The sequence below is a fragment of the Drosophila yakuba genome, chromosome 3R (genome assembly GCF_016746365.2).
Source record: "Drosophila yakuba strain Tai18E2 chromosome 3R, Prin_Dyak_Tai18E2_2.1, whole genome shotgun sequence".
Lineage (NCBI taxonomy): Eukaryota > Metazoa > Arthropoda > Insecta > Diptera > Drosophilidae > Drosophila > Drosophila yakuba.
Genome location: NC_052530.2, coordinates 12,451,250 through 12,587,785, shown reverse-complemented (window position 1 = coordinate 12,587,785; position 136,536 = coordinate 12,451,250). Strand labels below are relative to the sequence as shown.

The 136,536-nt window shown below is 44.3% G+C and overlaps 19 protein-coding genes and 4 long non-coding RNA genes across 37 annotated transcripts in view; 11 read left to right on the top strand and 12 right to left on the bottom strand.

Moving 5' to 3' along the window:
* LOC6536578 (endonuclease G, mitochondrial) overlaps positions 1-1,201 on the bottom strand; it is a 1,461-nt gene extending 260 nt beyond the window's left edge. The window contains exons 1-3 of the mRNA XM_002097118.3: positions 887-1,201; positions 657-833; positions 1-602 (exon numbers count right to left, since the gene is read on the bottom strand). The exon at positions 1-602 is cut by the window's left edge and continues 260 nt beyond it. Of these exons, the coding sequence (XP_002097154.1) occupies positions 1-602; positions 657-833; positions 887-1,045 (938 nt within the window). The 5' untranslated portion in view covers positions 1,046-1,201. The remainder of the gene's footprint in view (positions 603-656; positions 834-886) is intronic.
* Positions 1,202-11,371: 10,170 nt separating this feature from the next.
* LOC26535819 lies at positions 11,372-14,649 on the bottom strand. Of its 2 annotated transcripts, XR_001453969.3 has the most exons (3): positions 14,376-14,649; positions 13,666-14,069; positions 11,372-12,045 (listed from the first exon to the last, which is right to left on the bottom strand). It is a non-coding gene; the product is annotated as an uncharacterized LOC26535819 (long non-coding RNA). The 2 variants fall into 2 exon arrangements; XR_005561621.2 differs by lacking the exon at positions 11,372-12,045 and having other exon boundaries at positions 13,600-14,069; positions 14,376-14,640.
* LOC120321893 lies at positions 12,213-13,288 on the bottom strand. Its single transcript, XR_005561622.1, has 2 exons — positions 12,577-13,288; positions 12,213-12,517 (listed from the first exon to the last, which is right to left on the bottom strand). It is a non-coding gene; the product is annotated as an uncharacterized LOC120321893 (long non-coding RNA).
* Positions 14,650-16,284: 1,635 nt separating the features above from the next.
* LOC120321911 lies at positions 16,285-17,662 on the top strand. The gene is made up of 2 exons (XR_005561643.2): positions 16,285-16,461; positions 16,569-17,662. It is a non-coding gene; the product is annotated as an uncharacterized LOC120321911 (long non-coding RNA).
* A 31,142-nt stretch (positions 17,663-48,804) lies between these two features.
* Positions 48,805-53,679, bottom strand: LOC120321814. Its single transcript, XR_005561535.2, has 2 exons — positions 53,295-53,679; positions 48,805-48,988 (listed from the first exon to the last, which is right to left on the bottom strand). It is a non-coding gene; the product is annotated as an uncharacterized LOC120321814 (long non-coding RNA).
* Positions 53,680-57,426: 3,747 nt separating this feature from the next.
* Positions 57,427-68,986, bottom strand: LOC6536575 (arrestin domain-containing protein 17). Its single transcript, XM_002097115.3, has 3 exons — positions 68,418-68,986; positions 58,936-60,327; positions 57,427-58,844 (listed from the first exon to the last, which is right to left on the bottom strand). The coding sequence occupies exons 1-3, from the start codon at positions 68,530-68,532 to the stop codon at positions 58,786-58,788; spliced, it is 1,566 nt and encodes a 521-aa protein (XP_002097151.1). The 5' UTR covers positions 68,533-68,986; the 3' UTR covers positions 57,427-58,785.
* Positions 60,513-64,426, top strand: LOC6536577 (tetratricopeptide repeat protein 14 homolog). 2 transcript variants are annotated; one of them, XM_002097117.4, is made up of 8 exons: positions 60,513-61,127; positions 61,186-61,397; positions 61,492-61,703; positions 61,769-61,987; positions 62,088-62,554; positions 62,648-62,936; positions 63,018-63,026; positions 63,180-64,426. In XM_002097117.4, exons 1-8 carry the CDS (start codon positions 60,860-60,862, stop codon positions 64,267-64,269), a joined length of 2,766 nt encoding a protein of 921 aa, XP_002097153.1. In that variant the 5' UTR covers positions 60,513-60,859; the 3' UTR covers positions 64,270-64,426. The 2 variants fall into 2 exon arrangements, with proteins under 2 accessions (XP_002097153.1, XP_015047842.1); XM_015192356.3 differs by lacking the exon at positions 63,018-63,026 and having other exon boundaries at positions 60,514-61,127.
* Positions 61,849-67,105, top strand: LOC6536576 (GTP:AMP phosphotransferase AK3, mitochondrial). Of its 3 annotated transcripts, none has more exons than XM_039375759.2 (2): positions 61,849-61,987; positions 66,076-67,105. In XM_039375759.2, exon 2 carries the CDS (start codon positions 66,109-66,111, stop codon positions 66,757-66,759), a length of 651 nt encoding a protein of 216 aa, XP_039231693.1. In that variant the 5' UTR covers positions 61,849-61,987; positions 66,076-66,108; the 3' UTR covers positions 66,760-67,105. The 3 variants fall into 3 exon arrangements, with proteins under 3 accessions (XP_039231693.1, XP_015047841.1, XP_002097152.1); XM_015192355.3 differs by lacking the exon at positions 61,849-61,987 and adding an exon at positions 64,769-65,311; XM_002097116.4 differs by lacking the exon at positions 61,849-61,987 and adding an exon at positions 64,773-65,318.
* Positions 68,987-69,678: 692 nt separating the features above from the next.
* On the top strand, positions 69,679-72,324 carry LOC6536574 (arrestin domain-containing protein 1). Its single transcript, XM_002097114.4, has 4 exons — positions 69,679-69,989; positions 70,843-71,210; positions 71,269-71,800; positions 71,863-72,324. Exons 1-4 carry the CDS (start codon positions 69,875-69,877, stop codon positions 72,219-72,221), a joined length of 1,374 nt encoding a protein of 457 aa, XP_002097150.1. The 5' UTR covers positions 69,679-69,874; the 3' UTR covers positions 72,222-72,324.
* A 255-nt stretch (positions 72,325-72,579) lies between these two features.
* LOC6536573 (mitochondrial thiamine pyrophosphate carrier) lies at positions 72,580-75,178 on the top strand. The gene is made up of 3 exons (XM_015192354.2): positions 72,580-72,862; positions 72,960-73,205; positions 73,624-75,178. Exon 3 carries the CDS (start codon positions 73,726-73,728, stop codon positions 74,728-74,730), a length of 1,005 nt encoding a protein of 334 aa, XP_015047840.1. The 5' UTR covers positions 72,580-72,862; positions 72,960-73,205; positions 73,624-73,725; the 3' UTR covers positions 74,731-75,178.
* A 203-nt stretch (positions 75,179-75,381) lies between these two features.
* Positions 75,382-81,363, top strand: LOC6536572. The gene is made up of 2 exons (XM_002097112.4): positions 75,382-80,456; positions 80,518-81,363. The coding sequence occupies exon 1, from the start codon at positions 75,490-75,492 to the stop codon at positions 76,336-76,338; it is 849 nt and encodes a 282-aa protein (XP_002097148.1). The 5' UTR covers positions 75,382-75,489; the 3' UTR covers positions 76,339-80,456; positions 80,518-81,363.
* Positions 76,621-78,454, bottom strand: LOC6536571 (sorbitol dehydrogenase). The gene is made up of 6 exons (XM_002097111.4): positions 78,319-78,454; positions 78,234-78,267; positions 77,355-77,824; positions 77,077-77,295; positions 76,892-77,013; positions 76,621-76,825 (listed from the first exon to the last, which is right to left on the bottom strand). The coding sequence occupies exons 1-6, from the start codon at positions 78,370-78,372 to the stop codon at positions 76,642-76,644; spliced, it is 1,083 nt and encodes a 360-aa protein (XP_002097147.1). The 5' UTR covers positions 78,373-78,454; the 3' UTR covers positions 76,621-76,641.
* LOC6536570 lies at positions 79,256-82,077 on the bottom strand. The gene is made up of 2 exons (XM_002097110.3): positions 81,441-82,077; positions 79,256-81,293 (listed from the first exon to the last, which is right to left on the bottom strand). The coding sequence occupies exons 1-2, from the start codon at positions 81,585-81,587 to the stop codon at positions 80,163-80,165; spliced, it is 1,278 nt and encodes a 425-aa protein (XP_002097146.1). The 5' UTR covers positions 81,588-82,077; the 3' UTR covers positions 79,256-80,162.
* Positions 82,078-82,328: 251 nt separating this feature from the next.
* LOC6536569 (alcohol dehydrogenase class-3) lies at positions 82,329-83,878 on the top strand. Its single transcript, XM_002097109.4, has 4 exons — positions 82,329-82,486; positions 82,551-82,640; positions 82,708-83,169; positions 83,223-83,878. Exons 1-4 carry the CDS (start codon positions 82,466-82,468, stop codon positions 83,787-83,789), a joined length of 1,140 nt encoding a protein of 379 aa, XP_002097145.1. The 5' UTR covers positions 82,329-82,465; the 3' UTR covers positions 83,790-83,878.
* Positions 83,879-84,158: 280 nt separating this feature from the next.
* On the bottom strand, positions 84,159-86,019 carry LOC6536568 (tetraspanin-33). Its single transcript, XM_002097108.3, has 2 exons — positions 85,157-86,019; positions 84,159-85,055 (listed from the first exon to the last, which is right to left on the bottom strand). The coding sequence occupies exons 1-2, from the start codon at positions 85,707-85,709 to the stop codon at positions 84,733-84,735; spliced, it is 876 nt and encodes a 291-aa protein (XP_002097144.3). The 5' UTR covers positions 85,710-86,019; the 3' UTR covers positions 84,159-84,732.
* Positions 86,020-86,170: 151 nt separating this feature from the next.
* LOC6536567 (methionine-R-sulfoxide reductase B1) lies at positions 86,171-91,719 on the top strand. Of its 6 annotated transcripts, none has more exons than XM_015192350.2 (4): positions 86,171-86,325; positions 87,966-88,130; positions 88,230-88,394; positions 91,173-91,719. In XM_015192350.2, exons 2-4 carry the CDS (start codon positions 88,019-88,021, stop codon positions 91,394-91,396), a joined length of 501 nt encoding a protein of 166 aa, XP_015047836.1. In that variant the 5' UTR covers positions 86,171-86,325; positions 87,966-88,018; the 3' UTR covers positions 91,397-91,719. The 6 variants fall into 6 exon arrangements, with proteins under 6 accessions (XP_015047836.1, XP_039231695.1, XP_039231694.1 ...); XM_039375761.2 differs by lacking the exon at positions 86,171-86,325 and adding an exon at positions 86,429-86,802 and having other exon boundaries at positions 89,365-91,387; XM_039375760.2 differs by lacking the exon at positions 86,171-86,325 and adding an exon at positions 86,431-86,802 and having other exon boundaries at positions 89,362-91,387.
* A 145-nt stretch (positions 91,720-91,864) lies between these two features.
* On the top strand, positions 91,865-94,610 carry LOC6536566 (thiamine transporter 1). Its single transcript, XM_002097106.3, has 5 exons — positions 91,865-92,598; positions 92,661-92,743; positions 93,106-93,407; positions 93,465-94,026; positions 94,087-94,610. Exons 1-5 carry the CDS (start codon positions 92,473-92,475, stop codon positions 94,346-94,348), a joined length of 1,335 nt encoding a protein of 444 aa, XP_002097142.1. The 5' UTR covers positions 91,865-92,472; the 3' UTR covers positions 94,349-94,610.
* A 54-nt stretch (positions 94,611-94,664) lies between these two features.
* LOC6536565 (thiamine transporter 1) lies at positions 94,665-97,026 on the top strand. Its single transcript, XM_002097105.4, has 5 exons — positions 94,665-95,565; positions 95,629-95,930; positions 95,995-96,320; positions 96,375-96,616; positions 96,680-97,026. Exons 1-5 carry the CDS (start codon positions 95,357-95,359, stop codon positions 96,939-96,941), a joined length of 1,341 nt encoding a protein of 446 aa, XP_002097141.1. The 5' UTR covers positions 94,665-95,356; the 3' UTR covers positions 96,942-97,026.
* A 74-nt stretch (positions 97,027-97,100) lies between these two features.
* Positions 97,101-98,638, bottom strand: LOC6536564. Its single transcript, XM_002097104.4, has 2 exons — positions 98,502-98,638; positions 97,101-98,446 (listed from the first exon to the last, which is right to left on the bottom strand). Exon 2 carries the CDS (start codon positions 98,141-98,143, stop codon positions 97,316-97,318), a length of 828 nt encoding a protein of 275 aa, XP_002097140.1. The 5' UTR covers positions 98,144-98,446; positions 98,502-98,638; the 3' UTR covers positions 97,101-97,315.
* Positions 98,639-98,774: 136 nt separating this feature from the next.
* LOC6536563 (thioredoxin domain-containing protein 9) lies at positions 98,775-100,862 on the bottom strand. Its single transcript, XM_002097103.3, has 3 exons — positions 100,738-100,862; positions 100,303-100,538; positions 98,775-99,892 (listed from the first exon to the last, which is right to left on the bottom strand). The coding sequence occupies exons 2-3, from the start codon at positions 100,477-100,479 to the stop codon at positions 99,419-99,421; spliced, it is 651 nt and encodes a 216-aa protein (XP_002097139.1). The 5' UTR covers positions 100,480-100,538; positions 100,738-100,862; the 3' UTR covers positions 98,775-99,418.
* Positions 100,863-100,874: 12 nt separating this feature from the next.
* LOC6536562 (lysophospholipase-like protein 1) lies at positions 100,875-101,949 on the top strand. Its single transcript, XM_002097102.4, has 2 exons — positions 100,875-101,683; positions 101,745-101,949. The coding sequence occupies exon 1, from the start codon at positions 100,973-100,975 to the stop codon at positions 101,678-101,680; it is 708 nt and encodes a 235-aa protein (XP_002097138.1). The 5' UTR covers positions 100,875-100,972; the 3' UTR covers positions 101,681-101,683; positions 101,745-101,949.
* A 1,666-nt stretch (positions 101,950-103,615) lies between these two features.
* LOC6536560 (protein midgut expression 1) lies at positions 103,616-105,705 on the bottom strand. The gene is made up of 4 exons (XM_002097100.4): positions 105,631-105,705; positions 105,485-105,571; positions 103,994-104,197; positions 103,616-103,932 (listed from the first exon to the last, which is right to left on the bottom strand). Exons 2-3 carry the CDS (start codon positions 105,517-105,519, stop codon positions 104,005-104,007), a joined length of 228 nt encoding a protein of 75 aa, XP_002097136.1. The 5' UTR covers positions 105,520-105,571; positions 105,631-105,705; the 3' UTR covers positions 103,616-103,932; positions 103,994-104,004.
* A 655-nt stretch (positions 105,706-106,360) lies between these two features.
* LOC6536558 (cadherin-86C) lies at positions 106,361-132,163 on the bottom strand. 6 transcript variants are annotated; one of them, XM_015192347.3, is made up of 12 exons: positions 131,160-132,163; positions 116,932-117,734; positions 116,340-116,423; positions 116,120-116,245; positions 115,903-116,052; positions 115,724-115,838; positions 113,645-113,837; positions 111,353-112,670; positions 111,159-111,307; positions 110,388-110,478; positions 109,750-109,946; positions 106,361-109,681 (listed from the first exon to the last, which is right to left on the bottom strand). In XM_015192347.3, the coding sequence occupies exons 2-12, from the start codon at positions 117,730-117,732 to the stop codon at positions 107,047-107,049; spliced, it is 5,859 nt and encodes a 1,952-aa protein (XP_015047833.1). In that variant the 5' UTR covers positions 117,733-117,734; positions 131,160-132,163; the 3' UTR covers positions 106,361-107,046. The 6 variants fall into 6 exon arrangements, 4 of the variants coding, with proteins under 4 accessions (XP_015047833.1, XP_015047834.1, XP_039231512.1 ...); XM_015192348.2 differs by lacking the exon at positions 131,160-132,163 and adding an exon at positions 128,003-128,994; XM_039375578.1 differs by lacking the exon at positions 131,160-132,163 and adding an exon at positions 128,003-128,994 and having other exon boundaries at positions 111,159-111,289.
* Positions 132,164-136,536: the final 4,373 nt, after the last annotated feature.

The window sequence follows — 136,536 nt, the reverse complement described above, 5'->3', positions numbered from 1 at the left end:
CTATCCTCCCTAATGATGATTTTGAAGAAGTGCGTTGGAACGGCAACCGTGTTCATGCCCATTACATGGTAACGAACCGACCAGTTCCTGAAAGTAATCCTCTGGGGCATAAACATCGGACCGGTATAAACATGAACTGAGCCGTATTCCAGCGCCATTTCCCGAACATAGTTTTCCAAACGGAACCAAATGTGGTTTTTGAGCCCACGATTAATAGGCACGATGTTGGAGAACTTGTAGGCCTCCAGGAACTTCACCGAATCGCATTTGTAGTTCTGAGGGGAGGCCATGTGACCACCAACCCAGTCGGTATTCTTAAAGTCTCGCATATTTGCACTGAATGTCGCCGGTATGGCAGTGTCCGCTATGTACGCATTTGGCTTATTCAAAGTCCTTTGATCCCTGGACATTAGACACTCGTCTCTGACGTGTTCGCATACCCAATGGGCAATTCGATTGCGACGATCGTAGGAGAGCACAAAGTTTTTGTAGACGTGTATGTCATCCATGCCGGGAAATCCGTACTTCATGATGCCAGCTACATGCTCAAGTTTCTCCTGTGGGTGTCCATTTTGCGCGACCGAAAGTGTCATGTACGAGATCTTAAAAAACCCTTAGTCACAATCGATTTTTGCTTCACTTAATATTCGACTCACTGCTTTTTGCGCCGTCGTCCGACCCCAAAGTACAAAGTGATCGAATGTGGATACACTACCAGGATCTTGTCCTTCTGAAAATCCTCTGCTATTCCCAGGCTCCAATTCACCACTTATTGAATGGCCAGTCTCTGCACTTGTAGTTAACTTTTCAGACGAACGCCCAAACATCGCCAACTACAATATTAAAGCTTTAAGTGCCTGATTATTATAAAATGTGGCGGACTTACTGAGCTGAAAATTTGTCGACGGCATTGATAGACATACGGATCAGTAACCATGACAGATTTAATTTTTCTAAATGAAAGATGTTGTTGTACGAGAGCTCCGATGATAAAACAGGATACTCCCGATATTGCACACAATGCTACGGCAACATAAGTTGACATTGTCTGAATGCTTAAGTTAAGGTGTATAAAACTGTACTTTCGGCACCAAAATTTTTGACTGTATATAAATTAAAATAGACATATTAAAGAAATTTACTGAATTGCGTTTCGTCAAACATTTAATTGTGACTTTTTTACTAAATGGGTATTAAGAAAATAAATATGTATATAATTGTTCACAATTTTGACAGTTTAAGCAAAAGTGTCCCTATTGCCTTAAATGTATTTTATGAATAACTTCTGGGTAGAAATATTTAATGAATGCCAAACATTAAACGAGAAATATCTTTATTAAAGTCTGCTGTAGCTTAAAAATGTTCCTACCTCGACTTTCTTTCGCTTAAACTGATAAAATGTTCACACCGTAGTATTACATACCCGTAAATATTATGAGTAATGTGAACTTAATGACTTGCCATATATGGCAGCACGTTTAATGTATTTAAAGTTACTTCTCACTTATATGGAAGACAGCTTCATTGAGCAGCTCAAGAAAGTTGTCTGCCTAAAGCAAATGGATTGTGCTAATTCATGTCAGAATCTGAAACTCCATTTTCGCCCTTCTAAAACCCATCCCTTAGCACCCACAAGGAAAGCTAGAGTTTTGCGCTCCCTTTCGCGACGTTTTTCTACTTTATAATGATAACATTTTCATGTTTTACAATGTTGTAATGCCTGGATATGAGTCCCCAAAGCGACATCCTGCGCCAGACGATGTTTTTATGACGTCATTTAGGGGTTAATGTGTGTGCGAGTGCGCGCGTCATGGTTGATTCATTAATTTTGAAAACTTTTCAAAACTATTAACAGCAACAATCTTTCCACAGCGGCACTGCGATCTGCGAGAGCCGAGGTCCCCGACTTTTCGTTGTCAATTAACATTTTCGCCAAAGAACAGCAGCGCACGGTTGCATTATTAAGGAGCTCAATCAGCGTTGGAAGCGGAAACGGAAACGGAAGTGAATTTCAAGTTTTTATTCTTACACTTCCCATGGGGGAAACTTAGTGGGGCGTCGGAAGGGGAAAGGGGGAAAGTGCACGTTTACATCCGCGTTTAGTTTGCCTTTGTTTGAGGCCCAGAAAAGTTAGCGCATTTCATTTATTCATGCCTCCTTGACCAGTCCCAGTCTTTCCCCCTTCCCCTCGACCCATCTCCATTTGTTGCGCCTGTCGCCTTTCCCCTTTCCCTTTTCCCCTTTCCCAAGAAGGAAACAGGAAGAGGCAGCATGTCGCGTCCTGTGCTAAATGTAATTTTCCGTTGTTAAATCCTGTTTTTCAAAACTTCTTTCCAAAGTGCAATGGAAGTCAGCTCGAGCAGACAACAAGCAAAACGTAACAAAAATGGAAGAAAGCGGCAAAAACAAAAGTGGAAAAGGAAAAACCTGCAGTGCTACCAAGAAATATCAGACAGTTGGTGAGAGAAATAAATTACTTGGCACTCATCATCTCCTCAACTGCAGTGCGAACAGAGGCAATATTTTCAAATTGCACCATAAAATCTGCGCAAAAGTTTAGAACGAATAGTTTGATTAATGCTGTTTAAGCGGAAAATCCATTTTGCACGCTTCACAGAGCACTTTGTCACAATTGGATAAAATACATAGACTCCATGTGGTCTTTATTAAAACAAAAATTAATTCCTAATAGCCTCATTAATTGTTTATTCATTTTGTTATTTCTTGCCATGCGAGTTATTTATTTATTCCATAATCAACTGCATAACTGGCTGCCTCTGCTGAGAGTTTGCCTCCGGTTTTCCAAAATTATGGTCCATGCTGATGGTAAATATTGTTGAAAGCCACGCCCAACTAATTACAACTTCTTATGTTCCGCAACACATTTACTTTAATTAAGTTATTTGCCCCGCCCATCGAGGGTTCATTTTGGTTGGCCAAAATGACAAATGTACCGGCGAGAACGCCTACCGAAAAAACTTTACAGCATCGCATGGCGTAAGCAGGTCATAGTTTTTATATGTGCGAGTACATATTCTGACTGACAGCCCCTCCTCCATCCTATATCCTCCATTACCCCCTCCTCCACCTCCTTGGGCGCACCGCATTTTCGTCCTTTGGCCAGGACTCACTCTGTCCCTGAGGTCTTTGTCCACTTGGCAGGAAAACAAATTTACGGCATTGCTTTTAGTTGTTCCTCGTTATTGTTGTTGCACATTTGAAATGTACATAATAATTCACACTCACTGGCCGGGGGAATGGTGGTGGTGTCGGTGGGTGGTGGGTGGTGGGCGGTAGGCGGTGGGGGACCACGCACAAATCTACGCCAAAAGTAAAGTCATAAGAAAATGCATAAAACATGCCCAACATTCGCCGTCAACGTCGCCAACACTTCAGCTGCCTGCCTGCCTGCCTGCCAGGCAAAAACTTTTCTCATCATCAACCACAAACAAAGGCCAAAACAATGGAAGTGCAAGCGGGACGGCACTACAGAACAGGGGGAGAGGGGCGGGAAGGGGCCCGAAAAAAGCTGAGACCCGAATCGGTGGACCAGGCCCAAAACATAAATTGCTGCAGGACAGAATGTAGTCCACACTGGGAGAAATTGTCTGCGAAATAAGTCTAATGGTATTACAAAATAAATGTTCGGAGAACTGCGGCATTCGAAAGCTTTGTAAAGAGCTGACTCAAGTATATGAATTTAATTTAATAATGATTTAATTTGGATTAAATCATATCATATTCGACAGAGTAAAATATTTTATTTTAATATAAAATTCTGAAGAGGAGTATCTGTCATCTTAAGTATATAATATTTTTCAAATTATTATTTTATTTATTTATTTTTTATTAAAGTGATCAAATGGAAATTAAATGCAGTAGTTGTTTTGGAAATCTTACTGTGCAGACAATGGCATTGCCAAACTCCCCCGAAGACCACCTCGAAGAACACGCCCACTGCTACTGCCACGCCCAACCGGCTAAGCCACAACAACTTTGCAGCAATTAAGCTTCGGGCCAGTTCTGACATTGGGCCCAAAAGCAAGGCAAAGTGTTGCAAGGGGGCGGGGGAGGAGAGCAAATAATTTTTAATTGTGCTGCACAATGCTGTAAAATTAATTCATCTTTTTCACACTCAAATAAATTGCTGTTGACGCGACAACAACAACAACAGCAGTTGGGTGTCGGGCATTGGGTAGTGAATGGTGGGTGGTGGGTGGAGGGTGTTGTGTGGCAGAATGAGGAAGTGGCAGCAAGTTGTTGTCGTCGCCGTCGCCTGCTCAAGAGCGTAAGTAATTACATTTTCTTTGTGCTGTTGCCAAAACGTTGCAATTCCTGCTCTGATGCCCCTTGAACTCGAATCCTCAGCCACCATCCACTTGTCCCTCATCTTCTGCCTTTGGCTGCAACCTGTCACTTGCCGGTGGCAAAAAGGACAAAAAAACGGGGCTAAAACAGCGGTGCCAAGTAAAACAAAACTGCAGTGCAGTTTGCGCGGCGGCATACGTCGTATACATGGCGTATACGTAATGTGCTGGAGGAGCAGCAATTTCTTTAATATATTTACGCCCAATGCTTGTAGCAAAACAAACAATGACGCATACAATTTATATTTAATTATGCGCAAATTAGTCTGCTCTACCCTCACACACACACACACTAGCACACACGCACTAGCACAAAAACCAAAGCAGTTGAAAGTGTTGGCACATGACAAACACTCGCAACTTTTTGCCCTCATATACATACCTTCATACATATATAGTGCCACATACATACGTATAAATAAATGCGGGTCCGGGAACTGCGAGTTGAGTTTTTGTTTACGGTTCAGTTTCGGTCGGATTTTACGCTAATTTCCCTCGCCCAGTTCATTGCGGCCTTGTTGCACTTTTTTCATTGTACGAGTATTGCATGCTTGCAAGTAATTTGCCCGAAAACCTAATGAATATTCAGCAGCCGGGAGCAAGCAATAGCTTATAGTTATAACCCCGGCTATGTCATCTCCCCTGCACTTAAGGCCTGCCGTATTCTATCCGTTTAAATTATTCAATTTCTTTGGCCCGGCTGCTGCCGTACGGATTTGGATTTGAACACCTCGCCAGTCGGACGGCCGAAGGCTGCCACGTGGCAGGATTAAAAGCTCTCCGGGCGACGGGCTAACTGTGCGTATACGCAATTAATAGAAGCATAAAAAGGATCGCAAGGGAATGCGAGGAGAGAGGCAAGGAATTTTGGAAATTCCAAAGATGAAAATACTTTAATGTTGAATTTTAGAAATGTTTGTTGTGCTGCTGTTCATTCAAATGTATAATTCAAGTATTATATATTTTCAATTAATGGGTTCCCGTATCGATGTTCCGAAAGAATATATGAATATTCCGCAAGCGCAAATTCTTTTGGCAAGAATCTCCATCGCTGCTTCTCCAAACTTCCGAGAAGTGCTTCAGTCGAGAGAAGAGTGCTTGCCATGAAGAGTTTAACAATTTAAGTTGGCCAAGAATCTGCACAACTTTGTCAATCGAATAGTTTCGCCAGCAGGAAACTTTAAAGACACGCCAGCTCCCGCTTCCAAGAGGTGTTGCCCCGCCCCCTCCTAATTTATCCCGCTTTCCTGGCCAACATTTGCACACTCATTAAACGCTGCACATCAAGTTGGGTCCCCCAAGCCCGCACAATTTATGGCGGCAACTGTGAGTTGCATGCCTCCGTAATTAACTTGTTGTGCCCGCCTCGCATGCAGCACAGTGGGGCGCATAGCGGATGCAGACGGTACAGGTGGCACTGCGGTGGGGTTGACTATTATTAGAAGCCCCGAAGCGATGGCAGGAACACTGAATTTATGAATGGCAAACGGTTTGCAGGACTTTCGAAAGGGGTGGGTCATGCAAATGCGAGTATGCGATATGGCTATACACCGAAAACAAACTCGCAAGTCATCAAAGGTTTCATTTCTCTAAGGTGCTTTGAACCATCTTACTATAATATATTAAACACATATTTCGGTCGTACACAGTTAAATGTATTTTGAAAAATGGGTAAGAAAGTTAGTTTTCCTAAATCCAAACATTTTATAAGTTTCATTATTCTTTTTAATGGTACTCCAACTATTAGGATAACTTTCTTTTATATAATTTTATGGTATATTTTGACATTCACAACAAAACTTCTATTTTACCTGTGCCTGCTACGTTTTAAATTTTTAATATATTTATTACAAATTTAGGGTAGCTTTGCATTACGCTGAACCCCTGTAGAATTACTTCCCACATGCCAATATGACAGAAATTCGCCAACTGTCGTTGACAAGCAAAGGAAACAATACATCGCGAAAAACCGCGTCAAACAACGATGTCTGAAGAGGGGAAATCTGAAAAAGGAAAATGGGAAAATGTGGAAATGGTAAAACGGGAAAAGGAGCAAAGGGGTACAGACAGGGGTTTCCGCTGAGTTCGCTGCATGCATGTGAATTGCTGAATTGGGTGCGCCGCCGCTTATAAACAACAATGGCAGCAACAACAAGCCCAGCGACTGCAAATTGTCGCGACGCAAAATGCTTGAAATGTCTGTGACCTTTAAGGGGCTCCGCGGGGGGGTTGGGGTCACTCGAAGGGGGCGCCTCAAAGGCGCAACACCTTCGCAGACGAGTCCTTTGGGTATTTTGGTTGCAAATTGTTTAGCTCGGCGGCAGACGCATTATACAAATGAGAAAATGAATTAAATAAGTTCTCATTGTTTATATTTCTCTTGTGCGTGCCTTTGTTTACATATGTGTCGCTTTAAAACGTACAAAATACTGCGTGTTACCTTAAAGTGCAGTAAAAATGGTTTAAATATTACTATAGTAACATTTTTTATAAACTAACATCCTTTCCTATTCATCTTTTTACACCATGTATTGGAATATTCCCCTAAATTCAACACCGTTTGACCCACAATTAATGTATGTACATAAACCAATCGCCAATAGCGATCCACATAATATTTTTTACCAGCCACCCTAAACACACAATGAAATATTAAATGCTTTCACACACAATTCCATACACTAAGCCTTGTATAGCGACAAACTGAAGTTCAACTAATACTGATTTATTTATATATTTACGTAATGGCATAAATGTTATCGCAGGCAAACAATACAAAAGCCTGACAATGACGAGGGGCCGCAGAGGGGGCGAAAGAGGTGGGAGGAGTGGGGGCGGGGGCAACAAGGGGGAATAAAAATGCGAACTAGCCGAAGGACCCTCGCAAATGGTCATTTATAACGATTGCCAAAGGTTACGGGCTTGGGAAAGCGGGGATAAAGCATTACATAATAATAAAATAAACAGCGACTCGCAAGGGCTACACTGAGCAAAAAGCCATCGCACTGGAAATGTTTATGCCATATTTTACTATTTTTTGCCTTAAAAGGGATTCATTAGATTTAAGACATTGGTTATATAACTACTAACTAATTCTGCATATTATCTATTTACAAGCAATATATTTTTCTTTCTGTGTAGCTGTCTTGCCAGCCCTCCCAGAATTTCCCTTTCACTTTCCATGTTGCATCATTTAATATGCGGCGCATTTGAACGCTTTATCTCAAGCGGTCCAGTGCGATCCTTCCGTCCGCCGACTGGAGTATTTATCATCAATCAACGCACGGCCTGCTGCACAAACACACACATACACACTCGCACACACGCACACCAGTCCAGTGGCACTCACACATATGTCCGCTTATGACTTTTGGCCAGCAACAAAAAAATTGCGAGAAAACTGCGCATCTTCAACCGAACTGAACTGGACTGTGGGCCGGGGCTGATTGATGAATCGCACATGTAAATTAATTTTCTGATGTTTTCTTCATTCTCATTTCAGTCTTGTCAGAGTTGTTTGCACCAACTGTCTGTGCTTTCCACATGTGTGTGTGTAAGTGTGTAGGAGTATCTGTATCTGTAGTTGGTCCTGGGATATTCAGATACCCACACTCGGCTACATTTGGCAATGGCTGGCATTTGTAAGCCGCTTAATTGCTTTATTTCGCCGTCTTTGAATGGCCCTCCTTTACTGCTCTGACTTCCCTTTTTCACTTCACATCCTCCCCCTCCCCAACCCCACTCTCAATTTCCCCCTGCCATTTCTCCAATTGGCTTTTCCGTGAATTTCAGCTAGATACTATTTTGCCAACAGATTCTTGGTAATATTAAGGCCTACTAACTGGGGTTGCATGCGCTCCAATTAGAGCATTAAGAGGGTATGCTAAAAATCAAAAATTATATGAGCAGCAAATGAGTTTGGACATTTTTCTGTAGTTAATTTAATTTTCTATTTTTAAGTTTAAAATAAATGTAATTGCAATGTAAAATGATAAAAGCCTAGCAAGAACACAAGCCTTTATAAATCAAGCAATTTTATAACTTCTAAGTGTATGTTGTTACAATTACAAAATAGTAATACAAATTCGATTCCTTACATGTGTAATTATTATATTTAGTCCTATTTCAAGGAAAGAGAATTCAGCAGTCGACTGCTTTATTAGCCGTTTTGCCTGAGCTTGTTATTTATATGCCCGTTCCCTTTGATATATTGAAAAGCATTTTCCGCCACAGAGTACAATTGCAAAAGAATGTGGCGAGCTCATAAGCCCGTGTGTGTGGCCCGACGAATAAGTGTCCTGGGCACGCACTCCCTGCCAGAGTGTTCGCCTTCCATTCTTTTTTTTTTTGAAGCAAACCAACACATTTCACATGGGCTCGTTGGTTTGTTTTATGGTACATTTAAGTTAATATGATTTACATTCGACGGCGGATGTCAAAGCGAACTGGGGATGTTCGATGGGGGAGGGTGGTGGCTGCCATTAAAGATCAATCAAAAACGTTTATCCTTGATTATTTGTCATTATCCTTTTTGCGGCAACAAAGCAAAACCGAGCGAACAAAGCCAGCTACATTGACGGCTTAAACTGTATGCGAGTGTGTAGGCTTGCGATGCTGCGAGTAGTCCCTTATTTATTTTGTACATTTCAAATGCCTGCTAATGCCAATGCTAACCATGGCCCAAAGTCCCATCCAAAATCCCCTTTTACCGCAACGCGAGCGCGTGATAAATGACATTAATCCGCCATGTTCAGCGTTTCAAGTGGCAAAGCCGCAAAAAACCATAGAAATTTCCCGCAAGCCGACAATTGCCAGCGGACCTCTCATGCAGAAACTATATTTGTTTTGTTAATAGTCCCCACTCAACTCATCGGAACTTGGAGTCGACCCTGCTGATAAGACAAGTGGCTTTCACTCTTGATATATAGACACAGGTGCGATTGGCCAGCCGTGGGCATTCATCCAGTGAGTCGGTCAGGCGACGATTAATATTCATTAGCTCGAGAGTCCGGGAACTTCGCAGGCAAACCGTGGAAGTATCAGGGAAAAGGAAGGAATCACATATATAAAAATTAACCCACACTTTGCTATAGGTAAAATCGAAATATTTTGGGTGGATCCTATTTTCTTGATAAGTATATTAATCTGAATTCAAATTAGCTTAAGCAATATTACCAGATGCATTTTTAAAACTTAACTAAATATTTTATCACTCGAGAGATTCGAGAGCACAATACAGCTAGCTTTAAAGAATGAGTTATGCATTTCGAAATGAATTTTCCTATTTATTAACATCCAGAAACCAAAGTGAAGAAAAACCCACTCCAAGCTGAACCCTCTCAAACTTCCGCATCATACATCAACGTTATTAAAAGAGGAACTTGGAGCAACTTATGCATACATTAGGATTGATTTCCCATAAAACCCAACCATTCGCAGACTCACCTTTTTCAACCCCATCGTCTGCACCTCATTTGCTATATATGTATGTATGTATATTCTTGCCTTTCGCTCCGCTTTAACCCACTTTTCCAGCTTGGCAATCATTAATTTATCAATGTGCCAGCGCCCTGGGAGAGCATGAAAATTTTTGTGATGGCTGCATGGCTCACGGCTTCTTTTATGGGCTTTTTTATTATGATTATTTCTTTCTTTTCGCCGAGACGCCAACAAAGAGGGGAATCACACACGGTCGCGGCTATAATGTGCGTTGCTGGGTGATTTCTGGGCCGGATTGGGACTTTGTTGGGAGGGGGGGACTGAGTTGGGAACTCTGAAATTGGGCTGGGCTTTTGGCCTCGGGTCGTGGGACTGCGTTTGCGACTGCGACTGGGACTGCTTGTTGCTTTTCGGGCTGCCAAAATAAAGTCAAAAATCAAATGTTTTTGATATCGACTTTGACAGCTTCATGACAGCGCTCAATAAATTTTGATAACATTTTGTTCCCCAACTCGCTCCGCTCCACACGCTTCAAGGAATTGAAAAGCCTGCGTTGAAGTCATGAAATCTCAGTCGACTGACATACGCACACACTCCCAGACATGGGGCATAAAAAAGCAAACAAACTTGGCATCCCAAACTTGCTGACAGGTGTAGTCTGGCTGCCTGAAAACCCGAAATATATGGGGTTTTGTGTTGTCTAAGCCTTTTGGTGTTTATGGGGTCAGAAGAGCGCGTAATTGCTTAGTGGCAAGTGACATTGAATAATAAACAACTTTGGGACACTCAGGAGTTTGTCCTCCTCATCCATTGGACCATTGCCAAGCTGTTTATGAGCAATTAATATGCCTGCTCTAGAGAATCCAAGTTGCCTAATCGAGAATAACACATACACTCCTCAATCGGATTTAGAGGCTAGAAACATGGGTTTTCATTTAAGTATACGAAATATCACTTAAGCAAATTATAGTCGGAACTTTCAAGTTGAGCATACGAAATTGGGCTTATATGAAAGCAACAGTTGTATTCGAATTGTATATAATAACATTTTATTCATATCTTCAATTAAAAAAGAATGTGAGATATTTTAGATGACAACAAAAGTTTCTGAATTTATATAAAAAAAATCGATGTGAATAGTATTTAAATTCCATAAAAACGTGTAATGTTATACAAAAGGTAATAAAAGAGAAAGGCAGCCCGTATTGATTTTTCAGGCTGCAGAAAGGACTCCCCAAATCATTTTCCACTTGAAATACGGCGTATCAATCTCTGTGATAATTACCCAATTACATTTCAATCCAAATCCAAGAATCAGGCACCAAATATGAGGGACGCAATGCTCAAACCCCGACAGCGCTTATCATCATGTGTTCATCGCATTGAATGCCATAAAAAGAAGGCCGGAGCAAAAGCAAAACCAATCAAACGCCAGACATCAACTTGAAATCCAAACATTAAGCCAAAGCGTGGGTAATTTTATTTATTTATTGATAATTTGCACCGCCGTCACAACGAAATAAAAATCACAAGTGGAGGAGGCACAACCACAATTTTTACGCACATTTACCCGATATTTTTCGGAGGCTTATTTATTTATCTGTGGAGTTTTATATTTCCACTCATCTGTCGTTTTTGGCAATGACACAAATCATAAACGGTGAGATTTAACTTTGATTGATGACAAATGGGATGGATTCAGGCTTTGATCTGGGTGCTAATGCATCCCTCAAGCCATCTGCGTCTAGCAGATCCAGATTCAATGCACTTGCTGGAAAACACGTTTCTGCCTTGCACACTTAGCATCCACATGGCGTATACTTAATGTGCGAAAATTTAATTTAATAGCAGGGTAACATATTTATGCAAAAATAGCTGCACGTAGCGAGTGTTGCCTGTGCTTCGCAGGCAAGAGCGCCAATTTGTTTCATAAGTGCACGTCAAATTTGATCGCTTACAAATGCAGGAAGCGGATCCAGTACCTCCATATCCAACTCCAACTCCATCTTCATCTCCATCTCATTTCCTTCAGCCATCTAGTGACTGTCTGTAATATGCGTACTATTTATGAATAATGCCCCAGTGCCAGGGTACTTGTGCGTACTTCTGTTTTTATTTTTATTTTTATTTTAGTTGGAAATGACAGCACGTCGTGGGAGTATTATTCACTTTGGGCGCAGCTTTTAACGTTCCAAAACGATGTCCTACTGTAGGGGAACAGATTCGGTCCTTCGATTGGCTTGAAAACGCAGGCAAAGTACAAAACTTAATTATCAGCTTGTGAATACGCAGATACAATATAATGGTGGAATCTTTAGTTAATGAATTGAAAATAATGAAATTCAAATTGATTGGTTCTACTATAGTATAAATTCCAATGGAAGAGAACAGGAAATAATTATTTTCGTGACTATTTCCAAAGACTAATAACCATTGTCTTCATTTTTATTTTGTCTCCCTTTTGTGTTTTTTATTTCCACCAAAAACCGCACAGAAATTTCCACCAAACCGGACGGCAACTTTTGCCGGCATACATTGTTCACACCTCCCACCGTGAGCGTTTTTTATGCGCTGGAAAAACAAAACACGGAAGCGAAAAGAAATTGAAAGGAAAGCGAAGCGAAGCTCATACAGCATATATTACGCAAAGGAAATTATTTTTTTCACTCGCAAGTTCGCAACCATTTACCATCGCCAGTTCGGTTCTCAAGCTGAAAATGTAATGCACGTTGAAAGAGTTGACAACTCGAATGCTTTTGGGAGCCCTCACCTGGGTCGCCACTTTCGAGGGGCTTTCTCAGTGGCCCCGCTTTCCATTTTCCATTTTCCGTTTCCGGCCAACTCATTTATATGCAAGTCAAGCGTTTGACAAACTTTATGTGAAAAATTGACGTTGGCGCAAAACACAAAGGTGCGAGAAACTCAAAACGCCTCGAAAACAGGGTGTATGCACGTGTATGCATTTAAAAATGTACCGTGTGCGTTTTAATTTTCCCAAATAGCTAAGCATAATTTATAATACGAGTAAGAAACCAGGAGCCATTGACGGGGTGGGGTGTATGGGGTAAAAAGATCCGGTTGAGTGCCGAGAAATATCGCACACATAAGAAAAATTGTACGGCAATTACACGTGCTGGATAAACGGATGCCCCATTAAAGTTGCCAAAACATTTATGACCCCCAAAGAAACACGTTGACAAAGGCCCAAGTGTCCGTGGAGTTGGATGCTGGGGGCGCTTGAGGGATCAGGGTGGAGACCAGGTGACAGGTACAAGAGTAAAATCCAGAGGCACTCCACAGCGTGTGCCGGCTATTAATCCCGCACACACTTAACCCCATAGCGCCAACTCAGACCCACTCCCACATCCACTCACTCGGCCAGGATCGCAAAAGACCGGCCCAGATAAAATACCATCCACCACCCACTGCCCACCTGCTCATCCGCTCATCAGGTAGCTTTTAGCAGGTCCGGCATACGGTAAATTGTGCACATTTTGACACATCATTTGACACCGGGTGTCAAACTGTGCGCTCGAGACAAAAATGAAAAGTTGTTCCTCACCCCAAAAGGCCGGGACTAAAGAGATGAAGAGAGATAAAATAAAGGCCAGCGAGAGAGGAAAAGCCAAGGCAAGCTACACACGAAGAAAATGTTTATCATAATTATATATAGTATAGATATAATATATCTAGTTCTTCTCCTATCAGATACCCGTAACTGCTTCCCCTACGAAAACTTCATTATAGCAAACATATTTTACCTTCCAACTCCCTATTCTTATATATTTTTATATATTTTTTAGGTTTATATATTTCCAAGTGTATAGGTGAAAAACTGAACGAGGTGCAAGAGGCAAACCTGTAATAAACACGAAGCTCCAACGGCTTCTAAGCTGCTCCTGCTGACCAGCGTTTTCGGGTCAGAGGGGAAAGTTTTCATCGTCGCCGGCAAAATTACATTCTTAAAATACCTATAGTTTCGGCCCGACTCTCTGCTTCATTTATTTTTGGCCAGAATTTTACAAGAGGGTTTGATTCCGACCAGTCGCCTCTAAATTTCTGATGAGCAGCGAGCACTTAATGAATATTTTTACCCAGCCTGGCAAGGGCTATAATTTTCATAATTTTCACGTGAATTTTCTAAAAATAATTAACCGACTACTCGGTGCTGCAAAATATTTGGGTCTGAGTAAATCAGCTGTCACCAGATTTTCCGCTTCCTTTTTGTGGCTTAGACTCGGGGAAGCTGGGCACTGAAAATAACTGAATTGGAAACTAATTAAAATATTTGCGCTAATTGACGGCGAATGATTGACAGGAGTGGAATGAATATTGGATAAAATTTAAAGCCAAGTTTTCATCTTCTAAGAGGGGATTGAATTAAATTGATTGGTAGAAATACTTTATCAAGAGTGGGTAAAGGTACACATATTGATGATCCCTAAATACGATCACATGCTTAGGCTAAAATTAAGTGTTTCCAAACGAGTCCTTTAAATCTTTTGAAATTTGAGTTACAGGTACATTCAATAAATAACAAAATTAAATGGATTGAGTAACAGCACTTACGTAGGGATATGAACCTCATTGCTTGACCTGATTTTGGTGGCATCCATTTTTCAACCAGCTTCATCCGTAAAGTAAGTCCTCATCGTCCCACAGTCATATATTACTCGAAGCCAATAGCTTCGTGTCCTGCGCTGGAAACTCCCCATCAACTGTTGCATACTTTACAGCGCGGTCATCCCCCAGTAGGTTGCTCATATTTCAAAACGTGCACACACGCGTCCCGAAAAAGTTACTCCTAAAGTGGGAGTTGCCGTGTCTGGCAGGGCCAGCGTTGATTTATTTAAAGTAAGCCAAAGTTATGCCAAAAAAGGCGCCATAAGAATGGTAAATAATGTATGTGTCTTGGGCAGGTGAAGCTGGCGAAATCACAGGGGAAATAAGCAAACTTTATGCCAGATCCGTACAGCAGAATCCGTTGCAAAAAAAAAAATTGATTAATGCACCTGCCAGATCATTTAATTAAGCCGCACACCGTTGACCACTCAGCGGCCCCACTTCATCATTAATGCACCGAAATCCACCAGCCGCCGCCCACTCGGTGACCCACTTAGCATTGCCTCAAGGCATACAGCCACAATGCACTGTGCGAAATAAGTGGTGGGATGTGTTGCAAAATTATTCCTTCATTAAATTACCATTGGCTCGAATTGCGATGAAAGGATTGCGATAAACCTCTGTTTCTTACCTTTTAAATGCACTTCTTCTAAAATATATCGAATTTTAGTGCCTTAACCATTTCTTTGTGTTATATATTTTCAATAACATGTTCGTTTCCAATGGTAACCTCTACCTCTTCTCAGTGAAGAGCCACAGACACATGGCGGCGCATTGTTATTAGCGCTAAGTTGCCATCAATTTAAGCAAACTAATCTGCTCCGGCTTGACGCTGGCAACAGCTCTCTGGGCACTGAGCACCGGACAGCGGACACTGGACACTGGGCACTGGAAACTGGGCAGTGGGCAGTGGGCAGTGGACAGTGGACAGGGTAAGGAGTAAGGAGGATGCCCTGATGTGCCAGGCATAACATAAACAGGTATTTGCCGAGCTGGCCGAAAGGCCACGCCCAACACAACATGACAACATCAATGTCAACAGGACAGCAGCACACCGCCCCCAAATGCCCTGTCCTCCACGAAATTCATGGCACAACGTGGCCTGCAACATAACATGACACACATCGTTGGCGTTTTCGGGGGAGGGGGATGTTCGTCGAGAGTCATGTGAATAGCTGCAGAGGAAAAAAGGATTGGAGCCAAACTAAATTTGACTGAAAAAAAAATAATAATGAAATGCAAGTCAGTTAAATAAACATTTGCAACAAATAAAAAGGTATAAAATAAATACAATTGAAATACGAGTAGGGACAATTAATTAAAATTTTTGCTGTGCATTAGGGTGTTATGCGATGCCAAAATTAACCCGCCAGGACGAACAGGAGCCGGCAGACTCCGTTGCGATGGAAGGACTAGCCGGACTAGCAGCGCATTTAAGTTGATCCAATGACATCAAATTGACATTTTATGCGCCAATTTTAAAATGTCGCCATGGCGCCTGACACGCGGCCTCTGTCCGAAACTCCGTAATTATGCGGCCAGCGAAGGGCAAACAATTTAGCCGGGCCAACAGGACACTGAGCGGCGGTCGAAGGACGCAGGACGCAGGACGCAGGATGCAGGATGGCAAGTACTGCAGCGGCATTTGTATCTGCACTCTGGTTTTGGCCAGCCGGCTCACTTTTTTCATTGCAGTTGGTTTTAATTATGGCCAGCCAAATGCTCTCACCGCCATAGTTGTCCACTGCGGCCAGCCAATGATGTTAATTGGATATGATGTTGGCAGCAGTCGTGCTGGGATGGCCAAAAAAGTGGGTGGAATTCGCAAAGATATTACTGCAGCGGTAGTCAGGTGGAAGGAATGGCGAAAAACAGTGGTTTTCAAAATTAAGTCATATAAAGTAGCAACATAACAAAGTTAGGATCCATTTATCAATCTAAAATAAAAACACTAAATCGCCAGTTTAAATTTGTCGAGAGGGGAAGTTGCACCAATTTGTTGTAGGAACTCTTCCAAAGTATTCGAAAGCAGGTAACCCAATTCAATCAATTTTAACTACTCTTCTATTGACTTTCTATCACATCGCCAATGCAAAATGATTGCTGAACGCCAGCTTTTTTTTCACTTTTTCTCTTCAGCTTTCCCACGTTTGGCCCCCATAAAACTGTTAGCTGATTTAATTGCCAGGGAATCGAAACTTTCTTTTGGCGCTCTGACCTCGATTCACTCCGATCATCGTCCATCATCGACCATTCCGCCCCCATGGGTCCGGTCAAAGGGCAACCCACGCATAATTAGCAGCTGGCATTGGGGCCACAGTTGGCCAGTTAGTCCAGTTGGCCAGTTTGTTCAGTTTGCCCAGTTGTTCAGTTGTCCAGTTGGCCAGTTTGCCAGTTCGGCATCATTAGCAGCCACAAACGGGGGTCAGCTATTATTATGGCATCAATTTGTGGGCCGAAGGCAGCGGAGTAGAAAAAATTAAATGCAACTTTCCCCAGCGACTTGCGGCAACAATCTAATAACAACATTTTGGCACATGTGGGCCGAGTCGCTCCGTTCGTCGTAATTACACGACACTTGACGCCAAGCAATTTGTTAGCAAAAACTGTCGCAACAATAAAAACTACCAGGAGCCAGCGAGTCAACAAGGACGCCGAATTAAATAAAACTTAATGACAGCGCACAAGGAAAAGAAAGGAAAAGGAAAGAAAAGAAAAGACAATAGAATGTCCCAAACTAAGGCAGCAACTCCCCAAGAGCCAGGAGCTCAACTGCGGACCCCCGGGCAACCAGTGGAGGCCATAACCGGGGGCCACTTTCCCCTCGCCAGGAGTCAAATAAGTTGACAACCCAGCCGAGTCCCGAGTACCGAGTCCCGAGACCCCAGGACTAAGATACTCTGAGACTTCAAGACCCGGCTGTCAACAGACAGACCCCCAGTCGCGTCAAAGGCAAACCCACCGGCTATCGTGGCCAAAGAGAAATGGGAATCACTATCAGCGCGATGGGAGCTTTGATTACATGATTAATTTCATTTACTAGGGACAACTCCGGCGGGCATTGCATTCATTTAACTCTTGCTCACCGGGCTCCTTTTGCAGCGGAACACTACTTAGGTCCCTATACCGAAACTTAATGAATATATCTTAAATTTATGTATTGAAACTGACTATTACAGATAAGATTATTATATAGAAAAGAAAGAAACGAGAGCGGAAGTGCTAACGAGAAATTGTAACCTTCTCTGAATTATTGGTAGAAATTACCGGAAAAATACTAAAATAAAACAATGAAGATAAATCTAGTATACCCTATAACTCTCCGAGTATCGGGTGTAGAATTGTCTATTGCGTTTCGAACTCTAAAGTGAGGTAGAAGTTGAGCACCTAAGCACGAGTCCTGAATCCTGACAAAATCCCCCAACAATAGCAAACCAATTGTCAACGAGCCCAAAAGTCAGAAGGAAAATATTTTAGCAGCTTATCCCCGTTTTGTTTTTCCGCTCTGCTCATTCCGCTGCTGTGGCGTTCACTGTGATTGACGCTTAATTCACACATGTGGAATGGAATGAAATGTAACCCAGCCAGACTATCAGTAATATTGTTTCACAGTTTTTGCCAAGTGCTCGTTTAGTTGTTTTTGAGTTTTAGCCATGCTTTTTGCACTCTTTTCCCCTCCTACTTTTTTTTTGTCCAAAAGCCAGCTAGCGTTTTTGCTGCTGCTGACGTTGATGAGTTGTTGCTGTCTAAGTGTCAGGAGACGCGCCAAACTTTAAACTACATGCCAACGCCCCAGCAGTGAATTGTTGTGCGAGTGTAGTGTGTAGTGTGTAGTGTGTTCATGGAGCCGAGAGAGCTGTTGGCACATTAATATGGCCACCCCCGCAAATAGTGGGCGACATGCATATGTGGGGCGAAGGGTGGGGGCAACTAATCTGGGGATCTAAGCCCGATTCGGAGGCACTTCCGCTCTGGCGAACCCACTTGAGGGTTGGAAAGGTGTTTGAGGGCCTTGTCTAAGCGGCGATCGTCTAGACTTTGGCAGTCACTCACTTTGCGCCCACTACTGCAAACTGCAATGAATGAAATATGGAATTAAAATAATTAGTAATAATTAATGATTCCATTAATATAGTCTTAGTAAAGACATTTGTTATTGCAATACCATTTTGCAATTAATTAGAGCTCAACAGTCACAATATCTTAAGCACTGCAAAAGTAACCACTGATAAATGAAATAAATAAATTCGAACCAGGAATATTCAAACATATACCTTAACTTCTTTAATCGGCATCATTCCACCAATACAATACTGAATATTGAGGTCTGATTTCTCACCGTGCACTCCTCCAATGACAATCCGTGTCAGAAGCCTCAACACGACACCTCGACTCTCGTTCCTTGTCAGCGGAGAAGTGATAGTGAAATGGAGTGCTGTTCCGGCTGGGGAGGAGTTTTAGATGGGTTTCGGAGGATGGCAGACAATAAACTTACACAAAACCCCAAACAAGCACGGCATTTATCATACGAGGGCAACGTCAGCCGCAGGACATTCCAAGCTGAGTTTCATTCGCTTTCAAGCCCACATTTTTTTCGGGGGTTAAAAGTGCATTTTGTAAATTGCCAAGTGATTGACACCAACAGCAACAGGAAGTGCGATGGATGGGGGACTTCGAAAGGGTAGCAGGGAACGAGATTTGGCCAGCAGGAAGGGCAGGGAGGCAGGAAGGCATTGGAGGATTGGATAAGAGCAGGCAGCACTTAAACCGAACTCAAGCGGCCACTTTGTTGCTCTCGGTCCACAGCCAAGTGTGAAACCGAACAGCCTACGACCAGCAGGGCCAACTTGGCCATCCTTTCCCATGTCCTGGACGGCGTCGTAGTCGTCCTTTCCCTGTTTGCAGCTGTGAGTGATTGCATTGAGATTAGGCAGAGCAACAGCAGCCGCAGCAGCAACATCCAACACGACAGCAACATCAACAGAAACACGGCATCTACTGCAACTGCAACTACAGGGGGTTGGCAACTTTCAAATTACTCATGCAGATAACGTTGCACTTTTGCAAATTCGTCCAGCTGCCTGTGCCTCTGATCAGAGAGTTCGAGTGCCTGGGCCGACGGCCGATGGTCGATGGCCGCCCCTTGTTTTCTTTTAAAATACATTGACAGGAGTCGGTACATGTTCCAAGATGTAGAGCCATCTATTAAATGGGTGGGGAGCAAAGTTTGGTTGTGCCATTAGGTTTTTGCTATTAGGCACTTATTGAATTAAGTTTTTCACAACAATACATTTTATCTTTTAGGGTATTCCCAAATACTAATAAGTAGCTTCATTAGATATATTTTATTGGTATGCATATGAATATAACCCGTAGAACACACTTGCAGAACTTTAAGAACAACCCGCCAGTTCTGAGCCAGCGCCAAGGTGCACTGAACTGCTCAAGTGGAGTTCAGGGCAGGGGTCATTCAATTTGCTCACTCCCTGCACCGAGCCAACTTCATCTCATCTCATCTCATCTCCGTCTCGTCCGGACGGACTATGAACCAACTGAACTGAACTGAACTGAACGGAACGGAACCGAGCTGAGCTGAGCTGCCCGGCAACTGGGTCAACTGTACTCCATTCCATCGAAGCGTCGACGGCATCCCGGCCAGCCTGGCCAAAGTGGGCTACCTGGCCAACCTGGCAACCCTGAGCAGGTGTGCCAATTTCTCGCTTACATGCTGCTCAACCCGATTTACCGCACCGCACCGTGCCGATTTAAGGTCCTTGCGAAAAAATATATAATCAAATATTTATTATAATGGCAGAAGCTCGCCTGAAAAGGGCGAGAGCCGAAATGACGACCAAGAAAATGCGAGAGATGGTAGAGAAAGCGGTGGTTGGGCAAGGAAGCTGGAGGAAGTAATGTAAGTATAATGAATACTTTCACTTGGTCGCCGAGGTTTCCGTTTCCGTTGCACATGGCGTATGAGCAATGTGACAAATGAAGCAGCGCTCATTGAATTATTACAAAAGCCACTCCCACTCCCACTCCCACTGCCCCTTTTCCCTTCGCTCCCCTTCCTTTTATTTCTTTATTTTTGTTGGCAACGCGCGCGAGTTGTCAAGGCAAGTAACTGGATACTGGATACTGGTTACTGGTAACTGGCTACTGGCAAACTGAAACTGAAATTGTAACTGTCGCACGTTGTCAAATGAAAAATGAACGCGACAATTATCGTAATTGGCCCGTCCAAAGCAGCCACAAGGTTTCGGCTGCCAAAAAACCCGAGAACCGGTTTGGCCCCCACTCGAAATGTATATATAAAGTTCTATCTGTATAACTTATAAATGATGCGCTTTAAAGCGCCGGCCAAAGGAAACTAATTAAGTAAATGGCCAACTCAGCTACGTACTTTATGACTAAACTGGCACAGATACGCATATATGTATGTGTAGGATGTGGATCAGGCCGAGGGGCAAACCGAATCAGCTGTCCAAAAATTAACATCAAAGCTGACCACAGGCAAAAGCAACTTAAGCAGTGCGGCAAAGCTCCGGCAAATAAAACAACCACCCACAAAACTAGAGGACTAAAAACTTGACATCCTCCGGGCAAAAGTAAGTCGCCCAAAGTACAATACTCCCGCTTTCTTGGCCAGCACTCAGTTGCCAATCCTTGCTTATGCCAACCCAACCCAACCCCAATCGTCTTGGCTTCCAGTTGGCACTCTGGCCATTGCATTATATTGTTATTTTATGCACAGACTTTTGGGGGCCGAGCGTCTAAGGCTATTTGCCAGCTGGAAGATACGTTGCAACTGCATTCGGGACTGCCATTAGATAGACCAAATTATTGGACAAAAGTAACCGCAAAAACAAAAGCCGGCTAAGATCTGCAAGTTGCGGCTAAAACCTGAGAGCTTTGTGACGAGATGTATGCCCTATAACGGTGTGAATGCGCTGTATACTTGCAGCTTGCTATTAGTTTTGAAATTGGAATAAAAAGGTGTCAGGAAAACTAATAGTCACTCAACAGTTGTCCCGAAGACTCCAAGCGGTAGGAATATATATAGAATAAATATAATATTTATCTCCCTTACTCTCAAGAAACCCCATCTACCCATCTTGGCAATTAGGTTGCAGGGTATGGAAAGCCGGTCGAAAAAACTGAAATCCTTTTTGGCTCACTACTGTCAAGGTAACTCTCGTACCCATTCTTCGTCCAATTCCCCACTCCCGCAGCCAAAACCACTCTCTATTCCCGAGGCGGTGGTGCAGTGGTGCAGCTGTTGCAAATTTTTATGGCGCGCGGACACGTTGTGGGCGGTGCAAATTGGGTGGTGGTGGGTGTTGCTGGGTAGCACCACTAAAGCTGCGACAACTTTTGCCTTGGCACATAAAAGTGCCGCCCACTTCCTTACAGAAGCAGCGGCAGCAGCAGCAACAACACAAGCATCTGAGGCGACATCGGCAGAAATTGTTAGTTTAAATCGCATATAACTTTAATGCTTTTACCTTTATGTCCGACACTTTTACTACCCACCGAACAACAGCAATAACAACAAAAACAACCACAACAACAACAGCAGTTGTAGTAGTAGTGTCGAAAACTATTGCAGACAATCTTTTTTCGTACTTATTTTTTGTTGCTGCCAAGAAATTCCATTTTGAGTTGGCCAAGTTCCCCATCGCCGCCCCCCGCATTAAGCAGCTTAATTGAAAAATTCTAGAGTTCCTCACTCCGGCATCATAATTGAAAATATTTTTGTGCTTGTGCTGCGGTCGTTGCAGTTGCCGAAGTTGAGCCCGGGAATCCAAGAATCCAAAGCTAAGGCCAAAGTCGGGAAAGCCGGGAAAGTCAGGCAAGTCAGGAAAGTCGGAAAAGTCAGGACATCGGACTAAAGCTAAATCTGCAGGTGATGCTGTCACCAAACATTTCTATTCCTATTGTATGGTCATTGGATTTTGTTATGGCTTCAATTCAGTTTGGCCTGAATGGCAAGGGTTCTTACTTCGTTTTTTTTTTATTTTCATGGGAAGGACTTTCAATGGCAAACAATATAAACGAGTTTAAAATTCATCGAGGAAGATGAAAACTTTATTAAACCATTTGGAAAAATTCTTCACTTAAAACATTTGCCTACCTCGGCGCATAGTTAAAAGCCAACTTATTTCAAAAACAATTGGAAAAGTGCGTCAGACATTAAACGCATACATGCAGCTGCAACAGGAATGCAACCACTCTGCAAAGTTTTCCTCTCCAAATCCAAAGGTGAGTGCTTTGTGGGCCACGCAGAAAATCCCCATATAATTGCTATCCATTTAAGCAAGAACAACACATTTTTTCTTTGCCTTTCTTGCTTTTCATATTTATGACTCCAGTCGGGAACAAAGTCGACCACAAACAAGTTTTAATGCACAACTTTTTAGATTTCCGTCATAATTTCTTGGCCCGCCAGATAAAGATTTGTGCATGTGAGTTAGTGTGAGTATGAGTTTGAGAGTGAGTGTGAGTGCGAATGTATTTGTGTGCAGCGGCAGTGCGAGCGAGAGGGAATGCCGGCATTACCACTATAAAGCATGGAGCATAAAGCATATACTTTAGCCGACAATAAACTCAACTTTATGCACTTTCAATCCCGCCAACTTGTATGCACAGATTTGACTGCCATTCTGCCAGGAGTGTGCTTGCCGTCTCGCTCACTCCCTGCCTTCTCCTAATCGGGCCATCTCGCTTCCTCCTTCTTGGCCAGGCTAGTTTCCCAAGCACAAGATTCTCTTTCTTGATACTCTTTCATAAAGGTGAGCTCGTTGACAGAGTCATGGATTTTGAAATAAAAGTATTTATGAAAAATGTAATTTTTGAAATAGATCACAAATCTGTAAAGTATTTTTCATAGCTATATAATATATATTACTCCGTTTTATTAAGAATTTTAATATATTAAGAAACTTGAATGAAAATATTTAAAAATGTTAATAAGTTGTTATCCAGTTCGGCATAAAATCTTTTGAGTCCAAAATAAAGCAAGTGTATTCACACTTCAAGTCAAAGCCCGATAACGAATCCTTCTTGTTTCAAAACCTAATGGAGTTTCCTGCAGCGCACACACTCACACACACACACAAACTGACACACACACACACACATAAAGAGCATTCTCGCAATCCCTAACACATGCAAAGTTTTCGTTTTGGTTTTCGTGACGATAAGCAGCACGAGTCGGCGGCTTCCTGGCCAGCAAAATTTATGCATGCCACATAATTTGGGCACTATTATTTCTTTTACCCCCGCCCCATCCGTCTCTTGTTATCCTTGACAGAGGGGGAGGGGAACTCGAACGGAATGGAAAACTTACACTAAAACTCGAGGGCAATTCAATTAGAAGTCGGGGCTTTAAAGAACTGAAACTCAAGCAAACAAATCACCAAAACAAAATCAAATAACTATAATTCACCTGAGGCTTTATCGCGATTGAGTTGCCAGCGGGAGGCTGGCCAGGAAGTGCTCCTCGCTGGCTCCTCGCTGGATACTCCGGGCTTCTTGCTCCTGGCGGAGCTAAGAGCACTCCGTCTGATTAATTTATAGAATGTCGCGCGAGAGCAAAAAATATGCGAGTGAATATAAAGAGAAGGTGGCGAAACAATAAGTGGAAAGTGCGATAGAAAGCGAGCTGGCCAACTGGATTGAGATGGAGTCTAAGATGTTGGTGGGACAAAAAAAAAAAGAAAAAAGAAGAAGAGTCACAGGAAACGGAAGCAACAGCACTGATGAAGGACAATGGGCGCTGGGACATCTGCTGCTGCTTCCGCTTCCCAGGAGATGCTTAAGTTGTGATAAACTAATAAAGCGACAAACATTTGCTGCACGAAACGGTGGCGCGGCAAAGAGGGTCAGGATATTTGCTTTTTACAAGGCGACGGCCATAAAAATTCAAATTGAAAATGAAAATACTGGAATCGAGAGCGGCTGGTCGGTCGCTGGCTGATCAAGCCTTCAAGATAACCGCCAGGAGCCCTGGAGCTCAGGAGCAGTTACCCTCATCAGGGGCGGAGCGACCAGTTGTCACAGGCAGCCCAACTCAGGTGTTTGGAAGCCCACCTTGGGGGCGTGCCATTTAAACGACGGACGGTGGGTAGTTTTTCCTAGCTGAGTAAATATTTAAGAGCCGGCTGAGATGAAAATGAAAAAAAAAATGAAACGGAAAACACGGAAGACGAAGCCGGCGACGAAAAAGGTGCAAAGTGTCGCCCTCAGCGCTTGGCAATCTGTTTTGCATTAATTTATAAGCCGCTTGCCACTGGCAGTACGGGGCTTTCCAGCTCTCCCGCTTTTCCTGCCGGCCAAGGAGCCTGTCAATATTTTTCCATGCGACCCTCCGATGGTTTTCCTTGCGTAACTCTCACTTGCAGTTGGCATAACTTTAATGCCCCCGAAAGCAGCAGCAACAGCAAAAGCAAAAGCGTGGGACACCGCGCCACCACCACCACCACCACCATGTTTGTACATCATTTGGCTTGCATTAAGCTCTCCAAGCACAGTGTCCTTGGTCCGAGCCGTGTCCTTGTCATCGCCACCCAACACTGCCACACTTCCACACTGCCCCCCACGATCATCTTGCGGCGGTTTCAGCCGCTTTAAGTGCAGTCAGCGTGGGCGTGGGGGATTGGCGTAAAAGTTTACTTAGGCTCAATGCTTTTTAAGTAAGTAGCTGCCCGCCAGTTGTTGCTGATTCTGCTGACGGGTGTTGGGCTTTTAGTTGGCCATATTATTTCTGCTTTGCCCACGCTAGCCACGTTCCTCCCCCTAACCCCCGCGCACCCCCTTCTTGTGTGCTGATGCTGGGTCGTATACTTAATGCCCGGGGCCAACTAGGCGTATGCGTAATATGTTAAGCAGTTGAACAAGCAACTGGGAACTTTGCATTAGCCATTGGACGAGGAAGTTGCTGCCCCAAAAACGTTGATTTTGGCCTTTTCGCCTTGTTATTTTATCATTAGTGCCACTATTATGGAAGTTCATTTTTTTTTTGCTTACATTGTTTGTCTACGAGTTTTGGTTTTGAAATTCTCTTTAAAAGATTTTGGTCGGCATTTAAGTGACCTTATTAAAACGCTTTTAAAGAAATATTAGGCTTAAGACATCTAAAAGGTAATGCACTCCCTTTTTAGACCTATTAATACAATCGATTGGTTAACAATGATTAAATCCATCTGCTGTATTGCCTAACTAACAAACCAATCGCCACGTGTCATCGCTCACAGCTCGATCATCACTTTTCCGTGGGCCGACCGAATGTACCAGGCCCGCCCACCGACCACGCCTTTAAGCTCAGCTAAGAGAAAATCGAAGCTAAGCCAAAATCCAAAATCCAATGTCAACGAGCAAAAAGCAGTCATCAAAATTGCTTACATGGCACATTTCTCTTACGGCTGTCTTTAACAGCAACTTATTGTCAATTTGGCTGATAACACACTCACACACTTACACAGACAGCCTGCTGGGGACACGCACACACTCGCACACTCACACACTCGCACAATCACACACTCATACACTCACAGACTCATATACTCACACTCGAGCAGAGGGGCAACAACTGGCTCATCACTTGAGCGGAAGTGTTGGCAAATGCAGTGATTTTCAATCTCAATGCGACATTTTGATTATTTCCATGTTAGCGTGTGTGCAAGCAGGGGAAAAAATGATGATGGCAAGCAGCAGCAGAAGAAGAAGGCCCAGAATGAGATGGCTCACATCGGCAGGCTCACACACACACACTCGCGCATACACTCGCGCATACACTCGCACACACACACACACATGCAGCAAGTGTCAGGACTCGAATCGGCGCACGTTTGCCGCACCGGAAGCACTGCTTGTGCAAGACGGAAATTACTTTATGCTACACACAATGTCATCGATGCCGCATAAGCAGACAGCAGCAGCAGCCGCAGACAACGCATGGGCTGAGTGGTGGTGGGAGGGGAAAGTGGGCTGCATTGGTACACTGAGCAGAGAAAGACAATACATAGACCTTTCCGCAGAGATATGAAGCCTTAAATACACATTATATTATATACAGTACATCAAATCGATCTTCTTGAGGATTTTGAGCTAGTCAAGCTTTCTTATGGATCAGCTAGAAAGAGGTTTCCGATTGCAAATTGGGCCTGAGGAAGCTCCACTGCACATGGGTCATTCGCCAGAGTGCAGCCCGTACAGTCAGAGCGAAAAGGATTCGGCCATCGCGAATGCAAGGCACGCGGCAGCTGCTCGCTGGCCCCGCAGAGTGCGTGAGGGTCTCAAATGAATTTAATTAGAAAATTGTGCACAACTTCGGCGGAGCATCCACTGCCGCCCTCCCGAGATCCCAACTTGGCCAAACAAGCGCGCAACTTGTGGCCAAAAAGGAAGCGAAAAATACAAAAAAAAACTTTGCTCAGCCCAAGCCGCAGGGGAAAAGCCAAAAACTAAGCGGAAAAAGAGACGGAGGTAGGGAGGGAGGGAGATAGGGAGGTGGGGAGGGAAAAAAATGATAACCGCATTGGGTATTTTTCTTAATTTGCGCAATAGTTTCCCGAAGTGTGTACGCCAAGTTCCAAGTTTGAGCCGAGGGTCAGAGCTCGCAGGACTTTTAATTAAATTTCACTCGAAACGGTATTAATTGATAATAATACATTGGGATCTGCTTAAGATTGATCTTATTCGGTGTCTTATTTCAGAGCCTAATTCATACTTGATTAACTTAATGCACTATAGATTGCGATTCATACATATAGATTAGAATAAAACGAGTCCTTGAAGTATTTAGTTTAATTCAAATTTGTAAAACAAGCGATATTTCACAGAATATAAACTTACAGAGTTATGCACATAACTTAGTTAAATATATCGTTTTTTCAATGATCTTATCCCCTCCATCTCAACCCTTCACCCACACCCCGCTCGGGCCACGCCTCATAAATGCCGCCGATTGTCTCGCACGTTTTGCCCGCGGCGGAAAGTTTGCTTTAAATTACGAATTAAATCAGCAGCAATGTGACTTTTTAATGTTGTATTGTTGTTTGCACACCCACACCCACACCCAAACATGAACGCACACACACTCACATGCGAAAACACACAGACAAAGAGTGAAGCACACGAACACTTATGCAAATGGGAAAAGGGAAAAACAGTTTTTTGTTGAATGGGGGGGGAGGGGCGAGAAAGTTGGCAATGCTTATTTTTTGAACAAATTGATGTTGTGTTTGACAGTTGAAACTTGCAACAAATTCGACGCCAAATAAACAAATTCAGTCCAGCGCAAAAAAAACGGTTAGCGAGAAGGCAACGTAAATGTTGGAAAATTTACTCGGTTAAATGTAAAAGTTGTATTTTTGTTGGCAAATGAATTCCAATTGCTGCATTTCGAAGGAGCTGGCTTCGGCCCACATACGAGAAGGTGGAAGGTGTTGGTTACCATTGGGTAGCCGGGTAACCAATATCTCTCTGGACCAAATAACAAAAGTTGGCAAATAAGCTAAAGTTGGCCACAGAACTTGGTTGGTTGGTCTGATAGGGATACACATTTGTGCATATGTATATCCACTTTCGGAGGTGAATTTGTCTGGTAAACTTTCACTCCACCCAAATCTAATAAAACATTCAGAATGTGTGCGGCACGCGGGTAAAATTTCATGAGTTATGAACAAGCAGTTTTTCAGAACTTTGCTCGAAACATTTAAGTATGCACATTTCCGAACTGTATTAGTTTTAATTAAAATATCTTCGACAGGGATATTCCATATTTCATTTCAAGAAAACCTAATAGAAATGTCCCTAGAAGTAATCTTACCCATTAACTTTGGCCTGCAATTTGCCAGCCTATTTGCGGCGCGTGTTTTTCCCAAATGAGGGCCACTTCTCTGTCAAAAAACCAGATAAAAATCCAACAAAATGAACTAATTTTTTAGCTTAACCCCAGGCAACTGACCAGACTAAAAGTAGCATCCTGCGAGGATTGGATCGGGAGCAGAGTTTCGTCTACTGCCCCTGGAGTCGACAAAGTTGGCAAAGCGTGAAATTGCAACATCAAAATCGCTTTGAAAAGGGAAGAGCCAGTTTACGGAAAAAAAATAACAATGTCAAGCTGGGAGCACTAAAACTATAATACAATTTACTAAAAATAACACAAAGGCTTGTTCGTGTGTGTGTGTATGTGTGTGTGCACAAAAGAGCACTAAATACACACATTTCAGACCCCAAAACCCGTACTTCCCCTCCCTTGGCCACGCACACAAATGCCAGTGAGTGTCATATGTAAATTCTCCCCTGACGCCATTGACAAAGACACTTCACTGCATCCCCTGCCCTGCAAACCAGAAGAAGGCAGAAAAAAAAACATAAAATTACAAAAAAAAGGGAAGAAAAAGAAGCAGCAACAGCAATCCCCCAAAGAGAAGCCACTATAAAGTCGATATAAACATTTGGGCTGTGAGCAAGGAGGCTCTATAAATTGTAGCATACTTTCGAGCAGGCCTGAAACTCTAAAACGCACACACACCCCAGCAAACAGCCAGCAAACAGGCGGCAAACAACAAAAAACTTATCTTGTGGACTATCGCCTGCGCCTGTGCCTGTGTTGGTTTTGCTCCTGCAATGACCCTAATAACTGTCTACGGGCATGTTAAGTGTCAGCGCCGACATGTCCTGTCATGTCTGCACTGGGCCTCTGACCCTCCGCATGTCCTGTGAGTGTGTCCTTTATGTGTGTTTGTGTATGTGTGTGTGCGGGAGCATAATATTGTCTATATTTCTTGTCAGCAAATAAAGCGACAAATAAATAAAGCTGCTAAAAACCGGGACCAATGAAAAATAAGCCAAAAGGCGAGAAGGCACTGTCGTTGGTCAAGGCCGAAATCGTAAGTATACTGTACTTCATTCTTACAACAACCAATCTTTAATAGATTTCCCTTATAATGTTTTAATATCGAAAAGTAATAACTATGAGTTTATAAGTTTGAATGTAACTGCATAACTTCATAATTCATTTCTAAAAAACAGCATTTAAAATGTATACAGCATTACATATGTATGAAAAGTACCTTTTCTTAGAGTATCGCAAAAGTCCTTCGCTGTGTAAAAAATGTCAAATTGCGCCTAAAAGCAGACCGCAATATTTTGTGGGCAGGAAAAGCGGTGGTGGAGGAAAAGAAAAACTATTGCCTGGCGATCTGCGACTCGCTTCGCTTCGACTCTTTCTCTCTAACTCTCTATAGCTTTCTCCCTCTCTTTCTCGTTTGGGCCGGTTGGGCTTGTTGTTTTTTGTGTTGCTTTTGTGTTTGGCTTGCTCGTTGAACTTTTTCCATTTACTTTGGCTCATGCATTTTTCAAAGCACAAACGGCAAATTGTTTCTACCCCCATACCCAAGCCGCCTGCCACGCCCCCTCGCCATATCCCTTGGCCCCGCCCATCGCTGCCTTAAGTGTTATTTATCTTTTGCTCCCACGACATTACTCTAGTTCGCTCCGAAGCCATGTGTCCCACCAAACTGGAAAGTCAGCCGTTGGGCTGGTGACCCCCCAAAACTAGGGGGTTTTCCAGGGGGTGGAAAACTCAACTGGACCATTGTCCAGTTGGCCAAATATTAACTTTGGCCTTTTTGCATTCGCTCTATAGTCGCCGTAAAATAATTGTCAAAGTTTCCCCTGCCTTTTGTCTTTTTACTATTCGATGTTTTTTTTTAGTTTAGTTTCGCGGGTGGCCCCTAATTGTGTTTGCCCTACTAGGCAATGAAAAGTTAATTGCGAGAAAGGTGGCTGCAATGCTGCATTGCTGCATAGCTGGGAGCCGAGAGCCGGGAGCCCGATGGATCCCATAAAAGTCAAATTCAATGCGTTGCCGGCATTCAGACAGCCGCTTGTGGCAACCGCAATTGTGCAGAGCGGGCTCTTTAGGGTCTGCACTGCACTGAGAGAAAATGCAGTGCACAAATTACGAAGGTTTAACTGCCTAATGGAAATATGAACAAATCGGGAAATTCCATAACAGTTATTTCCCGTGTATTAGGTCTATATAACCATCATATTAGGTACTAATACTAATTACTAATTCATTTCAGTCAACGCTCTTTGGCTCAGTGTAGAGATGGTGGATGGGACCCGCGTACAGGTCGTGATCCCCAATGCGCCTTGCATTTGCATCGCACAAAACGATTCAATTTCGCTTTTCCTTTTTCCCAGCTCGACGCACCCCCTCACACACCCCCTCCAATTTCCGACCCGAATCGCATCCCAATGCGTTTTGTTTGATTTTTAGCGAAAGCTTTATTTGGCTTAGCGCCCAGCTGGCTGTCTCTGTCGCTCGCGCGCCATGATGCGCCATCTCAGTCGCACTCAGTGCATGTGGGTGTGTTTTTGTTTGAGTGAGAAACGCGTTTATTTCGGTGCTAAATTGCTAAAAATGCATTTCTAGTTGAGATTGTAGCAGCGTTTTTTCTCGGCTACAGAAGGAAAAGTTTTGTCAGCTTAAAATTAATGGCAATCGGTTCAGAATCAAGCAAGATTTCGTTATTTAATTGCTTTTGATAAGTATAAAGTAGGTAATTGGTAATCATTTTGGGCAAAAGTAATATTTTCTTCAAAGAGGGAAACGCACGTTGAAACTGACTTGAAGGTAACAGAAATTAGTTATTTGCAGTATTATTAAATACGATTATATCTAAAATGGTAAGTATTAAAATAAGTTCGGTGTCCTTGTGTGTTTCAAGTAATGATCATTAAAGCGAATTCCCGATAAAACCCAGCTATTTGTTATTGAGACGAGAACACCCACGAGCACCAACGAGCTTAGGGGGTTTTCCATTTCATTTCTTATCCAGATTTCAGCACAACAAAATCATTTTCATTTGCTTGGCTTCACCGAAGGTAACTTTAGACTTGGTCAAAGAGTTTTCAGTTTTCAGTGTTCAGCTTAATCCTCCGATGGCTTGTCGATGGGGTGCGGATGTCTAGGTACCTTAAACCCTTTCCCCTTCGGAGCATTTACCATTAGGGTTTATGTCCAAAAATCTGGTCCCCTATATAAAAAGCGTATTACTAACTGCAAAACGAGAAGGAGAGAGTGAGTGGTGAGCGGTGGCGAAATGGGCGACAGAAGCCATAAGAAAAACCAAATAAATTTTATTACAACAATGTCATAAAATTTGCTCTAGCCGGGGATATGCAGTCGTATACATATGTGGATATGACAAATATATCGCGTGGTGCACGAATAAAATGGAATGCGAAATATTTTGTAATTTATGCGAAAATACGCATATTTAAGTCAAATGTAAATATTTAAGTTGCATATGAAATCTGAACGTTCTGCATGTCTCCGATAGAGCCAACACCAAATGCTGAAAGTGCGAGGGAGAGGGCGTTGGGATGCGAAAGGGACGCAACACGATGGGTTACTATAAAATTCTAAAACCACAAAAAAGTATCAAGAACCAGCGATAAAAACATATACAAAATCCGCATGCATGTGTAGGTATGATGTCAGGTTGTAAAACATAGCGATGCGTGATATTTGTATTTATTTTACATATTTCCCTCCTTCTTCTTTTCCCTGCATCTATCTCCCTCTCGCTCTAGACACCCACCCAGCGAAAGTAAAACTTAAAAAGGACGAAAAATAATGTCAAAGGTGTGTGTGTTTGTGTGCGTGTGTGTGAGTAAGCCAGGGCATGAGATATACACACGTCCACGTAAAGAGTTACTCGCCAACATACACTTAAACCAAAAAGTCACAAGGACAACACTTTTGCTAACCTTTGTTTGTCTTTCCGTCGCGTGTGTGTGTGTGTGTTTGTGTGTGACTGTGTATGTATTATTTGGCGCATAGGTGAGAGTGTTTGTTTACCAATACATATGCTGGTTTATTGACTAAAACCCTATCTGTTTTTATTTTGTACTTCAACACAGCGTTGTAACTCTTTTCGATATTCTCTTCGTTTTTATTTAGTATTTTTATAAGGTTTGTGTTGGCTTATGCTGATGAAATCAATTTAAAACTTAAAGACAATAATTATAAATATAATCATAGAACGCCTCGATCTCAGGAACTATAAAAGCTAGCATGTTGAGATTAAGCATGCAACTTTCTAAGACTTAAACGCAGCGCAAAGGCGGTAAATATGGCGGGAATGGCATACCTATCGATATGCCAAAAAGAATGTTGCATTTTAGCTGAGTAACGGGTATCAGATAGTCGAGGAACCCAACTTTAGCATTCTCTATTGGTTTTAATTTAATTAATCTTGTTAGAACTCTAGTCTAAATATGAAATTCACAATCCATCAATAAACTCTTGTGAGTTTACTACAAGTTTCAGTGGTGCAACACTGCGTATAAGTTATATATCCAGAATAGCTTAAAGTGACCAACAGCATGCTCGCCTGCAATTAAATCAGTAAAATGGAAAACAATGGAAAGTAGACGCTTCCTGGCCAGCATTTCACATAAACCGACTGTTGATGTCAGTTTAATGCACTTTAGCATATGCCCATGCATGATGGATGGCATTTTGTTTGGCTGACAGCGTCATTTGTGGAGCTCCACGAACTCGGCATTTGTTTTGGGATGCTATAGTGATGGCCAAAATGACATCCAACTTTGTCCGGTTCTGGTGCTGTCCATTTCGATTCGGTTCGGTGCGCTCACAAAGCTTAAGTAATTGCTGTTTAGCTGCGTTTATGGGGCGGGGCTAATAAGGCCGCCACATCCGAGACATCTGACAGGAGCTGAAAACAGAGGGCAGCGTGCAGAGCCGCCGAAAACGCAGATTGTTCGAAGGGGGGTGCCTACGGGGTTTTTCGGTTAGGGGTTGTGAGGGGAAGAGGGGGCGAGGGTGCCCAACTCGTGGGGCTTGCAATGAAAATAAAGCGTGACCACAGCATCAATTGAAGCTCAAGCGACGAGCCTGCCAAACGTTGTTCAAAAGGCCTCACCGGACCCGAGCACACACGCACACCCTTTCAATGTAGTGTGTCTGTGTGCGCATTTCAATAAATCGCTCGCTTCTACAATAACACGATAGCATGCGGCCAAAAGTAGGCAGCCTGCATAGGTCACGCACTGGAAAACCAGTTTGCAGGAAAGCAAATTGGCCAGCATTGAAACATATCTTCGTAGCAACTATGAACTGCGAAATAGCTTACTAATTGGGTTCAAAAGTGCAATAAGCAAATGTGCACATAAGTTTATCACTCAAGTAAACCATATAAGAATATAATGTGTTTTATATATGTACATTTGCATATTGTATACAAAAGAACTAAACTTAATCATATAAAGGTAGTCCTAAAAAGATGATTTTATAAAGACAATCATATAAATATAGTCATATAAAGCTTAGCATATAAAAACAATCATACACTTTAAATTGTACTTAGTTTACTTAAGTTAAATAATATAAATAATAATATTATAAATAAATAGCTAAACATATATATTTAAATATATATTTTTTATCAATATCAATTTTGATAGAAAATAAAGACTTGATTACTTTAAGTAATTAACTCCTTTACTGTGAAATCAAATATTTTCTGAAGTGAGTGCTGTGGCTGGGTTAGGTTTTAGCGCTTTTGGATAGATGGCCGGAACGTGCAGGTAACATGATTTTGAGCCGGCGTTTAAAGGTGCCCGTGTTGGCCAACCCCAAAGCCCCCATCCCCTCCCAGCGCCATCGCCCCCCGCAAGCCCTCATTGTCGCTTGGGTCCGCGTTCGTAGTCCGAAAATGCAGTTTGCATTTGGCAGCTTAAAGCGATTTTCATTGCAATAACCTGGCCCGAAATGCAACTCTGTCAGTGCGTGTGGGTGTCGTGGTATGCGTGTGTGTGGCTGTTTGGGTGAGTGTGGCAGTGTGTGAGTGTGTGGGCATGGTGCGTCCGTGTGAGTGCGTCAGCCTGTAGCAAACAAATATGCAGCACGCCCTTCTGCAGTTGGCAACTAACTAACAGGAATCGTTCCCGACAGACGACTGCAACTGAAACGCACAGATAGATAGATAGATGGATAGATGGGCCAACGGTGGAATCGGTGGAAACGGTTGGGCTGGGATATAGATGATGCCCAGAGATAGATGGGATGCATATTTAGTTGGGTATGGCTGGCATGCATATTGAGTTCACTCGTTCAATCAATATTTAGCCATTGAAATCGCGATTTACGCGCACATTGCGCCAATAACAAATGAAAAGTGCACGGTTCGCTTTTCCATCGCCCGCCCATCCACACTGCTGGCCTCCTCAATTTTCCCCCCTTTCCCCCCCCCCATTTTCCACATTTTCCGCCTGCTTCTGCTGCCGGTGCCGCGCGAAGATTTATCGATAGCGAACGCAGCTTGCGGATCTCGGAAGCGATGAGTTTTCCATTTATTCGTTTTCCTTGTTCATTTGCTCTTATTTGCATGCGGCTAAATGTTTGGCCAGCGCAACTAAGTTTCTTTTTCGAACGACCTGTGCTGTGCCATCAGCAATTGAAATTCATGAATGCATTGAGCCGAGCAATGACGGCTAAGAATATGAATAATAGGATGTATTTGATGATTTCGATTGGGGGTGAAAATTCCCAATTAGACATTTATTCTGAGATTTAGAAAACAATTACTTACTAATTTCTATGCAACAGTCAACAGAACATAAAGTAGTCAAATATTTGTATCTAATATTTAAATAAATAGGATTCTTAAAATGTGTTTAATTTGTTTAACAGCATAGTGACAATATTTTAGTATCTGTTTAACAACATTTCATTTATAAGTGCGAAATAATATAGATGCCATATGTAAAACGATTTCTGCAGCCCATTTCCCGTCATATTTTGTACTCTTTGGCATAATTTTACTTTTATTAAAAAGCAACTCTTGCCAATTTCCAAACACCAGCAATTGAAAAAAGGTGCATGGCTATTCGGAACTAATAACTCAATTAATAACTTATTTTGCGCCCCAAATGAAACTTTAGCAACTGCAGTGGCAACTGCAACAGCAGCAACAAAAACAAGTTCCACGCAGTCATTGCAATTTGTGCAACAGCAACAAAATCACTGTTCACACTCCGTTGCAAAAGTTTCAAAAAAGGAAAAAAAACATGGTAGGCGGCCATCATTTAGCCAAGCGAAGTTTTATAAAAAGCAAATTAAATGGCTTGACAAGCCCACGAAAAACTAACCGAAAGAGAGGAGGGAAAAAATTGTCTGCAATTTGATTACACACAAAAAAATGTGCAGGGACAACAAGTGGGGTGATGGGATAAGGACGAAAAGGATGAGAATGGGGCAACTGCAGCGACAACATTGTAATTCAATTTCAAGCACAGGAAGTGCTCAAAAGCAACAACAACAACAAGAACAACAAATAAAGCCAAAGGGAAAGGGAATGGCCATTCTGAAAAAGTGGTAGCTGCTAATGAAAGCAACGATGTCCGGGATACAGGATAAAAATGGGGATATAGACAGAGTGTAAGGACATGACAGTGTGTGTCACAAATGCAGTAAAACAGAAAAGCGCAATCGCCCCAGGGGCTTTTAGAGAAAATTTAAAATCATTACAGCCACGAGCCTCGAAAAGGGGAAAAACTAGAGAGAAGAAAGCATTGGGAAAAACTGAAGAAAGCCAGATCATATCAGTTGGAAATGCCAATGAGCTTCTAGCGAAACCAATAAAGGATAATCAACTGAAGAGCGGGCAATCACAGAAAGCCTTTGAAGTTGTTAAAGAAAGAAAAGCAACCCAATGAATGGTTGTTAGTTATAAGAATGATATTCGAAATACCAATAAGATATCAAGTTCTTTAAATCCATTTTTTATCATCTTTATTTTTGATAAGGCAGCCAGAAAATCCCACCAGCTTAAGCGGAGATAAGGAGCTACCTTATGATTCTGTTTTTAAACGAAAATGTAACAATTATAAATATTATTTTTTTACTCTTCCTTTTACCCAAATCTCATTCCTAAGAACCGAACCCATTGCAACCCTAATTATGCACACCTTGTGCGCTGTTATTGCTCAAGTGAACTGCAAACAGGCCGTAAAACTCCTTGGCTCAACTTCCTGTCAAACAGTTGGCTTTTCGACAAACCAACAAATGCCACATGTATTGGTTACCGTGCTTGTGTGGGTGTTGAGGTGGTTTATAAGGGGTGAAACAGCGCGACAGGAAGCGGAAATGCGCATTTACACGTAACATTAACTGCTGTCAGCGAATCGTTTGGAAAACTGAGCGCTGAAGGCAGAAGGTTGAGAGCTGAGAGTTGAGAGCTGGGAACCGCACCCACAGCAAAGCAAACAAGAACCAGAAACCCAAAAACGCAAAATCAACAAGCAAACGAAAACAAACAAAAGTCGGGCCGGCGGATGCCATATTCCATATGGTAATGGTAAAAGCATTAAGGTGTACGCAACACAACCGATCCCAAATACCAAATACCAAATACCAAATTCCAGATCCCGGCTTCCGTATCCCGGATCCCGGCCACTATTTCCCCATCCAGACGTGTGAAGATTTGCGGCGACGATGCCAATGAGATGGCTATAACGCTGAAGTTGACGTTGGCGCCCAGGATGACTCCTCCAATATTTGCATAAGTCCCTCTAAGCGCCGCGCTCTTCAGCGCCAAAATATCCGTTGCCCCAAATGCCATGTGCCTCATTTGGAGTCACGAGTGCCGTGCGGAAAGTGGTTCGCAGTTAGTGGGCGAAAATCTTTGGCTGGTACGGTTTGTTGAACTATGGAAATTAAATGGATTTCTATGAACAAGAGTTATTAAATTTTCGATTTTTTCTGTTATTCATATGTGCTTGTGCTATAAAACAAAAAGAAAACAAGAGAGAACGCTATAGTCGAGTTCCCCGACTATCTGATACCCGTTAATCAGCTAGTGTAAGTGCGAAGGACAGTTTTTGGCGGTTTGTGGGCGTTAGAGTGGGCGTGGCCAAAAGTTTTTTGGCAAATAGATAGAAATTTACAAGACTAATACAAAAATGAAAAAATATCAAAACATTTTTCAAAAGTGTGGGCGTGGCAGCTTTGGGCGGTTTGTGGGCGTTAGAGTGGGCGTGGCAAAAAGTTTTTTTTGCAAATCGATAGAAATTTACAAGACCAATGCAAAAATGAAAAAATATTAAAACATTTTTCAAAAATGTGGGCGTGGCAGTTTTGGGCGGTTTGTGGGCGTTAGAGTGGGCGTGGCAACCTGAATCGACAAACTTGCGCTGCGTCTATGTCCCTGGAGTCTGTATACTTAATCTCAACTTTCTAGCTTTTGTAGTTCCTGAGATCTCGACGTTCATACGGACGGACAGACGGACAGACGGACAGACGGACAGACGGACGGACAGACGGACAGACGGACGGACAGACGGACATGGCCAGATCGACTCGGCTACTGATCCTGATCAAGAATATATATACTTTATATGGTCGGAAACGCTTCCTTCTGCCTGTTACATACTTTTCAACGAATCTAGTATACCCTTTTACTCTACGAGTAACGGGTATAATAATAATAATCACCCTATTGTCCTTAAAGCCGTTTACTTTGACCTCATTTATTATATTGCAGCGCATACTAATTGAAGACCATTTTATTGAGAGTAATCGCTTCCTTCTGGATTTAAGTTGCCCTGCTCGGTTCATCGTTCTTTTCCCCATCGAATTTTGTATCCCACATACATTTCATCTTATACTCTTAGCAGCGCACTTTTTTTTACAAAGTTCCGCTAAAGGGGGGAAAAAGGCGAAGTGGAGTTGCCCAAACCCTTGGATTTTTCCAGCTTTTCCTTTGGCTGATTCGTTTGCAGCTCGCTTGCCTGGTTCGTTCGCCTTTTGCTCATTACAAAGCCAACGGGACGGGCTATTAATCATGAGCTTATTGAGGCATAAACGCGTTGAGCCACAGTGCCCACGTCTTTTACGGTTTCAACGCTTTGGGCTCCTCGGTGCTTTTGCTTTTGCTTTTGATTTCGCTCTTGCTGTTGCCTTTGCGCTGCTGCAGTGCTTTAATAAATATTCATTTGATTTAAAAGCTGCTGCAGCAACATTTAGTAATTGTGGCGCCCACCTGTTTGAAGCCAAATCAAAGCATCCAGGAGTTTGAGTCAGCAAGATACTGTGCTGCCAAAGGACGGGCACATTCACTTTGGCAAATTTACATAGTGCCCCTGGCAATTGCAGACGGTGTGACTGAGACTCGGTCGCTGAAACTGGCATTGTCATGTTGTGCGAGTATCGCATATCCCCAAGAAATTCGCTTTCTATTCCAGGCTACACGGAAGAAAGTGTAGGGCATTCATTATAGCTTTATGGAAACAGTGGAAGGTGGATTTTGTTAGTAATCATTTAATAAGAAAGTAATTTTGAATTCAGGGCTCTATTTTGGTACTTTGTTTCCACTTTTTTTGGCCACTTGTCTCTCAGTGTAGCAATGGAAGTGGAAAAACGAAGCTGTCAAAGTATCATACGACAGCAAGTGGAGAGCCCAACACTCACACACCCACTCACACACATACACATGCAGCAGCAGCAGCAATCACTCATGCCGACAGCCTCCGGCCAAGAGGGGGCAACTGACGAGGGGGCGTGGCAGGATAAGGGAGCGGGATCTGAAGTTAGAGCTGAGTCCTTAGCTGACAACGTTCGGTGCTTGATAAGTGCCCCCGTTGGGTGCTTTTAACATAAACGTCTTGCATTTATGTTTATTCAAGTGTCAGTTGGTGGTGCGATTGCGATGGTGTAGGTGTATGGGTAGGTGTAGGTGGTGCGTGTGTTGGTGTTTGCATTGGTGTGGGTAGTGCCAGTGCAAACACCACCTATTTACGCATACAAACAAACAAGCATTTGCCATTGTAATGATTTATCGACAATCGTTGGTCCTCGAATCTTGTCGCCGAAGGTAAGCGCAAGTCAGCGCTTACCATTAGCAAACCTCACACCCCAGAGGAAACGCCAGCAGAACCACTGAAATGTCAACATTCAAGGGGCCACCAAAACGATATGCCTTTTTAGCTGAATAAAAGTAAATCATTTTGATTTTTGAGTAAATATATCCAGTGGAAACTCGATCATAAACAAATGAAACGCTGCTCATAATGATAAACAGTTTTCGTATATGCATATAGTATTTATATCAATTTATAGAAACCACTTCACTTTGTGTCTTTATCCGCCGTCAATGGAGAACATCTACTTAACGCATTATATTATCCCATTTGCACTTCTTTTTATGAACGCATAATACCCTGCCGCATAAATCATTAAAACTTGCCACATTACGCATACGCCGCGTTGCAGCAGCCAGCATAAAGTGTCTATAAAAACGCTTAAAATGTGTGAACACAAAAGCTTCAAACTCATGGGGCGAAACTTTGGCATATAAAAATCCTTGTCTTCGCAAGGTGGCTGTGTGGGTGTGTGGTTGTGTAGCTGTGTGGGTGTGTGAGTGTGTGAGCCGCCCGCTAATAGACACCTTTGTGAAGGGAAGGCGGTGCAGAGCAGACTTTGGCTGGGTCTTAATTTTCAATATTTTGTTGCACAGCAGCAAACTTTTACCATTGCCCCAGCACCCCCCAGCACCGCTTTGCCACCACCCCTCGCTCACAGCCAACTTTGCGTGCATAATAACATAATTAATTAATATGGTGCAAGAGTGCATACACTGGGGGAAATAACGAGTGGGCCGTGGCGTGGTGGCAAAATCTGTAGCCTATTTTAAGACGAGCACTTTAAAATCTGCGGCCATGGGACTTTATATTTATATGGCCAGCACTCGCAATTAGTGTGGCCGGCAAAGAGCTTCTGGCCGTCAGGCTTCCGTTAATTTATTGCTTGTTATGTTTAAAATAGAAAAAAATATATATCCGTGCAGCGCAATTGAAGAGCTGGAAAAAATAGCGAATGGAGCAAAATCCCTAGCTGACCACAGCCATTAACGGCCATTGTGTTAAATATTTTGCGAGCAGACAAAAATATTTGCCAGCCCCAAGAAAGCCAAGAAGAAAGGTGCCGCGCGAACTCGAAGGTCCTGTAAATGGTGCGGAGGGCATGGCATGTGTGAGCTGGCTAGCTGGCTCGATGGCTAGATGGCTAGCTGGCCGAGCTGTATCTCTTGGCCATGGTTTAAAGCTGGCCCGAACATTATTGCGGCACATTAATCACCGGCAGCGGAAACTTCTGCCTGCCAAGCACTGAAAGCAAAAGTGTTTTACTGGACTCTCTCTGTCGAGTGGCAAGCGGCAAGTAGCAAGTGGCAAGTGAAAAGTGGCCGTGAGGAGTGGTGGCGTGGCTAGAATAGAGATAGATATGGGCTAAAAGCATGCCAACAGCATCTGGGCATCTGGGCCAAACGCCAGTGCACAAAAATTAATATGCAATTAAGTGAAAATTAGCAAAAATCTGTGGCGAATTGATAATAATATTTAATGGCAAGTCAATTTGTTGCGGCCACCGAAACACAAGCAAACACACACACAAATACGCATCCTTCTCACGATGCAATGGCCTAAACACCGATTTGCATATGTCTGTTTTTGCCAGGGAGTACGGGTCAAAATAACCGAACTGAACTCAACTGAACCCCATCGCATTGTTTGCTTGCAATAATTATGCATGAATTATGCATGGCCAAAGCAAATTGCAATCGGAATCTGGCAGAAGGAGTAGAAGATGTGGGGAAGTGAATTCCGTGCTATAAATCATGCGAAATATGTATGTATATATGTAGTATATGCATATATAAAGTAACGCCTGAGTGCAAAATTGATGCTTTTTTAATAAATAATTAATTAGCATGCATTAGCTTATATGTAATCCAACTTATTAGACACTTCTTATATACCTAATTTGTGAATCATTCCTAAGACTTCTTATTTACCTAAATTGTGAATCATTTCTAAGACTTCCTGTAGTTTTCTTTGAGTGAAACCATAGATCCTGGATTTAAACATACCCCTCCATTTGCGGTGCACTTGAATGCCAGCGAGCCGTGCTAACAACACTTTTCCGACTAATTTGGCAGTAAAGAACAGAAATGCTGACCCCTCAACCGAATTAAATCGCGAACCACAAACAGGTGCAGGATAATGCACACCAATGAGCGAATTTCAGTCTGCAAATTTTATTATGATTATAAATTGCTTGCCGAATAATGCTAATTTTCGGAATATATTCCTCGCACTCGGCCTTTTCCACCTGCGCAGCGGAAGCGATGAAAATTCGCTCCAAAATTAGTTTGCCGATCATTTGTGGTTCATAAAAATCCGGCCAAATGTAAACTGTAAATAATCCTGGCCAAATAAATATACATATGTATGTATATACTCATATATTCTCGTACGAGTATTGTTCATATTTGTATTCAAAATCAGGCGGACGCGGGCAGTCTGTTGTTATGCAATTGGAATATTCGGTTGGGCAGCTCATTGAATTTAATTATATAAATGAACATTTGGTGGAGCTCAAGTGGATGCTGCCATGATATGACCCGACACTGACCCAGGCCAAAGTTTTCGTAATTTTAATTCAATTTAATTGCAGTTTATATGGGCATGCATAATGCACATTTTATGGGCATTTGATTTGTCTGTTTGGCGAGCGCTTTGCATTGTGGCAGATAATTAATTTGATTTGCTTTGAATTACATGTGTAAGCATAATTTTATTCTGAGTGGACTTAATTCGGTTACAAGCTCTTGTAATTGAAGAGCCCAATAAACCCATTTTAGTTTGAAGCTTTCATCCGTTATTAAATTGTAGAAAATAAATCAAAAGGATCATTTTTATTAGAAATATATATTTAACTATATATTTTTTCTGTTAACAATATAGAAATCCCATCTTAAATAGTATTCACTTTCAGTTCAATTGCTAACGAACTTACACTAAAACCCCTTGGAACTCGCTAATCACTAAGCTAAATGTGCAATATCAATTAAAACTGCAGCTGGATTTTGCCCAAAAAGTTAAAAACCCATTTTATTTCAGTTTTTGAGCCCGATGTCGTGGGCCGTAATCCCGAGAAGAAGCCCTTCCAATCGAAATATTGCAAAAATGCAATATTTTTTACGCTACCAAAATGACATTGAAATCGAAAGATGTGAGCAAAAAGCAGACATTGCGATGCGAATGTGAATACTTTTTGCACACAGTGTTGTAAATCAAAAGTGTTTCGGCATCGCGGCGTAGCACACATTTATGCATAAATTGTATTTACATTTCTATATCCAGGCTGAAAAAAAGTGGCATATCGCCGCGCAATGTCCGCTGCTTGTTGCACTGGTAAGCTGCATATTTATGTATTTATTTGCCGGCTGCAAACAAAGAGCGATTTATTCGAAACTTTTTCCCCTGGCTTTGTGTGTGATTCCCATGCGAGGGCATTAAATATTTGAAGATCGGCAAAAAATGTTCGAGTGTCAAGGCTCATTATTGATTATGTATGCATTACTAGAAACAACAAAAGGCGATTTAACTCAATAGTAGCCCAGCATTACTGATGTTTGCTGTCTTTTTTGCCTTCGATTCAGTTTGTATGCACTTCCTGTGAGTTAATAAGCTAATATTAATTAAGGCAGCTTAATTTTTTTTTTCGTTATCACACTAATTGTGCGACTAATGGTTGTTAATGTTTTATTGAGCCGATTAACCAGTGTCAAAGATCTTACTCTACGATTTTCCACCAACTCATCCATGCACCAAATTCACTTTGCCCAGAAGTGGAAAATGTAGTTCACATTCAGAATGTCAGAGCTTTTGGAGTATTCTGCTCACACACAAAAGACAGCCAGCTGCTGGCAGATTAATGCATTTAGGCAAAACTAGACCAATTTACGATAACACCTGCTGGGCTTTCGCTTTTCCGCTTTCCATTCAGTTTTCCCAACCATGGAAATCCGCACAGTATGTAGCTTTAATTTAATCGGCATACGAGAAGCGCGTTAAATGGAAATGTTGTTATTCAATTGCTTGTTGAATGCAGTGACGCGTGAGTGGGTGGCGGTGGGTGGTGTGGCAATGGGTTTTGGCCACTTGAAATGAGTGGCATGTCGTCCTGGTTTCGCGTGGCGTGTCCTGGCTACCGGAGAATGCCTGGTGCCGTAACCCGTAGTCCGTTACCCGCTCTTCCGCTGCCCCGAATCCCGGTACTGCGAACTGGGAACTCGGAACTCAGAACTCGGAACTCGGAGCCCGTAATCGTTGCTCAGGCGACATGTTTACGGCGGTGCGTGCAGTTGGCTTGATGCATGTTTATTTCCAGCTGCAATTGAATGCTGCATTCAGCTTATACGTATACCGACATATGTGCTGTTACACTCAGGAAAAACTGAGATGGAAAATATGTTAGAATTAAGACCCCCTTCTTTTACATTTACACTGAAATATTCATATAGACTTTCACTTGGCAGTGCACTCAGGTATTGTTTACACCTAAATACATACCACCTTCTTTAAACAACGCCGTTTTTTTCAGTATAGGCATTGGTACATTCATGCGGGCCATATAATCCGCCATTTTTTACGGCATTTTATTCCATCCGTCGGAGAAACAAACAGACGTGTTTTTCATAATGCATTTTTAATATAGATACCCCGCCGATGACTCTGATTTCGATTTTCTTTTTCACCGCTTTTTAAAATTCATTTCAATTTCGACCGTCTGCCTTTTTTACGGCCTTTTGTTTATGGTATTTATTTATAAACAATCAGTTGGCCCCATTGAGTCGTAATATACACTCTTTTCGCTTCGCCCTGCAAGTGACAAAAAATCAGTCAAAAGTTTATGGCAACCGCGTATCACTGCAGTTGATTTATGTCCTGCGGAGCTGGCCACCTCTGTTTGATAAGGACAATGCTGCTACTCGGCATTCCCTGGAAAATATACAAAGTCTCACAAAGCCAGCTTAATCATTCACCCATGGAGTATTGGATTTCCCCCTCTGAATGCATTTGGCTTCACAAACGAGTTTAACCGAACTCTCTTGTTCATAAATCCATAGCTTTGGTTGACCTTTAGCAAAGGCCTCAATGCCACGCCCCCCGTCTACTGACCAACGCCAAACGCCAAACGCCCACCGCAACCCGCACCCCCATCGAGCACATTAATAATTTTCGCTATTTGCTAACAATATCAAGTGGCAAGTCATTATTCATGGCAAACAGAGCAGAGCCGAGAGAGCGAAGCGAGCAACTAATGACTATGAACAGCTTTGGTCATGGATATTTAGGTGGGTGGTTTCGGGCCAGTTCATGCAGAAAATTATATGCATTAAACCCGTGATTATGTTGTCCAGACGGGCTCGCCATTATTACAGCCGAAAAAAAGCAGAAGAAAGTAAGCCAACCGCACGACAGTGCAAGGACGTCTTGGCCAAAGAGCGGATGAAAAATGCTCTTTAAAATATACATTGTAAATGATGGATATATATTTGTATATAAGAAAGGTTAGAAAAGTGCAGTTTCTGTTGAACTAAGTTGTAGTTCTTCTTAAGAATAATCGAAAATCTTTAAAGATAGTAAAGTTTCTGCCAATCGTAGTTTGTGAATAGGGGCTACTTCATTCCATTATAAGTCTGTATCTGTGCTAAGAAGAACAGATGTTCCCGGTGCGAGATAACCCTCTTACAGGGTATTTCCAACCGCGACAATTGCTCGCTGCAATGTAAGTCACCAGTGGGCGTGGCCTGAACTTGCTCAGGTTGAAGCGAGCCAAATAAGGAGGCCATTTTAACGGCCACAGCAGGAAAGTTGGCTTTAAAAATAAGGCGAAAATAAAAGGGCCAGGCTCAGTTGCTGTATGGAAAGTAATTTTTGGTGAAGTTTTGCACGACTCCGGCCTGGCCCGAGTGGCACCTTTGGCACTTCCCCTGAGGCGGTGGCAATTATAACACGACTGCCATATGTTGCAAGTGGCACTAAGAGCTGCGGCAGCTGCGTGCTAGATGCATGCCCCTGCGCTGCGGGTTGCAACTTGCAGGGCCTGTTAATGTGTTGCACTTAAAATTTATACGCCCAAAATGGAGCTGGCAGACAACTTTAACATGTTGTTTTTCCTCCCAGCCTCCAATGGGTGGGGAGGGGGAGGGGTGGTGATTTTAAAGTGCCGTGGAAAAACCGCAGGACTTCACACGGGCGGCAATGTGCGCATCGTTTGCCGAGCTCACAGGACATAGCTGCGGTCGACCGCCACAGGTGCAATATATAATTCAACCGCAATTTTAATTATGTTGGTAGAAAGAAGCAGTCGGCAAAGTGGGCAGCATCTAAAGGTGCCACACTGCGTATGCGAAATCTGTACATTCAATATTTACCAAGTTAAGTTTCTCAGGGCGCCATTGTTTTAAAGCAAACAACTGAGTGTATTTAAATTCTACTTTACTGAAGCCACATTTCGTGGGAATATTGAGGAACAATTAAGCTGAAAAACTATTTATTCTGTCGAATTGTAATGCACCTGCGAATTTATAGAACTGCACTAACTGGCAGCCAAAGATTTATATGACTGCATTAAATTTCCATTAACGTTAAAACTAAGCAAATATTTTGGCCGCCTGCCTTTAACGAGACCCTTTGACTGGCAAGGGTAAACAGAAACAGACACAGACAGGGCTTAGATGCAGATACAAATGCAGTAACAGTTGCAGTTGCAAATACAGAAGCAGATACAGCAGATACAGATGCAGTGGCAAAACAAACTCAAACAAAAGCTCACAAGAGCTGAAGAGCTGAAGAGGTGAAGAGCAAAGCCAGCAAAGGCAGCAGTAAATGAACATGGAATTGTGTGCTGCATGGATTCGTTTTGGCAGTGTGTTTAAAATGTTAATTTGCTTGTTTAACTTCGGTTTTGGCTGCTGCTGCTACTGCTGCTGCATTGTGGCACTCAAAGTGGCTAAAACTTCGTCATATCCTGCGCCCCTTGCTCCTTTGAGCCGTTCCAGAGCCTCCGTTTTGGTCTAAGCTGAATGCATTATTTATTTCCATGCCCGATAAATTGGCAACTATTTATTTGGGACTTCTTTTGAGCAACTTAATTTAATGCGCTTCAATTTATTTGGCCTGCAACTTGTTTTCCAACTGCACTTTGCCATATAATAAATGTCACCGAAAGGTGAGCGAGTCTGCAGCAGCTTTCCGGATTCTTGTCCGTTTAAATCATATTAAAGTTGTCAAAACAAACTGCATAATTTATGTTACTTTTTCAGCCAGAAAACATCACTGGCGACGGCCTTTGTGTTTGTGCTCGCATATATTATAATTAAGAATAATGCGTAAAGAGAGATCCTACGGCAAATCAAAATTCATAAAAAATTGAACACACTCCTGCATGGAAGCGAGAATAATGCGCTGCGAATGCGAATTTCCAGATACCCTTCCACGCTTTCTGGCCAACGAGAAAATCAGGCTGAATGGAAAACCGTTGGGACAGCACGGACTGCACCTAACAAATCAGAAATCCCCCAATTAAATCAATCTTGTTGCAGTTGATGCAGCAAATTTTACGCATATCAATTTGATAAAACTAAAATGAGAGCGACAACGGAAACCGGAAAAATAAACACATATGTCGGGCTCGGACTGAAAATAAGCAAACACAAACAGCGTTGGCTTAAAAAACGTTGCGGCTGAATTGCAATGAAATAATAATGGTCAAAAATAGCTACATAATAAAATGGAAATTAATTAATTAAAAACAAGATCGCCCGGCAGTGCAGGACAACAAAGTAGAGCTCCATTGCTGGGCAGGCGCAGGATGGCAACGAATCAACAATGGCAATTATCATTATCATCAGCATAAATGTGAATTACACTTTTGTGTTTTGGCCAGAAGTAAAAATGGCAAGTAACCAAAAAACGAGGCAGGCACGAAGACGGAGCCCAAAAAAGTATGCTATAAAACCATGCACTTTACAATTGCACTCAGACGAAGCGAAAAAGTGGTCCCTGTGTTTGCTTGGTATTGGTGCCGTGCTGTATGTGTATGTGTATGCGGGTGGCAGACAATACATAACTGTGAATTTAGATTACTTATGATTATTACGAGTGCCGTGTTTCGTGCCAAAAACCGTAAGCCGTAAGCCGTAAAGTTCTCCTTGGCCCCTGCATGTGCAATGGACTACTCCCACAAAGAGCAGCTACCTTCATGGCGATGGCTCCTTAACGATCTGCTGTTTAGCATACTCTATACCTCTATTCTGATCGTAAAACTGGCCCAGCCACCGAGTCGAGTGCTCCTTTATTGCCAAACATAAAGCGCGAGCACTCGTTGCCCAAATAAGTTAACACTAATGCTTACCATAGTTGGACTCCAGTTTATTACACTTTCAGTACTCCGGCATTTACCTCTAATTGCAAGCGACTTTATTGTCGAGCATGTAAATTATGAATGGCTGTAAATTTGATTTGATTGCAGATCTAGCAAAATTTAAAAACTTCCCTAGAAGTGAAGCAATCTGCTGCCAAAACTCTGCCAATTGAAACGTACTGCCAAGCCGCACAGTAATTAACATGAAACAGCAGGATGTGGAGAAAAAACAACAGCATTTTGCCACCGATATTTATTATTGAAATGTAATTGAGCCGTCCGCTCTCTGGAGCGTCGTTAAGCCAGTAGTCTATACTTATAATTAGCTGCGTTAACTGCTGATGGCCAATGCCACGCCCCCGCCACTGCCACCGCCCCCGCCCGCGTGCACGCCAACTGACAAACCAGCTGCTGCGAATGGTATCATTTGGATACAGTTTGGACCACTGGCAGTGTTAAGTTTAATTTAATTGCCCAACAAAAGGCCCAAAGCAACAGCAGGAGATTCCGAGCACTTACCCATTTATCATTATTCATGTGGACCGCACACACATTGCCTTATTACCACCACCCCCACCATCACCAGCCATTCGCACATTTGTTGGCCTTGTTTGTTGCCACACTCGCTTCGGAGGGAATATGTGTAAGCCGTGTTGTATTGGCCCACCACTTCATGTTTGCTCATCCTTCCCGGGATCCAAATACTCCTATCTGTGTGTGTGTGTGCGCGTGGGTGTGTGTCATACACGTTAATAATTGTAGATACCCACACACAGAGAGGCGCGAGTGAGCTTTATTACTGCCCGGCGTTTTTGGCGTTTGTTGGCTTAAACGTAACCGCACATTTGGGGAAATTATTGTTAATAAGCAGCTGCGTTTGTGCCATTAAAGTCTGCCCCGATTTCGGTCGCAAAAGTCCCAACTGATTCGTATTGGTGAGCCCATTCAAACGGCTCCACTTTTCGTCGGTAATGTCCTGTGGCCAAAATCCAATAATTTTTTCATTATTCAGTCCGCCATTAAATGTGTACCGCCATACGCAGAGTATATATGAGGGAATTTACATTTACAAATTACTTGTTCAAACTAGACGCTGTTTCTTAACAACTCGGATGTAATTTGGATATATGTAGGAAATGGACTAAAAATATTAACTAAAATCTAGCAGCAAGCCGTTGAGTCCGGATTCAGTTTCCATAGTATTAAACACTGCTTTGGAGGCACAGCAGTCTCGGCAGGTGCACTGTAATTTCAATTGAAATATCAAAAAGATAATTAGCATAATAATATTGCACTCGAACATGGCAGGCACACACACACACACTCTCTCGCACACACACATTCACGGAAGGCATACAATAGAAGCAGAAATAAATGCAAAATGAGAATCCCAAATGCTGTGGAGGCAGTGAAAGAGAGATGGGGAGAAATTTATTACCGCCAACACACGTTGAAGTCCCATAAAGCGCTTTTCCACACACACACAGATGCACGCACACACAGCTGCACACACACGGAACACATTAGCGTTTTGAAATCAACTCATGGGAACGCTGGAAAATAGTGAATTCTCTTGCCTCGAAACTCTTTGGCACAAATTTGAATTTTATTTGCTACTTCCGTCGCTATATTGTTTGACTACTGGCAGGCGGGTGCCACGCCCCTTTTCACTCGGATACGCCCGCCTAAGCCTACACGGCAATGGAGTTCCATATGCATTATTGCCAACCCAGCGGCAATTCAGCTATTGCCAGGGCCAACTACACATAAGTTATAAATAAGTCAGGCTGCTAATGTTCCACAAATTGGCATGGGAAGTCATAGAACAACATTGAAGTCAAAGCATAAGAAAGAAAATAAAATAGCAACTTCTGCGGGTTTTTCGCTATTAATGGATAGTCGAAAAGAAAGTCAAAGCTATAACTCAATTGGATAATTTTATTCAGCACTTACCAGAAATACTTATCTGCTCACATAATCACGTTCATTTCGAATTTTATTTCATTTACTATTTCTAGCCTTTAAATTACAAAACTTATGAAAGTCAGTCTCGTAGTTTCTGATAGCTTAATTAGTCTATATAGTAATTTCTGCAGCAGTCTTTTTCAAAAGAAAAAAACATATGCTTCGAAAAGCTTATAAACAGAAATTGAATAAAGTCAGCAGTCATGCCAATTTATACAACATCCTGCAGGATGGCACAAAATTAAAAAATCGCAGCTTTGTGGGAGGTTTTTAATTAAATCCCTGCATATTTGACTTGTTCATGCATCTGCAGCTATAACTCAACAAAAAAAAATAAATACAAATTGCAAATATCAGGCACGGGGACATTGAGTTTATGGAAATGTTTATATGTGTGCCTATGTATTTTTATTTCGGTTTTTCTAGTTTATAATTGAATTACAACAGATTTGTATAGACGCATTCTAGTGAGGATTTTTGTATAAATTTATACGAGTATATACTAGACATACATATATGTATTTTTAGAGAATAATTTGCATGGCCTGAGTACCGAATTCAGCTGACAAATTACTAATTGAAAGAGCCCGGCAACTTTACATGAACGAGGCGTGGCAGTCGCTACACACACAGGCACACTAGAGCAGTATCGCAAGTACACTTGAAACAATTAAGATCAGCTTAAGATGGAAAATGTAAATGTTTATATGTGCTGGCCGACTTTTAGCTGTTTCTAGTTGAGTCACAGACAAATGGCCTACAAACAAAGCAGAATGATCTGCAATTTGTCATTGCATGGCCAGTTGGCCTATTTTTTTTTCAGTGCACTGCACAGTGTGCTCTGGATACGCAGTGACCTGTGCGAGTCGCGTTTGTTTGCCCAAATGCAGAATACGCGAGCTTGTGAGCTTCGAGCGTCTAACTAGCCGCGATTTTGCCCTGGACATCGGGATCTGAATCGGATTGGATTGGATTGGATGGCATGGTAGTATGGTATGGTATGAAATGGATTGGAGTGGGGTTGGGCGGGGGTACAAGCACCCAGCTATTCAGCAACTACCCCCCTCTTTGGTGGAACTGTTGCAGCGGGCGCCGCCCCTCGTTTTCACTGATTTATATGCAAAACGCGCGGAGCGGCGAAAACAGTTTTTCAATTAAATTCGTTTGAGTTGTCTGCGCGGGATTTCAATTTGAAGGCTGTCGTATAATTTATTAGCATTAACATTAACCCCGCTACGACTTGGTCCCACTCCTTGGGGCTCGACCCTCGGAAACCGCAGCCTCATCAAATGCGGCTCAATCCAATAACAGAATGTGAAAAGCGAAAAGCGGGAAAATGTGACAAATTTGCTTTTCACTTTGCAAAATTAAAAGCGCTCACATAAAGTATACTTTCACGTAAATACCGCAAAGCAAGAACAAAAAAGCCAAGAAATTGGACGAATTTTTTTCCCATTCATCATCGCAAAATTTGCTTGATGAAGTCAGCGGCAACAGTCGTTTTAGCTGCTCCATTTTGTAATTTGTCCAAGGGGTACATGCAATCTAATGGAGATCTTAACTCACTTGCTTCAGGGAATAACTAAGTAGATATTCAATTCAGCATTAAAATTAAGTCCTTCATCGAACCTAATATGCATACTACACGATTGAACTATACAATTCAAAGATACGTAGCTGTGGGTGCTTATATGCCTTTAATTAAACCTAGTTTATTAAGATAGATTGTGATATAAGTTAAACCTCTACTGAAACATATAAATTACTGGCTGTTATCGTTCCCGATTTTAAATATAGCTTGCGTAAGAGTATGAACTCCCTGAACAAAATCGTCGGTTCCTTTTCACTGTGACTGGGCAAACTTAAATCCCAGGCATTTGATATTGATTTACTTAAAAGGCAATATCAGTTTGCAGAGCAGCAACCCTTAGCCCGGCCATTCAGCCAGAACCCCCCTCGAAAGTTGCCCCCCAGAACTCCTTGGAAACATATCGAAAAATGCGAAAATTGTACAATGAAAATTGAAGTGAAATTAAGCTAAAGCCCTGGGGCGATAACGACTGGCTTGTCACTCTCCGCTGCAGAGAACGCCCCTTCCCCCTACAACCACCATAGTCTACCCCCATGGCAACCCAGCCCCCCTTGCCGACAGACTCGACTTGTTGGCATTCATTTAGCTCTGTGGCCGGCACAACTTTGGGACACTTAAGCGTCGTTCGCCACGCTGACAATGTCTGAATGTTCGAGGGCCAGGAATGTGATGGCCAGGCTCTTTCCCTGCTCCCAAATCCCTATTTCCCATCACTCCCTACTTCGTACTTCCACTCCCTACTCCCAACTCCCTACTGCCACTCCCCTCGCGCACTTTCTAATGAGACAAAAATTGCGATTTGAATGCAAATAACTGCAGGGCTGCTCCAGACGGACAACAATTACATGGGCTAAGAACTACACGATGAAAAAATATGATTTAATTGTAAAAGGCCGTTGGGATTATTTGAAAAGTCACCTTTCAAGCAAGCAGATATTAAACGTTTTAAGTATCATAACTTTACATTTACACATAAGCTTAAACTTCATTTATAAGAGGAATAAAATATTAGTTTTGCCTTTGAATCAATCAATGTTCAAAACATTTGAAACTTAATAATATTCTTAGATTTAACTCTCGCAATTTTCTGGGATTTCAAGAGCCTCTGTAACCCAATTTTTTTTAGTGCAGATCTAGGGGATTCAGTTCGTGTGGCGGTGAGTGGAGCAAGCTTTTGTCAAGGGGCATTTAAATTTGACAAAATGAAATGAACGAAATATTTGGTTTTGGTTTCCAGCTCCACTTCGTCGTGGGCTGGCATTTTAATGAAGTTCTTTAAACTGGCGGTCGCAGAATGGGCAAAAGCGAAGAGGGGCGGGGGCAGGTGGGCAGCTTCTATTTGCATTTAATTAAATGCCAATAATTGAATCAATTTGCACATGGAATGTGAAAAATCCTCGGCATTGTCATGGCAGACTAATCAACTGCTACCGTCGGTTAACTTTCGCCGGGCACTGTGAGTATTTGTACAGCCATAGCTATTATTAATTTGGATATTTGCCCGGCAAGGACACTTTGGAGTGGTAGAGTGGCAACAACCACAGGAATGTGGCCGACTGGGCCTTGGACCCACTGGTTTCGTTGGTCGAAAAGTATTTTTTCCCTCTGCCTGGCATACCGGAACATTCCGATCTAATTTGATTTGCTTGTCTTCTCCATCTCTTGAATTTCACCTTCGATTTTCGTCCTGCGGCTGGTGAGGAATTCCTAGTTATCCCACTTATTTGCAGCAGTTTCCGCCAACGCATCTAACGATATTAAACAAATTTTTAATATAACGTATTTGTTGCTAAATATTTGCTTTTTGCGTTGAGCAGACAAATTAAACGTACTGACATTTAACAACAATTTGAATATTCATATAATTCACTGATCTACACAGGAATTTGTAGGAGCTAAGTTTACATATTACCAAATAAAGCTAGAAATATTTGCTGAATGTCATTAAATAGTTTTGTAAATTGCTAAATTTTGGCTTACTGTAGCTTCTTACATATGGCATTTGCTTGGATTTTCGACTCGATTTCATTCTCAGTGCAAAATTGATTTTATTCCATGCCGTTTCCATTTCATCGTTTAATTTTACTGGTCAAATCAAACTTTTAGCTCGCTACTAATTATATGCATATGTTTTTATTTACTTTTATTTGCATTTTTCGCTTTTTTCCGCCATAAAAACCAATCAAATATTTATTGCGTTTTTTGCCGTTTTATCCAAAGATATGGGCATGAGATTGGGTTGGTTAGCTTGTTTTGATTTGATTAAATGTTAACATTTTGCACAAGTTAAGTGCAATAAATTCGAATTGGATTGCGGGTAAAACGAGACATTCATTACATAAATATTGCTATTTGCTTTTTCTTTTTTATACTGAAAATTGTTTTCAGCAAATATCTTTAATTCAATTGAGCGTATAAAATCAGCCCTGTCACAGATTAAAGTGTTAATGCATATAAATGTTTTACCTATTTGCATACATACTCGTACTAGCCGCTCGCAATGCGTGTTTTTATACGTGTTTCTGGTTTAGCGAACAATTTGAATTGAGCCACAGATACAGATACAAATACTTTCTGGCATTACAATGCTAAACTGATTATCCAACAGCGAAAACGGTTCGGCCATCATTATAAATTCAATTTAACCAATCAAACGCTCGTAATTTGATTATGTTGATTTTTGCACATTAATTGCATATTTATTGACTGAGCGCACACACAGCTGGCGAAAGTGCACAAAAAGTGGCGCATTTGTTTATTTGCCGCGTTACATCATCAAAGAAAATGTTATGCTAGTCGCCGCCGCCGAAAGTGTTTTAATTGTCAATTAAAAGTCAGTTGGGAAATTGATTGAAAATCGTTAGGGAAATCCCCACCCACACACAACCAAAAAAAAATAATGAACACATGTGGCTAAAATGCATAGCCACAGGCCATCGATTGCTTTTTAAGTATTTCACACTTAAATGGACTTAGCTCGCTCCATAACAGGCCATATTAATTGGCAAAGAGCCAGTTGATTCGGCTGCTTAAACTCTCCTCTCATAAATTGCTCAGCACTCGAGTTCTTTGTTGTGGCCTCTGGCTAGTGGCTAGTGGCTATTGGCTATTGGCTACTGGCTATTGGCCAGTTTGGAAATTGGCTGTGTTGGGGATTTCTTTCTTGGCCACTTTTTAGCTTGCCGGCATATCAAATTATATGCACACACCGCAAGCTTTTGCTGTGGCTTCTTTTGCCAATCGGCCAGTGGATAAACTTCGCTCCTCCGGCATCCATCAGTTGGTTTTTAGTTTGGGGCATGGGAAACCCCGCTTCCAAACCCGATCCCCATTCCCATTCCTTGCGAAATTCCTCTGCGTCCGCCGGACAGCTGCAGTTCATCTCCGGCACCGCAGAGGGAATTCGAGCGAAAAGCTGTGCCCGCCCGCAGTTCGTGCGAACGTGTCTCAATAACGAAATTAACAGAAATTGCAACATATTGTGTGGTGGTGCTGGTGGTGGTGGTGGCGGTGCCATGGTGGTGCTGAATTGCCACCATGGCTGGTGGGCAATCAAACTGCACAGAAAAGTGAACAGCACGTGGAGGCCAACAACTGTGTCAAATTGATATTAAAACCAAGTCGAGATGCTGCTACTTCGGTGGCAAATAAATGAAATTGTGCTTCGTTCCAATAAATATATGTAAGCACAATAAGTAGCGCCAAAGGATCGCTCTGCAACTATATTAATAATAAAAGAACAGCTATTACGCGTTTATGGTTACGTGACAAATTACTAAGCTAAACAAATATCAAGTTCACATAAATAAATATGCGGCCATGTCTCGAAACTGATATTATTTTTATATTAAAATAGCCGGAATATAAACGTTCTGTTTAGCACTTTGCACAAAAGGGTAGTTTACTAGTTGTGTGCTTTAAAAATTGAATTTATTACATTATAATGGGCTACTTGTACTGCACATTCCCCTGTGTTTCCTGTAATAACATGTTCCCGCTAATTATCGCATGACTAACCATCCTTCCAGGGAATCCCTGCACAAGGACCCCTAAACGAAAACAAACTTCAACTCCTCGAATCCGTCACAGCTGGCTGCCAGGCAACAAAAAAGCTTAATAAAGCGGCCAGCTAAAAAAATACTTACTTACTTGGATGGGGCAAGGAATGGGGCAAGGCATGGGGCACGGAACGGAGGTCACAGTCTTTGGCAACTGTTGCCCCAAAAACGAACGCAGAGTTCGTTGCGGGAGCATTCACACAAGTGGGGAAAATCAACGCGGATGAGGACGAGGATGAGGATGTGGGTTGGAATGGAATGGAACCCACTGTGACCACGACGGACGGAGAGCCACACATGTGACCAAAGCCAGAAATTGGAGCGGCCATTGAATATGATAGAAATAGAAATACGTACGTGCAAAAATTTCAACGCTTGATTAAATTTCAGTCACAGTCGAGAGACGGTTGCTGCGACAAAAAGGAGCAAAAGCGCCACAAGTGTGGGGCCAACTTGAAAGACAATCAGGCAGCAATTTAAAACCATTTTCACTGTGGCCAGCACACCCATCCCCCACTCCCCAGCACACCCAACCGAATAGAGGGGTTTTCCCTTGGAAAATCGGATGCCACCTGCTGTGCGGCAGTTGCAGTAACTTCTGCTTGATTAGTTTTGATTTGGTTATTTGGCATTAGGCCATGTGCTCGGCCTTCTTTAACATGCTCTTTTGGCTTCCTTCCTTCGATTTCCCCCACCTTTCTGTCTCGACGGACAGTGGAATAAACTAATTCCCAGTGATTCGGTGACGCAGATGGCTTTGGTTTTTGGACTCCAGGATACGGGATGCGGATCCTCTGGCGTGTGTGCTCGACTTTTAATAAAAACTCAATCATTGTCCGTTCTTACCATATGGGTAGAAAGTTTTCGGTAGTTACATTTTGATTACGGGGGCGAAACTTGCAATTTTCTGGAATGGGAAATGGGATTGGGGAATCCCTTACTTGAAATCTTAAGTTGTTCTATAAATTAATGTCTATTCATATACATACATTACTCAAATAGAAATCAAACAATATTGGGTAATTATATTTAAAACTTTTTAAGTTCGTCCATACATCTGCTCACATTTCTTAGCACTTTAAAACACGCACAAGTTTATCAATCTAAATCCGCTTTCAGGGCAGAGGCAGTGTCACACGTGGCGCATACTTAATATCAGTTAGTGGCGCGTTCAATGCCGAAAGCAAAGCCTCAAATTGCACTATGCCGCCCTCAAATCGGTCAACAAATCATTAACCTTCCACCCCCGCTGGAAAGTCAAATAGAAGTTAAGCCCAAGAGCGATTAAGACATTAAGTACCCCACCGAAAGTGGGGTGAGCTGAGTTTGCTTCTAGCACCTCTATAATTTGACGAAATGGAAACGCGAGGGAGTGAATTGTGGAAAATAATAAGGAGCGCGATCGTTTGTCGCGCGTGCTGAAGTTTTCAGAATGCGGCAGGCACTACACTTCCGCTAAATGTCGCTATTATTTAACAATTTTGTTTATGTATGCCTTTCATGCGGCACACCAGAAGCACCAAGGAGCACCATGGAGCACCAAGAGCACCCGAAGGCAGCCAGCCCCATCGCAATGTGGAGTATAATTTATGGTTACTCTGATTCCCCCAGCGCCGTTGGGCAAACTAAATTGTCGCCCTCGACAGCCGCAACTGGAAAAAATATGAAAGAAAACAATTACACCTGACTTAACACTTCCGTTACTTGTTACAAAAGCCGCACACGTTCCCCAGTTCACCTGGCCACCCACCTGACCACCCACCTGACCACCCACCTGTCCAGCCAAACAGGTCCAGCAGACACAGGTAGCTGCGTGGGCGACGGCAACGCACTTTCCCTCGAGCACTTGAAATTGTAATTTAGCACGTACAAGAAGTCCGCCCTTTTGAGGGGCTGTCCATCGCTGGAAGGCAGTTACATACATGACCTGCTTTAACAATCCCCATTTTAGGGAGTAGCCAAAATGTTTAGGACCGACTTATAACAACACTTAATAGGCATACACAAATAATAGTATAGCTGAAAAAGATATCCCTCTATGCAATTATTAGCTAAAAGCGAATCACGTTCATTTTTGTAATTATATTAACATTTTATTCAGTTTTTCGTGTGTGTAAATCATATTCAAATTTAGTCCACATGCACTAAATTCAAAGGAAAAACAAAAAGTTGGTATCCAAAAATAGTGATTTGTAAAGCACCTCAACGAAATCGTTTGTTCGTACATAATATACTTTCGTGCACTTAAAACTAAAAGTTGACATTGCATTCAAACGATGATTATCAGTAATGTTTGTATAAAAATTGTTCATTTGTGTATCATAACGATAACCATTCGATTTGTTCATCATACAGAGGCACTAAAGCTTATTGATTCATTGATTCTTCGCGTCCACGAGACATCAAAACATCCTTCAACATATTCGATTTGTGCTTAAGTACTTAAATGCTAAACACGTAATGCAGTGAGAGAAATAAATAGTAATGTTAGACCTGTTTTGGTATAGAATTTCATTGAGACACTAGTTCTATAAACCGTTTTCATCAGAATCTTTGGAGAGCTGGACGTATGTATGTATATAAATAAGAAATGGAAGATAAATGGGCGGGCAGGAAATTTGTTTCGAGTATTGTGCGTGGTAACATAAATACTCATGAGTCTTTGAGTAATTCGCAAGATTCAATTCTTAGAAATGCGCAAGGTTTGGCTGTCTAAACGTATTACATAATCGAGTTCAACCGAAGACAGACTTTCGAAAGTTAAATTCTCGTGATTGCAAAAGATAAATAAATTAGAAAAAATTCGTTTTTACCTAAACATTTCGGTAAACAATTTCATATTTTAAACTAATTTTGAATTTGTTCGTATAAAATATGTATACCTAGAAAAAAGTAATTGGTTGTTTTCGCTTGGGATTCGATCTACTTCGCAACTATATTATAGACCCTCAAATGTTTTCGCTATTTAGTTTTTTACAGTTTAAATTCAAATTATAAAGGACAAGGCAAAAAAACGAATCAAATTATTGTCAAGTTATCGCGGAAGAATTTAACCAGTTTATTCAACTGTTTAAAGAAACACTTTACGCAATATGTGTTATGATTTGTTAAATAATATGTAAGTGCAATTTCGTGCTGCAATATCAAGGTGTATAAAAAAATATCCAAATAATATCAGACTGGAAAACGATTTGCCTTATCCAAACTGAGTTTCAAAAACGGTGCAAACAGAGGAGTAAATGAAAGTGCTACATCATTACATAACTTGATTTGTGCACAATTTGCATATGGTTTGTGCTCGAAGCGTAGGTCTAGGATATATTCGATATTCTGATACTCAGTAACACTATAAAGTAAACCTGAAGCTCTATGTCTAGGCAAAGCTTGGACGTAACTGGGTGGCTGCTCAGGACTGTCTATCACTCCCTACTTTGGAGTTCCCGGAGGAGCGTTGGCCAGGCCGAAGAGCTCTTCATAGGAAGGTGCTGAAAATAAAAATACGAGAATATAAGCAGACATACTAAACTATTGTTTGATGTAAGGTTGCAGCCAACCGGTAAATGAGGAGCAACTTACGCAGCTCATGGGCTCCAGGCGCCTGGCGAGGCTGCAGGAACGATGCTGAGGCCGACGTGGATGGCAGTTGGCTGTATCCCGGTGCTCCGCCTGCTGCTCCACCAGCTGTTGCTGGCGGTGCAGCGACCACTCCCGCCGGCGGTGGTGTGAGGGCAAGGAGCGAGTACTGCGGAGACTCCGGCAGCGGGTAGGCGGGCAGGTGGGGTGGCGGATACGACTGCACCATAAGCGGACTGGACGAGTAGGGCATGTAGGGCACGTTGGAGCTGCGCAAGCTAGCCCTGGCCGAGGGACTGCCGTACTGCGACGACTGGGAGCCCGAGGTGTAGGACATGTCCATGCCACTGGCTCCACCGCCCACGGCGGGACTCAGTGTGGCAGCCGAGGAGTCCGAGGTTATCGAGTTGATGGAGCTGCACTCGCTGAACTGCGAGGAGTGCGAAGGCGAGCCAATGGACGAGTCCAGTGAGGGGTAGACCGGCAGGGCGGGCTCAAACGGATTGCCGGAGCCCGCATCCGGACCAGGTGGTCCATCGTTTGGCCGCGGCGGTGGCGGCGGACGCAGTGAACTCAGCCTATTCGACGTATCCTGTGAGTACACCTTGAAGGGTAGATTGAGGATCAAGTTCTTAAAGAAGCCACGCAGCACCGCCTCCACACGCAGCTCGTATACAATGGTGATGACGCCGCTCATCTGCTCATCCGTGGGCTGAGCTCCTTCGGGTAGCAGCAGCTCGTGGGCAAAGCTCCGCTCGGTCTTCTTCTGCACCGAGCCCGTCTCCTTGGTGGCCACCGCGATGCACTCCACCTTCTGCACCCGCAGTGGCACATGGCTGTAGTAGGTCACGTACTGCAGGACGGTGAAGCGCAGTTTCTCCACGGCGGTGGTGCTGTTGTTGATCACAGTAGCGCAAATCCTAAGCGGTTCGCCGCGCACCGCAAAATCCTCCGGCAGAAGGGCCAGCAGGGTGATCGGTCTGGTGCCGAACAAACTGATCGTCTTGGTCACCTGCTTCTCCAGCGAACTGGGTATACTGCGTTGTGATGGCTGCAGCGGCATGTTCTTTACCACGGTGAACGGAATCGTGTGGCGCTCGTCGAAGGTCCACGGTCGCTGGATGAGCACGCGCATCTTGTACTTGATGGCGCCATAGCTGCCCTTGAAACTCGATGGCAGCTGGCGACCCAGCGCCACTTCGAAGATGAACGTGTGCTCGCCGGGCGAGAGTTCCAGGCCACGCGGCTCGAAATCCGGCAGAGGCGTCTCGCTGTGCTCGTACACCTCCTTGCTCGTGTAGAACAGGCTGCGGGAGTACTCGTTGTTGTTCGAGTTCTTGCGCAGGATCTCCATCCACTTGCATTTTCCCTTGCCAGTGACCTGCACCTTGATTGCTGAAAAGAAAGTGAAGTTTATTTTACTAAAATTAAAACGTTTTAAATTTAAATTAGCGGAGATTCCATCCCTAGCAGCGCTGCCACCCGTTTCACTTAGCCAGTGCCAGCACCACATGAGGGTTGTCAAGTCTCAATATTATCGATAGTGTGGCTGCATTTTCTGTACATTTTTCAGACGCGTTTCGGTATTCTAAGCGGCAGGGAGGACGGGCCTATTGATATTTTCACGTACTTTTCACATTGCAGCAGGAATTCAATCAGAAAATCGTTTTGTAAATGCCTGATATACTCTTGAAAAGCGAATTGTTGTGTAGTGACTAAGGACAATCGAAAGTGTGAACTGCTCCAAAAGCATCGAGTGTCTGGGAACCCAGTGCACGCAGTTAAATTCAACGCAAACCGGTGCCGACATTTTCTCGCCCAATTAAATCGTGTGCGGATTTTGCCGCATCGCGTTTTGAAAAACCTGTGCCCTTTAAAACACCTTGATCTTTAAATGCTGTGAGGCGGAGAGGTCCTCGCCGCAAAGATGAACACCGAGTACATCGGCCATGCCCTGGGCTACCACGGCCAGCCGCTCCAGAAGATCTGGGACGATGAGCGCGGCGTGGACGACTTGCGTGTGATGGGGCTCACCCAGGTGAACTATGAGGTGTACCAGGAGCGCCAGAAGTACTTCACCTTCCAGGAGCGGGCCAAGCGATTGAAGATGCACCAGTTTCTGGCCAGGAAGGCCACCGATTTGTATGATCGCACCCTGGTGGCCAATGTCATGGAGGACTCTGTGCTGGCACAAGGTGGGTTTACGGCTGTCAACTGTAGTCGGTGATAACGGCTGTGCTTTATTCCTTGCAGGCAACACCTACATGGCCCAGATGCCGCCCTTCGAGTTCTTCCTCAACGTGAAGGACAAACGCAAGGGATGGGCGCACCGCCTGTCTGCCTTGAAACAGGGCGACATCATCTACACGCAGGTGACGAGGTTGGCCAACGGCAACCGTCTCATCGTGAGGCCACTTTGCACTGCCGAGCCCAAGCGCGCCTACTTGGCCGACATTCCCATTAAGGTAAAAGCAGCTTATGCCTGCCAAAACTCATTTTGGCAAGACAAATCCTCTAGCTGTCTAGTTAAATCTCTATTAACCCCGTTTGTTGCCATAGGCCGTGATCCTGCAGGACTACTGGGGTCCCCTGCCACTAGACAAGCAGGGCAGTCCGCGTAGCTTCGCCCAGAACGACATCTTGCGCTGTGAGATCAACAACATATCTGCGGATACCGAGCGTCTCACTCTGAACATGATTGGCATGTTCAACAAGGCGCCGGATTTAAAGTTTGGTCTCTGCGACCTCAACGAGTTGCCCAAGTATTATCGGTAAAGAGTCCACATCCCGTTAAAGCAACAACTGCCATCCTGCTAATCCACTGATTTCTCTGCAGTAAAATCCACAACGTGGAGCATCCATCTGCGTCTCACTACGAGGATGAGCTAAACAAAGCGTTGGAGTTTGAAAATCCAAACTACGATTTGTTGTTCCAATTGAACGGCTTGCAGCCAAATGAGAATCTGTCACTGATGGCACATCTAAGGGCGGGATTCCCGGAGGCGGAGAATGCAGCGGAGCTGCGACAGAAGCAGGCCTCCCAGTGGGCCTTCCGGTAAGTCCATCTATTGATCTTAAGCCTTGAGAGTGTTTGTCATTCCATCATTCGCACACCCTATCGCACCCAACACCTTCATTGATTGGCCGCTGATCAGCTCCGTGGCTGATGGCATCGAACACTTTAAGAACGGCCAACAGGTCGAAGCCTTTCAGTGCCTGAACAAGGCATTAAACATTGATCCGCGCAATGTTGAGGGGCTGGTGGCCCGCGGTGCCCTCTACGCGAATCGCGGCAGCTTTCTTAAAGGGCTGCAGGACTTTGAGAAGGCACTGCACCTGAACAAGTATCACGTGAACGCGCGCAAGTACATGGGCGAAACCCTGGTGGCTCTGGGTCGCAGCTACGAAGAGGAGAATCGCATACCCGAGGCAGTGAAGGCCTATAGCGACTGCCTGAATCTGCTGCCACAGCACGAGGAGGCGCGCCAGTCCTTGGACGCACTGCAGCGAAGTGGAGACGGTAAGCATAGAATAAGCACTGAGCCGATTAACTTGACCGGTGGCCCCTCCTCGGACGAGTCCACCTCATCGAGTGCCAGTGATAGTGAATGCGAGGATTCGGGTGAGTACATGTCGGGGTCAGTGCAACGGCACTGATTCACGGTTTATTATCCCCCCCGCACGCTTCAAACCGATAACTTATACGCAATTGTAGCTGGAAAAGCCAAGTCAAATATTAGTCAGCCATTTTATGCCCAAAAACACTCGGGAGATGAAAAGTTGGCCGTCATTGATGCCCAGAAGGCGAATGAGTTCCGTCTGGACGACGACGAGACCGTGTCGAGTGTGCGGAAGCTGCTGCGCGAGGCAAGCAAGCACAAAAAGGCCAAAAAGAAGGGAAAGAAAAAAAAGGACAAGAAGGAGCGACGGAGGTCCAGGACCAAGTCTGATACGGAGGATCCCATGGAATTGCTTAAGAAGATGGACTTCCAGGAGGCCTTCAGGTGAGTTTTGCAGCAAAAGATGCACTGCGCACAATAAGTATACATTTTCTTGAGATCTCCCTGCTTAACCCACTGCGATAGGCAAGACAAGTATGTACCAGGAATTCGGCTAGACTTCCGAACTTAATTTGCATTTGCATCTTAGTCGATGTTCTAATCTGCGATGCACAATTCGGTTTTGTTGTCAATGCTGTTTAATATTATGACATACGGAGTTAATACCACAGTTTGTGTTTCTTTTAGGCTGATGAACAGCACCAGCAGCGAGGCGGAACTCAAGGCCAAGATCAAGACCTATCTAAAAGAAGGAGGAGCAGGAGCAGGAGGAGGAGGAGGAGGAGAGTCACCGCCCCCACCGCCGCCAATGAAAAAAACAGTAGTCCCATCGAAAAAATCTAACTTTGACACCATGGGACCCAGCACATCGCGACATGCGGCCACCGTTATTGGCTTTGGCGGCGGCCAGCCACCTCCGGCGCCCAAGTTTATGGAGCAAAAGAAACCGCCGGAGACGTCGCCCAAGCTCTCCTTTCAGATCAAGAAGCGACCGCTGCAGATGGACAAGCTGGGAATGTTGCGTCTAGCAGCGCCAGCGGAACCACTGAAGGGTGGACGGAGCAGCAGCTCCCGGAGTAGGAGCCGTTCGCGAAGTCGCTCTCGTCATCGCTCGCGTCGGCGTGGAAGGAGCTCGCGTTCGCGGCACAGGAGCCGGCGATCTGACTCGAGGTCCAGATCGAGAAGCCGATCACGGTCGCGTCGCCGACGCAGCTACTCCCGTTCGCGCAGCCCCACTCCACGCTGTTACGGAAATCGCTTTGTCGTTGGACGCTATCGTAATCGCCGAACTCGTCGTTCGCGCTCCTTTCATCGTCGCAGGACGCCATCGCCCTTCGTGCCAAGGCGCTCGCCCTCGCCCCTTTCCAAACGTCGAACTCCCTCACCGTTTGTGCCTCGTCGCACACCCTCCCCGGCATCCCGCTATCGACGCAGTCGATCCCGAAGCCGTTCTCGCTCACGCAGTCGGAGTGCCCGTCGCTATCAGTCTCGCTACCCACCGAGGGGTATGGGCCATGATCGCGGCACCGGGAATCGCAACAAGTACTCCTGGTTCAATCACGATACACGCAGCGTATCCCGCGCCGTGGAGCCAAATGGCAGGGATGAGAAGGCACCTACTCCGCCGAAGAAGGTTAGTGCTGATGAAGGAGGAGATGCCGGCAAAGCAGCGGTCAATGCCGAGCCCACGGTGGAGCAGGTGGACAAGATGATCAAGGAGGCGCAGATGGAGCGGAAACAGGGCCACGTTGAGGCAACCAAGGAACTCAAGGAGTAGACCCCTCAACGCTTGCACGTAGTACGAGTCTTAAGTTTCCTTTTAGCTGATAGCGTACATTTGATTTTGATATTCAAACTTGTAAAACGCTCCCTTTGGCAATTGTTCTTTGGTCACTAAATAAAGAAGCTTGCGAAGCGAATTTATTACAAACTAATAACTATCAGTCGATTATTAGTTCTTTTCAGAGAATAAGTAAATTGGTAAGTTTATTAAATATTACTTTTTCGCATTAAACTGAAATAACTATTGTGATAAAATAAATGGACTAAATAAAATGCCTACTAAACAAAATGCCTAACAAAACAAATATTGAAAAAAAAAAAGTTGTAATGATGTTAATAAAATATAACAAATATTCAGAGAAGCTTTGAAAATGTATCTAACAAAAAAAGTTTAATTGTAATTATATAAACATATTTTTTAGTGACAAATAAATTACACATGTAAGTATATGAATCGAGTACCTTTGCGAAATTAATCAATATTAAGATAAGAACATACAAAGCTAAAAAAAAAATAGTTTGGCATTTTTGTATTTCAGATATCACAGATTTTGCATATGGAAGGAACTAAGTCCAAACTGCAATCACTTCCAAGTGACGCAAAGTGAGAGTGAGAGAGAGCCCCAAAATCGGAGAGCGCAATATCTATCCCCCCAGTGGCCCTTACCATCACTGCACGCTGCACTTTCGCATTGAGCGAAACAGGGAGAGCGCGAGAGGTAAAAGAGGGGACGAACAACCGGCTGTTGGTTGGAGCTCCTGAGAGACCGAGAGCGAGGGCGAGAGAGCCAAGCCTGGAAGCTAAACAACAAGCATCAAGCAAACACGAAAAAGATAACGACTTGTTTCATTTGATATTCGCCAGCCGGCAGAAGCGGAACAAACAAAAAATAAGAAAAAACACAATTCGGACGCCGCAGCTGCGGACACGAAATTAGAATACTTACGGCGACAAGTTATCGCACAAATTAGTACGCGGGCGAGAATTGCTACCGAGATACGTCGGCGGACACCCGAAATTTTTCCCAGAAACCAAGGTGCCGTGTAAGTGTGAAATGCAGAAAGGAGGTGGTTTTACCAGCTGCTAATTTATATAACAATGAAAGCCGCCAGTAAAAGTGCAAGGCCGCGTGCAGTGCAGAAATGCAGAATTGCGGAAAAAGAACTCAACACGCGCGATATTAACACTAAACACATACATATACATATGTATATATACATACGTATAGTGTCTATAATTTTCCGTGCGGACTTTGGACGATAAGCGGGCGACAACAACAACAATATCTGGTTATACATGAAGACAAAGAACATAAGGCTGAAAAGCCACGCTTGTCTCTCCTGTTTGTTGTTGTTGTTGCTGCTGGTGGCGCTCTTTGAAGTGTGTGCGCTACACTTGTTGCCATGTGGCATGTTGGTTCACGGGCACAACAGCTGACAAGTAATTTAGGGTTATATTTCGCAGTGGTTTTTTATTGCAGTGTGTGGTCGCAAATTGAATGGAATCTTTGGCAAGATTCCCGTGATTAGTCATAAAACACATAAGCTATAGCAAAAACTATAACCTTCATCACCTTTGTATCAAACAATTGTGGCGTGCTAGGTAATCTTATCGCGCCCATAGAAGTAGTCGCATATGGTCAACTGGAATAATTTCGGTTTTACAGCCTAGATTATGAGTTATTGACCCTAAATCAAAAAAACAGCTCTTTATTGAATAGATAAACCGATATCTTATTTTATATCATATCATAGTAAATATATTCCAGTACCTAATAATAAATAATTTTTTGTCTTGCAGCTCAAGAAGAGGTTGAGGAACTAGAGCCCAGAAATGTACACGAAAATCTTTCGCGCTGTGATAATCGGAGCCCCCGGTTCGGGCAAAGGAACTATTTCAACACTGATCTGCAAGAACCATGGATGCGTGCACATCTCCACGGGCGACATCCTGCGCCAGAACATCATGAAGAACACGGATCTTGGTAAAAAGGCGAAGCAGTACATTGCCGAAGGTCAGCTGGTGCCCGATAGCATTGTGACCAAAACGACGCTGGCCCGGATAACCGAGGTGGGCAACAGGTCTTACATCCTGGACGGATTCCCGCGCAATATTGCCCAGGCCGAGGCACTGGCCGCCCGCGAGCAAATCGATGCCGTGATCACGCTGGACATTCCACACGATGTGATTATCGACCGGGTCAGAAATCGCTGGATCCATGCGCCCTCCGGCAGGGTGTACAACATAGGGTTCCAGGATCCCAAGGTGCCTGGCAGGGATGATGTGACGGGGGAGCCGCTGACGCAACGCGAAGACGACAAGCCAGAGGTGGTGGCCAAGCGACTGCAGCTCTACGATGAGCTGATGAATCCGGTGATAGCCTGGTACGAAAAGAAGGGCCTGGTTGCCAATTTCAAGGGCAAACAGACCAAGGAGATCTGGCCGAGGATGGAGCTTTACCTCAACGACCGCATAAATGCGTAATAAGGGGACCACCCCCAATGACATCCAATGTGCACAAACTAACGATAAACTGCTGTGTTCAATTAAGTGCATAACATATTTAGATATACATATATATAAATGAATACGTATGTAATATGTATGTTTGTGGGCCGGTTAAAAGGAACAGGCGTATAATTAATGTAATTGCGAAGCCTTACAATGTAGCAGCTGTCGTCTTGTATTCCTTTTTCCACACAAATCATTCCCCTCATGAGCATGTCTTGCAGCTCCCCCTTTTTTGTATAAAAATATTTTTGTACTCGTATTCTGTGCTCTGATAATAAATCGCGTTGGTTATATGTATGTATATACATATATAAAAATATATATTTGCGCTGATAACGCCATAACAGCCGACTTTGACTTTTGGGGCAGTTAACGGACAGCCGTCGATCTATTTTTAGACAACGTCCACAAACACTTGGCCCCATGCGTGAAGTCAACACTTGGCACTATGGCTTCACCTGATGTCACCCAAATGCCCTTCATTTTATCGCGTAGCGCATTAAACTCTAAAAGATGTGGGATAGTGTGGCGCTCCCGTTTACTCTCGCGCTCTCATACCCACACATGCAGCAAACCAGCTGCTGTTCTCACGCACACCTGTATAGTGGCAAATCACAACAGAGAGGCGCTTTATTAGACAGTTAAGGGCGCACAATTAGGTTAGATTTAAACTTGTTTGTATTATGTAAAAGTAAATGTTAAAATCCACATGTTAAAAAGTTATACTTCTTAATATTAAAAGAATAATATAATAAATATTTTAAATAATCTTGCCTTTAGTTGTTTTTGGCTCTAATAAATACTCTGTTAGTACATTTAAATACTATTTAATTACTTTTGGCCCCCACTGTACTGAGAGCGCGTTCTCACCTCTCTTTGTCATTTAGACCTGACTTTGCGCTTGGCCCCATATTACGGCATTTTCGGCACGCCAACTGAGTGCGCCTCTCTTCGCACATGCCCGCACCCTCTGCCCTCTCGCTCGCACCCGCGCGGTGCGTTTGGTTTGGCATTTCCTGAAACAAATGCCAGCACTCAAGAGTCGTGAAGAACGAAAAGAAATTCAATTGCAAATGCATCGGGCGGCAATTGAATGCTTATCGATGAATGAAAGGCGAGCGCCGAAGGCAATTGAAGGAATTTGCGAGCAAGAATCTCGACATTGCGATGGAGCGGAGGGGGAGGAAGCCCCATAAAATGGCCGCTGTGCTTTGTTAACTGATGGAGTTCTTTGTTTATGCGAATGGGGCCGCAACGAAAGTCCAGCTGGCCATTGGGCGGACAATGGGTTAAAAACCGCTGACAAAACAGAAACACATTTCGGTTTGTGGAGTACATGTTAGCCAATTGCGTTGAAAACCACATTTGTTTATACTAGATAAGTCAATCTAAGCGAAATCTTTTTGGTGATACGATTTCATGTAAACAATACCAATTAACATAAACTAAGAGCCCAACGTGCAATATAAAGGTTTTAAATGTAGTCCAAATGGCAAATGACAAATGGCAAACGCATTTTAGACATTATTTCTCTCCGTGTCTACAGCGGCCTGAGTCACGGATGATGCAAGCCGGGCTTTAAGATATGCCTGCCAGTAAACGGCAGGGTATGCTCGACTACTGCCACTTACCGCGTATTTTGGTGCGCTTGTTCACGTTCATCCAGATCTCGCCGCGAATTATGTCGCCTGCGAAGTAAACCCGATCCGCGCTGTCCAGCGTGATTCGCAGCCGCTCGCTTTCCATTCTGCTGGCGATGGTGGTGATGGTGATGACTCCACTCCACTGATGATGGCCACTCTCATCAAGCACTTATCCAAAAATAATTTCGTCATCAAAATGCCGCCACATCGAAGCGTACATGGATGCACTGCAGCACCACGGCCCGCACCACCCTAAAGTATACGTATATGCAGAATAGTAGCACCACCACACGCACACGCATTCGCTTTACGATTTACGATTTGCTTTTACTACACACACCGCGCGGAGAATTTGAGCTTTTTCGCGGTGATTGTGGCCAATTCTTGGGGAATCTCGATATCCATCAACTCGCAGTGGCCCACATGTGTTAGTCGCACACCCCGGGCTAATTTAATTCGATTGCAGTCGACCGCTGGCGGGTTGAATAATTAAATTTCTTATAAATTTACGAGATCCGAGAGTTACGCTTTTTTGTTGTAGCAGCAGCTCTCTTTCGATAACCGCGAGAGCGGCGGTCGATAGCAGAAACAGCTGTTGCGCAGCATTGCCACCTGGCGGTTGGCCGACTGAAGCGGTTAACTTGCAGACTTTTGAATCGGTTAGTGAGGAAGTATTTCAAACTGATAAATTTAACGTCCAGCTGGTACAAAAACACAAATACAAACGGGCTTGGTATCGCCGATTATATAAAGGCCACAAAGCTCGTGAAATTACCGCGAATCCAGCAAACCAATCCATAACACTACGTCTTGGGCATACCAGCCAGATTGACCCATGCCAACAAATTCCTCCAAGCAAAGTCAAACAAATGTCAATTCTGCAACAACATAAACGAATGCGCTTTATTTAATAACATGCGATCTCCAATTTCATCCCTCTCCTAGGCAATTCTACACCCGATAATAACCGTTCTAGCGGTCCTTAAAAAACCAATATAATTATGAGCTATAAAATACTATAATTTACGTAATGTAACATTTTGAATATTTCATAAAATATTTATAGTAATCAGGACGAGTAATAATCAGAATTACCAAAATCGCAGCTTTTGTATGATACATACATATGTATATAGTTTTCCATTTAGTTTTTTGTGTACTTCCCCGTTTTTCAGTCCCTTCTTCTCCTTCCAACTTGCATACCCTCTCACACAAGAAAAATAGCTTCACGTTTCACCAGCGACTTTTCATAATTCAGTATTAAGTCTGAGCTGCTCGCGTTCGGTGCTCGCGAGTTGAGTTGCCGCTGAGCCGGAATCTCTCGAAACCCAACCTCTACCCACCAACCAGCAATAAAACTATATCAACAAAACAAACATAGAACGGAATTTGATATCTAGATACCGCCTGGATACACCGTTGCCAAGGAGCCAATTCTGGACAGGATGAGCAGCAAGGTGAACTTCGTCTTCGACAGCAATCCCCTGGGTGTCTACCAAGCCGGCCAGCTAATCTCCGGCACGGCGGAACTGGTCACGGAGCGTCCTAAGACGATTCGCTGTAAGTAGCTGCACAGACATACGGAAGAAGTCGGAATACATATTCTAATGGACTCGCAGCCATGACGTCATCCCCCTCCATCTCCATCCCCATGCCCATTCAAATTCTGATTCCCATACCCATACCATTCTCATCCACTTTCGTTGCGTAGTCGCGGCGTCATTAATATTGTTGCTGCTTTGTTATTGTTGCCGGCAGGTCTGTTTGAAAGATGTGTATTGTTTATATACATAAAGTAAGTTTATATACAACATTATATACACACATGTGGCCGCTTGGCTGGCTTCGGATATCTGATAGCGGCGAAAAACTAGTTTTGTTTTGAAACTGCGTACGCCGTCTGTATTATTAGAGATTTGATTCAGTTACTCATCAGGTTACTCTATAGGTAGCATTCTGGGTGAATTAGGCGTAATTCATGTAGATACATATATGGATATCACAATCAAATATCACAATCACATTAAATATTTCAAATGAAAAAATACTTCAATACCTTTGATTATTACTTTTCGGGTAAATGAATTACTCAATTCATTCAAATATCAAACATCATAATCAAATCAAATATTTACTGGGGTATCAAACAGTCGAGCTTCAGCAGCACCCTAATTCGAAGGTGAACTTTTTTAGGTAGCACTCGCTTATTTTATGCTTATGCCTAAATTATTCCCGGAATTGTTGTCAGTTAATCAACAAACAGTTGTTGTAGCTGAGCCATTTTCCAATACTACATCCAATTCCACATCCGCAGCACACAAAAGGTACAAGGTCGGCGGCAATTAAACTAAATGCATAATTGAATTACATACCCGGCAGTACTGACAGTACAGACAAATTAACCCAATTGCAGCGATCTTTATAACCATAAATGGATACGGCGAGACGCGCTGGCAGGAGAGCGAGGAGCGAGTGGGCGAGGATGGCAAGACGACCAAGTCGCTGGTGACCCACACCACCACCGAGGTCTACTACAGCACTGACCAGCCCGTTTACGGACAGGCCGGTGGCTCCCAGCTGGAGCTGCCCACCGGCAAGTACGTTTTCCCCTTCCGGACGACCATTCCGCCAAACGCACCCACCTCCTTCAATGGTGCCCATGGTCAGATCAAGCACGAGGTCACCCTGACCATTGATCGCGCGGTTCGCTACAACAACACCTTTAAGCAGTGCTTCACGGTCATCCTGCCACTTGATCTTAACAAGCGACTGGAGTACAAGGTATGTGGTCTTTCTGCTTTTGAACTGGATAAGCCAACTTAAAGTCGACTTTCCTTAGGAACCCTTGCAGCGCTTGGAGTCGAAGAGCTTTTGGTGGGGCTCAATTTTTGGTGCCCACAAACCGATGATCATGGACGTGAGCACCTCCTACTCCGCCTATGTGCCCGGCCAGAAGATCCATTTCCATCTGGTGTTGGACAACCAGTCGGATGTGCAGTGCATGGACGTGAAGGTGCGTCTGCTCAAGAACGTCTCGTATCGAGCCAACTCATCGGGGACAAAGGAGCAGCTAAAGATCACCGAATCTCGGGTGGCGGACAAGCACTGTGGTGAGGTGCTGAAGCACAACAAGGCCCAGTTCGATGAGTTCCTCATGGTGCCGCCAACTACGCCATCCACACAAAGCGAAAAGGATCCCATTCGAGTCAGCTACACACTGCGCTTCATCGCCAAGACCTTCAAGCTTCACGGTGGCGGGGACTTGGTCATGGACTTCCCCCTAACCATTGGCACAGTGCCGCTGCTGGGCAGTGCCGATGACAAGGGACCCGGGGCGGAAAAGGCCCAGCCTAGTGGTGCCTCTCATCCAGGTGGGTTTCCATTAAGGAAAGCAGAATTGATAGCCTTATTAATCTGCATTTCTGCGACCTAGGCGCACCCAACTTCCAGGAGGACGTCAGTGAGGAGCAATTCGAGGCCAACGCCTTTAAGCCAAGATATCCCGTCTACCCATTTGATGGAAAGCCCGGAACTAATGGTTCCAACGGGGCAGCCAACTTTCCAAGTCTTTATCCCAAGGCAGAGGAGCCGCATCCCGCTACACCTGTGAAATTCACACCCAATCCTGTGTCGCCAGCCTCACAAAAATCGCCACCATATCCAACCAATGTGCCCGCTGCTGCTCCGCCAGGCGGTAATTTTGAGGTGCTTGGATTCAGTATACCACCCGACTATAAACCCACGCCCAGTGCTCCAGCCGCCTCCTCCACTGGCGGCATTGGGTGGAAATAGGCACCAAATTCTAACCATTTTGTATACTACTCTGTAAGCCATTTCGAAATACACAAGAAAGCCCGCGTAAGTGGCAACGCTGTGCCTGTGCCAGCAATAGTAATATCAATATTTTAAATTTAAGAATTTAAACATCCCAAATTTACTTTTATCAACTTGAGCATACACATAGTGATCTGATTTCAGGGATTATGCTTACTATTAAAAACATAATAAACGTAATCTTGTTTACTTATCTCAACAAAATTCTAAAACTGAAAGTTAAATGCTAGCTGTTTTCTAGCTATAATCGCCTGCCCCGATAGCCGATACTTGCCATCGCTGTTCGCTAAAAGCTCATCTCCAGCGGCTCGAACAGCTGATTCCGTGCACTTGGCGACGTAACTTGGCTTGTTTTGTTGTTGTTGCGGAGAGGATTGGAGCAGAGCGACTTGAATTGGGGATTGGGAAAACCAGTTTCAGTTTGTGGAAGTGGGAAGAGCGGCCAGCCTGGACTGCAACGGCATCTCAACGGCGGCGCTATTACAAATCTGGCGAAAAGAAAGTTTTGACGCAATCCACGGGCCGCTGCCTGTAATGAAGAAGCGTCGCCGCCGCAGTTTCTGCTGCACTCTGCCCGCGAACGGACGCATCTGCTCCAGGTGAGCTGAGATTGGAATCGGACCCTCACCCTCAGCAACATCATCATCAGCATCAGTGTGTTGGCAATGACTTGTCTTTGTCTCTTTATCTGAGCAGCAGCATCGGAATTTCGGGAACTGGACAACGGTCGGCGAAACATCGAACAACAAAAGCGGGAAAAAGTGAAATCGCTGATAAACCCGCATACCTACCGAGCTATTGTCAATCAATGAATACTCGCCTGAACCCTGGAGTCAACTTGGGAGCTCTGCGAATTGGCGCGCAATTGGCCATAACAGCATAACAGAGATAATAGTGAAGTAATCGCTGAGACATCCGCACGCTCCGTGGAGCATGACACTTGTAAGTCTCATCCCCAGGTGGATTCCACTCCTACTATTTCCCAATTCCTGTCTACGCATTTGTACACACTAAACACCAATTGATGAATGTGTAAACAACTCGAAGTTTGCGCCCTGCCGCACCTCGAAAACGTTGTGAATGAAAGCTACAGGCAAGCTTGACTAAGTCGCATCCATCTTTGATAGTTAGCACTATTCTGCTTTTCCTTTTTATCAACATACAATCCCAAGCTCATAATCACAGCATACAACTTGAATTTCACAAGAGTCAGGAAAATTACAAATGGAAACCATTCTTCTAAGACTTTAGGATAAACTTATTAGATTCATGGTAGTTGCAAAGTCCGAGTTGGCGGTTGCAGCTATTGAGTTCCGACTGTAATAACGTCTCCACCTGTCTGCGTTTCTTTATTTTACAGAAATGCCATTGAAAAGTTGGCAGTCGCAGCAATAAAAGTGAAATCCGCACGAGCAAACATACGCACACGAAAAGCGAAACCAAAGGCAGCACCGACGCAGACATGGCGGTAACCACAAGCTCCACCAGCGAGGCGACCGCAGCCACAACCACAGCTCCCGTTCCGCGACGCAAGCACAGTACGCGGGAGCAGCTGCATCAAATGCTGGCCGGTGGACTTTCGGCGGCCATTACTCGCTCCACCTGCCAACCGCTGGACGTGCTCAAGATCCGCTTCCAGCTGCAGGTGGAGCCGCTGGGCAAAAACGCCACCAAAGAGGGATCGGGAGTTCTTACCTCCAAGTACACATCCATCGGCCAGGCGGTGAAAACCATTTACCGCGAGGAGGGACTGTTGGCCTTCTGGAAGGGCCACAATCCTGCCCAGGTACTGAGCATAATGTACGGCATTTGCCAGTTCTGGACGTACGAGCAGCTCAGCTTGATGGCCAAACAGACCAGCTATCTGGCGCATCATCAGCATCTATCGAACTTCCTGTGTGGCGCTGCGGCCGGAGGAGCAGCGGTGATCATCTCCACGCCTCTGGACGTCATCCGCACGCGACTGATTGCCCAGGACACCAGCAAAGGTTACAGGAATGCAACCAGAGCTGTATCGGCGATTGTCCGCCAGGAGGGCCCTCGCGGCATGTACCGCGGTCTGTCCTCCGCCCTGCTGCAAATAACGCCGCTGATGGGCACCAACTTCATGGCCTACCGCCTGTTCAGCGACTGGGCGTGCGCCTTTATGGAGGTGAGCGATCGCAGCCAACTGCCCACGTGGACGCTGCTGGGACTGGGTGCCTCGTCGGGCATGCTCTCCAAGACGATCGTATACCCCTTCGATCTGATCAAGAAGCGACTGCAGATCCAGGGCTTCGAATCGAACCGCCAGACCTTCGGACAGACGCTGCAGTGCCACGGAGTCTGGGACTGTATGCGGCTGACCGTGCGCCAAGAGGGCGTTAGGGGCTTGTACAAGGGCGTGGCCCCCACACTCCTTAAGTCAAGCATGACGACGGCCCTGTACTTTAGCATTTACGATAAGCTCAAGCAGGTGCGCTTCTAGGTCTGGCCTGGAGTCGGGGTTAATGGCGGCTCAAATCCATTGTTGTGCGCCCAACGGAATCTACGCTGTATTTTCTATTTTTATATACGAGTACATCTACCGCAGCGTGTAAATAATATTAAGACTTAGGCTATCTGTTGATTAGTTTTCGGTTGTGCGTATGGGGTTCTGTTTATCATAGACCAATCGACTTGGTCGCCGCTTTAGTACACACAAAAGTAGTTGGCGCACCAGTTAAGTTAAAGACGTATGTGTTAGATTGTAGTTCGTTGTCCGAGCAGAAGCACCTAGATTTTCAGACATTCAAATTTTTATTTATCTTTTGTTTATTTCGCATACGAAAACGACTGCGCTGGCAGTTCATTTGATAGTTAGTTATTGGATTACACTTAAGTATTCAGGGAATTTAATAAAATTGACTACATCACAGAAATGAAATAACGCTTAATTCGAAGAGGATTTTATTCTTGCCAACATCCGACTCTTAAATTTATACGTGTTTATATGATCATCACGTTTTTCTCGTAATCTTCAAAATTAAAGATAGTTCCAATTGGAATAATAATTTGGTTCATATTTTAAATTCAAACATGTTATTGAGCTTCAAATGTTAAGTTCCAAGCAGAATCAATGTTAAGAAAAGCTCGCTTCCGTGAGCTTTTTTGGTTGTGAAATTGAAACGATGATGCGGTGTATAAAAGAAATTGTATCTTTTGGAACAACAATACACCTACTTGAGCGATTTCCCGCCTGGAGAACATGGCTCTGGTGAAGACCTACATCATCGACAGCAACTCCATTCCATGGGTCTTGTGGGTACCACCAGCAACGGCAGCGGATGGTAGGTTTACAATTGGTGGGCCACAGGTGGTGGCGTTTCACTTTCTTGGGAACCGGCACGGAGACACGTTGGACAAGTGGACGAAGCTGCTGGACGAGTTGGCACAGGAGTACGCCGGTCGGATATTGTTCGGATTGCGTGACATCTCCAGCATAGGGCAGTTTAATGAGAACCTGAATCCGGACGACTTTGGCAGCTACCGGAAGGGATTGCCGCCGCGGATCTATGGCAAGGACTGCGAGGGCGAAGTCTACGATATGCACAAGCTGGTCAGCGCCAAGTACCTGCGGGAGTTTTGCGACCAGCTGCTGGGGGATCAGCTCTTCCGTGCTGTAGTCCTGGGCGCCACCCCATCGCTGGACACCCAGCCAAGGAATTTCTACGAAATGCGGGTGGAGAGCAGCCGCGATATGCTGGTGATGCTCTACGATCCCGCCTGCTACTACTGGCCCATCCAGAAGCGGATGCTGCGCAAGCTGGTCCGCCTGCTAGCCAGCGAGGATCTGCCCATTGTGATCGTGGACAAGGCGAATAACTACCTGGGCGTGGGCTTCTCCAGCCGGCTGGTCAACTGTCACGGCTCCATCATCTTCACCACGCCACGTCGCGATGGTTGGAACATGACGTTGTCGGTGCGAATGGAGAGCGCACGTGGCTATCTGCGATACATTGCCGGCAACAGGCAGCCGGAGCTGAAGGACTTCGATGCCGAGGGGGAGCCGAGAGCACCGGAGCACGCCATGGAGTACATCCAGTATTTGTTTTAGATCTCATCTTTAAGTGAGTGGCAAGTCACACAGTATAACTATAATTTATAATCCTTGTTGAGCGCAAGAAGATCAGCATCCGTTAAGTTACTAATCATTGCAATACTAAAACTAAAAGTTAAAATGAAACAATATTACCAATATCACGACTATTTACTAAAGATATTTATCTGCACGTCCATATGTAGTCACACCTAAATATAGACACATAACCAGAAGGCGATAACAAACCAAGCTCGGAATGGCTCCAAGACCCAAGCACCAAAAATAAGAACTACTCGGTTTAGAGATAAGAGTGTGTATTCAGAACTTGACTTTGTTGTTCGCATCCCGCGGCTGGACGTGGATCATGACCTTGATAGCGCCTCCGGTGCCGCGGCGGGAGGTCTCGAACGCCTCGGCCGTCTCCGTGATGTCGTAGTGGTGCGTCACAAGCCGCTTCACGTTCACCTTGCCCGAAGCCACCAGAGCCAAAGCGGCGGAATAGCTAAAGTTGCAGAGTTATCAGTAGTGGTTGACCCACGATGGTGCCCCGAATCCAGCGATAACTTACTCGTTGCAGTAGCGGAAGACGCCACGGATGTCGATCTCACGTGCCAGAGCGTTGATCAGGGGCAGCTTGATCTCGGGTGCGCCCATGCCCACAATCACTACCACTCCGCCGGAGCGAGTGGCCTAAAAAGAAGGTAGCGGATTTATGCCCGGTCATTAACCCAAAGCCAGTACCAATCCACTTACAAAGATGGCCAGGCGGGCGCTGCTCTCGGCTCCGCAGCAATCGATGGACTTGTCCGGCACCTCGCTCATCGTCTGGTGCACCACCTTGACGGTCTCCTCGGCGGACTGGTCCCGCTGCAGGAGCAGCGTGTGCGTGGCGCCCAGCTCCTTGGCCACATCCAGGCGCTGCTGCACCAGATCGGTGATCAGGATCTCAGAGGCACCCATGGCCTGGGCAGCCTAGGTGGGTAAAAAGTTGAATCTCCTTCAGTTCGTGACACATTAATCGACTTTCTTACCAGCAGCGTAACCAAACCAATGGGACCAGCGCCCAGGATGAGCACCTTGGAGCCCAGACCGACGCCAGCACGACGGCAGGCGTGAACTCCCACGGACAGGGGCTCCAGGAGGGCGCCCTCCTCCATGCTGACGTGATCCGGCAGCTTGAAGCAGAAGTCAGCGGCGTGCTTGTAGTACCTGGTCAGGTTACCATCGTACGGAGGCGTGGCACAAAAGACCATGTCGGCGCACAAGTTGTAGCGGCCCTGTTTGCAGTGATCGCAGTAGCGGCAGGGCACTCCCGGCTCAATGGCCACGCGGTCGCCCACCTGGAGGGTGGTCACATTCTTACCCAGCTTGGCCACCACGCCGGCTGCCTCGTGGCCAATGATCATCGGCTTGGTCAGCACAAAGTCCCCGATGCGTCCGTGGGCCAGGTAGTGCACGTCGGATCCGCAGATGCCCACGCTGTCCATGGCCAGGAGAACCTCTGAGCAGGAGAAGGGAATATGAAAGCCATTAGATGTACATATGTACCTATGGATCAATTCCTAGGCAATGGAGTGGTTTTTATGACTGGCAGTACTTGCAATTCAAAGATATAAATCACTTTACTAGCTGAATTCGTGACAATTTTGTAATCTGTACTATCAGAAAGTCTTATCAGATGGTAAATGTGGTATAAATCGACAAACTTATTAGATTTTATGGCCTTTAGGTACAATATCATAACAACAGCTCATGCAATCACTACATGTTGTTACTTGAATAGCAATGATATGTAAATATATTTTGAAAACAAATACATCAGCTTTTCATTGTAATTGGACTCTAAATCGAACTCAACAGGATGTACATATATGCAAAGGTGCATTTTTCTTAGTGTACGAATCACTTACCATCGTCGGCTATTTCCGGAACTGGGCGTTGCTCCTGCAGGAAGCGAATTAGCAGTTGCCTGACTTATTTCCGGTTTCTACTTACCAATCGCAGGTCCTCGATTCCGTGGAGAACAGCTGTTAAATTATCGGTTGCCATGATTACCGCTTGATTTCTTGTATTTCCACTTTTCGTTGCACAACCGTTCGCTTGGAAAGCTGATTTAGCACTGAATTCATTATCCGATCTGCCCGATATGCTGTGCTGGCATATATATGTCTATACGTATGTATATAATGTATAAATTTTATAAATTTGCGTATTTATGTGTGTGTTTGCTTGGACCGGAATACAGTTGCTATCAGTTATATTGACTGTGAAGAGCAGAAGCCAAACACTGCTATCATCTAACATTAGCATTATGGCACCAATTTACATAGATACTCGCCGGAATAGCGGCACTTATATCTCTGCCTTCCGCTCAAATTACAGTTATATTCTAATAAGACGAGCCCCCAGTTCGTTTTATTCGCTCTCCCCTGTAATTTGTTGCTGCTCATTCTCTCACTTCTCTCGCTCACTCACATGCGACCAGCCCCAAGAACAGCTGTTTTGTATTTACCCCAAGTGTTTACATATTTCGTGTGGGCGTTTCGCCGGCAAAAACAAACCGAGAAAAAGCTCCGTTGTTCTCTTCGAGTCGTTCTTATTACATATGTACACTGAGAGTATTTTATACGCTTAAAAGAATGCATAATTAATTAATAGACAAATAAATAAATGAATAAAAGCAAAAAATCTAAGCACTAATTCACTTATAAAATTAGTTTATTAGATTAGTTTAAGTGGTACTTGAATATAAAGTAAAATTTTGACAAGTGTACACAAACGTACATGTGCCCAAATACGTAACGTTATCACTTGATTTATAAGCTTGCGCTGCTGGAAGTTAATTGAAATAGAAATACGTACAAATATTTATGCAATTTAAATAATGTGTAGCTTTTCCCACTTAAGAACGCAATAAGATTAACCAGTTTGCTTGTGTTTGCTATACGGTTTTATTGGCTTTATTTCTCTGGCTAATATATTCATTTCAATAAGTGTTTGATATTCGGGTTCTTAACATATAGAATTTCTATTTTAAAAACGTTTCTGCTTATATAAGTACATATGTATGTATGTGTATAAATGTCCGTGTGGCTTTGCTGCGGCTTTTTTATTGACGTAGAAATAAAAAATATTTGCTTAAAACTAAGAAAAAGTTTCCATCACGTCAACTGCGCATTTAAGTGTTGGCTGTTTTATTTGGTTTTAGTTCACTTTGAAGATAAATGCATCGTATTCGGTAAATGCTATAAGTTCCTTAAACAGTTTTAAATTTGGCTTTGAGTTAGAGAAAGGAAAGCTGAGATTCAAGTCTGCAGGCTAGTGCCCAACTACAACAGTTTACTGTCTTTTCTTTTTTGTAACAACCTTGCAAATGGTCATAAATTAAAGTGGATGGATAGTTAGTGAAGTAAACTATTACCATAATCAGACAAAGAATCCAATTGAACCTCTATTATTGAGCAATCATTAGTTTTGGCGACACTTGCAAGATTATATCAGTTCCGAAACTACCGAGCTATTTAGAGGTTTTTCTTGCATTTTGCATTATAGACGCTGTGCGAGTGTTAGATCTCTAGTAACTTAAGACTTTCTAGGGCTTCTTGGATTATGTATGTAAGTTGTGGCTTCGATATCTATATATATATATTGTATTTCCGTTCACTAAAGCTGCAATTGCAGAGACATACGCTGATGTCAAGTTGAAAGGAACAAATTTGGCCAAAGGAAACTTAATGTGTCGATCTGCGTATGTAATTACGTTTTTTTTATATCACACTTATGGTCGAAACGAAACTGGAACCAGTTACCAGGTCCTCTTACATGCCACATCCCACATCCTACATGGATAGTTCCTGGCGCGGTTTGTTGATGTGCAGCCGCTGAGGATCCTGCGGCGCCACACAAATGTCCGTGAGGATGACCACCTCGTAGGGACTGCAGTCGGGCATTCGCAAGAAGCCGCACAACCAGCCGTAGAATCCCTTCTCGATATCCGTAATGTCGTTCACCCAACTGCTGTACTGCAAACTTAACTGCCGCAATCCCGAGTAGATTCCCAGGCCGAAGGTGCACAGCACGATGGCCAGCGGATAGATCACGAACAGCAGCGGCGTCACCAGGATCTTGTGCAGGTACGTCCTCTCCTCGCAGTAATAGTTGAACATATTGTACCAGGTGAGTGTGCCAATGTAGAAGGAGTACACCGCCGAAACGACGGACACAAACGGCAGGCAAAACAGCGAGATGAGCAGAATGTGGAGACCGGTGCCACAGCTGCAGGTGCAGCACAAATTGCCACCCTTTTGGGTATCGCTGGCCATCGCATGGGCGTTCAGCTGCTCCAGCTCCTCGCGACTAATGTTGATCTGTAGGTCCACGGACTGGCCCTTCTTGCGACCCCGCTTAATGGTGCCCGTCATGGTCAGGTAGTTGCCGCCGCCCTCCTTGCGCGCCTGATAGCCACGCTCCAGACTCTGGTCGTAGTTGTTCAGGACACTCGTTTCGCCGGACTCCAGATCCTCGTAGTTGGCTATCTCCGGTGAGGAGCGCTGATTGCGCCCCTGGCCGGGCAGATCGGTTGTCCGGATGTTGACCCGCTTCTTGGAGGACGATCGGTTGCTTAGGCAGTCCTGCGACTTGCTCAACTTGGCGTCCAGGCTGCTCTCCGAGTAGCAACAGCTGCTGGGCGTCACCGTGCTGCTCTCGTGCCGCTGCGACGTGGACTTGGTGCCTTGCGATATGGATTCGAAGTTCTGCAGCTCGTTGAGATTACTGTTCGACCTGGCCGACTTCTGGCTGTGCTGCGTGGAGCTGGCCGAGTGGGTGCTGGCCAGTGTATCGTGGGCACCGGGCACACCCAGCTCTCCCGGCAGCTGCGGCAGCGGCTGCTTGTTCTTGATGATCAGCTTGGACTTGCGGAGCTCCTCCTCAAGTCCCGGATTGGAGGGCGACAGTTTGGGTCGATTTTGCTGGCGTAAAAACAATAAGGAAGTTTATCAGTACTCAATAAGTTTTATATGCAATAAATATGAGACCTAACTATCGTGTTATTGTGCAGACAAGACGTATCGAAGCACACTTTTGGTACTTTTGTGTTATAATTGTATCACATTCACCTGCACACTGACGATGTGATCCACATAGTTCTGCTTCTTGGCCTCCGACTTGGTTTGTTGACGTTTCCGGGGCGGAATGAAAACAGGGCGTTCCTTGCTGCCCGTGCTGGTGTCGCCGCTAAGGCCGCTCGAGCCCTTGCCCACCATTTTCCGGACTACTACTTTCTACTTGCTCCTGGCGCAAAAACCTACATCACTTTTTTCGCAAACGAACTAATTTTTTCGTTCGCCGTGACGTTACTCAACGCCCAGTAATGCAAAAAAAGTGCACTTCCGGCCTTTGTCGCTTCGCGGCTGTGTTGTTATCGATTTTTCCTGGCTGGCTGGCACGTCCTTGTGCCGATTTTGCGTTCATTGGCGTTTTTGGGGGGCTGCTGTTGTTGCATTTTGGGTTGGGCGGCAATGTTTACAAAAAACTTGGCGCCTGCGCGGGCGGCATGTTTAACTTTCAAAGTGCAGTTATTTCAACTAAAGTGACAGCTAAATTGGAATTTTAATGCTATGTAGTGCTTATAAATGCACAATTTGCCACTTAACAATGTTTTTAGTTTGTTTGTGTGTAGCTTTGTTGTTGTTTTCAGATCTTGTAACGGTTTAAGGAATAACAGTCCACTTCCCACCGGAACAGCTGACTGGAGCAGAGCAAAGTTGGCTGCGATTGTGTACGCGCAAGTCAGGTGTGGCCAGGCAGCACAAACTGATCCTTATTCTAAATTTTAGTTTTGTACTTAAGCTCAAATATAACGCATGTCTATATTACAAGTTATCAAATTTTAATAAATTAATTATACTCTTAATTAATTATTTATTTTAAAATTGATAAAAATATTAATACACGTTTGCAGCCGCATAAACCAAAGAAATGGGTCCTGAGTCCGGATGAGCTTTCAACGTTTTCCATCGATCGCTGTCTGGCCACACTGCGCCTACCGGCCTTTTCCCGCCTCCTCTTCCTTATCGCCATTCGCTCTCCATTCGCCAATTGGATCTTGTCGCTAAACTTTCCACTAAACTATACTACAAAGATGTCTGCTACCGAGGGCAAGGTGAGTGCAGCAACTGGAATTTTAATTAGCAGAAACACACCCTGGCTGTCAATATGAAACGCAGGTAATCACATGCAAGGCCGCCGTCGCCTGGGAGGCAAAGAAGCCGCTGGTCATCGAGGATATCGAGGTGGCGCCGCCCAAGGCTCATGAGGTTAGTCTACTTCGGGTTATGACAAATGATAACGATTTAACTAATTACCATGATGCGAATCCAAAAGGTACGCATCAAGATCACGGCCACGGGTGTCTGCCACACGGACGCCTTCACCTTGAGCGGTGCTGATCCGGAGGGCCTGTTCCCAGTGGTCCTGGGCCACGAGGGCGCCGGAATCGTGGAGAGCGTCGGCGAGGGTGTGACCAACTTCAAGGCTGGCGACCATGTCATCGCTCTCTACATCCCCCAGTGCAACGAGTGCAAATTCTGCAAGAGCGGCAAGACGAATCTCTGCCAGAAGATCCGACTTACCCAGGGTGCTGGAGTCATGCCCGAGGGCACCTCCCGTCTCAGTTGCAAGGGACAGCAGTTGTTCCACTTCATGGGCACCTCCACCTTCGCAGAGTACACCGTGGTGGCCGACATTTCGCTGACAAAGATCAACGAGAAGGCGCCGCTGGAGAAGGTCTGCCTGCTGGGCTGCGGCATATCCACGGGCTATGGTGCCGCCCTTAACACTGCCAAGGTGAGTTCGTGGAACGTTCTCCACATCACTGTCTTACCAACGCCTCATTGCAGGTGGAACGTGGTAGCACCTGCGCTGTTTGGGGCTTGGGAGCCGTTGGCTTGGCCGTGGGTTTGGGCTGCAAAAAGGCTGGCGCCGGAAAGATCTACGGCATCGACATCAATCCCGACAAGTTTGAGCTGGCAAAGAAGTTTGGGTTCACCGATTTTGTCAACCCCAAGGATGTGGCTGACAAGGGATCGATTCAGAACTACCTGATCGACCTGACCGATGGTGGATTCGATTACACCTTCGAATGCATTGGCAATGTGAACACCATGCGCGCCGCTTTGGAGGCCACGCACAAGGGCTGGGGCACCTCCGTTGTGATTGGAGTCGCCGGTGCTGGCCAGGAGATCTCCACCCGACCCTTCCAGCTGGTCGTGGGTCGCGTGTGGAAGGGATCCGCCTTCGGAGGCTGGCGCTCCGTTTCCGATGTTCCCAAATTGGTGGAGGACTACCTGAAGAAGGATCTGCTGGTGGACGAGTTCATCACCCACGAGCTGTCGCTGTCGCAGATCAACGAGGCATTCGACCTGATGCACAAGGGCGAGAGCATCCGTTCCATTATCAAGTACTAGGCATGAGATAACAATGGTTTGCTTTTCACTTTTAATACGAGATGGCAATTGCATGCGATTGCGTAGAATAATAAACACTCTGTGGTATATGTAAGACTGTCTTCATTGGGGGTCGGATTACTGCCCCGCAGTAACTGGATTTGCTTATCTGCGCTAGCCCACTGAGGCTCAAAGTTCAATCACTTCAATTGTTCGAGATTGCGATTACTTAATAAGTATATTAGTAGTATTTCGCAACTGTGGCAAAGATTGATGAAGTTTTCTGAGCCGGACATCCTCCAAACTATAGAAAATTATTAACTTAGAGCGATAGGTCGGTCCAAACTGCCGTATTTATTTTGTGATATTCCCCCAAATAAAACGTCATGGTTACACGTATAGAATGCCTGTATTTAAATACGCACTACAACAAGTTTTGCGGACAAACACGCGCACAGATACTTAAAAATGATAATAAGTCTAGTATGTTGCTGAATTTAACAAACTTGCATGCAGTTTTGGTTTCGTCGTTACACATAAATCTCATTTTAAATGCATATTTCTTATGGAACTTGCTAGCTTATATACAAGTGTCTTTAATAGTCTTTAAATAGTCTGATATTGCATACGTATATGAGTAAAACTTTAGATTTGTTCGACTTTGCTTGTGACTAAGAATACGGAGCGCATTATACGAACACAAAGGAGTATAAATACTTTTTCCTAAGCCTAGGAGAGTCGGATACTATTGAAATACTATTATGTTGGGACACTAGAACTTAAATCTATCGAAAACACAAGAGATGGTATATAGGGAGCTATGGATTATTCTAGGAGTGGGATTCGGTTTGAAACGGTTTGAGCACGGGCAGGACCAAAAAAGTCCGCCTCACATCCGCGAATTGTAATACGGGTCATCTTCGCACGGTGGATATCCGTAAAGGTACGGATGGTGGCATTGCACTCACGACCAGCGCGACTTCTGCAGGTCGATCTGTCCCTCCAGGGTCTTGGCCAAATAGATGACGAACAACTGCAACAGGGCTATGCCCAGGGCAACGCCGGCAATCACATACAAATTCCTCTCGACCCACACGCGCACGATCTCAATGCAGCCGCTGGTCCAGATGCGCTTGCTGGCGGCGGCCACTGAGTGCTCCTGCACGCCATATCCACACATGATGTTCACCAGGCCGGAGCTGATATCGGTGGCATTGATGCAGCAGCTGTAGGGCACTCCACACTTCTCCACCGACGGCGATGAGCAGTTGAAGTACTCGTTCTTGCCTGTGTTCATAAGGAGATGGATTTAGATCATATTTATAAATTAATTTAACATTTAGAGTTTCCCGTTTAGCTATCTAAACAAAATCGAATGAACTACTCACTCCAATCCTGGTAGCCAGCGTTGCTCAGGCCGCAGCACTTAAACTCCTGCTGGGCAAAGTCGATGAAGTTCTGTAGGTCAGAGTCGTCGCGATACGAGTGGATGATCTTGTCCGTGAACTGGTACTCGAGGAACGAGTTCATGTACTGCGGAAAAACGAAGCAGATGATGGCCAGCGACATCTCGAGTATAAAGAATAGAAGCAGACACATGGAGTACAGCTTCAGCAGCCAGGTGTTCTCCCGCAGCGCCCCCAAGCAGCCGGCGAAGCTGACCGTGAAGACGATGACTCCGGCGATGATCATCACCAGGGAGATGTTAAAGATCACATCGTAGACGGTGTCCAAGCGCAGCCAGCCATTGCCGTCCTTCAGCTTGTCCATAAAGGCGTACACGCCGATGGCCAGTAGCAGGCCGCCGAAGAGCCAGAAGAGGAAGTTCAGCAGGAAGATCATGTACTTGACGCACGAGGAGACGTAGCTGAAGTGGTGCGGATAGGAGGAGATCCGGGGGTGCATGTAGTTGCCCCCCTGATGGTATCTGTGGTTACTCATGGCCGTGCGAGTGTGGCAGTCGGGTTTTCAGTCGAGTTTCTGGATGAGTATTGCTTTTCTTGGTCTTTTTTCCCCAGGTTTCCTCCCCCACGGTTTTTTCTTTTTATTTTTTGTTGACGCCCTCTTTGCGTGTGGTCTCTTCTGCGGTCTGCTCGGCTATTTTTCCAGTATTCCGAAGTGCGGCGGTGGTCGGCAGTCCAATTATGGTGCTTCCCCGAAGCAAGTTTGTTTAACTAACCCACTTGCTTAAGTTTTATTGCTGATAAGCAAATTTTATGGAGCCACAAAAAATAACAAAGTGCCCGGCGATGCCAGACCTTCAGCGCACTTAGACAGCAGTTGGCAGCGCTGCCAGTAGTCAGCTGTTCGCGTGACCGTACTGCAGTGTTGCCCACAATCCGCAACGACCATCGCCCGTTCGATTGGCAACGCGAGCAGCCAGGTGTTTGATTTTCTACGCGTGCAGCTGTTTTCCCAAGCAGCTTTTTTGTATTAGTTTTTAATTTTCCACCGCTGCGTAACATTGCGACGCACGCTTGTATTCGCCCGCGTTTGGCGCATTCATAAACAAAAGGCCAAAAATAGCATCAGCACCATTTCGAGCGCTATTCAGCAGGTGAGTAGTAGTTTACCAGCGGATGGAAAGCCCAAGGACGCACCATTTTAGTGTGGGAAAATTAAGTGTTTTTTGTTGTGTTGTTTTTGTTCTCCGCTGGTGACATTGAAGCACAATTGCGAGCGCATTTTCCCTAATTGAGTTGCGACTTTCTCTGCGCTGCGCTTTCTCCTCGCCAAGCAAAGTACTCAAAAGTGGAAAAGCGCACGAAAATAGAACGGAAAGTGTGGGAAATGTGGAAAATAAAGACGGAAGTGGCAACACAAATTGCATAAATATTAGTTCGCGTGGGCGCAGTGGACAAAACATTGACTTTTCCCCCGCTTTCACCTCGCTGTTGTGCTGATTAAATAACAAGGCAGTGCCAAGTGCAGTTGTCAACCGAAATTAGCCGCAAAATGTTTGCACTTTCTGCTCGCCACGCACTGCGGCGCAGCAGAAACACTCAAATATTCGCCATTTCACGCTTTTTCGCAGGTGAGTTGCACTGGGAAAAAAGTAAGGTATAGTTTTAATTGCCTGTGGTGGGTGTGGTGTGTCGCGCTTTCAAACAAACTATATAGTATACGACATGCCCATCGATTGGCCATCGGCTAATTTTAGACACAATTTGATTGGATTTCATTCACTTGCATTTCATATGAACGCAAATGTGGCGCTTTTATTTCGACTTTGCTCGAAATTAATTCATTGTCTTCAATTGCCTGCGACACACTTGGCTGCCTCTTCAATTGTTGCACTCGGGAAAACCAAAAATAAAAGGTGACTGCTCCACCCCCACCTCCGATTTTCAAATTTCGTTTTTCGGCTTTTTTTTTTTTGGTTTTTCCTTCACCCGTTTGCTTTGGGCGCCACTCCGTTTGATTGCCGGCTGGCAGCATGAATACACTAAAAAGCATAAAACTATTTTTGGCCCCATGCGTTTCTCCACTCCATTTGATGGCCGCACTTAACAAATCTGTTTACACCTCCATTAATTAGCAGGCAAGTTTGTATAGTAAATTTGTGTTACTAATGCGCTGGATGCACAACTTTGATTTCGAATTTTCAAGAGTCTGCTGCATAAATGGGGGAACCTAAAAAAACGCTACACATTCACCAAATTAGTTGGGAAAACGATATGGAGAGATTCTTTACTTTGTACACTATTTATAGCCTCTGTTTAGTATTGGCATACAAGTCAAATTGGTTTTGAAAAAATGCGCAAACTTTTCTGCTTATAATTTATTTTTGAATGGTAGTGACATGGTAGTGTGAAGCCAGTTTCCCTTCTTTATCAAGATGATAAAGCCATGTTATTTCCATCTCGTTTATGGCCCAAATCGCTTGTTTAAAAAACAAGATGATTGTGAGTTTCGAGAAGGATTTTCCACAACTCATGGCTGATAGTGCCCAGCCACAGTTTCTTATCAGCAATTGGCTGCAAGATGGCCGCATTCAAATAAGCCAGTTAAGATTGCACAAGGTTCCGTTGAAAGTCCCTACGATAAGGGGCAGATTATGAGGGGAACTCTTACAGAAGCTTGACGAAATCTCCCCCGCAACAACTACTCAGTTTCCATTACCCAACTGCTGGCGAACAGAAAAGCACACTCAATCCGACCGCAAACCAAATACCAACGTATTGAATTGCATTTCAGATTCACGCCAAGACAGCGACAATCCGGCCAAGAGGTACTCCGGACAAGCGACCATGGACAACAAGAGCGAGAAGGTTACGGTGAACAAGGAGGAGCTGCGCAAGCGCCTGACCCCGATGCAGTATCAGGTTACCCAGGAGGCGGGCACCGAGCGACCCTTCACAGGTGGGTGCGCTCTTTCCTTACTAAATATGCCGCCATTATCATGGCGAAACTCATGACAACTCCTTCGCAATCCCAAGTACTAATCCCGAATCCCCACAGGTTGCTACAACAAGCACTACGAGAAGGGCGTGTACCAGTGCATCGTGTGCCACCAGGATCTGTTCAGCTCGGACACCAAGTACGACTCCGGATGCGGATGGCCGGCCTTCAACGACGTCCTTGACAAGGGCAAGGTCACGCTGCACCGCGACGCCAGCATACCAGGTGCGTATGGGCCAGGCCAAGTGGGCCCACTTTTGGCCATTAGACATTGTTCGGCACTCTTAGCTGTTTATTGCTGCAAACCGTTTTGAGTTCTGTTTTTATTTGAGTTGCTGTTGTTTTGTTGCCGCACAGAAGAGTTGAGAGTTTCATTTGCGTTTATCCTAGGAACCATATAACCCAGACTAGAGCAATATATGCCCAGTTGTCATGTGTGCATACGAGCAATCATAAGATCAACAAGTAATGCAAGTTTATAAGTTATACCAAGTATAAAAGCCTGATAACGTTAATCGTTAGAGAGTTATATAAACTTAAAAATAGAATTCTTTGTAGTTCCTGTCACATTCAGGACGAAAAACCCTTGTGGTTTAACCATCTGCTTGATTATTTTCCATTTGTAAAGATAGTAGTGTCATTATAAAACCATAAAGTAAAAAGTTTTAGGAAGAGGCTTATTAATTAATGGCTTAATTGGACCTTGTAAACCCAATAGTATTATTCATTTCGAGTCTGTGCCGTTTGTGTTGCCTTGTTTGTTGTTACGTTTCGGCTTTGTTTCGTGTTGAACTTGATCCTGAACCCGACCCCAAAAACTGATCCATTGCCCAGAGTTCACTGTAGTTTTGCCGTTGGCCTTGCCGTTGTTGTGTTACTGTGTTTAGTCTTGTGGCGGTGATTGTGACTAGTGATTAGTGTTCCACTAGTGACTAGTGAGTGTTCCTGCTGCCGTTGCAGCATCTGAATGTGCAACAGAGCGAGAAGCAGCGACTACAATTGATTCCTAACCGAGTATTGTGTTCTCTTATCCCCCTCTCTATCCCGCCTGACTTTCTCAAACTTTTTTCTCTCTTACTAAAAAAAAAAACAAAAAAAAAAACACGAAATATACAACTAATTGCATATATCGATTCCACCCGAACATCACCATCACCCACGAGTATCACTTGAAAACCGATTAAACCAACAGTAGTCATTTCGAAAACGCTAGGCATGGTGCGCACCGAGGTGCGCTGCTCCCGATGCTCCGCCCACATGGGCCACGTCTTCGACGATGGACCACCACCCAAGCATCGCCGCTTCTGCATCAACTCCGCGTCCATCGATTTCGTGAAGAGTGCGACGCCATCGAAGGCGGATCCACCGACGGCCTCGTCCAAGAAATAATGTCCGACCGACCGACGATCTGCCTGCTAACCAACCACAAGGAATACTATTTGCACCCGGAGCAGCAGCCCCATATAGACCTGCGGGAAGCTCCTACTCCTCGTCTATAGAGAGCTGCCACTCCAGCGAAGAAAGATATTTAGCTATTTTATAGGCGTTTACTATGCAAAACTGTTTAACGAAAAGGAAACACATAGCTTATACACAAGAACGATGTTTGAAAATGTATTGCGGAACGAGGAGTGAGAGATTAGTATTGTAGATCAGCCCAGATTCCATTCGCTATATACTTTTCCTCCTCACCTATGTCTGTTTCGGTTTCAAAACTCTTTACTTACTATACTATACTATCGCATTGAAACTTTACTAAGTTTGTGCCAGTTTTGGCTTGGTTATAATGCACTCTTTTCGGTTTACAATCACTCACTGAATACGAATACAAGAACTCTACTTCTCAAAAGTATACCCATCGTATTTATAGGAACTATTGTACGTTAATGAAAACTAACCCATTTCGTAGGAGCTTGCATGCTTAGCAAGAAGTTAAGTTCGCGCAAGGTTACCATGTACTAGGGATCAGTTTAGGGTTCCTTTACTTGGTTTATATGATTTTCTTTCGGTTAAGTGCAATTTCCATCCCTATTTCGGTTTTAAATCCAACAAGATCATAGCGCTTTCTTCACATACCCATTTCCCATTTCGATCATCAAACAAGGTCGGTTGGCTTTATTTTTGGGCCAGGGCCATTATGTGTATGTCTGTATGTGTGTGGTGCTTTATTTTTAAATATTTCCGCATAAGTATTTTATTTTCCGGTGCTCTATTTGGTTATTTATATGATTTAGATTTTACGCTTCAGTTTGTTGCTTCTTACTCACGCTCAATGGTTTTGATTTGTATAACATAACCCGAATACTTTAACAAACATTATATCCATAAACTATATAGAGTGTTTTTAGCAAACCGAATAATGTGTATTTTCGTATATTTTCTATTTCTCTTTTTTTTACTCGCTTCAAAAACCAAAAAAAAAACTAAATGTACAACGCCTGTAAACGTTATTTGGGGGTTTGTTTTGCTAACAAAAAACACGAAAAAACCACAAAAACACCTAACTCATCGCTGAAATTATAACACCCGGAACACGACACATCAAATGCTTAATTAACCAAAATAATATGTGCGCCAAATCGTTCGGAAAATCATCTATATTTCTCTGATTCGCCCATTATTTTCACCCGATTTGTGTGATTTCATTTCACGTTGTTTCACCTGCCACCCATTGTTATTTATTGCTCTCTCTGCTGCACCTCCTCCTTCGCCTCGTACCTCGCTCTCTGATTTGCACTCCCATCTATTTGCCGTTACCTCTTCGCTCTTTTCTGTGATTCTTTCTCCGCTTCACATTTATCACTCATTTCTGCAATCGTTTTTCTATTTCTGTTTGATTTGTTTACAACGAAAAACTTTGAATTAACCTTGCAAAACGATCAAAATGAATAAAAAAATATTGTAAAAAAATGTCAACAAAATGCGCTACACAACAAAACAAACAAACAACAATCAAAACGTATCCGATTAATCCCACGAAATGGCAAAATACAAACTAAATAGGGGGCAATATTTTACTACTAATCGCACATCCAGAACGCATACGCACCGAGGTACGCTGCGCCCGCTGCAACGCCCACATGGGTCACGTTTTCGAGGATGGTCCAAAACCGACCCGTAAGCGCTACTGCATCAATTCCGCCTCCATTGAGTTCGTGAACGCGGATCCCGCCACCTCGTCCCCGCCCGTGGCCACGCCCACCGCGGCGCCAATTGCCCAGCAGTGAGAAAAAGCCAAGGTGAAAAAAAAAAAACAATCGCCGCCAACGGAAGAGAGCACAGCCTCAGTGTGTCGTTGCTGTTAAGAATTTTTCTACGTGTACTTTCTAACTTCTAACCGCAAATGTGGCCAATTTTAGCTCGTAGTCAAGTCAATCGCCCCCAAAAATTCTACTTGTGTCCCTCTGTTTGTGTAAATAGCTAATGTTTTGATTCGAAATTTGTTCGTTAATTTATACAAACCGAAATACCAAATACTCTGTAACACACATTCAACACATTACTAATTTTAAACTGAGCGCGCTAAATAAACGTGTGTTTTTTACAATAACCAGTTGTTTGTAAGTGTGGTATTTATGCCGTCGCCACTATTAATTTGCACATAGCCGTAACATGGCGACCAGGTGAGAACGGAGCAGCTGAGCCGCGTTGCCAACCACTTTAGTTGGCTTCCTTGTTTGCGCAAAACAGATGCTGCGTCGCAGTTGTTCTTGACGTGACGTAACAACCGGCGACGCAACAACATGAAATCGAATTTATTTATGGCTCGGAAGTCAATTGATTTTAATTGCAGCCGCTGTATAAGGTGAATTTAGATGGTTATTAACCCGAAGTGATGTGCTGGCGACAAATCGATAACAGCGCATGCACTGAATATGCGATCACTTGGTTTTGGGAGTGCGACACGTGTGTAGGGTGACTGGAGAACTCTCGAACCGAACCACCCACCTGTGCGTTCTACGGGCGATTGTTCGTATGTGACTTTCAAACCAGCGAAGCCAGTGTGATAGGCCGCATTGTAAATTCGCAATTATCTAACAGCGATTTCTGTGTAAATACAATTCGGGCACTTCGAAGTGATAATTTCGGATTCGCATCGCGAAGAGATTAGATTTGAGCACCCGACGACGACAACGACGACGACCATGGCCTGATACACCAGATTGCCCGTGAATCTAGGCAATATATTGAGCTTCACCTGGCCCAGATGCAGAAAAGCCCAGCTAACGGCATCCCATTCGAGCGCTTCACGTAAGAGTTGCGTATCGCACGTTACGTCAGTGACCGTTACGAAATTTTGAAAATGAAGGAGTGGCTAAAGATCTCCTGCCTCCTCTGCGTCTTCGGCTGCATTCGCGAGATCCGTCCGTCGGAGCCCTACGTCACGGAGTACCTGTTGGGTCCTTGGCGGAATATCACGGAGCAGCAGGTGAGTGCCAGGCCACCATGTATTCATTTTATACGAGTATATCACATTTTCTGTCATTCCAGCTAACGCACGATGTTTACCCAGTGGGCACCTATTCCTACCTGGTGCAGTTGGTCTTTGTCTTTCTGATAACAGATTTTCTCAGGTAACTATGCGCTGAACATTTATATACATTTCCAATTGCACGAAAAATGTAATTTCTCAATCAAAACTCAGACCAACATTTTAACTGCAAGTTTTAAGATTTGTATTATTTCCACAAAAAACCATATTTTATAATTATTCAAAAAAATTGTTAGTAATCGAATACGCATGCAAAGTCATCATATCTGTAACCATTATGTGACCTAGTCCAAAGTCAAACTTTTGGCTTCGCTTGTCAAAAATTGATTGTGATTCAACGAACTGAATTTGATAGGGAAATTAAATTGATTTGCAAATAAAAGCTATGAAAACAGAAGCAGGTTCGATTTAATATTGAACAAAATGTATTGTTTTTCGTTTTAGATACAAGCCGCTGATCATTACTATCGGAGCCACAGGTGTGATAATATGGAGCATGCTCATCTGGACCACCAGCGTGCTGTCGCTGCAAATCCTAGAGTTCTTCTACGGCACCTATATGGCCGCCGAGGTGGCCTACTATACGTACATCTATGCCAAGGTGGACAAGAAGTACTATCCCAGAGTGACCTCCCACACCCGAGCGGCCATGTTTGCAGGCAAACTACTGTCCGGCATCACCTCCCAGTTGATGCTCAATCTGGAGCTGATGAACTACAAGCAGCTGAACTACATAACGCTGGGCAGTACGTACATTAACTAACCCAATATTACCATTATGTATAATTCCTTTTCTTTTACAGCTCAGATTATTGCCATGCTTTGGGCCTTTTGCCTGCCCGGCGTGGACAGGAGTCTTTACTTCCATCGCGAACAGCTGGCCATTACGGAGCCGCAGACCCAGCTGCCTGGAGAGAGAAACCTGGAAGTGGTGGATCGGCAACAAGAGGTGACTCCTAAGCAGCCCGGCGCACTGGGCCTCCTGTGGCTTCACTTCCGCAACGCATACACCAATCCGCGAGTCGTTCAGTGGAGTCTGTGGTACGCCATCGGACTGGCTGGTTACCTGCAGGTCACATACTACGTTCAGGTTCTGTGGAAAGTGATTGAACCGGAACCCCTGATTGCGTGGAACGGGGCCGTTGACGCTGTCCTCACAGCTCTGGCTGCTCTGTGTGCTTTGGCCGCAGGCTATTTGCACACTGGAAGGCTTAGACCGCGAACATCTCTTCTGATCCTGGCCCTTTTGTCCGCCGTGGAGGGCGGCTGTGTGCTGATCTGTTGCTGGACACACGACATCTACTGGTCGTATTCGGGATTTGTGCTTTTCGGAGCCCTCTACAGCTTTACTATCACGGTGGCGAGGTAAGCCTCATAATTTCTAAAGATGCTGCATATATTTTAACTACCTTTAAATCCTTGCAGTGCTGAGGTTGCCAGGAATCTGGAAGAGGAAAGCTTCGGACTGGTCTTTGGCGTGAACACCTTTGTGGCCCTCATTTTCCAGTCGCTGTTAACCATGATCTTTGTCACGGACACTGGCTTTGAGCTGGATCCTGTTGGCCAGTACACGGCGTATGCGTTTTACTTTATTGGCGCAGGCGTTTTGTATCTGATATCCGTGCTGATTGAGTACTTTATGTGCCGCGACACTGACGTTGAAAAGCTGGAAAATTCTCTGGATTGAGTCCCGATGCATTTAGACAGTACTTAAAGTCCCATGTCGGCAAACACAACTCGTTACTTAGAGAAAGACTTGTACCTATGCGTGATGTACATTTAGATGTTATTCGCGCGATGGTCGATTGTATTCCCAGAATATTTAAGTCATTTTATCAGTTTTATCAGCAACCTGTTAACGATTCTTAGTATTTAGTGGAGATTTCCATTTATAGAGCGCACAATCAGTCTCAAGTGTGCAGGAATAAAGATACCGAGCTTTTATAGAATCAGTGTGTGTTTCACTAATACAATCTGACGATTACCAAACTAATTACGTTTAATTTATAGAAGAGGACTGATTACTGATAGCAAAGTAATCATAGTAAAAGCAACCGTATTTGTCTAGAGCCGAAAATGACAGCAATTGGAAAAGACTTTATTTATTTTGAAACCACATTTGTTTATGATCGAAATCCCCTCACTATTCTTACTACACCCGGAACAATTTCTTTTGCACTTTTAAAAAGGCTGTCGCTGATTATTAACTTATCAGTGTTGATATTTTGCATTAATAGATTACAGAAACATTTATAAACAAGTGTCTAAGACTCTCTGAGAAATTCAGTGCTAGATCCATTTAAGTGCCCTGCTAATGGGCTAATTAGTTGATAATTTGAATGGCCAACTTGGAGTGGGAACCGCATCAGGCGAGAGCAAGTTAATCGCGATCGTGACCATGCTCGGTGTAAGCGGAAACTTCCCGGATATTCTATTAGCTCTCCGCACCGCTGGCCTCCACCAAAGCGGAGAGCACTTGGATCGTAAATCGCGAATGGCCCAGCGCTGATTACAAGCGTCGATGGTAAATCTCTATACTCGGCACTAGCCTGCTAACCCCTTGGAAAAATGTGCAATTATTATAATAGCTGGTCGAAGCTCCACGCTGCCAGACATACATACGGGTACACCTGGTGGGATCACTGGTTGGCGTTAACATCGCGATTAGAATCAAGCCAACAGCCAATCAGACGGCATGGAGTCTTGGCTGAAGATATCGTGCTTGCTATGCATATTCGGGTTCCTCCGGGAGCTTCGACCCTCGGAGCCATACCACGCGGAGATCCTGATGGGCGAGTGGTATCACGTCACCCAGGACGAGGTCAACCGATCCGTCTATCCAGTGGGTACCTACTCCTACCTGGCGCTCCTAATCTTCGTCTTCCTCATTACGGACCTGCTCAGGTACACCGCCATTGCATGAATGCAATCTTTATGGACAACCATAACCCTCTGATTGCGTTGCAGATACAAGCCCGTGATCATCGCAAATGCCATCACGGGCATCTGCATCTGGGGCACTCTGATCTGGACCAGCACTTTGGGCGGCCTGCAGGCGGTGGAGGTTTTCTATGGTTTCTACCAGGCGGGCGAGGTGGCCTACTACTCGTACATATATGCCAAGGTGGACAAACAGTACTACCCCAGGGTGACCTCGCACACCCGGGCAGCCATGTTCGTGGGCAAGCTGGTGGCCGGAATCCTAGCGCAACTGGTGATTGGCATGAAGTGGATGAACTACAAACAACTGTTTTACATCTCCGTCAGTTGTGGGTTGGCCAGACATTAGACAGATTTTATAGTCAGTTAACTAAGGCTCTCACTTTTCCACAGCTCAAGTCGCGGCGCTGCTCTGGGCATTCTTTTTGCCAAAGGTGGAGATGAGTTTATACTTCCACAATCGAAGCGAGGCCATAGAAGGTGCCTCCAAATCGGTGGCTGGTAACCTGGAGAAGGGTTCAGAGCAAGCCAGGGTCGAGGAGGCGGAACCGGAAAAGAAGCTTCCAGCGTGGCAGCTCCTTTGGTCCCACTTTCGTAGTGCCTACACCAATCCTTTGGTGATACAATGGAGCTTGTGGTATGCCATCAGTTTGGCTGGCTTTCTGCAAATCACCACCTACATGCAGGTTGTCTGGAAGTCCTTCGCGAACGAACCAACAGTGAGTGCATCTCAATGATCAAAGGCTTTCTCATTCTTGAGACTTCCTCTTCAGATAGCTTGGAATGGAGCTGTGGACGTGGCCCTGACGCTTCTGAGTGCCGTGTTCGCCCTCCTCGCCGGATACTTCCATGCCGGACGTCTGAGCACCAGGAGCAGCCTGCTCTCGATGGCTTTGCTGTCGATCCTTGAAGGCGGTTGTGTGCTGCTTTCCTGCTGGACCGATGATATATACCTCTCCTATCTTGGCTATGTGCTGTATGGAGGCCTGTTTGCCTTCACCATTACAGTGGCCAGGTAAGCAGTCCTTAGTCCTTGTGCCAATAGATGTAACCTAGAAAAACACCTTATCTTTTATAGCTCGGAGTTGGCCAGCAGCTTGGAGGAGGATAGCTTCGCTTTGGTGTTTGGCTTCAACACGTTCGTAGGACTCATCCTGCAGTGCATCCTCACATTTGTCGTTGTCTCGGAAAAGGCCAATCTGAATCTGAATGTTTTCCAGCAGTTTGCAGTCTACGCCTTTTATTTCATAGTCATTGGAGTGGTCTATTCCATTGCTGTTATATCGCAATATATATGGTCGATTTCGAGGAAACCAAAAGCAATTCAGGAGACAAATTAACAACAAACTTTAAAGATTAAAAAGTGTTCATTTATCAGTTAAAGATTGTTAATAAAATACACCATACGGCTTTCGTTCATTAGGACTTGAATGTGTTAAAGAATATTCTGCAAAATAATTACTTATGAGAAATATTTCCAGTCACCCAGTCAAGCATCGTTGATATTATATTGTCTTACACTTTATTAAAATGTAGTTCATTTTACAATTGTGTGAAGAAATTAATCCTATGCAGCGAATCTAATCAGTGTGTACCATGTACATAATATGGCCACTTCAAACTTAATAATATATGCTATTAAACATGACAATGAACGTCGTTATTTTCAATACGACATTCAAGTATCAGAGTGCGATTTTCACCCACAGCTTGGCTAGCAGAACTCGGTCTGATCCCCGCCGTTGCGGAGGACCGCCGACACCCGCCACGTCATCGACTCGTAGAGCATCTCAATTTTGTCCACCATATCCTGGTCGCTGTGCCAGACGTCGTACAGGACCGCTCGAAACTCGCTGACGTTCTTGGGCGCCTGATTCTGGATCCTCGGCTGGATGATGGCCATCAGTTGCTCGAGGAGATTGAGGTCATTGCAGACGCTGCCCTCCGGTCCCATCAGCGAGTCAAGGAAGATCTCCTTTGGCGGCGTTGACTCGTCGACGAACTTAAGATCGTCCATGTTGAAGATGTTGCGCCAGTCGCGCACTGTCCAATCCTGATGGGCGGTGGCCCAGGCCAACCTTCTCCTTTTCGCATCCTCGCCGAGTCCGCCAGTGCTGGGCTCCTGTGGCTGTGGGCAGCCACTCGGTTGCCTTGCGCTCTTGGAGCGAATCTCGCTGATCCTGCGCTGCAACGTCCTGCGGCTGACCTCTATGCCGAGTCGGGCCAGCTCCCGCTGCACATCGATGGAGGTGTAGTGCGGATTGTCGCTCAGCATTTGCTCAACCATTTGCCGGTTCTCTAGCACTTTGGGCCGGCCCACCTCTCGCCTCTTGTCCTCCTCCTGAGCAACCACCACAGGCGCCGTGGCTTTCGGCCTCTGTGGCAATCTTAGCGTGGCCGTCTTCCCCTCGAGCAGCTCACACTCGCGGATGCAGCTCACCACACTCTCCACGTCGCATTCCAGGATCTGGGCGATCTCCTCACAGCTGTTCGACCCCTTCAGCGCCTTGACAATACTTCGAACCTCGGGAGCGAGCACCATTTCGATCACTTCTGTACACTTCGAGTTCCACAACACCAATGCTGGTTATTCGAAATTCGTATCCTTTATAGGTATTTTATGCACCTGGCAGGTAAAAGTTTCTGTCCCGATTTTTGACGCTAGTCTGAACCTTAGTTTTATGGCGAGCAAGCTGCAATTACCGGGATTACGGCGTCATTTCAGGTAAATTGCTTCAGATGGCGTCCCTTTTTATCATTGGCGGCCATTCCGTTATTCGTCTGCGGCAGGGTTGGCAACCCTTGTTTCAGTTTTAGGGGAGGATTTTTGGAATCTCAGGATCAGCTGTTCAGGGAAATACCATCACTTAAATGCGTCGTACTGTTTTCAAAACTATTACTTTAGGATCCTCGATGCTCAGTTTTGTGTTTTCCAAGTGAAGTGTTTTAGTATCGGATTGTCTTTAATTCTGAAAGAAAGCTATAACAAAAAGAGTTCATATACCTTCAGATAGCAATTCATTAAAAAGGCCATACTTTAATAAGATATACCCTTTTCGAGTTGATTTAAATAAAAGATTACCAAGCGTACGATATGCAATGCAAAAAACCTGTGTGGGAACCATTTATCTTTACAACCAATTACCAAGACGCTTGCAATTAAGTACGTTTGCTTTGTTTTGAACATGCACTTTAATCGTTGATTTCCTTTGATGCTTTGTAGAATTACAAAAATAAATATAAAAAACTTGTACATATGTGTTAGTTACCTCTACTGTAGGAAATGCAATACACCTTTTATCGAAATTTTTAGAAATATATATGCCAGATATTTTGTTTGCTTGTCTTTTATGCTGTGTTTGTTAGTTTCTTGTTTTACGTACACCGTATTCTTCTGGAGCGAGGGCGGTTTGTAAAACTATGTTCAACTTAACATATATACGTGAAGGGTGCACATTCATTTAGAATTGCAAATACCATAAAGATCAAATTTTGAGTACGCTTAAGCTCGCTAGAGTGGCTCAGCCTTCGAGGCAGCTGATTGAACTGATAGATATTAAAGCACATAATCGGGGAAAAGGCAACCGAATAAGCCACTTATACTATGTGGCGATGGGAACCGTAGCAGGGGGATCGGAATCGTATAATTAAATAAATATCGCTAGAGTACGCCTAATTGGTTTAGATCCATGTGCTAGGTTTTGATTTGTGTGTGTCCGTTTTTGTTTCTCCATCGCTTTTGAGTGTTTCTTGTGTGGGCGTGTGGAAATAAAGCTGGAGCTGGGGTAATCGAGAGTGTGGGATTGACTGCCCGTAGTTAGTCATCCAGATCGATATCGGAGTCATCTGAGTCGTAGCCTCCACGTATTGTCTTCTGTGGGCGGTTGATGAATGGTTTGCGTTTCACATCTGGTGGCTGCATCAGATCGCCCTTGTAGTCAATGGCCCCCGAGTGGGCGATGCGCCACTCCAGCATTTCGGTGGCGAAGTCATCGCAGTTGCCCAGATCGGTGAATCCGACAATGAAGTCCTTGGTCTTGCTGTCCTTCACCAGGGCGATGGTGGGTATAACCTTGATGCGCAGCCGCTGGGTGAGGAAAGGAGTCTTTTCGGCATTCACCTTGCAGAACTTGGCCTCCACGTGCTTGGCTGCGAGTATCTTCAGGTGCATGTCCACGATCTTGCAGCGCTCGGTGCTGTCGCGGTAAAAGTGGCAAACAATGTTGGGCGACTTTTTTGACATCTCGAAGAACTCCTTTTCGTCGGCCAGCTCGGTGTAGGTGCCATGACCCTAAAATGGATTTACAATTAGTTTGACGATTATTGAGGGTATTGCGTTAACAAGGTTTTCTTTAAAACGATTATTTCTGTTTTAACTAACTGCGGCTTTAGTGTATTTTATGATCAATTATATGTAAGTGAAAAAGTCCAATTAGAGTTAGAAATTCATATTTGCACTCCGACCAGTGTAGGTCTGTAATCCAATTTGGAGTCAGTCGAAATATAGTAACTTAAACTTGGCTTGTTGATAAATTTTAATACTCTTCATGTACTTAAAGATTAATTAATCGAAGTAAGTGTAATGGAAGTCCTAATAATCGTATCACGTTTACCAGTTGGTCATATGCCACTTAGAGAACAATCTCGAAGAATGTTGAATAGTTGAGTGCTACAAAGATCCCCATAGCGGAGAACACCTACGTTTCTAAGCCACTCCTGCTTCTTGTTGTTCAGGTCCTTCATCTCGCGCAGGCGCTGCTCCCTCAGCACCTTCAAGTCATCCGAGTCGAGGTTGTCCAGGCGGTCGAGCTGCTGGTCCAGCTGCTGCTCGATGGTCTTGGCCGCCGTGAACAGTTGATTCTCCAGTATGTTGGCCATGTTTTCTCGTCCAGTTGCTGCTCCTCTGCGTGTCTTGCTGTTTCTCCGTTATTCGCACTCTGCGTGTGGTGTGTTCGTGTTGGCGTCGATTGGTGAGCGTGTGTGCGTGTGGTTCCGGCACAAATGGAAAGGCGTAGTCATGGAGCCGCAGATGCGTCATGTTTTGTTGAAAATGCAGTTAAGTAAGGCATGTTTCGGCGAAAGTGCAGTGCATCTCGTTGGAGGCGCACACAAATCGATTGTTTCGAGGATACTCACGTTTTGTTTTCACTTATTTCATTGATTTTACTGCTTAAAAGTTTATTTAGACGTATGGATCTGTGTGACCGTTGGACTTTACATGCGAGAATACAAAGCGCCCCTATATGTTGAAAATACCACGGCAGTATTATTTAACATCAGCTGTTCTCGTCGTATCGGTTGGCCACACTGTCGCCCTTTGATGTTATTCCGATAGTGCAATTATATTTAGTTGATCAAAGGTGAATTAAAGATGAAGCCAGCCCTGACAACGGTCAATGCCACTGGCAAACACACCGCCTCCGTGATATTCTTCCACGGATCTGGCGACACTGGTCCCAATGTATTGGAATGGGTGCGCTTCCTGATCGGTCGGAATCTGGAGTACCCGCACATAAAGATCCTGTATCCCACGGCTCCCAAACAGAAGTACACCCCGCTGGACGGGGAACTGTCCAACGTGTGGTTCGATCGCAAGTCCGTGAGCATTGCCGCGTCGGAAAGCAAGAAGAGCATGTCCCAGTGCTATGAGGCGGTCAATCAGCTGATCGACGAGGAGGTGGCCAGTGGAATTCCGCTGAATAGGATCATTGTGGGCGGATTCTCTATGGGCGGCGCCTTGGCTCTGCACACGGGCTACCATTTGAGACGCAGTTTGGCCGGAGTATTCGCACACTCCTCGTTCCTGAATCGCGGCTCCGTTGTCTATGACTCCCTGGCCAACGGCCCAGCGGATTCTCTTCCCGAGCTGCGAATGTATCACGGGGAACGGGATACTCTGGTGCCTAAGGACTGGGGTCTGGAAACCTTCGAGAACCTTACAAAACTGGGTGTCAAGGGTACATTCCATCCGTTAAGGAACACCATGCACGAACTGAAAACCGCCTCTATCACGGATCTGCAGCAATGGATTTATGAAAAACTACCTCCGCTGGAAAACCAAGTGCAGAACAAACTCTGAGTGGCAAGTGCTGACATTTACTTAAGTAGACAATGATAATAATTTATTTAACCATCTATTGTAGTGTTTGGCATAAAACCCGTGCATTTGGAAGCACCACAGAGGCAAGGCTTTCCACCTGTCACCTTTTTAAACTGCCCTTCTCCGCCATAATGAAAGCATAACTCCTCCGTGGCCGCTATATCCTTTGCTGCGAAAATACCTAAGAAATTACACATGACGAGAGAAGTTGGATCAGAATCAGCAATAAAACTCGCCTATTTTTGGTATGGGACAGTCTATTCGCACAGCTGCTATGTGGCAGTTCGGTTCGCAGCTGTGGTTCAGGTAGCGTCCGATGTTTCCACGTCTGGATGGGTCCACGATGGTCACCTGTTGCTTCTTATCGCTAGTGTATTCATTAAGAACCAGAACATAGTTCATCAGGTTAAGCTCTTCATTAGCTTGCAAGCGTCTCTTTGCCTCGGTCACCGTTAAAAGCTCTCCAGCATACTCGCAGATGTATCCTCCTTTTGGAATATTCACTGTAGTCCGTAATCCTTTAGATCCGTATACCGGCGAATCGAATATTTCCAAATGTTTCCTTGGACCTAAGTACACCAGACGATTGGAACAGGTGTTTCTACAGCATTTGCATAAGTCATTGCACTCGATGACAGGATTTGCGGATTTCCGAAGAAGTAATTCGCTGCCATCTCCTGTGAACTCGTATTGGCCTCCATGTGGACAGACTTCGCTGTTTTCGCATGCTCCTTTGCAGCGACAGTGGTTCAAAAGAACGGAATTGTAATCGTCCGCCAAACATTTGAATTCTTCACTGTCATCGCTGGGCATCAACACAGATTCCAATATGTATTCGAGTTCATCTGGGTGCTCATAGTCGTCATTCGGAGCTGTTTCAGATCCGTCCATTCCAACGTTTGTTTACCTTAGTTCTAGTACTAGAATTCGTTTTAGAAATGCATGAAAAACTCAAGCGCTTTCTTAAGAATACTCCACTTTATTACCTCGGTCACACTCTTAATTTAAAAATGTTCCCTAGTTTAAATAAAAACCGTTTCGAAAGAAAATTGTATTTATTTTATGATGTTATACAAACGAATATCCTTGTACTTGCAATTCGACCGCCTAACTTTTAGCGTTGCCAGACTTTTCGCAGAAAAGTAACTGCCCTTTGATGAGCGCCCATATTTCAGATTTCCCCTGCATGTTGAGTTGCCACCGCTCCACCATGGTGGACTTCCCACTCCTCCACCGTGGTGGGTTTCCATTTCGGAGCGATGAAGGGGCTGATTTGGATCCAATCGAAGTTGTCGAACGATTGGCAGCACGTCTGAACTTTATGGGAGCCTGGTAGAAGTTCATCGAGTCGATGGCTTCGAAATGGTTCTGAATGTATCGATTTTATTGGGCATTGGACGCTGGGCGGAGGGACATCATTCGGATTGCAGGGCCATGGTACTTGCACATTGGAAGGCATGGGTATTTATGCCAATGTGATTTAACTAATTTTTACTTTTTGCGCTGTCCCTTTGTATCTGTCCCTCTGAGTTTGCATACGCATGCTTTTTTGTATGGATTACTGATAGACTTTTGAAATTTCGGCTCTATTTTCTAAGAAAGTTTTTAAGACAAAAAAAACATTTTAAAATTGGTTTCCAGATTTTTGCATTTCACTTATCACCCCAACATTTTTTTTTTGTTTCTATGCTATAAAAAAACTCTTATTTATAGCCAAAAACGTGAAGAAATGGGAGTTTTTAAAATAGTTTTATGTAAACAAACCATAACAATGAAATGGTATTAGCCTTAAATATGTCGGACCATTAAAGAGCCACTTAAGCCATCAAGACTGGATTTCAGTGTACTTAAGCCATGCAAACAAATATAATTTGTATAAATACCCCTTTTTCCGCAAAATAATGATTACCGTAGTTCAATTTGCATATGAGTGTCAAAACCTTTTCTTTTCTTTTTATTTTGTTTTTTTTAAGTAATGTAATCTGCGTTTGAAGATCATAAATATATATATATAAAAAAATCTTTTGCGTTAAAACATCTTTTGCATTAGCTGGAGATTCACAATAATATTTAGAAGGTGTTGTAATATTTATTTGTACTGATACTGAAACAGTTTAACAATTATCCTCTTCTAAAAGGCTCCGGCGGTGTTTGTGTTTGTAAATTGGTGGCAATTAATCTGAATGAATGGAATTATGCAAAGCCTGCAACATTTTTCACAGTGTACTAGTCTGAAAGTGCAGTTGATTAAAATTTGTATTGAATTTCTTTTTTAATTTCTTAACTTCTTACCATAGTTGAATTTATTTGCTTAGGGCATCCTTTATTTTATCATATCCCGACTGGATATTTTCGGTTACTTTGTTGGTCAGCTTGGTAACATCATCCTCCTTTTCGTAGTAGGCAATGAAGTAGATGGCCAAGCCGACCACAATGCCGATCACCAGAAATCCACTGATGATTGAGATTAGCACACTAAGTGCACAGTTGAAGCAGCTAAAGGTGTTAAGAATTTAAAAGTTATTATTTGTTTCCTAAACTGGTAATCATAATGTAATTATAATTGTTCTCATTACCCCCAAAGGATGTGAATGTCAAATAGCCTTTTTCCCATAGCAATGATGCAATACTTTCGAATTAATTACGCATGATAAGTTGGCCAATAAAAATGCACCCCAAATTAAAATAGTAGATAAATTTCCACCCCATCTGCGAGTTTACGTTAACAGCTACGTTCTGAGGGCCAAGAGCTGGCATTCCAACGGAAATGCGAAACCGGCGCCGAGCTGCCGTTTGTTGGCTAAAACCAAATGGGGCGGGGTATGGAGATTCCTGAGGGTAGATATGTATTTAAGGAATAATTCCGTCGCGCCTCTATGGAGCCAGGACTTTCTGGTGCCAGATGGTACATAAAGGAAAACTAATGCGACGCACAGTAGTAGTACGCAGAGCTCGACATGACCACATTTTTTCGTTTGTATCTCATAGATACGCAAAAAAACGCGCGTCTTCATTTCTGGTCAGTGTGCGCGAATATGAACAAATATATACACTCTTATGTGCAAACATATAAACGAGGGCCTTAGGAAGCGTGAGCTGGAATAATAATAAGTAGTCTTCTGTGGATACCATGTTGCATGTCATGTACATATACATTTATTTCACAGCAAATATGCGTATGGAACCATGGACAATTAAGTAATTCATTCTGCCAGCTGAATGTTTGTGTTTGTATGGATGCGATGATGATATACCATCGAAAGTGGATACTGATACTTCCAGGTAGAAGGGCTGAATGGATCTGAGTACAGATTCTCGTGCGGTTTGTTTACCTGCTCTCATTGTTTATTGTTCGGTTGCGATATGAAAACCTGTATGTATAAGAGTTGCAAGCGAGAATTCGCACTGGGGATTGTTATTTCCAGTTTTCTCTAAATTCGGCGGCTTCCGCTTTAAAATTACAACGCTCTCATTGCGACGCCATGTAGTATATAAATAGTATAGTTAAACCAGCTCCCTTGTGAGAGCTTTCTGCGAGTATAAATGTTTTCCTAGGAGTCATACAATAAGTATGTAAATAATGGGAACTGAGCTATCAGGTGGTTGCACACTTTCTTATCTTACTCGCCGTCTTACTCACAGTTCGCGGTCTATTTATAATTCATGGGCCGAAACTTAATGTTTTCCAACTTATAGAATACTTCTTAGGCTAGAAGAACTCTTTTATCTGCAACTTACAAGATGCCAGAGTCTTACAACGCTAATCTAATTATTATAACTTACCAGCAGGCTACGTTTCCGGCTAGGCACTTGCACATGATGTTCTCTTTTTGGGTGAGACGATTGCTGCTGAATATAAACAATTTGGGTCTGCAATTAAATAAATATTAAGAACATTACACCCGTCTGAGCGAAAATATCCAGCTTACAATCAAAATCAACCGCCTTTGTCGACAAAATTTGTTTAACTAATCCAAAGAGAATGAGAATGAGAATGAGTTTCAGTTCGGCTCGAAAACTTCTCTGTCATACATGTTCGACGTCGCACAGTGACGCAAGGTCAGTTAGTTCGTGGTCATTATTAAATGTAATATTGAAAATATGAAATATTTATTAAAATGAAAAATATTATCATTAAAATTCCTCAAATTATGCGCGTTTTACCCTTACCATACAAATTTTTAGAATCGATTTCCAAAATTTGCCCCTGCTAATTCATATGTTTTAAATTAAAATCTAAAGTCAATTTAATGATGCTTCTGTCTGAAGTCGTGTTGCAAGCATATTACAACTGTCTCCCAAATGTTTGATTCAGTAGAAGAGATATCTCAAGTTGGCCAAGGTTGAAAAGAATGTCCTTTGTCCTTTGATTTTTGCTTGCCCTCCAGAAGCAGAAGAAATACTTCATGTGAAAAGCGTGAATGCTGTACAAACTTCTTTTGCTCTCAACCTCTGAGCTCTTATACAAATATTTAACGACGCGGGGTGAGAAGTTGAATAGAGCGTAAACAACGTAAAAAACACTTTAAACTTAACCCTAAAAACACATTAGAATTAACCCCTGACGCATTTGGTGTGTCATTCCGTATCAAAATAGAATCACGTATAAGATTATCACGCACTTAAGAAAGCACAAAGTTCCCAGATGAAACATTAACATTTTTGGATTAATTGGATTTATTTGCATAAGCTTATACATAAAGTATTTACAAAAACTTGCGTTCGATTTATTAGATTATATTCGCAAGTGTTTTCAATATGGCAGGCATCTGTTTATTCGACTGCAAAATATACATTAACTTACGTACGAGTACATACACATTTGCACAAGTTTCTGGTAGGAAAGCACTTGGTTATGACTTGTGGGCTATAGCTACAAACGTATATATGTACACAGATCCATTAGACACTATCCACATAAATATTCTTAACAATTTTGGTCATACGTAGTAGAGTATTTAATGCATATAGGATAGAGTTGAATACATTTGTGGTACAAATCGAGCGACAAGATCGACAAGATCATTGTCAATACCATACCACTTATCTAGGCATAACGTTAGATATAAAACTTTGAACTACATCTGTCGGCTTATGAGTAAAATGAAAGCGGCTAACCGGATCCGGAATCGGGTCCGGATCCTAACGTATTTTCGGTGCACGGAAACGAGTTGAACATATCTCAACATCCCGTAGACTACGAATATGGGTAACATGCTGGTTTTTGGTGTATATGATACAGTATTGCAGATAGTGTTGGTTCGATGATTCGCAGGTAGGGAGCCTTTGAGGCTATCACATATGATTGTTCCTTTTTTGTGTGTGGAGGTTTGGAATGGATCGGCCTACGAGTACTGCGGCGACTCTCCGCCGGAGTTGATCTTCTTAACCCGACTGACATCGTCGTAGGCGATGGAGAAGACGCTCTTCTTCTCGGCAATGGGATTGCGACGTCCCAGGCTGTTGAGCAATGAGTTCATCGCAATTCCGGAATCGTGATCATCCTCCAGTGTGGACGCGTTTAGCTGTTTCTGTGTGGGATGCCCCGTCCCGCGATGCTCCACGTAGATCTTCGAGTTGGACACCTTGACTTCGTTTTCTCGGATGGGCGATGGCTTGGGCTTGGCCTCCTTGCTGGTCTTGGATTCCCTGACGGCCTTGGACTCCTTTCCGGCGGCAGCTGCATGTGGCGGAGTCTCGGGATACATGTAGTGGGGCAGCTTGGTGGGCGCAGCCGGTACCTCCAGGGCGTTCTCCCTTTCGAAACGGTGCTCCGAGTGCTGGAGCAGCGGGTGATTCGTGTCAGTCTCGATTTTGGGTTTGTGCTGCTTGTTTAGAGCTCGATCCTCCTTCAGCAATCGACTGCCTTTTGGTGGAGATTTCCTGGGCGCTGGCTCCGGCTTGTATCTGCCACCAGTCTCATCATCCTCCTCCACGTCCTTGGGTTGCACTGTGATTCTGGTTTTTGAAACCCGCTTCTCCGCTGCTCCCACCCTCTTCTTGCTGGATGGCTGTGACTTGGATGACTCGGTGGAGGTGCGTCCACTAACGGATGACTTCTTTTTGTTGTAGTACCACTCCATGTACTTAGGTACATTACGTTCCTCTTGTTCGAGTCCCGCCAACTCCGTCTCACTCTGGTAACTGCGATCGGTTAGGGATCGCTTGGAGCCAACTATTTCCGTGGATGTGGACATGAGCTTCCTGCCATTCTCTGTCACCGTGGACTCGTACTTTGAGATGGACACTCGGTTATGTGGCGGTTCCGAAGATGTCTGCTTCCTGGCACCTCTTTTGGAGCTATCGCGCCTCGATAGCCGGGGCATGGCTTCTGGCTGGGAGTCCGTTGGTGACGACTTTCTCAGAGGCTTTTTGTGCTCTACTGGATTTTCTGGGTCCGCATAGATTTTCTCTTGCTTTCGGTACCTTTCGTTCTCCTGCGCTCGACTAGGGTAATTGGTTCTGATCACAATCTCATCCCCATCCGAATCGATGGAGTACTCCGTGTCGTCCTCATCGAAGTCGGCATCGGAGTGCTTGTAGTACTTCTCCACCTGTATTTTCCGAATGCTGTGGGATCCCGGACTGGCCAGTTCGTCCATGGAGTCGGTTATTTCCATGAACAGATCGCGGTTATGGGAGTCCGATTCGGATCTGTGGCGATTGCCGGATTGGCTTTCCCCGTTTCGGGATTGGTCCTTTCGACTTTCGTCACTCAACTGCTTGCGCAGGATACTCGTTTTGGTCTCCCTCAGAGGTTTCTTGGGTGGCACCCGCTTCTTGCGCTCCTGAACTTCCTCCTCCTCCTTGATGGGCGTCCGGATCTTGCGCTTCACCTCCTCCACCATCACGATCCTCTTGCGAGGTTGCCTTGGCCGCTTTTTCGTCCTCCTTCTCTTGATCCAGTAGACTCCTTCGGGACTATTTGGCGGATTGAAGCGCACGTACTCATATCCGTCCTCCGACATGGACTCGTCGTTTTCGCTGCGGGCTCTTCGGCGAGAAGGTTTCGCCAGGGAAATTTCTGGATCCAGGACGCCGTCCAATCCCTCTGTCTGAGTGCCAGCATCGCAATCCGTCTGAGTTCCTATGGCCATCGACTGGCCGGGAAGACTCTGCGTTTCCAGTGCCACTTCGTGTTGGGTGTAAGCATTCTCCAACTTCTCCTTCTCCATCAGAATCTGTCGGAGGAGTGCATTCTGCTGCTTGAGTGAGTGCTCCAGTTCGTGGGTGAGTGACTGATGGGAGACAGCTGGCTGCATCTGCTGGTCCAGCGAAACACCTTCGCCTGCCTGCACCGGCTGCGTGTGGATGACCTTCACCTCCGGCTCCAGTTGGGAGTAAACTATGCTATTTGGTCCCGATTTTCCCAGCGGGAAAGTATCGCCTTTTAAGGTCGATCCCTGCTGCACCTCATTGGGCATGGATTGGATATAGGTAGCGCCCGGAACTATCTGATAATGCTCTCTGATAATCTGCTTGCCATCCGGCTGCTCCTCGATGAACCTGCGCATCAGGATCTCCTTGCCGGAGTTGTCGACCATCAGCAACTGCGGATGGGAGAGATTACCAGCCGGTTTCAGTGGCACATTTACATAGATGTTGTCATCGTCCAGGTTTAGGCCATCCCTAGTCTTATCCCTGGTCATCAGCTGAAGTATCTCCACGTTGCCATCCTTGATGAACAGCTCCCTTTTGCTTTTGAGGCTATTGTGGGCGGTATTAAAGTCGATGTCACTCCCTCGATCAATCTCATGCCTTCGCATGGAATCATCGTCGATGTGGCGCACTTCCGAGTCGTACTGCTTCCTCCGGGCGTACTCCTGCCTGTTCACCCGGGTCCGGGTTATGTGCTCCCTGTCGCCCGCCAGATCGCGGTTCTCAATCACATCCTCCATGTATACGTCGCGGTCGTTGATCAGATTAGTCCTAGAGTTATGGAAATTAAGATGAAGGTCGTCTTTGGCTGTGCGGTTATGCCTGTAAGGTTAGTGGATAAAGGAAAAGTTAAGTTCTATTTGGTTTTGAAGTCTGGTTTATAATCCTACTTGATGCGAACACGTCGCTGCTGCTCCTCGGCGGATTGGATGTGCCGCCGATCGCCTTCGCCGATGTCCTGGCCCCTTCCTACGTCTTCGTCAAGCTGTTCACGTCCATCGTGGAACTCCCAGCGGGTGGGCTTCGTTCGGGTATCTGGAGGTTTCTCCGCTGACCAGGCATCGCGTCTTCCCATCCACTCTGCGACCTGCAAGTAGGTTGGGGATTCAGTTCGGATACGTTTGTATGTTTATACTAATCCGAAAAAGCGAAGTATATCTAAGGATCTTGATAATGCAGATGAAGCAAAGAAACTTGAAAACTTTTCACTAAGCAGTTGCCTTTTGAATGAAGATTTTGTACGTATAAAAAAGCGTTCGAATTTAAAACAAATATTTGCATTGTCTAATGTTATTTACTTCAAACTGCTTTGTGAAATGCATCCTGGGGTTAGATTGTACATGTTAGATATACTTCCGTATCCATTATGAGTTGTGCAAATTTTGCAAAGTGAAACAAATTTCGTAGTCGATAAGGAAATCAAAAATGAAAAACTTAAGATTGATAGCTTTTGCAATTTGGAATTTGGTAAGTGCGTTTGCATTACAATTTACTACTACAATTGAATTCGAAAAAGTTCAAAATCTACCTGAACAGATTTTGTTTGTTTTCCATTTGCCATTTCCCTATGCACTAGATGCACATCGTCTTCAGTTTTACTGATATTAACTATTCTTTTGCTACAAGAGAAAAATAAAAGATTATACATGGATAGAATGGTTGTGATGTGTGTTGTTTATTATATGTTATGTAATTTATCCCAGAAATCTTATGAAACCTGTTCACCAGTTTGGACTTGGATAGCTAATTTCAATGGTATAACCATTTAACTCAGTTATCATTATACTTATGTCGGCAAGTTAAAGTGGCAATTGCGTGCTTGAAAATTCAGCATTTATTGGGCATCGTAAATATTTGGCCACTTTGCATATGACTGTCAAATGTTCGCCAGCATTAACTTTACAATTTGGCGGCTCACCCATGACCAATTAAGCATTAGAAAGTCGGATTTAATAAATATTATTACAACTATTTGGCAATAAAGCTTTTTATATGTGCATTTGGTAACGAGTTTTGTATGCACTCAAAATGTGCAGTATTTACAATTATATTATTTCCATTTCAGTTTTTAGCACTGCGCCTAAGTGATTTTGTGGGGAGACTAAGTAGGTTTCATACTGAGATAGTTAAATAATCTTTGGAAAATATATTCGTTGCTTTTTTAATATGGAAGAAATATTAGATGCTTGTATACTTTAATTAAGATGTTTCCAATTATTATTTGCTTTTCTTGAGAAATTTTACCGAATGTGTAGTGACCCATCCCATCCTAAGTTGAATAATAGTTTTTGGTACTCACGTCGCCGCCCCGTACAGTGGACACCAGGAGCAGATGCAGCAGAGCAGCAGGATCAGGATGGTCAGGGCCACCAGGGTGGCCAGCAGGATGAGCAGCCAGAAGAGCACCTTGTTCTCGGCCTTGTACTGCGTCTGCAGGGGAGTGAGAGTCTATTAATGGCAATTAGGCAACCCGATCCTCCAGGATCCACTTACGTCGGTGCTGGAAGTGTCCTGCGGCATAATGGCATACGAGTTGTTGTGATGGGACAGCCGCTGCTGGATTTCCGATATGTCCACCACCGAGGAGCTGTCGTAAATCACGGTGGCCGTCACCACACTGCGCTCCTTGATGCCCGGATTACCCGCTGGTATGTCCTTGGCACCCGGCTCATCGGGACTCAATGGGCGGATGTTGTGGATGTACACCTTGCCGCCGGAAAGGGCGGACAGGGTTTCTTCGGTTTTGGCCTTGTCCGGATTGTGTCCTGGCACCACAAACTTGACAGTGCGCTTCCGGCTCTCTGGTGGATAAACACGGATCGTGGTGGTGGAGAACCGCACCGGTACTCCCAGATCATAGGCCCTGGCTGTCAGGATGAATATGTCCGTATCCTCATCAGCTGATCCCGCCTGCCGACGTCTCCTGGTCTTGGCGTTCTTCTTGGAGCGCAGGTTGATCTTCTCCCGGACGGTCAGCTCACCGGTTACCTTGTCTAGGACAAACTGATTGTCGTAGTTGCCATTGATGATCTCGTAGCGCACCTCGTTGTTGGGAGCTGTGGCGTCCTTGTCCTCCGCATGGATAACGGCAGTGGTGGTGAAGCCCATCAGATCGTGTGTGAGTATGAACTCGTAAAGATCCTTATCGAAGATAGGCGTTTCATCGTTGACATCTATTAGTTTGATTATTAATGGCACCTGGGCCCGATTTCCCTCGCCATCCATGTCCCTGGCCTCCACGTAGAGATGGTACTCGGGCATCACTTCCCGATCGAAGCCATGCTTGTTGGTGGACACCGTGATCAGTCCCGTCTCCGCGTCCAGATTCAGCGAGGTGTTCAGATAGCCCAGTATGGCCGTATAGCGCACCTTGCCACCCAATCCCGAGTCGGGATCGGTGGCCAGCACTTGGACCACCTTTGTGCCCGCCGTCATGTTCTCGGGCAGCTCTACGGAATAAGCTGGCTGCTCAAAAGCCGGAGCATTGTCGTTCACATCGTTGATATACACCGTAACGTTGACCAGCGCCGAGAGATTGGTGGCCGGTCCGAGTTCCTGGGCCAGGATTTGGAACTGCACCGACTGCTGCTGCTCGTAGTCCAGCATGGAGTTGTCCCGCACCCGGATGAGGAATCCGGCACTCCGTTCCGCCACATTGGGGCTGATCTCGAACGTGCCGTTGTTGTTGAGCAGCGTCAGCGAGAAGACGCCGTTCTTGCCCGTATCATCGTCGTAGACCCGCGGCACGTAGGGATCAACGAACGTCAGTGCGGTGCCTTGTGGGGCGTTCTCGTCCACCCTCGAGACATAGCTGCGGGAAAGGAGGAGCAGATGGGCAGAGGAGCAGATGAGCAGAGGATCAGATGAGCAGAGGAGCAGAGGAGGAGAAAAGTCGTGAGCCAGAGATTAGCATGGGGAAAGAACTTCGTGAACGCCTGTATGCGGTTGTAAAGGCGTGCGACAAGCTACTTCTACACTCGTCAAAAAGCTAGTGACTAGCCACGTCGTTGCAGATCCACAGACATGGCTCATTATGTAAAGGGAAATACTATATGGACAGCACAAGGTCGCAGGAAATAATTTGCCATTTTGTTCTAAAAAACAATCCCAATAAATACTATATACGTACATATTATATGCAACGAAAATGATAAAAAAAACAGATAGCTAGCAGATTTCAGCTGAGTTCCAAGGCAGTGATGTTTCAATCGATCAGTTCGAAAAAACAAGCTACAAGTCATCACCACTTTTGATGGAAGTTTGCCCATTTTTCTGACTGCAGCTGGACTGGCAGTTGGCTGTTACCAGTTTGTCGGGAATTCGGCTGGGACGGACTGGAGTTCAAAGTTAGTGCGCATAAATGGATGCTGCAGTCGCTGATTTCAGCAGAAGAGTTTATAGTCCTCGTCCTCGTCTTCGACTTGGTCGTCTTCTAAGTCGTCGCCTTGTCGCCGTCATCGTCATCGTGCTTGCCTATGCCAAGAATTTTAGGACTTTATGCTAATGGACGCGGGTAAAATTTGTTGTTTGTGTTGGTCGCACACTGAGCTCTGAGCACACTGGTGTCTTTTTGGGCTTTGTTTTTGGATAAGCAACATCACTCCTACTTCGCCAAATTGCACTGGGAGGGTGCAGGGAACAGGGAACAGGGAACAGAGATTCGGGACTCGGGACCCGGGACTTATAGTGGTTAAGCAGGTTTGCCCTAGCAAAGTCTGTCCGTTTTTTTTTTTGTAGTTTGTAGTATGCCTCCGGCTGCTGCGATGGGAACCTGCTGGTACTTACTGATCGTTCTCGAAGTACGGCGGCGAATTGGTGCGATCGGGCAGAAAGAACGCCAATTGGACCGTGGAGGCCAGTGCGGGCGGCTCGTCACGACCCACCTTAACCTCTTCCGCAATTACGGTGAGCAGCACCGGATCACCCACATGCGTGATGAAGGCAATGTCCTCGAGGGGTCGCATCAGGAAGATCTCGCCTGCAATGCAAATAACAGATGTGTTGATTGATTTAATACAGGGCTTCGAACTAATTACAACTAATTAAATTTACACCTGAAAAATTGATACTGAAATGGAAATAAAATCAAAATAAATCACAATTTCAAAGCATTTGAAACAACATAAAATAGCATCATTAAGTCATAGCACTTAATCAAGCTGCTGTTAACTAAGGCAGTTATTTTCTAGCCAGTAAAAAGAACTATCCAATACCCATCAGTCACAACTCGAGGCAATTAGAAAGGTCAACTATGGGAACTTCAGTCCATTTTTTTGCACTTATTCCGGTGTGATTTGCGTACTGGAAAAACTCAGAGCTGCAGCCAGCTGTAAATGCTTGCAATCTGCCTGTGGGCCCAGAAGCGTTTTTCCTTTTGCACCCAGCCGTCATCAGAAAACCTGATAAATGGTGCAGAAAGTTGGTAGTTCCCACGCCAAGTTCAGTGCACGTTGATTATGCTTTTTTCCCAATTTTTTATTGAACACTTTTTTTGCATTTCCCCCGGTGGTCGTTGGGTAATATGCAAAAAAGATTCTGTGCAGCTCGAGAGGAAAAGATTCCCACCCATAAACTTTCGGCGGATTAACTGGCGCCACAGCAAAGTTCTTAGTGGTTCTCAGAATCCAGAATTGGCTGCATAACCTGGCCATTCATAATTTGATTAGCTATTCAACTTGAAGTGCATATCTAGTATAAAAGAGGCAGCCTATTTATTTATGCGTCGTTGCCGTTAAATAAGTACTTCGTGTCTGCGAGCCTAAAAATAGCTGCAGCACTGCCTAATAAATCCGGGCAGTGGGAATATCGACCACAAGGCTGTTAATTGTTTTGCCCCAAAGGGATTCCAATTTGAAATTCATTTGGCCAGGGCCAGCAAACTGTGAATCTTCGTGGCAAGAGTGCTTCCCACTGCACATGGCTAAAAGAAATTGTGGGCTGATTGCGGGAGGAGGAGGAGTTGCACGAGGAGGAGTTGCATGAGGAGGAGTTGGAGGTTTGGAGGTGGAGGTGGAGACAGCCTGGCCATTATACTCGATGGCGGGGCAAGAGCGGCTCGGCCTTATAGCCAAAGTCATCAAAGTGCTACTGCCAACGAGACGAGACTAGCACTAGCACGAAACAAGGAAGTCTCTGTGGTGGCTTGGCTTTGGGTTTGGGTTTGGGCCAAATTGCGGCACAGAACTTGGCCGCAACGAACGGGTATTGCCGTTGACGTCGGAGGAAGTTGGCTGGAATCGGAGAATCGGGGAATGGGGAAATGGGGGATTCGGAGGCGGGGTGAAGATGGGTTTCTATCTAACGAGTCTGACGACAAAGCGGGTTGCCGTGTTGCCGTGTTGCTTGCAGTACAACCACTACACCGCACCGCTGCACCACTGCACCGCTGCACCACCTGGTAGTTATGTTAATATCGGTTACCTGACGTTGTTCTGCGGCTATTTTCCTCTCGCTTATGCCTGGCATTTGTTGGCTGCTATTGTGGTTTCTGATTTTCGTCCAATTTATTTTGCTTGCTTTACTTGTGGTCAATATTTTTAAGTCCGCTGCCCATGCGCAGACCATTTTTCTTGCTTCCTGCGACTATATTTGCGAAAAAGCTCGCCCCTCATCTCTGGGAATCTGCGATGCATCTGAATCGGCGACGCTAAGACAAAAAATTTTCCACTATCTATGCACTATCAGTGTCCCATGAAGATGTTATCTTATTTTATTACAGTCGCCGATGGTAAGAGTAACTATTATATAGGCGTTCTTGCAAACGATGACCATCACAGGAGGAATTAAAGTGTGTTATCTCTTTGATAAATGTTCGAGCCTTAAAAACTAAGTGTGCTTCCGCATAGAAATACGTCTTTTACTTACCGCTGGTTTCGTTGATGTCGAAAAACGAGGTGAACGGATTGTTCTCGGATACCAATCCGTAGCGCACCTCCCGGGGATTCCCCTTGTCACCATCCTCGGCGTGGACTTGCAATATCTGAGCAGAGGCAGAAACATTGGAATTTATGTTCCCAGGAGCTGTAGAAAAGTTAAATGTATACCTTATCGCCCGGCAGTATGCCCGGTGGCAGCTTGGTCACTGGAGGAGCAGAGGTGAATACTGGCGGCTGATCCTGCACATCCTGCACGATAACCACTATCTCAGTGCCCGCTATATTGCGACTATCTTGGCCAGGCTCAGCATAGGCATCCTTCGGGTTGAATAGGATATTACCACTTATAGCTATGATTAACTTAAAATACACTATAAGTACATACATTGGCTAGTATCGTTAGATGGTACATGGCTTGCTTCTCAAAGTCTAATGGTCCCAGGAGGAAAACGGTGCCTTCTGTGGTCTCGGAAGATACGATTTTTTGTCTTATGGCAAACAGCGGAGAACCCTGTTGGCGAAAAGTACGATCCATAAATCAAAAGCTCCGTTGGGTTAGGGGTCTCCATCGCCATCGCCATCGCCTTTGCCATCACCCAACTTACCCATAACTCGAGGTAGACTGGTTTCTGAAACAGCGGATTCTTGCGGGCAATTACGTAATCCAATTCCGTGCCGCGTTTAGCATCCTTTAAAGATAAATCGGGGTTGGGGCTTATAACTTTTGATGATATTTCGGTTGGAGTAAATTACACATTTGACCCTGTCCGAATCCGCTTGTAATTTTGCCCCATAACAATGATTATCGTGTACGAGCATCGCTTATGAAAAACGAATAGCATCTTCTCCATTGGGAGACGTGCTTCTAATGGCTTATCTGATTACTGCTTCATTAAAGTGGCTACACTGGCAGGAAAATTGGTGACTTGAACTAGCAATTCTTAATTGGTCGAAAGTTACTGTCTTAACTAATATCTCGAAATAATAAGGAAATGGAAATGTAAGAGATTAAATCTGTATTGCAGAAATCTAAGATATATAGTAGTTCCCTGGATTCTCTTTGATCCTAAGACCTCTGTAATAGAACTTTTTCCAAGTGGCCCAGCTCCCCTAGACGGATCTCTTCACGGGCGTTACTCGTAATTGGTAATTGAAACGTTCTGGCCGTGGCCACATGTGGATGGGTAGTGTTCTCACCTCGGGTATCATTATGATGCCGGGCTTGTGCGGGAAGATGAGGTCGTGCGGCGTGGTGAAGTTGGTGGCCGTAATTGAGCAGAGTTGCGTGGTCATCCCACCCTTGGTGTCCTTCACCGATACCTGGAAGTCATAATATCTGCCCGGCTCCAATCGCCGCTGGAGTACGATGTTCGCCTGGCACACGGAATTGTACTTGGTGCAGGGAAGCGATTCCACCTTGACGGTGGAGGCGCTGGCATCGCCCACGAACTCGAAGGTCAGCGGATAGTCGAACTCCTCGTCGGTGGCACGCAACCTGTAGATTACCGAGTTGACCTGTGCGTCCGCCGGCACAAGAACCAGGCGCATGCGCGTGGTCGGATCGAACTTGGGGTCCGCTCCCTGGACGTGATGTGGACACAGAATGCCAATTAGGAGGCTGATTGTCAGCAGTCGATAGGCGGTCATTGCGCCCAACCAGGGACCAATTGGACCCAGTCGCGATGGCCAGTGGTGCTGCATCTGCTGGTTCTGATGATTGTGCTGCTGCTGATGCTGATGATGATGACGATGATGATGCCGGTGGTGCTGCTTCAGGCGATGGTGATGGTGGTGCTGGTGGTGATGGTGATGGTGCTGGTGGTGGTGTTGGTGGTGGTGGTGATGGTGCGGGGAGGTAGCTGGGGTGTAGTAGTAGCATTCCCTCTGCCCACTGGGCTCCTCAGCGGCACTCGTGCGACTGACAGACTCTGTTCCCAGGCGGCAAAGCGGGACATGTGATCGGTTCTTCTCCGGCTGACTGCTACTTGTGGAAGCCATTTCTGGAATCAGAGAAAAGGCCAAAAATTCGGGATTAGTACAAGCCAAGACATAAAATAAAAAGTTCTTACACTTGATGGATTAACGAATAAATGAATAAGCCGGACTTTAGTAAAGCAGTTGAAGTAAAGTTTTAAATTAGTGCCGCGAACAAAAAGAAGTCTACTTCCGCTGCTTTAGAAATGAAATCAGTTATGAAATTGTAAGTTCAAGCCCCGAAAAATCAAAATTGAAATTTCCCTGCGATTGAAACGGTAACCTTATTAATTTCAATTATAACGCAATGCGTATCGAATGGAAGGTGTTAACACGGAAATTAAAGGCAATTCAATTAAAGAGCCAATTTAGAAACGACTTGTAATGCATCATCGTGGATCAATTATATGATGCTATCAGAGCACCCGATCTGCATCTACGGATTTCCAAAAGGTTGTGAGTTGGGATTGGGAAGCGAGCGTGGTTGTGCAATGCGGTGACCACGGTCTAAACCGCGCCGAATCATCGGCCGAAATGCATAACTTTTGTGGGCCAAGACGAATCCAAAGCACCAAGTCGGGACTGGATTGCAGTTGGGATCGCTTCGGGTGTGTGCAAGTGTGAACTGAACTATGTATTAAGGTTTAGCTCGGCGACCGGACGGTCGCTCCACAAAAGTGGTTGACTGACCAACCAACCAACCAACCAACCGATCGACTGACCAAGCGACCATGCCACCATCTACTTTCATTTTCCGTTCGGGGCGGTCTGGGCAGCGCTCTAAAATCGAATTAGATTTCATAATTAATACTGCAGCACTTTCATTTTTCCTTAAGCCATGTAGAGCCCATGTAGCGGGGTAGCCATGTAGCCATGACCAACAGAAGAGGCCAATTTGTACGGCTTAAGCGCAGTTGAGCTGGTCCACGGTTGATAAATAATGCAATTAAGAGATCTACGACTGCTTATTTGTCGCAAACACGACGCTCTGTTTTTGGCACCCTGGCTAAACAAACTGCTCAAACATCGGGCCGAGTTGTAATATTATTAATTAACAAAATACTCGGATACTTTGGCTTTATGCAATCGCTCTGACTTTTCACAACGATTAAGTCCAGTTGGTCAATGTTTTTCCGCCACTTGTACTTAAGTTTTCTGTTTTTTTCCCCCTTTTTCGGTGCCATATATGCACGTTTGTACAAATGTGAGCAAGAGAAATGAGCCAGTGAGCCGACAAACTCAAACTAAGAGCTGAAAGCGTTTTGGCAATATGTTGAAATGGGCATAAATTATGAACTTAACACTTGAAAAGGTTATAGCTGTCCTAATTGCTTTTGTTTCGCCTAAAGAATGGCCGCCATAAATCGATTCGTGAAAAGGCTTTCCAACTAATGCTTTAATGGCCTTACTTGCATTACTTTCCAACTTGTTGAAAAAAGGGCATTACTTTCTCACCTATCTCAGAAAAGTGTAGTAATGGCGGTCAATTGCGTAATTCTTTTCGGTTTTCATAACTATTAAACTCAGATCGCATAAACGGCTATCAATTAAAGCTTCTCCTCCGCAAGATGCAGATCCACAGATCTGCGAAATTAATAGGTATTCAACGAATTAAAACTAATGTGACAGCATAATAACTTTCGTTTTGTTCGAGCCAAGTTATTGTGCAGTTCAGAGATCGTTATCATCTCATAAAATTACCAGCAGCATATAGCTCTTGATGACCTTTATGTAACCTGGCGCAATTAAGACCCCAGATAAAGTGTCGATTCATCCGATTCAGAGGGAAAGATGGGGATTATATGGCTGGATGACAGGTAGCACTCGTTTTTGAGTACATGAGTATGTGCTTCTCGGCCCCAAGAACACCATGTATAGAAGATAATTGGGCTATGATGTGTCTTGGCTAAAGAGGTTCGTTCTTGGGCCATCATATCGGTCATCATCACAAGCCGGGTTTCAGAATTGGTAACGCGGTCATTCAAGCGGTCACGTCTCGTCTGTCTAAACGCGAAAAAATTTCATTACGTTTAATCATGTGCGACAATTACAAGCGGTACTTTAGACGCATTTCTCCGAGTCTTTGGTAAAAGTATCGCCGTTCTTTCTGGTCTACTTGCTGCTGAACGGCAGCCATTAAAACTTGTTATTCTAATGAAAATTCCATAAACCTTAGGGAATGTGTTTCTTCTCGCTTTTTGCTCAGCTCTTTCACTTAATAGCTGACTGATGGATTCTTGGGTGGAGATGAAAAGACAGCGGCCAGCGAAGGAAATCGAGAAATAGATCGCGACGGCTTTCGGTTTTCTTAGCCCAAATTGCTCAAATTGGTAAGTACACACAACGTGAAAGATGATAAAACTCCGACCGTAACGCTGACACAAATGACAGCGGACATTAAACGGTGTTGAAATGACAGTGTAGAGCTTTTATTTCGCTTTTTTCCATTTTTTTTTTGTTGCACTCATCCGAGTGCCAGGTTGACCAGCAGTTGAGCAAATTGAGGGTCTACGGCTCCGACATCCAGTGGCAATCTCTGGACACAAAGAACGAAAAAAACGATCGTTCTGGATGCTCGATTACAGGAGAATCGGAGGAGCCTGCAGACAGTAGCCGCGCGCAGGCGAATCATTGACCAAATCCTGGGATTGAAACTGGGACTGGGACTGGGACCATTTGCTGGCCCTTAGCGTTCACGTGTGTGCTGCTCGTAATTACAAAACTGGCCAACAGACAGCAGCAGCATTGGTTACGCACTGCGAGAAAATACTGAGCATGCAAAGATAAGTATTGCTAGGATAACTGCACTTAGCTGGAAGTACAATGATATAGTTAAGGGAGCCAACTAGCTAGGTTCGGTTTTGCAAGTGACATCCATAATTGTTGCTACATAGTTGTAAGTGGCATATTTTTCTCGCAGTGCAGCTGCTCCTTTTGGCCCGAAACGAACCGAACGTCGGCTGCTTAAATTGCGAGCTCAGACTTTTTTGCGAACAGCTCGGCGGTGAGCTATTGGCAATCCGGTTTCTGGTCCGTTCGTGCTAGCTGTATTTGCCAATTTCCAGTTTGTGCAGCTGCATCTAAGTGGCATCGTCGAGTCCTTAGCCACAAGCCAATGACCAGTTATGTCAGTCGGATCCCAGGCAGCCCCACTTGGAGTTTTCAGTATGCAGTTTGCAGTTTTCTGTTTGGAGCATGGAGCATGGAGCTTGAAGTTTGGGGTTTGGGGCTTGAAGTTTGGAGGCGAGGCTATGGCCACCCGACACCCTCGCTTTTGGTCGCCAGCGTGTTGCAATATATTTTGTGGCTGCTGCCGCGGTTGCTCAGGCTGCTCATGCTGCTGCTGCCCGCATTTGGCTTAGAAAGGCTAGAGTATAATGAATCTGTGTTATATGCGCATAGTATGCACACCACTGGCCGCCCGGCTGGCCCGATAATGCATTCAATTTGCAAGTACGAGTATATCGCCAGGCCCAGTTCGGCTGCAAATCCAAATCGAAGTCCACAACCACCACCATATCCACGATATCCACATCCAAGTTCCCAGTTCGCAGTTTCCCGGCTGCTGTTGCGCAACAATTGTAACACACGGCACACAATATTTTTGTGCCATTTGACCGAATTTCTCTTAACACATATATGTGTGTTCCAGCCGGATCGGAGCAGTCAGACAGCTTGCCTGGCTTACTGGCTAAATGGCCAACTGGCTGGCTGGCTGGTCAACTGAATCTACCACTGGCAATGAAGTTTGGCCCGGTCTTAGGTCTCTCCAGCGCCATCACCATCACCATCGCCATCTCCATCTGGAGCTGAAGCTGGAGCTGGATCGGCAGCCAACGCCTTGATGTTTCGCTATTTGCTATTTGCTATCTGCTACTTCTGCAGCATCTATATATAGGATTGAACAATCGTTCACATAACGCCACGGATTCAGGCAAGACTACATTTCTTCGCAGAAAGGAGTATGAGTCAGTTGAATTTATTACCACCCAAAATGGCTTCATTTGTGCCGCTCAGAAATGCCTTTGAAATGGGGGAACACTTGGGCACATTAATGCCAGAGTCACTGTAGCCTTGTTTATCAATTGATGGCCTAAATAGGGGCATTGCTTAAAGAAATAAACAGCTGCTTTAGCTGCCACTTAGCTACCTCAATTGTGAAGGTATTTTAAATTAAGTTGCATTGTTTAAAAAGGCGATTCATTAGGAACTTTTGCGGGGTAGCTATAGATGTTTTTAAAAATTTCATTGAATTTACATGAATGATCATTAATTTTTAAACATTTTTCTTAAAACTTTTGTTTGAAGTAATGCTTTAGCATCTATCTATCTATCTTTATATATACCTATCTATCTATCTATCTATCTTTCTATCTATCTACCTATCTATCTATCTATCTATCTATCTATCTATCTATCTATCTATCTATCTATATATCTATCTAACTATCTATCTATTTATCTATATATCTATCTAACTATCTATCTATTTATCTATATATCTATCTATCTATCTATCTGTCTATCTAGCTATCTAGCTATCTATATATCTATCTACTTATTTATTTATCTTTCTATCTATCTATCCCATAAAGTGCGCCAAGCATATCTCATGGTTTCCTCTTTGAAAAAATAAAAAATTGCTTTCCCATTTTCATTTGAATTTAAGGTTTCGTTTATGGACAGTGATTACAATAAAAGGATATTGCCAGCGATAAAAAGGAACATTAAAAATGTTGATTGTAATCAGGTAGCTGGAAAAAAACAGTACTGATTGCTTACGTTCCCGAACTTTATGAAACAGTTTCGTTTTTTATTGGTTTGCAATCGCCAGAGCTGTCGGAAAATTTGGCAAACTGCATTTATTGGGTTGTCGCGAGTGAAGGGTATGTAAACTTCGACCCGCTGCCGATGATCAATGTCTTCCTGCTTTTGGGCCAAGTCTGCGGTCTAGTCTCTGGTCTAGTCTGCGGTCTACCAGCCCTAGTCTATAGCTATGGCATGGTCTGTGCTCCACAGCATATTCCCACTCCAAAATCGGGCGCGCCTCGGCCAAAACGGCCAAAGCTCGTGAGTTCACTCTGGAGCAAAACAAGATTTTGGGCGTTGTTCAATTTTTCGGGCTGGCCTGGCTCCGGTTCAAAATCCAACTGCAACTTCCACAGCACGCAGCTTCGTGAGCTCTGCACTTTTGTCTCTTTTTTTTGTTTTGCAAATAGTTTTTTCTGTTTTTTTTTTGGATTTGGCTTGGTTTTTAAAGTCGGGCTGGGCTGCAACTGGCTGCGGCTGCGACTGCGCCGTGGCTGCACACAAGTAGAATGAAAATTTGTGTTGCAAATAAAGTTGAACCTGATGGCAAACTAATCTGCTTCACGACAATAGAGCTCGCAGCCAGACAGCGGGCAGAAACAAACTTCTGCACTGCGACAAATTCGCAAAGTTAAATGATCTAGAACTGGGAAATGTTGCACAAATCAATTAAGCCAAATTATAAATTGAAATAAAACAAATGTATAGCACATAGTTGAAACTATTAAGTAAAGAAATAAATGATCAGCAGTCAACTTCAAGCATTGTAAATGGTTGTGACCAGGAACAAGCTTCCCTCGAAATAATTGAACTACCTACATTTTTTCTCAGTGCAGACGCGAGTAGACGGCGAAGGCAGCTAGCGGCGCAGACTCGTAATCAACGTTTATTTCGTGGCTCGTTCGTGTCCCCCATGCGACCGTCGACCGTCCTTCACCAAGCTAGAAGCCCCGTCTATCCTTTCCTGTTCGGACTTCAGGGGGTGGGGCTGGGACCAGGCGGTTGGGGGGTTGGGGAATGGGGATAGGGGCTTTGGAGCTGGGTCTAAGCTGGGTCTGTGGTCTGAGGTCTGGAGCTGGGCTGGAGCTGGAGCTGGAGTTGTGACTGGGCCCAAACCCGAGTCCAAAAGCCGCCGGCCGTTCCTTTCCGTCTTTGGGCTTTTGTCTGTCTGTCAGCTCGTCAGCAAACACACAGATATTTATTCATGTATTTGCAGTCAATTTTTGCAGTGTACGTACATATCTGCATCTATAAAGTTTTTATTGCCGCAGCTGCGGGCGTGTTTCTGGGTGCGCCTCGCTATGTAAAATAAATACGCATAAAGGTGATATAGCTGAGCAAAATGGAAACAACAGGGATAACTACTGCTGCATGTCTGAGAACGGCAGCATTTTTAAAATATTGTTCTTGTATTTTAATTGCGGCCCATAAAGTGCTCTGCAAACAGTGATTATTCAATCGCCTGTGGGATAGTCCTATTGATGTGCCCAACCATTAGGCGCACAATTAAAACCTATCTATAAATTTAATAGGGATATATCTGTAGCGCTTTATTTTCTAGATGTAAATCTATATTGTTATGTGGATAACTGTGAAAGGTTATATGATGGATGGCGTAGTGCACTTTTACTATAAAGAAGGCCATTATTTCTCAAGGTATAACTGGTTTCCTATCTGCAAATCAATGTCGGCTCAAATACCTTGGTGCTTTCTAAGAATTTTCATTGTACTTGTGAATTCTTGGCAAATACCAACGGAGGGCGAGACAATAATGTGTGTGCTTCAAAGTGTCTCGAAGTCTCGCCTTTTATTTATTTTAAAAACTAAATAAAATTATATGCGCGCTGGTAATGTGATAATTACTAGGGGCAACATTTAAAATACAACTAATTTGGCGTCATAAAACTGGCACTTATCACTATCATCTTTGAAAGCCAAGTTTGTATGGCTCGGCTGGCGGTTGTACGTGTTATGGATGACTAAAAACTTTTTTTGTTGAACTATGGCCGTTTCCCCAGATTTTCTAATTATCGTCGGGGCCGACTGTGATGTTTTCCTTTCATCTCAGCAATTCCAAGCAGTTGGCAGCCAACGTTTTTTTTTTGTTCGCCTTTGTTTCAGCCAGTTTAATACCATTTTCCTATAATTAACAAAGAAACGCACTGCGGCGGCCTAGACAAGGTTCAGCTGCAGGCTGCCAACTATTGAGTGAGAAACTTGGCCCACAGTTCACAGTCGATTGTAAATGAGGAGCACAAACAATGTATTGTTTGGCATCCGAAGGGACCTCAACCACTCCAGATTCAACTCGGATGTGGAACCGACCACGGGGGCTGGACCACAGACTCTTCGATTAGTCGGGGTGCCAACGCCAACGCCGACGTCTTGCATCTCCGGTTTTGGATCTGGAATCATGGGCTTTGGGCTTTCGACATTGGGGCTTTTGGCTCCCATCTAGCCATCGCCATCATCGTCTGATAAATATTAAGAAACCCCACAAACATCTACAGCGTCATCGCCCGCGCCTTCTATTGCCCGGTTTTGCCTGGCTCGGTTCGTCTCGCCTGTCGACTCTAGTACCTTTTTTATATTTCTTGGGTTTTTTTTGGATCCGTCATGCTGCCGCTTTGTTTTTGGGCCACGGTTCCTACGATCCCTAGCAAACGCAGCGTAAAAATAAAATAAAAATGTAAATATAAGACCCCAATGAATGCAATAACAGCAATAACAGCAATACCAGCGAGCAGCGTCATAAAATGGTGCGTGGGATTGACAGCGAAGACAGATACCGAGATGGTCTTAGCTTCAACTACGACCATGCTAGCAGGGTTCCAGAGATTCAGAGAGATCCCGAGTCGACTCCTATTCCACCCGGGGCATTGCGATTGGCGATCGAATCCGATGCTCCAGCCGGCAGCGTGTTGAGTACTCAAATTGAATCTCGACTTTATCGGCACCCAGCCACGGAGCGCTGGCAGACACGAAATTAATTGGCTTAATTTATGTGAACTTTTATAAGAAAATGCACTCACAGGCACTCTTGGGCGAGTTGATTTACATTTATTTTCGCCATGCCAGCGCGGTTTAAATACCCATCCTGCAGTCTTCTAATGCTTGTTTGGATTGCAGTTAAGCCGCATCAACAGTAACAGCCAGGCTCCAACGCTCCATAGGATACCATCCATCCAACTGGGATGGTACTGGTATTAAAAAACGCCTTTGCCGTTGGCCAGCCTTCAGCTCAGTCAGCTCCTCAGTCTGGATTACCAACCGTCATCGGATGAAGGAAGCCTAGCAGACGGCCAGACAAAGACTGTGACTGATGGCTGGCTGGCGGATCAGCGGCCTACGGCATTAAGACACTCAGCAAAAACCATATACAAATCGACAATAAATGTGGATAGTCTCATATCTAAATGCGAACTTCCATTCATTTAGTCGTTCAATTTCTGTCATTTTAAACGAATTTATTACAAAGATATTAGTTTACAAATTATAAGTTTAATGTTTTGATGGGACATATTGCCTACAAATCAAATTTAAGTGCTTCGAATCGTTTAATTAAACGCTAATTTCTTTCAGTGCTTAAAGACCAAGATTGGGATTGGGAATGGACTGGAGGCCAGGGCTATTTTGAAGAACAGAAAATCTATTTGCAGTCGTTGTAAGGGATCGCCGCGTCGTTGTAGGCCATAATTGCTCTCCTCAATAAAGCAAAAATTTATTTCCACTTTGGCAAATGGGACGCGCTGAGAGTTGGCCAAGAGTGTTGTGTAGTGTTTTGGCCAAGAGCTCTGCACGGGCACGGTATGGGAAATGAAGAGCGGGCCAAAAAGCCAGACTGCAGCGGCGACATTGTGGGCGTCGAGCATAAATAAATGTCTTTATGTGCCTTCGCGCAGTTATTGTTCTTCATTTTGCATGCGGTCGGGCCAAAAGGCTTCAGACTCCGAATTGTGTTTTTAAGACCACGGTTGAACGACACTTTAATGACGCCACCACTGCGTTGGGCAACCGGCGAGAACTAGTCGCCATTACCAGTTGAGGTACATGGATGTGGATGTGGATGTGGACGTGCGTCCCGTTGCCTTGCGGCAATCGAAAGACTCAGGCAACGAACGCGATTTTTCGATGCCTATGCCGATGTGCTGTCGATGTAATTCACTTTAAGCGTCTCCGGGCGCTGTTAATCGGGATGCAGCGATCGACGAATGGCTTTCCAGTAGTCTAATTTGCCGTTTTTAGTTGAGGCCAACAGCCTGCCCCTCAATTAATAAATATGCCCGGTTCGATGCGTTGCATAAAAAAGAATAACCATAAATGAAATAAATCATAGACCGTCGACCGTCGACCTAAAGCAACTGCACCCCTCGGCGGCGTGTCGGATTTTTTATAAATGAAAGCAAGCGGCAGATCGATGGCCGGAAAAAAGTTAAACTTTCGAGAACCCAAGCCAAACGAGGCACGAATATATGGTACCATACGTACCATACCTACGTTTTCGATGCTCAGGCACGCACGGGACGGCACATAAGACACACAGAGCACACAGTGCACACAGCACAGCCATTATGGATAATTCTGCAGCATAAATTTTAAAATGCCGCAAAGCTGTCAATTTTGGCACTGCCCCGAGTAAAGTGGGTCAGGCAAGGTCGCTCCGGTGTTGTTGCTGCCGCTCAGGTAAGTGGCCAGGTATGTAGTTTGCCTTTGCGTTTGCGTTTGAGTTGGAGTCTCTGTTTGCTTTTGCGTTGGTAGCTGCTAGCTGTTAGCTGGTAGCCATGTTCGTGTGGCTCGATATATACAGATGTGTATCTGTATATACATATATATACAGATATATAAAGCAACTTGGCTAGTTCCTGCAGCAGCAGCAGTCACTGGCTGGCTGCAGACGAACGTACGACGTACAACGTACAACGTTATGTAATCCATCAACATGGACCGACTAAGCTACCGATTTGATTAGATTCACCATATGGTTTAATGTTTCGAGTATTTATGGGGGATCATCCCACAAATTGCTGGAAAACCATCCGACAATATCTGAGATTTCAGAAGGAAGGCGGTATAGATTGTCAAATTTACGGCGTCTGTTGAAATCGATTGCTACTGAACGGTAGATCAGTAATTAAATTTTTCTAACTAGGGGCCTAATGATTAATTGTCGACAGAAGTCATTTGAATTTTTTACAGCAGATAGATAGTTAATAGAGGTATTTGAGAACATGGATATTTATGTATCCTTTTAACATCAATAATTAAAACATTTGTTAATTGGTTATGTTTATAGAAGTGTATGCCCCTTTAAAACTTTGAAGATTACCTAATAATACAAGGGAGAGTTGGTCTTGACTTTTACTTGGTTTTATTTGGACTTTATCTCGTCTGCAGGGACTTGACTTGATTTATATATATTATTTTCTCCCTCGCACATCAGACTTAAGTTGATTAAATATGTACATACAAACTAGTTCAATTATACCTTTTGAATGGTTAAAAAGAGCTGCGTTGTGAACTCCGGTGAAAAATCGTCGTATCTTCACAGTCTGACTTTTAATTTCAACTTTCCATGTGGTCGGTCGCCTTATTTATGCAACCCGAATTCGAGCACTTCACTGCTTTTGTTTGTCGTTTGTAATCAAGTGATTGACATTTTCGAACACGCACTGAATATTAATAGACCAAGTCTTTAATTGACTGCATCACTTTTTGGCCACTGATTTAGAGGCACATTGCTGAGCGTTTTTTCACCAACTATCCTTCCGCGTCCAGCACGTCTGCCATAAATTTAAACTGCGGAGTCGAGAAACCCAAGAAACCGATTGAAAACCAATACCGAAACTGAAACCGAACCGAACTGCTCTCGATGATCCGTGTTTTCTTCTAAGCTGCTCAGATAACCAATTTGGGGTTTCGCTTGAATGAACCTCGAACGACCTTGCCTTCGGATTAGATCAAAGTCGATCAGATCGCTCAGATTCGAAATTAATGGGGATCCCGATGGGGCAGACCTGTCAGTCAGTACTAGGAAAGCATTCTGTGCGTAACTCAACACCGAAGCACATTTATTTTTGGGAACCTGGCGAATTTGCTAAACGTTCTTTTGTTCGCCGTGCTGGAGTCTCCGTCTCCAGTTGCAAAAAAACATCAAAAGTATTTACGTACAGCAGCGTCAGCAGTTCAGCGTCCACATTAAATTGCTGCAATTATACTGCCTGGCCAGCAGCTAGCAGCTCTACAATCTCAGTCTTCAGTCTCGAGTCCCGATTTCAATTGCAATTGCGAATCCAATTCCAATTCCGATGGCGATCGCGATCACGATTCAATCGCAGATAGGTATAGTAAGTGTATAGTATGGCATAGTCGTTGCGATCCAATTTCAATTTCAATTCCGATTTCGATTCCGATTCCGATCCGGGTGTGCGTTGTAAAGCGCGCCGACGACAAAGTGCTACTGCCGACGCCAATGGTCCGGAAAGAGTGCTGGACTGGACTAGTGGAGCTTATCTGCACGCGGAGAATTCTTCGCAGAAAGCCAGAGCGAGAGTCTTCCAAGCCGCAGAAAGCCGGTTTCTCTCGCTCTTTCTTCTCTTTGAAGTCGGAGACGAAAGCAAGGCAGTGGCAATACCCACTCTTGTTTTTGTGGGAGCAGCAAACCCGTTTCGCTCGCCGGTAGGTACAACAACCACTGTGCTGCACACAACAATCTCCACCACTCCCCACCACTCCACTTCAGTCCACTCCAATGAACCTTGATATATTCCCAATAATAAACAAGCCTGAGAACTATCGGAAGCGGACGAGTCCGCAATTAATCCTGCAGCTCTTGTATTCGGTTGCGTTCGCACATGCAAATGGCGTTTCTTTCAATTATTCAACTATTGGCCACAAATTTGCACAGCTTATACAATAGGTAATTTGTTGGCGATTTTCGCCGTTTTCAATTGAGACATGAAGCCATTATTGCATGTTATATATCGCTGCTTATGTCGGTGATTTTATTGCCACCTTCTCAAGCCGCAAATCAAAGCACTTAATGCATTTGGATGCTTGAACATGAAAACAATAGTTCACTTCAAAATATACGCCAGCTTTGAATTTAAAGCTTTTATTGAGCCAGTTGCTTTATGTTGCAGATTTATGTTTCGCTTAAAATTTCGAAAGAGTTTCAAAATAAAATAGTGCTGCTTTTGTTTTTTTCAACTCCTGAAAGGTATCATAACATATATATTTGTTTACTTGTAATATTGGCTTTTCCAAAGGGTTTTGCTAGCAAGTGGCCGTAACTATCTATATTAACTATTTTTAGTAGTTTCCAAAAGGGCATAAAAATAGATTAATGCATTGCTGATTGCACTTAGTGTCTTGTTATCTTTCGAAATATGTAATTTGGATTTGCTTCCTGGCCGCCAGGAAAATATTGTAAAGGTCATCGTTTTTAATAGTGCTCGTAACTGAGACCGTGACTATGCTAATAATACTCGCATTCAAAAACCGACATGTTTTCGATTAATGACTTGTGTATATTTAATTAATTTGGTCAAAAAAATAAAAGAGGGGCGCCCTCTCAGCCATCGACAAATTAAAACATTTAGAGAACCAATGTTTTTCAGGCTGGATTTTCTCGGTGGCGTCGGGCCGGAAAATGCTACACACACGAAATTGCAGTAATTCGATCATGTTTTCAGCTTGTTCAATATGTGTAATCGTGTTCTGTGCTATTTATCTTGTGACCTGCATCTAATGCAGCCGGCAGAGTAACAGAGCTCCAGAGCGCCAGAGCAGCCTATCGTAGGTATAGTATAGTACATTAAAATATTTTCCACTGCCAGTTCCAGTGCCGCTGTCTGTTGTCGGCTGTCTATAGGATATTTATACATGGGGCCCAAAAATGAAGGAAAAACGAACACAATGAGGGCGGCAACCTAAACGAGTTTACCGCCGAGTCCCAGGCCCAAAAACCCAAGACAAGAACTCGGAGCAGATGTTGAACCCATTTCTCATATTAACCTCCGTGCGCATGGAGGTTTTTTTACCACGGCTGCAGTTGGAAAAACTTGAGATTTGGCCAAAGGGGCCCACGTGGTGACACACTTTTCCAGGCATCTATTTTGCTTTTTTTTATTTTTTTTTTGGATTTTATTTGGCGGCTGTTAGTCACGTCTTGGGTTGACGAAGTCGCTAGCCAGCTATCCTGACTCTTCCACATCCCAGGCTCCTTGAATGGGGTCAACCCAATAATGAGGACGACGATGGTTTATCGGAATGCCATTGGCTTTGGCAACGCCCTAAATCGCATCCACCAGTTGAGCCTGGTTTATGGGCCTTCGATTAGGCCTTACCTTGAACACACCAACTTAACGGCACCTAACCTTTTTGACCTACAGATATATTAATTTTGATGATGACGACGGCCTGACCTTGTGACCAGGCCAAATACAAATACAAAGGGGCCGAAGGAGTAGTCTAGGGTGAGCTATCCAATCGGACACGTCAAATAACCATTACCATTACCATTACCATGCATACTTAAGCAAGAATGAATACTATATAGTAAATATGTACTAAGTAGTACACACACACAATTTTCAAGTGCAATTGGATTTTCCAGTGAGGTTCAAAACAAAAATAGTAATTACCTCATTTTGGTTAGATTCCCTCAGTTAATTCCCGATTTGTTGCGCTTCATTATCCATTCACTCGATTTAAACTCTATTTAGTTTTAAATGTTGCGTTTAAGGGATACACGACAGCAGTAAAACAAATGTCATGTTGTTATTCTGTTATTCTGTTATACAGAATTCAATATTTGCCATAAGTTTGGGGCTTTCACTGTCATGTTAACTTTATCCGCATGGAAGTTTAGATATAGCACAAATCACGCGATGCACTTTGGCAGCGCAACTTTGACAGCCTGCAACATGTGGCATCGAATTGTTAGGCCCTGCATTGGTGCAATTTCGCTTTATTGCCCCTTATCAGGCGCTTTTCTGAGTGATTCTTAGGAATCGGGGAACTTAAGACACCGGCACGGAGACCGACACCGAAAGCCATTCCAGAAGTAACAACTAGCCAGCGAAGTGAATTGAAAGTTTTCACACGTACTCGACCGTACATACACATACTTTACTTTGCTGATGCTCTATTTAGGAAGCCCGTTCTGGCCAGATGGCTTATCTGGGCTAACAATGACTTTAGCAGAGGGCTAAAACCAAATTCGGTGGTACAACAACCTCGGATCCGCCAAGGCACCCAGCAGTTATCGCGCCGTCTCCACTTTCTTAAATTATTTTTAGGGTAATCAATAGAAGAACGAGGTGGCGCGAAGGGAAAGAGTTCACTGCCTCAAAAATAATTAATCTGGCTTTTGTTGAAAATGTTCGAAACGAGGTGGCCGATGTGGATTTTTCGCTCTTCTGACAGCCTTGTCGTGTTTTCGAATCAAGTTTATTGACCCAAAAGTAATTTCACATGCGTGGATTTAAATCAGCGTATTGGGACGCAATTATGTTATTAGGAATTATACTCTATAATTTTTCAACACGATTTTATTTTGGCAAGTTAATGATGTATTGATTACTTGTATAATCAGTTAACACTTGTCACCACATTACCGAAAAGCATAGAAAAACGCGTCACCGCACCGAGAAAATGGTATATTGTAATATTGGTTAGCCGCGAGCTACCGTTAGGCTCGGGGTCTTGACCACGTCTAAAGGACTTTGAATTTGATTTGCATGCGAACGGCTGAACGACTGAACGGCCAAGCGACTGAACCAGTGAGCCACTGGAAAGCCGTGGGTCGAACGAAATTACCAGTACAACCTTCCCCCGAGAATGTCCGAGTGAATTAATGAATTAAGCCGCGATTTATTCCAAGTCCGGTCCTAAGTGTATACTCTTACAAGGTGTTTCGGCGAAGCCATGGCTTTCTTTCGTTTGAATTGTGGCTCCGGCGAATGTCATTGGGACACCCTAGTCCCATTTGCATACATATTCCCGAAGTGACCTCTCTCTATTTTCATTTTCCACCGCTTTAGCTCTAACGCCATGGTTACCGGCCATGGTCAAAACACGCTACTGGACTTTCCATTAATTTATACAACAGGATGAATGGTGGCATGAATCCTAGCCACACACACACACATGCACATTTTCCTGCTTTTATGTGTTATATATATGGCATGGGTACGAGAATAGAACTAAAACCTCAGGTGGTTGGACTGGAGCACTTTGCCTTCGGTTGCCTGACCAGCCCGAGGACCGAGATCCAAAATCCGAATTCCGAGTTCCGAAACCCAAAATCCGAGGAGTGTTTTCCACACCTACACCGCGGCGTATTCGCCATAGGTTTGTGAAAGGCAAACTGAACGAAATGTTTGGGTTTCCGGTTTGACTTGTTGAGGTTTTATTTGCATGCGAGCCCAGCTCTCCCGACCGCCGATTGTGGCAAGTATATTGAAATACTTAATTATTCCCTATTGGCTTTCATACATTTTATTCTCGCATTCACGCAATCCCAAATCCACGCAACTGACCCACAGATCGCAAATCAAATTCCTTCCCTAATAACCATTCCCTTTCAGCGAGATTTCACTGGATTTATAGTACGTGCATCGTGGGGCAAAGTGGTTGGGCGGACTTTTGAAATAGCCCAATTGGGGTCAGCCACCCAGAGGGAGTTACACGTTTCCAATAAAAAATGATTTATGAATTGCTCAGAATTCATTTAAGAGACGAGCCATGGATTGGGGCATACATTTTATGTGGCTAGGACCTCTGTTTACCCTTGGTCTTTTGGAGCCATAGGTGGTAATACTGTTCGAAATTTTATAGTAGCGCTTTTCAAGGTCGCACAAAACATGGCTGATTTTAATTAATTTTTATTGCCTTTAATAACTTAATAGCTCACCATGTTCTGAGTAGTTTATTGAAAATAGCGCATTGTGCACGAATGTTTTTCAAAGGAAATAGGTGATAAAATCCTGAGTCTTTAAGCTTTTTGTTCGCCTTCACCATTTACAAAACTTGCCCTTAGCCAAGAACATAGCTGATTTTCATGTTTTCATTTAAACTTTTAATTGTAAACAATATGTTTTATTAAACTAGTTATTTGCATTCCTCTGTTTCTGCCTTAATTGCTTTAGAACAAAGCTAAAAATCGCTATGACTAAGTGTACAACATTTGAACTTTAAGCAAAACACTTTTTACTTTTAGTTTGGCATTCACCATTACTTTCAATTTCAGTTTAATGGAGTTTTGATACCACAATTTGCGCCTTATCTGCTGCCCCCAAATCGTGCATCGAAATAGTTTTCATATAGAGGCGCCAATGTCGCACGCCACATATTTCCCGGGCGTTAATTTGAGTGCCTCATACGATGGGGCAGGTCTCACCTGCTCGGAGGTTCGTGCCCAGCCACATACCACCATATCTGAGGTACATTTACATACATCCCCCACTTCGATTGGTTCATCATGCATGGCCGCGTATGCAAACGAAACTAAATTGTTGCACACCCTGGATTTGTAAGGGGTTGTAGCCCATTGAGGACTCACCTCGAGGATGGAGAACGGCCGACAGGACGCGTGGACGAGCGTGCGGCGCGTGGATAACATGGATGATGACCAGGAGCGCGCGACAGGTTACGGCGGGGCACGAAATGGACACCAGGCTGTAGATATGGAATTCCGATTCCAATTCCGATTTCGAGCACTCGCACTCGCACTTGCAGCCCGGCGAAAAGTTGAAATCAAAGTTGGCAAAAGGCGTCCGCATGGCGGGATTTCCGATCGCTTCCTCAGCCCTTCGAGCACTGGCCAATATACTCGCGGCCCGAATCCGAATCTGAATCCGACTCCTCCGGTTTCTCCGGTTCCTTTGGTTCCTCCAGTTCCTCCGGTGCTCAAGTGCCGACTGTCAATGCAAATAAAAATAACAAAATGGCCTCACCTGGCACCTGTATCCTGGCAACATTCATTAAAACACCTCCGAGCGGAGCCGCGCCGAATTTGGCGGCTATTCGTGGATATATGCTTGGATATGCACACATATATACGTATGTGCATATATACATATGGTTACACATGGATATTAATCCATTTGCACTCGCGGCACTGCATAAGACAAATCGGGCAGCGGAACGGATTTCTCGGCCAAAAACTTGCGACGCTGCAAAACGAGCGCATTATTTAATAATACCGTTTGTTTATTGAATCGCAGTCAAAACTTTTGGCACAGACGGAAACCCAGCTCCCCAGGACTGCTCCTACTCCTGCTCCCAGTGCTCCTTCTCCAGTTCGCCGCAACTTGGTGGGTGGCTGGATGGGTGGTGGGGCACTGCAAGAAATCATGATAGATACTTATGTATCAAATCGTAGAGCAATATAAACCTATTCCTAAAGTGTGAAGTGGTGGTTATATGCTCATCAAAATTAGTGCCTCACAACTTTCAATGGTAGTGTTGAATTGTATAAGAGCTCTTCTCCGATATTCATTGAATATTATGTGTAATATTCTGAGTAGATTTTTTCCAGTGCAGTTGGAGGGGGTGCTGCAGTCGTCGACGGCAACGGCCAAAGTATGGGCAAAGTGGCAAAAGGCAAAGGCAGAAGCAAAGGCAAAGGCAACGCCGGCATGTCTGTCACACCCCGAAAAGTGAAATAGCTTCTGTCAATATTCTGTCAATAGGCACATGTTTTCCGCTGCCGAGTGGGGTGGCGATTGCCAAGCCAAACCAAACTAAATCGAATCGAACCCAAAGTGGAGCCATTGGGGGGCTTTGCTGCGTTTTCCCTTTCGCCTGATATTTAATCGATCTCCTGGCAATGAACATAGATCAATATTGCGTCCGAGAGCGAGTTCTTTTTGGGGGCTCGACCCATTTTTGCCACTTATCCTGTGCGCAGTGTTACATGCTAAAACAAAAAGTATTGGAAGCCCATTAGAAAAGTAATATGTAGTTCAAATAATGTACTCAGCACTTACTCAAAACTTCCTATTCAATCGTAACACCTATGTTATACTTATTTGCTCTGTTCTGGTTTATACCCAGCTTTCATTAGTAATGCATATATTTTATTTACGTTTGTTGATCCACATCACATTAAGCCACCGGAGAATATGTAAAATTCCACTCCATATATCCATGCTGCCCTTGTTTAGTCGCGGAATAAAGACGTCCACGCATCCATCTGCATAAACTTAAAGCGCAAAGTATCTCAACTCGGCAGGCTAAGAAGATAGACCCAAGACTCGACTCAAGGGTCAAGTAAGTACATACACTCCAGAGTGCATATATGTACGTACTGCGAACATGTGCATCTGTGTGGAGGAAGACAAGGATCTGGAGTTGCTGGGATGGCTGGTCGCCGGTCCAGAGACTCGACTTCACTGGGATATGGGAACTGGAAACTGGGAACTGGGAACTAGGAACCGGCAGCACCAACACTTTTCTTTGGCCGCTGGCCATTTCATCCATGCACCATAATTTTCAATAGCTATTCAAATTCTTTGAAGTTCTCGAGGTCACCTAACGGATGCAAGAAGGCATTGAAATTGATCCAGGCCATGAGCATCGCATCGCATCGTTTCGCGTTGCATCGCCTTGCATCGTATCGCAGTTGCCACTGCTACATAGTTGAAAACTGGCGAACTTGCCATCCGCTGGGCTTTTAGTTTTGGTCTTGGCATCGGTTTTTGGCCACCAAACCGGATAGTCGTAGTCATAGTCTCCTCAAAGTCCCTTGCAGCTCTTTGTTGTTTTGTATCGGTTTCGGTTCGGTTGGGTTCGTTATTTTTTTTTCTGTTCTGTTGCTCCAAAGATGCATCATCAAAGATGCATCATCACATCGACCCAATCGCATCAGCCAGCATCCTATCCCATCCCATTCAACCCTATCCAATCCTATCCAATCCAATCCTATCCAATCCCATCCTATCCCGCACATTTATCTGGCAAGCAATTCCAATTTCGTCCGTTACTACGAGTATCCGCGTAATCACTGGTTTTCCA

Bases quoted from the DNA above. Each gene is read 5' to 3' on its own strand.
- LOC6536577 (XM_002097117.4), top strand. From the start codon at position 60,860: ATGAACACCGAGTACATCGGCCATGCCCTGGGCTACCACGGCCAGCCG. The intron at 61,398-61,491 runs GTAAAAGCAGCT...TTGTTGCCATAG, and splicing joins TGGCCGACATTCCCATTAAG to GCCGTGATCCTGCAGGACTA. The intron at 61,988-62,087 runs GTAAGTCCATCT...GCCGCTGATCAG, and splicing joins GCCTCCCAGTGGGCCTTCCG to CTCCGTGGCTGATGGCATCG.
- LOC6536576 (XM_039375759.2), top strand. From the start codon at position 66,109: ATGTACACGAAAATCTTTCGCGCTGTGATAATCGGAGCCCCCGGTTCG.
- LOC6536575 (XM_002097115.3), bottom strand. From the start codon at position 68,532: ATGGAAAGCGAGCGGCTGCGAATCACGCTGGACAGCGCGGATCGGGTT. The intron at 60,328-68,417 runs GTAAGTGGCAGT...CTTTCTTTTCAG, and splicing joins CAAGCGCACCAAAATACGCG to CAATCAAGGTGCAGGTCACT. The intron at 58,845-58,935 runs GTAAGTTGCTCC...TTTTATTTTCAG, and splicing joins GCCTGGAGCCCATGAGCTGC to CACCTTCCTATGAAGAGCTC.
- LOC6536574 (XM_002097114.4), top strand. From the start codon at position 69,875: ATGAGCAGCAAGGTGAACTTCGTCTTCGACAGCAATCCCCTGGGTGTC. The intron at 69,990-70,842 runs GTAAGTAGCTGC...ACCCAATTGCAG, and splicing joins GCGTCCTAAGACGATTCGCT to CGATCTTTATAACCATAAAT. The intron at 71,801-71,862 runs GTGGGTTTCCAT...TCTGCGACCTAG, and splicing joins TAGTGGTGCCTCTCATCCAG to GCGCACCCAACTTCCAGGAG.
- LOC6536573 (XM_015192354.2), top strand. From the start codon at position 73,726: ATGGCGGTAACCACAAGCTCCACCAGCGAGGCGACCGCAGCCACAACC.
- LOC6536572 (XM_002097112.4), top strand. From the start codon at position 75,490: ATGGCTCTGGTGAAGACCTACATCATCGACAGCAACTCCATTCCATGG.
- LOC6536571 (XM_002097111.4), bottom strand. From the start codon at position 78,372: ATGGCAACCGATAATTTAACAGCTGTTCTCCACGGAATCGAGGACCTG. The intron at 78,268-78,318 runs GTAAGTAGAAAC...CGCTTCCTGCAG, and splicing joins GAATCGAGGACCTGCGATTG to GAGCAACGCCCAGTTCCGGA. The intron at 77,825-78,233 runs GTAAGTGATTCG...TCTCCTGCTCAG, and splicing joins TCCGGAAATAGCCGACGATG to AGGTTCTCCTGGCCATGGAC.
- LOC6536570 (XM_002097110.3), bottom strand. From the start codon at position 81,587: ATGGTGGGCAAGGGCTCGAGCGGCCTTAGCGGCGACACCAGCACGGGC. The intron at 81,294-81,440 runs GTGAATGTGATA...TTTTTACGCCAG, and splicing joins ATCACATCGTCAGTGTGCAG to CAAAATCGACCCAAACTGTC.
- LOC6536569 (XM_002097109.4), top strand. From the start codon at position 82,466: ATGTCTGCTACCGAGGGCAAG. The intron at 82,487-82,550 runs GTGAGTGCAGCA...TATGAAACGCAG, and splicing joins TGTCTGCTACCGAGGGCAAG to GTAATCACATGCAAGGCCGC. The intron at 83,170-83,222 runs GTGAGTTCGTGG...GCCTCATTGCAG, and splicing joins CCGCCCTTAACACTGCCAAG to GTGGAACGTGGTAGCACCTG.
- LOC6536568 (XM_002097108.3), bottom strand. From the start codon at position 85,709: ATGAGTAACCACAGATACCATCAGGGGGGCAACTACATGCACCCCCGG. The intron at 85,056-85,156 runs GTGAGTAGTTCA...TTATGAACACAG, and splicing joins CGCTGGCTACCAGGATTGGA to GCAAGAACGAGTACTTCAAC.
- LOC6536567 (XM_002097107.3), top strand. From the start codon at position 86,724: ATGTTTGCACTTTCTGCTCGCCACGCACTGCGGCGCAGCAGAAACACT. The intron at 86,803-87,965 runs GTGAGTTGCACT...ATTGCATTTCAG, and splicing joins CATTTCACGCTTTTTCGCAG to ATTCACGCCAAGACAGCGAC. The intron at 88,131-88,229 runs GTGGGTGCGCTC...GAATCCCCACAG, and splicing joins CACCGAGCGACCCTTCACAG to GTTGCTACAACAAGCACTAC.
- LOC6536566 (XM_002097106.3), top strand. From the start codon at position 92,473: ATGAAGGAGTGGCTAAAGATCTCCTGCCTCCTCTGCGTCTTCGGCTGC. The intron at 92,744-93,105 runs GTAACTATGCGC...TTTTCGTTTTAG, and splicing joins CTGATAACAGATTTTCTCAG to ATACAAGCCGCTGATCATTA. The intron at 93,408-93,464 runs GTACGTACATTA...TTTCTTTTACAG, and splicing joins GAACTACATAACGCTGGGCA to CTCAGATTATTGCCATGCTT.
- LOC6536565 (XM_002097105.4), top strand. From the start codon at position 95,357: ATGGAGTCTTGGCTGAAGATATCGTGCTTGCTATGCATATTCGGGTTC. The intron at 95,931-95,994 runs GTGGGTTGGCCA...ACTTTTCCACAG, and splicing joins GTTTTACATCTCCGTCAGTT to CTCAAGTCGCGGCGCTGCTC. The intron at 96,617-96,679 runs GTAAGCAGTCCT...TATCTTTTATAG, and splicing joins TTCACCATTACAGTGGCCAG to CTCGGAGTTGGCCAGCAGCT.
- LOC6536564 (XM_002097104.4), bottom strand. From the start codon at position 98,143: ATGGTGCTCGCTCCCGAGGTTCGAAGTATTGTCAAGGCGCTGAAGGGG.
- LOC6536563 (XM_002097103.3), bottom strand. From the start codon at position 100,479: ATGGCCAACATACTGGAGAATCAACTGTTCACGGCGGCCAAGACCATC. The intron at 99,893-100,302 runs GTAGGTGTTCTC...AATCCATTTTAG, and splicing joins AGCAGGAGTGGCTTAGAAAC to GGTCATGGCACCTACACCGA.
- LOC6536562 (XM_002097102.4), top strand. From the start codon at position 100,973: ATGAAGCCAGCCCTGACAACGGTCAATGCCACTGGCAAACACACCGCC.
- LOC6536560 (XM_002097100.4), bottom strand. From the start codon at position 105,519: ATGTGCAAGTGCCTAGCCGGAAACGTAGCCTGCTG. The intron at 104,198-105,484 runs GTAAGTTATAAT...TAACACCTTTAG, and splicing joins GCCGGAAACGTAGCCTGCTG to CTGCTTCAACTGTGCACTTA.
- LOC6536558 (XM_015192347.3), bottom strand. From the start codon at position 117,732: ATGGCTTCCACAAGTAGCAGTCAGCCGGAGAAGAACCGATCACATGTC. The intron at 109,947-110,387 runs GTAGATTTTGAA...ACCTACTTGCAG, and splicing joins AACAAACAAAATCTGTTCAG to GTCGCAGAGTGGATGGGAAG. The intron at 109,682-109,749 runs GTAGGATTATAA...CTAACCTTACAG, and splicing joins CAGCGACGTGTTCGCATCAA to GCATAACCGCACAGCCAAAG.